This window comes from Daucus carota, chromosome 7 (assembly GCF_001625215.2).
Source record: "Daucus carota subsp. sativus chromosome 7, DH1 v3.0, whole genome shotgun sequence".
Classification (NCBI taxonomy): Eukaryota; Viridiplantae; Streptophyta; class Magnoliopsida; order Apiales; family Apiaceae; genus Daucus; species Daucus carota.
Genome location: NC_030387.2, coordinates 21510192 through 21654370, shown reverse-complemented (window position 1 = coordinate 21654370; position 144179 = coordinate 21510192). Strand labels below are relative to the sequence as shown.

At 35.7% G+C, this 144179-nt stretch overlaps 4 protein-coding genes, 4 non-coding genes and 2 pseudogenes across 14 annotated transcripts; 4 read left to right on the top strand and 6 right to left on the bottom strand.

Moving 5' to 3' along the window:
* Nucleotides 1-3115: 3115 nt before the first annotated feature.
* Nucleotides 3116-4625, bottom strand: LOC108195752 (CASP-like protein 1). The gene is made up of 3 exons (XM_017362707.2): nucleotides 4251-4625; nucleotides 3563-3689; nucleotides 3116-3455 (listed from the first exon to the last, which is right to left on the bottom strand). The coding sequence occupies exons 1-3, from the start codon at nucleotides 4484-4486 to the stop codon at nucleotides 3228-3230; spliced, it is 591 nt and encodes a 196-aa protein (XP_017218196.1). The 5' UTR covers nucleotides 4487-4625; the 3' UTR covers nucleotides 3116-3227.
* A 25311-nt stretch (nucleotides 4626-29936) lies between these two features.
* On the bottom strand, nucleotides 29937-30043 carry LOC135148105 (small nucleolar RNA R71). The gene has a single exon (XR_010286000.1). It is a non-coding gene; the product is annotated as a small nucleolar RNA R71 (small nucleolar RNA).
* A 3031-nt stretch (nucleotides 30044-33074) lies between these two features.
* Nucleotides 33075-139054, top strand: LOC135147933 (uncharacterized). Its single transcript, XM_064081989.1, has 6 exons — nucleotides 33075-33686; nucleotides 33813-34569; nucleotides 109475-110185; nucleotides 132209-133161; nucleotides 135278-135450; nucleotides 138964-139054. The coding sequence occupies exons 1-6, from the start codon at nucleotides 33075-33077 to the stop codon at nucleotides 139052-139054; spliced, it is 3297 nt and encodes a 1098-aa protein (XP_063938059.1).
* LOC135148150 (small nucleolar RNA R71) lies at nucleotides 41131-41237 on the top strand. Its single transcript, XR_010286042.1, has one exon. It is a non-coding gene; the product is annotated as a small nucleolar RNA R71 (small nucleolar RNA).
* Nucleotides 46507-68276, top strand: LOC108194716 (glutaminyl-peptide cyclotransferase-like; annotated as a pseudogene).
* Nucleotides 79253-91318, top strand: LOC108196611 (biotin--protein ligase 1, chloroplastic). Of its 7 annotated transcripts, none has more exons than XM_017363967.2 (13): nucleotides 79253-79425; nucleotides 84012-84189; nucleotides 84557-84631; nucleotides 84719-84875; nucleotides 85159-85414; nucleotides 85490-85551; nucleotides 85626-85774; nucleotides 87462-87582; nucleotides 87823-87978; nucleotides 88520-88565; nucleotides 89257-89329; nucleotides 90096-90172; nucleotides 90903-91318. In XM_017363967.2, exons 3-13 carry the CDS (start codon nucleotides 84629-84631, stop codon nucleotides 90943-90945), a joined length of 1143 nt encoding a protein of 380 aa, XP_017219456.1. In that variant the 5' UTR covers nucleotides 79253-79425; nucleotides 84012-84189; nucleotides 84557-84628; the 3' UTR covers nucleotides 90946-91318. The 7 variants fall into 7 exon arrangements, with proteins under 7 accessions (XP_017219456.1, XP_063937425.1, XP_063937424.1 ...); XM_064081355.1 differs by having other exon boundaries at nucleotides 83911-84189; nucleotides 84566-84631; XM_064081354.1 differs by having other exon boundaries at nucleotides 83911-84189.
* On the bottom strand, nucleotides 80176-82917 carry LOC108194715 (metal tolerance protein 1-like; annotated as a pseudogene).
* Nucleotides 95873-100280, bottom strand: LOC108195703 (CASP-like protein 1). The gene is made up of 3 exons (XM_017362676.2): nucleotides 99983-100280; nucleotides 96331-96457; nucleotides 95873-96221 (listed from the first exon to the last, which is right to left on the bottom strand). Exons 1-3 carry the CDS (start codon nucleotides 100222-100224, stop codon nucleotides 95997-95999), a joined length of 594 nt encoding a protein of 197 aa, XP_017218165.1. The 5' UTR covers nucleotides 100225-100280; the 3' UTR covers nucleotides 95873-95996.
* LOC135148183 (small nucleolar RNA R71) lies at nucleotides 106966-107072 on the bottom strand. Its single transcript, XR_010286075.1, has one exon. It is a non-coding gene; the product is annotated as a small nucleolar RNA R71 (small nucleolar RNA).
* On the bottom strand, nucleotides 129697-129803 carry LOC135148182 (small nucleolar RNA R71). Its single transcript, XR_010286074.1, has one exon. It is a non-coding gene; the product is annotated as a small nucleolar RNA R71 (small nucleolar RNA).
* Nucleotides 139055-144179: the final 5125 nt, after the last annotated feature.

The following is a 144179-nucleotide window of genomic DNA, read 5'->3' as shown; positions in this document are numbered from 1 at the left end:
ACTACTACCTTACTAAAAGTTAAAAACTCTTCCAAATAGAAGTTGGGGAACAAACAAACAAGCCCTGTTATGATTATGAGCACCATCCTCAGCGAGAAATCCTGTTCTGGCTTCCTTCAACTACCCTAACCTCGCTTAACCCCTCCTATACTTCTCCACTTTTATATCCAAAATAAACCCGAAATTTTAACAGAACTCTTATTATTTTGATATTTATTTTCTGGGCTTTTGATAATTTGCACCAGGCTTGCAACACATTTGCCCTGTTCCGGCCTTCTCTTGCTACCAGATCCGTGCAAACCACTCTTCCTCTTGGAAAATAAATTAATTTAGCTCTTGGATCTTTACCAAACTGAGCCCAACTCAAAATACTCTCTTATATATCAGGCGCCCCAGCTTTTATTCTTGTAAGATTTTTACATGCCTAGCTAGCATGCATGCTATCTGTTGCTATCATCCAAGAACACAATACTTCAAGAGTTCAACAGGAGAATTTGTCATCAATGGAATCAAGGTAATGTTGAAGGTACGACTGCAGTTGAGCCGTTAGCAAACGACAAGACAATGCTATAGGTGTGCTAACGAGAGTCTATGATGACCTGTCAATGAGACCATTAAAAGAAATGGATCGATGATCTTTAAGTATTCTTCGGGGATCATAATCGCATGGAAAAATTGCAATTCATAATCCATTTTTATTTCTCCATAAGTGTTCTCTTTTAAGCTATTGATACATGCTATCTCCCAATAATTTCTAGTATAACTTTGAATTAACTACTAGCACTACAAAGAAGACAGAGGGGCACATGTATATTGATCGGGGAAAGGAACTCTTAAAGTCTCGGCTTGATCACATTCTAATTTTTTTATACCATGTGGTAGATAACTTATAATTGATGATCTTTTGCCATACAGCTTTTTGTATAATTTAAGGCAGAAGTTGCATTTTCACTCCTTATCAGAAGTATCTATTCTCGGCATTTCAGTTGCCTGTTCATCTCAATTGGGGATGTCTTAAAGTCGAGTTTAGTTTGGTTGAGATAGTTAATTAGGTACTAACAACGTATTGCTTGATAATTTATTGATCATGCTCATGGTTAAATACAGCTTTTCTTGATGACATGTTTGAGTGATCATTCACCTTGTCTGAACCTGAAACTTGTATCCTTCCCATCACATGCATAGTAGTGATATTACTCGTCTCCAATTTCTATTCTTTGTGCTATATTACATAGCAGTGGCGGAACCAGGAATGAAATTCAGGGGGGCTCAAATTTGTACAGGACCGATTGAAATTTGGATACCGAACCTCGATACCACATTCATCAAAGGGAAACGGTCATCTCTCTAGGTTGCAAGTATTGATTGGTTAAAGGGCCTCAAAGAGAACGTTGTTCAAAATGCATTAACATAAATACAACAGTAAGCAGCGGCGTCGAAAAAAAAAATTGACTTATAGAATAGCGATTTTTTTTTGCGCCACATAAGGACTGTAGACCTTCGAAAAAGCGTAAGTAACCAGTTCCAAGTGACATGGCTATTCACTATTACTTTCTAAGAAGTCTCCTTCTCCATGTGTGGCGTGATAAGATAAGGACCACTAAGGGCCCAGTTTGTCCTTCTTCTCACAAAAACCCCATTGCCGGAAATATTAAGCCTACTGAAGGCAGGGAGAGTCGGAGAGAGCAGGTTGCAGGCCCTGCGGGCTATGGGCATTGGGAGACGGCCGCCGGGAGGGAGAGCGCAACTGAGCAGGTTGTGGCGAATCCATTCGCTGCTAAATGAATTTATCACAGTGAGAAATTGATTTAGGGTAGTGTCAAGTGTGTGCGTATGACTTATTCTGTTTGAATGTATTTGTTAATAAAAATCTCTTTAGAATAAGAGCAAGTCCAAAGCAGAGAGAGAAAGAGAGTATGTATAAAAATTTATTATAATATATAGGATAGAGCAAGGAGAGAGAGGTGCCTTATAAATAAAGTTTCAAGAGGTTGTCCTAATAATATAAGGCATGGCATTGTTGGATCAACATTTTTTATCAAATGTCCTAACTTATGACTTAGGACATGTTATAAGGTATCTTTTGAACTCGCTCTAGGTACCCTAAATTATACAGACATGAATAATTCAACGGGGGTTGAAAAAAAAATATACACTGTTTTTAAGAGGTTAGGGGGCCTCTAGCATCCCCTAGCCCCCTCTGGTTCCGCCCGCCACTGTTACATAGTGAATTTCTGATATAGAATGGGTGCTAATAAGAGTGAAGGAGCTTTACTGTTTTATTAACTGAATTAAAACTAGCTAGTGGCCACTTCGGAAGATCAAGGGGTGTTTGGCCGGGGCTTATTCGTACCATTTGTGTAAAAAGTCAAAGAAGCATTTAAAAAAAGTTAAGAATGTTAGCTTTTGTTTCACGGCTTCTACTTCTTTCCCAAACACTTTAATCACTTATAAGTCTTAACTTGCTTCTAACTTCTACTTCACTTTTTTACTTAAGCAATAAGCACTTATTTTAAACTCACCCAAACGGCCCCTTAGTTAAATTACGGATCAATAGTAGCTTAATGTTGCTTCACATGCAGTTGCAGTCTTGCAGAAGAATCTGCAGCAGATCTTCTAGGGCTATGATAGTCATCCTCTCTCTTGTTGTTAAATAAATAAATTTTTAATTGATATTCATGCTTGCACAACTTACAGTTTATTTTTCATGTCATAACTGATTGATCATGAACACTTGATACCAATGAACTTTGGGGAAAATGCTGATTGATCATTGATCATGAACTGATTTATGAATTTGATATTTGATCTGGTGGGTTCTTTGTATTTCACTCTAGCAGGATTCTGTTCATATTTGCGAAAAAAGCAATGTCCTTACTTTCTTTCTTTGAAGATATAAGGCTACAAAACTAACAATATGAAGTAACTACTAAAAAGATTTCTTTGAAGTAATATTTTTTCTTTGCGAGAAAATATAACTTCCTGCCTAAGTTCCTGGGATTCGCTTTACCCTCAAAAGATAGTAACTACTAAAAAGATTTCTTCTGTTAGGTCTGCTTTGAATACTTAATATGAAGTAATATGCAGTAATAAATAGGTTCAATGCCCACAAGACAAAAGAAAATGCACTGGTGTATATTCATAAAGACTTTTGACAATGCTCGTTTGTGTAAATTTATTCAATACGTACACATCCACATTAGCACAAACGGTGGTCAGCTCATACTCTAGTACTTGGGAATTTTGCGATACATGGTGAAAACAGAGTGCAAGATCAACAATATGAGAAGTGTGGCAGCAAACGAAGAAACTATAATGGCGCCTGCTGCTTGTTGACAGAATGTATCATATATATTGCAGATCTTAGTCCAACGGGTATGAGAATTTCCTTGAATCCCCACGTAAGCAACCCCTGCGGCAGTTCCTAATGCTGCTGCTACAATTGCCAGCATCACCTGCATTTTTTCACCCAAACTTCTTAGTATCGAAAACTATAGTATGTTTCTGATTTATATATGTACACATTTATGAATTACAGGTCTGTGAAAGAAGGCAGGCTCACCACATCCATGGCAACAATATATAAAGCCAAAATTTTGGTGTAGCCTGGCCTTGACAGTGCGGAGATGCTGAGCAAGGTTGTTATGATGCTGTACAGACCGGCTGTGGAGAGTGCTGCTACAAAGTATCTGCAGTGTTTTACATTTTTACTTGATCAGTTAAAGGTAACGATAACTATATATAAAATTCCCGAGATAGTTCCCAAATGTACGTCAAGGTACCTAACTTTAATTAGTGTAATAAGGTCCTCTATACCTGATTAGTGATAGTGTTAAATTTTATACATCGCAGCTGATGACAAAATTAGTGCAAGAGTAGTTATTATTAGCCTTATATAATTATATAAGGTATTAAACTAAGAAAAGAAGGCCAAGGTGATGCTAAAAAGTATTCCCATATTGTCACCACTTTTTTAGCTATCTATTTGGCGAGGATCTATAAAAGGATGAGACAAAAAGTAGGTAAACTAATAAAAACTTTGTGGTTTCAGCTGAATAAATCACTGAATGCATCAATGCACGAAAAAACATTTCAACTCAAGCATGAATTAGATGTATAACTTAAGCATTTCAACTTTCTCATTGCATATCTGTAGAACAGAACATGCAACACTAAACACTTTCTCATTATATTGCTAAAACTGGTTATGCAAATTAGTTGTTTGTGCAAAAGCATGCAACGCAACTTACACAAAGGCCGGTGTATCAGTGAATCTTGAAGTGTTAGACACCAATCCGACGGGTGGAAACGGAATCAACTCCGTTTGTTTGCTTGTGACCATCAGTACCACAGCTGTCAACGACGCAACAAACAATAACACCCTCAAAGCCACCTCCGCCATCGCGGCCTGCCGGCTGGTGGCAGGGGGAGCACTAGTTGGCGAGTTCTTGTACTCTACTGGCGCAACACTAGTCATTGAAGCCATAATAGTAGATATTTAGCTTGACAAAGTTAAATGACTAAAGTGATTTGTTATGTTAAATGTGTGATGCGAGTTGTGACTGGTTTATGATTTCAAGTGTTTAACTGTTGTACTTATAGACACTTCCTAGTAGAACTGAATGTACGGCCGCATTTCCCACACTAATAATTAATATTTGAATATAACGTAATAACGGGTGAACATGATCAACGCATCATCTAAGTACCTAAAGCTTTTCAAAGTATCATTGATAGCTAAATTATCAATAAAGCATTCTATCACTTTTTTTTTGGGTTAATTATCAAGTTGGTCACTAAAGTGGGCTTAATGTATCAAGTTGGTCACTGAACTCAAAACGGTATCAAGACGGTCACTGAAGTGGCCATAAATTTCAAACAAGTGCCTTAAAATATAAGTTCAAGCACTAAAAATATTATTTATAAAATTTTACACATTATTTTTAAATGTTACCACAACCAATTAAAAGGTTATGACTTCTAGTATTTAAAATAATATATTTATATTTTATCAAGTTTATTTATTATTTATATTTTATTATATAGTTATTTCTTTGTTTTAATTAAAAATAAATAATAAATAAACTTGATAATATCTAAATTTTTTGTCATAAATATTAGAAGTCATAATCTTTTACTTGGTTTTGGTAACATTCAAAAATAATGTGTAAAACTTTATAAATAATATTTTTACTACTTGAACTCATATTTCAAGGTACTTGTTTGATATTTATGGCCACTTCAGTGACCATCTTGATACCGTTTTGAGTTCAGTGACCAACTTGATACATTAAGCTTACTTCAGTGACCAACTTGATAATTAACCCCTTTTTTTTTTGAACAAAGATAATAATTCAATAATAAAAAGCCATACGGCATCTACATACATGATCGAAATTGAACAAACGCGTAATAATATCGTTGTTGAATCCTTCCATTTTGGACAGGCAACCAAACGATTTATTGAAGAGATATATACATATTGTAATCCTCCAACTCTTGTTTTGAGCAATCGACCACAGATCTATCACCATAATAACCTTCCTTATCGAATCAACACCATGAAAATCAACACCATCAAAATCCTGCAGATCTAAAATCCCGGACATGACAAACAGTAAAGAAAATCAAAATCAAATTGATCAAACAAAACCCAAATAAATTGGGAATTTATTGAACAAAAGCAAAAGATGAACAAAGACTGCTAAAAAGAAGAAAAGATTGGGACTTTCCACCGGTAAAAGCCGATGGAAGCCCTCAGATTATAGAGGCGGCTACTTCAAGAATAGAGAGAAAAGAGAGAATAAGGTTTTTGTTTGTTTCGAGAACCCATTTGTTTAAAGCATTCTATCACTTAATAATCAGTTAAACTGGCATAGGCATTTCAAATCATCACTTAGGACTTAATTATCACTATTTTATCACTTAATTATCACCTAAAGCTTTTCAAAATGTTTAATTATAGTAATATCCTCAATGTTATGTTGTACAGTTATTTTTGGAGGATACCATCATTTTATTTGTTTGGTTATCTTGTATATTTGATTTCACATATATAATACCTTTATGTTAAATATAATATAGTATAATTGATTTTGGAAATTAAATTAAGATATATATATATATATATATATATATATATATATATATATATATATATATAATACATGAAATAGACACTTACACGTCGTTTGGTTGACACGTAAATATCCATTAAGTTGAAATTTCCAGGAAATATGTGAAACTAAAGTTGTTTGTTTGACAAAAACAAAAAAATTATAACTTCTATAGAAGTGTGAATAACAAACCACAAAATATGTGGAGTTATTTACCCACCTCCCCAGTCCCCCTTATTAATTGCACTTCGTGCAGGAATTTAAAAAGTTAAATATCAACCAAACACAAATATCAACTTATCACTTATTACGATTTCTATAGTTAATTCAAATTACATTGAAAATAACTTCCCATCATCAATCAAACAAGCACTTAGATAATGTAAAAGAGATTCAAAATGATTGAGGTATTTAATTTATTTTTAATATTTATATATATATCACACTCATTTTAATTACTCAAATATCTATTTTAATGCTCACAAGGGTTGGTCCAGCCGATTAAAGAAGGGACTTGTATTCTATTGATCACAGGTTCGACAGGTAGAATTTGTGGTTATGCCTCATCGACCAGCTATTTTAACTATTTTCACAAATAAAACACTCTATTCAATGATATAACTTATAAGTAGAACAATAATTTTAAAACTTGTTAAAGTTGACAGATATTAATGAATAATTGATAATTATATTTAGGACTTCTTACAACTGATAAATTATATATAAATTTGGATAATAAAAAAATAATTCATGATTAAATTATAAATTACAAGTGATATTTCGAACTTGATCCTACAAAGATGCATAATATTAGGTAGATAATGGTTATATATACTTAAAAACTAGTAAAATGAAAAATATGATATATCTTGCAAAATAAGATTCTTATTATGTCATCTGTGAGACAATCCATGTGCTTCCTTGGTTACAATAAAGAAGATGCTACCCCAAGGTCAAACGTTGAATCTCATTTAACAATAAAAGTGACTTTTGTAAATAAGTGGCATTTTTATCATATTTATTTAAAATTTTATAATGCTGTGACTCAAGATTAGATTAATGAGGATATTAGTCAAAAAAATAAGTTTTTTATACAGATTATAAATTTTAGTAGTATTTTCCTTATTTTATACATAATAAAAATATATTTTTAAGTATGTTTTGCCTATAAATATCTTTTTTTTATTGAAAATACCTATAAATATCTTATAATATAAAGGAAAAGTAGGAGTAGATAAAATTTTATGTATATTTAAGCATAGCTAATTTTAAATTCTTTTTACTGATAAACATGGGAATTTTAATACACATGTATGTCTTCAAATTTTAAAGTTGACTCCCCTTAATCTTAGACATGAATATTCATCGAATAACTTAATAGTACAAAAAGTCTTTTCCTGAAAATTCTTATTTAACCAAATATTTTAATTCGTAATCTTAAATATCCAAATTATTTAATCAAATCATATGAGCTGTTATCTTTTCTAGAAGAATAAACTTTCGGAATCACTTGAGAATAGTGCCAAATACATGTATATAACTCGTTTCAGTTTGGAAATGTATTTTATAAACACTTGAGTCTCGTGTTATTATTAAAAATGTTAATATCGATTATATATATAGTCTAATATGTGATATTTTTTAAAATTATTATTTTAATCTTCAATTTTATTTATATGTATCATATAATCTTTTGTTCAAAATGAGATTAGCAATTAGTATGTTACTCCCTCCGTCCCAAACAATTCCTTACGTTTGGTTTGCATACAGAGGTTAAAAAATATGTATAAAATAATAAAAAAAAGAAAGAAAAATGGATGAAGTGGTGGGACCGGTTAACTTTTAATATATAAAAGGGAGATAGTGGAGTAAAAGTACTATGAAAAGGGAGTAAAATTAGTGTGAAAATGGAGGAAAAGTTGGAAAGTGGTGAAATCTATCGACTATTTTTGATAAGTTTTGGAATGTAAAGAATTGGTGGGACAGAGAGAGTAATTATTAATAACTACGTAATTAATTATATCATAAAAAAATTTACAACACAATAATTAATTTGCGGTCGATATATGTGAGCATCTATATTCAATATATTTATAATATACTTGATCAAAAAAACCTGGTAATGTAAAACGTATCCAATTTTTCATATTATTTAATTAAATTACATTATTTAAATTTCATGAATGTCAAATATAATTATTGAGTCCTATTTATCCATAGGATACTTCACTGTTAGAATATCAGGATGTTATGTCACAATCAGTTGAATATCAATGTGATACTTTATTATTAGAGTAATAAGAGTATGATACTTGGATACTTTACTTACATTATTTTAGGGAAGTTGTTCTTAACTTACATTAACAGTTAGTGTAGTGCTCAAACAATAAAAGACAAGTTTTCACTACACTACAATAATAACGACCCAAACCTAACACAACAACAAACTCTCAATAATCTGTATTGTCTGACAATGACAAGAATTACAATATCCATCTGCGTGTATGAGAACATGTCTCTACGTTAACAGCATTTAACCGGTATGAATATTCCATAAGGAGGGGTCTATATGTCAAAAAAAAAATTGTCTGTAAAGGGATTATCAATGATGAATTCTTGGCTGAATACCCAACCAACATACGCAATTTTCAATAAGATTTGAACAAAAATATAAATATTCAGTAAGAAGAGTGCTAAATGCCTAAATCCACAAGCTACTCTACTATCCCAGAATCATCATGATGATACACTATAATGAGTTAATATCAAGATAATACTCCATTGGTACATGAATATCAATGTGACAATTTGCTCATTTTGTTTTAATACAACTATTTCTAACTCACATCAACAGTTTGTGCAACGCTCAAACAACATGTTTGCACTACTCGTCAACAACAAAAATCCAAACCCAACATAAAAATAAACTTTTTATGACATGCTTTGTTGAACAATGACAATAATAGCAACATCCATCCGCTCGTATGAGAATACGCCCGTGTCTCAGTAATATTTATCCAAAATATGAATATTTAGCAAGGTCGACAAGTAGTGAAGATTATGATTTTTGAAAGAAAATTCGGAGTTTCAAGATAACACCAAAAGCTAAGTAATTCTTTTAAGAGCTTATTGCACTTCGTAACCCCATACTTTGGCTCATTAGCAAATCAGACCCCACACTTTGAAACGTGGTAGTTTGTAACCCTCTGTTTCAGTTAGTTTTCAGTTTGTAACCCAGGCCCACACATCCGTTAAAAATAGCCGTAAACTTTAACTGTTTGAGAGGTAACAGTGTGTATATTAGTTTCCAACAACTACTTTACCCCCTGTGACCCCTCAAAATTTATGTGTTATATTTTAAAATTATTTTTGAAAACACACAATGATGTAAAAAAAATTAAAAAAAATTTAAAATATGTATTTAGATTTAGAGTCTGAATATTTATTTTTTACACAAACGATGTAACTTATTTTTAAATAAATACATATTTTAAATTTTTTTACATCGTTGTGTGTGTTAAAAAATAATTTTAAAATACAGTACATATACTTTTAGGGGTCACAGGAGGTAAAGTAGCTGTTAGAAACTAATATACACATCGTTACCTCCCAAACAGGTAAAATTAACGGCTGTTTTTAACGGATGTGTGGGCCAGGGTTACAAACTGAATGCTAATTGAAACTTAGGGTTACAAACTATAACGTTTCAAAGTGTGGGGTCTGATTTGCTAATGAGGCAAGGTCTGGAGTTACAAAGTGTAATAAGCTCTTATTTTAATTGGAGGGTCGTCACTAAGTATATTTCGACAATGATGAATTTTTTTAAAAAAAATTGTATCATTTTAGAAAACTTGTATGATATGTCAAAGGGGTGATGATGCCATTTTCATATATAAGTTTTCATGTCATGTTAAAATTGTTGCAGAAAGGCGAGATTAATGAATAGAAAAGTGGTATTTAGTTTGGTTATTTCTTCTAAAATTTGTCAGAAAATATTTTTAAAATATTAGGAGGAAAAGATTATAATGATTTGTTAGGTGTTATGGTGCACCCGTATTGAGTGAATTTGGAGTGCTAAGCAATTATTACTAGATAATCATATAATTTAACAATGACAATGATTTACTTATACAATGGAAGAAGACACGAGTTAATGTAAGTATTTTTACATTTACATATCCTAATGGAGCTGAAAGATGGATTCGATAGGTCTACTGAAGATGTTGTTAGATCTGAGACAGAGGCCACCGTGTGATCGTTTTGTTAACTTTATTTTTCAGAAACAAGATTTTATTTTTATGAAAAATACATGAAATGTACTTTTTTATGAAATAAACCTTCATTCTTTTTTACCAAATTACCAATATGAAACACGTATTTAATATTTATAGTCAAAAAAAATTATAAAAACGACTTTTTAAAAAAAGATTAGGGCTAATTTTAAATAGGAAGTTGTCCAAACAAGCCCCATGATGCGAGAAGTTTTCAATTATTTTGAAGATACATGTGAAATTAAGTATAAAAAATTAGATTGTTATATTGTGGTACTTGGTAGTGCAAACAACCATATAATGTGGAATATGGGATTGCAATCGATGATAATAGAAAATTTTATATGAGTTAACAACTTTTAACAACTTTGTAATTATTTGTTGTATAGCATCATACTAGTTCATTCTTTGCTATGTGCTACTATTGATTTTATTAAATGATGTTTATGTTAATTTCTTCTGATATTTAACATTTAAGTAATAAAATTTATATTTATTCACAAAATCATATTTTTTAAAAGGCGCAACATGTAGTTAAATTAAAGAAAACTATATAAATAATATTTTTAGATATTAATTGATTAAACAATTAAATTATAAATCAAAATTATATACATGGAGTGATCGAAAAAGTACACGTCTAATATTAATTAAAAAATTAATTAAGTTAAATCTAAAATCTATATTTTTTAATTAAAAAATATGATTTAAACTGGAATTATGCTAATTACAATCTAGAATATCATCTATACTATACTATTAAAGTCGAAACATTAAAAGTTTGGTCGGGTGGCCGAATTATGGGCTTTTCATATAATCAATTATTAAAAGTTTGATCCGTCGGTACTTGGGCCGAATCATGGGCTTTTTATATAATCAATTATCTTTTTTAACTAAAATTATTATCTTTTTTATATTTTCTAACTAAAAAAATTCAAAATTTTAAAAATAACATTGGACAACATAACAACTATCTTTTTTAACTAAAACACATTATGTTTTTCAGATTTCTAACTAAAAAACCGAATACTATTAAAGCCGGGACATTTAAAATTTGGTCGGTCGGTCTTGGGCCGAATTATGAGCCTTTTTATATAAATCAATTATCCTTTTTAACTAAAACAATTATCTTTTTTATATATTCTAACTAAGAAAACTCGAAATTCTAAAAATAATATTAGACAACATAGCAATTACCCTTTTTAACTAAAAACACGTTATTTTTTTTCAGATATTTAACTAAAAAACCGATTTTCTAAAAAATAACACATGCAATATACATGTAAAAAAACTCAATCTTCTGAAATAACATCAAACAACATGATAATTACCTTTTTAACTAAAACACACTATATCTTTTAGATTTTCAAACTAGAAAAACCGATCTTCTACAATTAACACGGGTGACCAGTGTTGTAAAAAGTGGGAATCAGATTTAATCGGTAAAGACACCGAACAAGGATTAATCGAGGATTAATTTCATTGATTAGGGATTAATAGAATGATTAATAGAATAATCAGATATTTAATCAGTTCGGCAAGTTACAGAATAAGGATGTTAGGCCGAAATAACTCACTATATGAACTAATATAGTGAACACAATCAATAACAGAATAATCAAGCAAGAGAATCATCAAAGTAAACTCTTATTCACAAAACTCGGTAGTTTACAAAAACTCTCTTAGTGATTTATAACTTATCACTAAGAGCTGCTGGGTTATATGAATAATATGCTCGATGTTTCTAACTCCTCTAGAGTAAACCCTAATCTGTGTTTATATACACAGTTACATGATATCTACTGATTGATTTACAATTATCTGCTTCCTAAAATAATCTAATCAGTAGCTATCCTTCTGCTGTCCTGATTTGCACAATCTCCCTTGATCTTTATCTTCCTTATTTATTCAGATCTGATCCTGAAAATCAGCCGCCTGCAAACTCTGATCTTCGCTAAACTCTGATCCAGCTGGCAGTCGTCAAACTCTGATTTCCAGTTAAACTCTGATATTTGCTTCTGCACACTAAACAAGTTAGATACCTGTGACGTCATCAAATATGTAACAATCTCCCCCAACTTGTACATTAGACAGAATGAACAAGTTATATATATATATACTGATGATGTCAAAAACTATCAAGGACAAATGCATGAAGTAATTAATTTACAAAACTAATTACAACTTACAGGACCAGCAGAACTATCTATCAGATCAACCTATATCCATAGCTTTCTCTGACAAACTGGTTGATCAGATTTTCTTCTTTCAGCTTCAAGGTCTGTATCATCTGGGCTTTAACATTTCTGAGTTCTTCAGTATCATCCCCAGTCTGATAGATAGATGCTCTCAAGGCATTTACCTTGCTTCTTGCCATTGCATCTCCCAGCTGAATCACCCTTGGTCTGTCTGCATCATTGTTATAACCCAAGATTCTGGTGTTTGCAATAGTCTCCATCACAGAGCTATTCTTCTCCATACAGATTTCAGAACCATCATCTTGAGCTATTTTTGGAGTGTATTCCTCATCAGACTTTATCCCATAAAATCTTCTTTTCTCATTTATAGTCCTCTTCATCAGATCAGACCATCTCTGAGTAGCTTCATTCTTGATTTCCAGCATATAGTGAAAGTGTTCAAGCTCTGCCAGACTCCACAAATATAGCAATTTTTTCCTTGTCTCCTGTACCATCATTAGTGTCCATGAGAATCTGCACTGATTCTACTTTGTCTAAGTCCTTCTGAGTGACAGCTTCTCCCACCTTCTCAGTCAGAGGATAAGGATCTCTGAAGGTGGTTGCTGAGCTTGTTTGTATATTCTCCTTTCTGTGACCTAGACCAGTAGTATCATAAGCTTCCTTTCCTCTGGTTCCATGAGTTCTGATCCTGGTGAGCATTGAGCTTTCCTTGTACAGACTTGTACCAAGGCTTCCAAAGAGACTTTTCTTTTTCTGGTCTTGAGAGTCCCAGATTTTATCTTCAGCCATGAGGCCTTAACATCTTCAGTCTCAGGCTTTTCTTCAGTTGCTGGAACTTTAACTTGAGCATTGTCAGAGGTTAAAGTTATATCAGAGATTCGTTTGTCTTCACCTTTTCTTCTTCTGGTCAACCCAGCTTCTTCTTCTTCTGTTTGATCAGATACGTCAGTGATTATATTTGCATTCTTGCTTAGCTTTATCATCCTCTGAGAAGGATTCTCTGATGCTATCTTGACAATTGATTTCTTGATCACAGGAGGAACTCCATCAACAGGTTTCTTCCCTTTGTCTTTTGAATCAGTCTCAGATTGAGTTTGAGACCTGGTTCTTGGTCTGTTGATATCAGTATAGTTCACCTCACTGATCACTATCCCTTTTTGCTTTGGTCTTGTCTGTTTCTGTGAGGGATCAGTGATTTGTTTCTGCTCATCAGACTTTGTCTTGCTGATCTTCATCTTCTCAGCAGCTAGTCTTTCTTCCTCAAGTCTGATGGCTTCTATATCCACTCCTGGATTTTCCTTTTCAAATATCTTCCTTGCTACAGCTTCATCAATAGCTTGTAGAGAAGGAGATTTGTAGAATAAGGTGGTTTCTTTACCTCTGAACTTTAGAGTTTGACAGAACTTCTGAGACTCAGGATCTCTAGCTTCAATCAACTTATCTGATTCAGAAACCAGATCTTCTTTCTTCTGTCCAATCTCAGAAATCACAACAGCAAGCTCTTTAGAAATTTCATCAGAAACCCTGACTGCTTCATTTATACTCTGGATTTGAAATATAGCAGTCATCTCCATAGTCTTGTGCTTCTGTTGAGATTCTCTAAGTCTATCAGAGTTTGCATCCTTATTACTCCTTTCCTTATCTTTGATCTGCAGCAGTTTTAACTGCTTGCCAGTGTTTCCATCAGCAGTCTCCCTATTTCCCTCTTCATCACCATATGGCTTTTTCTTTGTCATTTGCTGGTCAGATTTGCATTTGTCTTTAGGGATTTTCTCCCCCTTTTTGACATCAGCAGAGGTAAGAATTTGAACCAGCTGAGCTACAGAGGAGCTCAAATCAGCCAGAGTATGCTGCATTGATGTTTGAGTAGCCTCAATAGATGCAAGTCTGTCATCCACAGAGGGAGGTGTAGCTCTGCACATCCTCTGTAAGTATGTTAAGTGACAAACTTTTCTCTTTGCAGGCATGGAAGGTAGAAGTGGAGAACTTGGAATTGGAGTAGGAGATCTGAGAGGAGAAGATTCTCTGACTTGTGATAGTGCATGAACTGGAGAATCAATCCTGACTGGTGTAGTATCTCTGACTGGATCAGAGATTGAGACTGGAATCTCATAAGTCTGAACAGGAGTTGAAGTAACCTCTATTGCATCATCATCATTATCATCAACAAAAATACTCAGAGTGTGAGATGCCAGAGCTTCTGTTGCTGCATCAGAAATTTCAGTTGTAGGAATCTCCTGAACAGGAGCTGCAACATAAGCCTCAGATTGAATCAAGGAGTCTTGAATAATTTTTAACACAACCTCTACTTGTGCATCTTCTGATTGACTTTGAACATCAGGATTTTTATCTGACACATGAGTATCAGCTGCAGTAGTTTCAAGAGGCATTGCAGAGAGAGGTTCAACCATGACTAGCTCTGCACTTTGAGGTTGTTCAAAGAGTAGGATCAAGGCCTGATTGGGATCTTCTGGCTGAGGAGGGTCAACAGTCAGATCAATTATGATTGTAGGTTTGACCTTCTTTCTCTGTTTCTTAGCTGGTGGTGGAGATGGAGGGGCTTCATCAGAGTCAGAGTCTGATATCTTCTGCAAGAATCTTCTTTTTCTGGGAGGAGGAGATGGTTTGTCTGGGGACTTAGAAGATCTAAGAACCCTCTTAGGTGAAGATATTTCAACTGGCCCTTTTTGGGTTGGACCAGAGGATAAGGTTGGGTCAGATTTTACAACTGGTCCTTGTTGGGAAGGACCAGAGGTTGGTTCAACGTCTGGTTGAGCAGTTGAGGAAGGAGGATGTGGTAAATTTTCATCAGAGAATAGAGGTCCATATTTGTCTGGCATGGCAACCCTTAATTTATCCTGAACTGTAACAGGAATAGCAAAGACTGGTGCATTGGGTTTCGTCCTTCTTGATAAGATCAAGAAAACAGTAAGAGAATATAAGCTGACAAAATCGAGCATAATACACAATATTCATATTCTCTTTTCTCTTATCTCCAATAAATCTCAGTATAGATGTAGCATAATCAAATTTAAGATTATGAATCAGAGAATACCCGATTTGCTGACTGAAAAGAGGGATGGCATCAAAATTGCTACATTTATTGCCGAAGGCCCTTGTGATACAGTCATAGAAGAAACTCCACTCTTTGCATAGATGTGGGCGCTTGAGTTCCCCCATCTTATCAGTGCTTGCTGTATAGCCAAAGAAGATCATCATGTCCCTCAGAGTTTGAGTAGGGACTGGAGAATCAAACTTGTTGTGTTCAAGAAGATGAAGAGCCTTCCTGACAGTCGTTGGTGAAACAAAGTACTCCTGGCCCTCATAGTCACAAGTCAGAGATGGAGAGCCGTGGTCACCTCCATCATCATAGCGTGCTGTCCTCCAGAATGTCAGGACCTGAGAGGGAGAAATGGACTCTGGTTGAGTCAGATCATACATCAGCTCGCTGTGAGCCAGAAAATCTTGAATAAGATGAAATTCCTTGGGGGCTTCATCGTTATCAAGGATGGCAGCGTAGTTGTTTGTGACAAACTTAGCCACATCAAACTCAAAAGCTGTTGTCGACATTTCTGAAAGAAAAATGAGAGTTTGATGTAGTGCAGATAAGGTGTTTGATAAAATGCTAGCGAGAAAATGAGAATGAAGTGTGAGAGAGAGAGATAGACCATAAAAGATCGTGTGTAAAAAGTAAAAACTTTTTAAAAGTGATATATATATATGTGTATACACGATTTACTGACGAGAAGTGGTAGTGGGACACGTGGCAGGTGCCTAACGGTAACAAAAATGGTAGTGGAGTGGTAATTATTATTGGCGTGGGAATGCATCGTGTGTGTAACAATTTCCAAGTAAACACAATTATTCACCGTGTTTTTCTCCACTCAGGAATTCAAATGGATTTTGTACCGTTTGACAATTAAAACTAATATTTACTTGACCAAAAATCATTTATTTTAAACTCAGACGTTGATCAGAGGGTTGACCATTTGACCAGAGTTTAAAGAAATGTCAGACTATGAGACAAATCAGAGATTGTTCATAGAGATTCCTACTGATGAGGATTAAACATTAAAAGTCTGAATAACCATTTTTCCTCAGAGTTTGCAAACGATTATCTGAATTTAATCAAAAATCATCCGATGTTTAAAAATTTGTTAATCATAAATGCGGAGTGTATGGTGTGTGTTTACATGATTCCTCCATTGTCACAGAGATTGACAGATTTCTTAAGAAACATTAGAAAGAGTCAGATTATCAGAAGATGATTTAAACACTTCATAAGCCGAGTTTCCCATAAAATGGATCAGAGTATAAATTTTCTTCTCTTTTCGTAGACACTAATCTTTTGAAAGGAAACTTCTCATGGTAAGTGAGTCATAACCTTCATCAGATTATTATCTCTCAGTGTATTTCTCTAGTAATCTGAGATTGCGAAAGGTCTCCAAGAAAAATTAGATTTTTCTGATGCATTTTGCTTAATACTAGCAGTGCACTTGGATCTTTCCTTTCACAGATTTTCTAGGATCTCAAAGGAGTACCTGAGGATGGAATATTATATTATATTTTTTTTTGTGTAAGAGAAGAAACAAACTTGTTGATCCATATCTGAGAGTTATTTAACTCTTAGCTCATAAAGGGAGTAAAACAGATTCTCTACTGAGTACATGTCTAATATTTAAGAAGTGGCAGTCTAAGTAACAGCTTTAGATCATATTATGTGTAAGATAGATTTCCACATAAGTAATATCACAAATATCAGACTTTAGAGATGTTCATGACTTAATTCAAGTATTTGCAACATATTCTTCACAGGAATGACACTTATCAGTAAGAATTTCATGTCATCAGAGTTTGTCATATCAGAGCATAATCATCAGAATTTAGATCAGAGACTAACAGATGCAGTTTTAGATCAAGTTATAAAGGTGATTAATAACAGATATATTATTATGTAATGTAGCAGAGTTTAGAGAGGACTAGAGATCATCCCTAATTCGTTTACAAGTTTTGTAAATGTTGCTTCAGCCAAAGGTTTGGTGAAGATATCTGCTAACTGCTGATCTGTTGGAACAAAGTGAAGTTCTACTGTCTCTTCCATCACATGCTCTCTGATGAAATGATATCTTATGCTGATATGCTCGGTCATTGAATGCTGTACTGGATTTCCTGTCATGGCAATAGCACTTTGGTTATCACAGTAAATAGGAATTTGAGTAAGAGATAACCCATAGTCCAATAGTTGATTTTTCATCCATAAAATCTGAGCACAGCAGCTTCCTGCAGCAATATATTCTGCCTCTGCAGTAGATGTGGAAATTGATTTTTGTTTCTTACTGAACCAAGACACCAGTCTTCCTCCAAGAAACTGACAACTCCCACTTGTGCTTTTTCTGTCTATTTTGCATCCTGCAAAATCTGCATCAAAGTAACCAATCAGTGTAAAGTCTGATTCTCTGGGATACCAGAGTCCCATCTCAACTGTACCCTTGAGATATTTGAACATCCTTTTGACTGCTACCAGATGTGGTTCTCTTGGATCTGCTTGAAATCTTGCACAGAGACAGGTAGCAAACATGATATCAGGTCTACTAGCAGTCAGATATAGAATTGAGCCTATCATACCTCTGTAGTTAATAATTTCTACTGGTGATCCAGTATCTTTATCTAACTTAGTGGCTGTTGCCATGGGAGTAGCAGCAGCTGAACTATCCTGCATACCAAATTTCTTTATCAGGTTTCTGGTGTACTTAGACTGATTAATGAAAATACCCTCATCAGTCTGCTTCACTTGTAGTCCCAGAAAATAGTTCATCTCTCCCATCATGCTCATCTGATATCTAGACTGCATAAGCTTTGAGAATCTTTCACAGAGTTTAGGATTAGTAGATCCAAAAATGATATCATCTACATAAACTTGAACTAGAAGCAGGTCATTACCATGGTTGAGATAAAACAGAGTTTTGTCAATTGTACCTCTGTTGAAACCACTGTCCAAGAGAAATTGAGCCAGAGTTTCATACCATGCTCTTGGTGCTTGCTTTAGTCCATAGAGAGCCTTGTCTAGTCTGTAGACATGATCTGGAAATTTTGAGTCTACAAAACCTGGAGGTTGTTCAACATATACTTCTTCCTCCAGCTCTCCATTTAGAAATGCACTTTTCACATCCATCTGAAAAACTTTGAATTTCTTGTGTGCAGCATAGGCCAAGAAGATTATGATTGCTTCTAATCTGGAAACTGGGGCAAAGGTCTCATCATAGTCAATTCCTTATTGTTGAGAATATCCCTTGGCTACCAGTCTGGCTTTATTTCTGGTGATTATTCCATCACTGTCTGTCTTGTTTCTGAACACCCATTTGGTACCAACTATTGATCTGTTCTTTGGTCTTGGTACTAGTGTCCAGACTTTGTTTCTCTCAAATTCATTTAACTCCTCCCGCATTGCTGTTACCCAATCAGCATCCTTAAGAGCCTCTTCCACTTTCTTAGGTTCTGTCTGAGATAAAAATGAGTGAAATAAGCATTCATTTGCTGTTGCAGTTCTGGTTTGTACTCCAGCATCTGGATCTCCAATTATTAGATCCGGTGTGTGTGACTTTGTCTATTTTCTTTCATGTGGCAGTTGACTTCTGGAGTTTGATCCTCCCCCATAATCCATCCTATTTCCAGTGTCATTCTGATTCTCTGATGCCTCTCCCCCATTATTCATGCTATCTTCCTGAGCATTCTGAGTTTCTGATGCTCCCCCTGAAGATGTATTCTCATGATTTTCTAGATGTAGAATGATCAGAGTTTGAGGAGTCAGTATCAGAGTTTGTGTTTTCTGCTGAGTCTTCAACAGTTTCATCCAGATTTTCATTGTGAAAGTGCTCCCCCTCAACATGTGCTTGAGGTTGGTGAGTTGGAGTGACATACTCTGATATGATCTCAGAGTCAGAGTTTATTGAGTCAGAGAATGCATCTTCATCTTCAAATCTCAGTTGCTCATGGTCATCAAAATCTTTCATCCCAGTAATTTTCTTATCATCAAAGGATACATGAATGGATTCCATGACTACCCTTGTTCTCAGATTGTCAACTCTGAAGGCTTTTGTTGACAAAGGATAGCCAACAAAGATTCCTTCATCAGCTTTTAAATCAAATTTGGTCAACTGTTCAGGATGATTCTTCAGAACAAAGCATTTACACCCAAATATGTGGAAGTATTTGAGATTTGGTTTCCTGCCTTTGACCATCTCAAATGGAGTTTTCCCATGCTTATTTAATAGAGTTGCATTCTGTGTGAAACAAGCAGTTTGCACAGATTCAGCCCAGAAGTAAGTTGGCAATTTTGCTTCCTCCAACATGGTTCTAGCAGCTTCAATCAGAGTTCTGTTCTTTCTTTCTACAACATCATTTTGCTGAGGTGTTCCAGGTGCTGAAAATTCCTGTTTAATTCCATTTGCTTTACAGAAGTCTTCCATCTTTGAATTCTTGAACTCAGTGCCATTATCACTCCTGATGATCTTTACTGCATCTCTAGAAATTTTATCCAGTTGCTTGACATGTTCAATTAGAAGAGAAGATGTCTCATCCTTGCTGTGTTGAAAATATACCCAAGTATATCTGGTAAATTCATCAACAATGACCAGAGTATATCTTTTCTTTGCAATGGACATTATATTTACTGGTCCAAAAAGATCAACATGAAGCAGATGATAAGGCTCAAGAATTGAGGACTCAGTTTTACTTTTGAATGAGGATTTCCTCTGTTTTGCCTTCTGACAGGAGTTACAAAGTCCATCTGAAGTAAAAACTGATTTGGGCAGTTCTCTTACAAGATCTTTCTTCACTAACTCATTTATATTGTTGAAGTTCAGGTGAGAGTTTTTTGTGCCAGTTCCAGCTTTCTACAATACTAGCTCTGCCAATTAGACAGATTGCAGAGCTTTCAGAGTTTAAAGAGAGCTTGGCTTCATAGATATTCCCATGTCTATATCCTTTCAGAACAACTTTTCCAGTGCTTTTGCTAATGACCTCACAGTGTTCTTCTAGGAAATCAACATGATATCCTCTGTCACAGATTTGACTTATGCTTAGCAGATTATGCTTAAGTCCTGAGACCAGAGCTACAGATTGAATGATGACATTTCCAAGATTGATATTGCCATATCCCAAAGTTTTTCCTATGTTGCCATCTCCATAAGAAACATTTGGGCCAGCCTTCTCCACAAAATCTGATAGCAGGGCTTTATTTCCTGTCATATGTCCTGAGCATCCACTGTCCAGAACTAGAATATTTTTCCAGTTGCCCTGCAATCACATACACAACTAATGATTAGTTTTAAGGACCCAGACTTACTTGGATCCTTTGTTCTTGTTAAGTTTGTTAACACTAGCAGCGGAAGATTTATCAGAGTTTAAATCAGAGTTTGTGCTAACAGACTTTTTAACAGAGTTTAAACCAGGAGAATCAATCTTTTTCTTCAAAGAAGGTTTCAATTCATAGTAATCAAAGTATAAACTATGGTATTCCTTACAAGTGTAGATGGAATGCCATAAACTACCACAATGAAAACAGGGATTTTCTGGTCTAAATCTAGTATTCCTAGTCTTAACTTCTGATTTGGTAGACATAGTATTTATGTCCTTATTCTTCCTGCAAAAAGAAGCAAGATGATTAGGATTACTGTTGCGTAAAATACTAATGTGCAAGTGTACACAATCGCAAACAAGTAATATAGTGATAAATACCAGATATCGTTCCTCAAGGACTATTTAAACGTATCAATCACAAATAATATCTAACAGTCTAGTTATCGAACACAATAAATTGTTGATGGTTTTTATATTAAAACGAAATTAACAAACTAAAATTATACTAAAGAGCTTAACGAGTTTCAAATATGAGAAGATAAGTCAGGATAATTACTTCCCCCCAACACAAGAATATCAGTAAAAAGAGTCGCGAAATATTGTAGCAAATCACAATTTACTAGCTAGAATTCAATGGTCATAGGTTTCTCTCGAAATCACCATGATATAATTCCTACAATTAAACCAACATATGTCTATGCCAATTTAATATTCGGAATCCAATTAAGCATCAATTCACAAAGCTATGCATGGTCACAATATATGTCTATACCGCAACTATATTATAATCAAGAGATATAATCATGCACCACTCAAGTCTTGTGTCAATTAATCATAACCCTCTCAGTTTTATGATTAACTCGATAACCCACTAAAGTTGATCAGACAATAGCAAGTATTAACATGAAAAACACTTGAATGAGTAAACCATGAAATTGCATACAATATTCTTAACAAAACACCAAAATCCTCATGCTAGGGTTCCATAAAAATCCCAACTTTATACAATTAGTTCATACTGAAAGTATCAAAATCAACTAAGAATAAGAAACACATGTTCATGATAACAAGAGTTAAGGAAAGAATTCTAAACAAAGAGATGAAGAAACAAATCCACTGAATGTCTTCAATGGCTGAAATCTCTTCCGTCTCGCTTCTGCACCTCTCTTTGCTCGAGCCTCCACTCTCTATCTCGTATCGTGTCTCTCTCTCTAATTAGGTCTGAATACTAATCCCTAATATCTCTATTAAAAGTATTTTTAATGAATTAATGAAAATACAAGGAGATTTCCGAATCAGAATAGAATTCCAAAAGTGGAAATTCGCAGTTGACTTTTTGACTCTGATTCTGGGCTGATTAGACTGGGATAAAAATGCAAGTCCACCTCTGAATTAAAGGCCTTGTTCTAAGCTTCGCGTGGGCTCTTGAATCGCCTGATTTGGACTTACAGAACTCCAGATATGGCCCAAACAGTGAATGCTGCGCAGCTAGCTTCAAAATCCGAATTTTATTCGAATTAATCTCCAATTCTTGCTATTTAAACTCCAATCCATATTTGATTAGAATTCCTTGCATCCTACAATAAAACATTAATATTTATTAAATAAAAATCTAATTAAGTACAAAATAGCTAAAATACAGGGACAATATTAGGATAAACTGCACGCTTATCACATCCCCACACTTAGCATTTTGCACGTCCTCGGGCAAAGAAAAAAAAACAAAAAACTATGTCTAAACTAACTAGTACCACTTCCGTAGGTGATCACGGTTGCATTTGGCATATGCAACAAGCCCTTTAAACCCCTAGACAGCTCTAGTGGACGAGTAAGGTCTCGTGAGGGTTTATAGTGAATATACCCACAAAATCCTTTTTTTTGTGTGCCAAGTCTCAAATATGCAACATACATGAATGCAAACTAAATGAATATATCACAACTCCAATCATGCAAGCATCAACCTTGTTAACATATAATCCTCAGAAAATACAACAGTCAAGGTATTCATCTATCTCACATATTAGTCATGCTACTCTTTCATTGCAAGTGCGGAGTGCATCGTGTGTGTTCAACATGCTCTCTAGTGAAACAAAATAGAGACCAACAAACTTCAACAGAGTCTTAACCATAAGTCGTTAATCAGAATAATGCTTAAACACTCCGTTACATTAGAGTCAACTCTCGCTTAGGGTCACCAAGGAACTTCCATACCTCTCCTATATTTTTTTTTTCACTACCTACTATTTGGTGTGTATGTGCTCGGTCTAAGGTCAGGACGCTTCTCAGGGTAAGTGAGTTACGACCACCATAAGACTTCACCAACCAAATTGTTCACATACGCAATTTAGGTGGCTTATTTGACCGTGCAATGGTTGAGATCCCTAAAGATTTATGCACTAATACCCATTTAGCGAGTGTTGGGTCAGCAATCCCAAACCATAAAAAGGCTTTAGGTTACTAGGCACAAAGTCCCCTCAGACTTAATTACTCAAGTATTAATGAGCCCAACCTAGTCAATTATACCACCATTTTTTTTCCGTGAACTTTATTGCTACTACAATTTTTTTTTCAATTTTTTTTTCTTTCTATTTTTTTTTTTTTTAGAAAGGCATGTATATCCCAAAGTTCCCCCTTACTTAAGAATTATAGACTCTAAGCTCAAAAGGGAATAGTCAAAATTCTACGCCCGGCTCATAGCTAAAACTCAAGAAATAAGCTGGTCTAAAATCTTGTCTCTAGAGCATTATATAGTGTAATTAAATCCGCACAAACAACTTCTAAGCAAGCACAACATCACATATAATCAAGATTACTAACCAAGACATTATGCAATATAAATCATCATAGGATGTCAACATGGTATAACAAACTTTCATGGAATTATGAAAGTGCAACTAAAAAAAACTCTAAAAAAAACAAGCATAAAAAATTACATTACTATATGCTCTATAATTAATGCAACTAATATGAAATTCCTAATAATGAGACAAGGCAATATATTAAAAAAATATATCATAAAAAATTACATTACTATATGCTCTATAATTAATGCAACTAATATGAAATTCCTAATAATGAGACAAGGCAATATATTAAAAAAATATATCTAACTATTCTTTTTTTTTTTTTTTATATTGAAAACCCCTCCCCACACTTAAGTGGTTCATTGTCCTCAATGAATTAAAAAATTTATTATAATATAATATGATAAAATTATAATAGTAATAATTAACAATAATAATCTATAAAAAAAAGTAAAAAGTTAAGAAAGAAAACTCCCCTTGAAAATTGCCGCTTGAAGATGATTTGTTTGTGACTGAGTTGAGTTATTTAGCTGCCTTACTAAATGTGAAATGGTGCATTTCTCATACAACCGCTCTAGTTGGAAGAGTGGTCCACGTGGTGCACTTGATTCATGCAAAGGTTGTATGTTCGATTCCCAGCTCCTTCAATTTTCATTTTAATTCTTTAATTCTAGCACTGACCTAGTCAGCAATCATGGATTGCTCAAGTGGGCTGGACTTCGGTTCAAGGAGGGTTTACATGTACTGATCATTGCTTCTACAAAACACCTGCTCTTTTTTTTTTCCAAAAACAATTCTTCCAAAATTTAAATAAAACACCGAGTGTTTTAAATAAATTATTCTCTCAGCTAATAAATTACCTGAAACACTTCATAAAAATTCATCAAGGCATCTTGTGGGAGTAAAAAAAATAAAAATAAAAATCCTAAAATCCTAAAAAAAATTACAAAAATATATTATATAATATAATAAACTTACAGAGACCTTGGGTTGCCTCCCAAGAAGCGCTTTTCTTTAACGTCTTTGGCTAGACGTACCCTCTTCTCAAGGCTCCACCAAATCAACAGAGGTCTTTTCACGAGCAACTCGACCTCCCCAGTAATGTTTCAACCTTTGTCCGTTCACTTTAAATTCACCCCCTTGATTATCGCGCAATTCCACAGCTCCATAAGGATACACTTTGATGATAGTGAAGGGTCCAGACCACCTAGATTTCAACTTACCGGGAAATAATTTTAGCCTTGAGTTAAATAATAAGACTTGTTGCCCCACTTCAAACACTCGAGATTGAATGCCTTTATCATGCCATTTCTTTGTCTTCTCCTTGTAGAGCTTAGCATTCTCATAAGAGAAGAATCTGAGTTCATCTAACTCATCAAGCTGTAACTTCCTCTTTTCACCGGCCAGTTGCATGTCAAAATTTAAATTTTTCAGAGCCCAATAAGCTTTGTGTTCAAGCTCAACTGGTAAATGACACGCTTTCCCAAAAACTAAGCGGTACGGAGACATACCCAAAGGAGTTTTATAAGCAGTGCGATAAGCCCAAAGAGCCTCATCCAATCTTGTAGACCAGTCCTTTCGGTTTGGATTCACAACCTTCTGAAGAATACCCTTGATTTCTCTATTGGACAACTCAGCTTGCCCGTTAGTTTGGGGATGATAGGCTGTAGCCACTTTGTGTCTCACATTATACTTGGCCAACGTATTGGACAACAATTTATTCACAAAGTGCGTACCTTCAACACTGATGATTGCTCGTGGAGTTCCGAAGCGAGTGAAGATGTGTTTGTCTAAGAACTTGACAACAACTTTTGCATCATTAGTGGGGTAGGCAGCAGCTTCCACCCATTTAGAGACATAATCAACAGCCACTAAGATGTATTCATTTTTATAAGAAGGAGGAAACGAGCCCATGAAATCAATTCCCCACACATCAAACAACTCTACCTCAAGAATATTTGTCAAAGGCATCTCATTCCTTCTTGATATATTTCCAACCCTTTGACAACGATCACATCTAACAACATAGGCATGCGCATCCTTGAATAAAGAAGGCCAAAAGAAACCAGATTGCAATACCTTTGCAGCTGTGCGTTGTCCACCAAAATGTCCACCAGAAGGAGATGAATGGCAGTGGAAAAGAATATCTTCTACCTCATAGTCAGGAACACATCTTCTTATCATCTGATCAGCACCTTGTTTGAACAAATAAGGCTCGTCCCAAAAATAAGATTTCATGTCATGTAAGAATTTCTTCCTTTGTTGGCTAGATAGATTCGGTGGCATCAATCCAGTAGCTAGATAATTAGCAAAATCAGCATACCACGGTGTAAAATCAGAGAGTTGTACCTTAAACATTTGCTCATCCGGAAATGTCTCTTTGATAGGGATCATCGAGGAAGATTCATCAATGTACTCCATTCTCGATAAATGGTCAGCCACTTGATTTTCTATACCTTTTCTATCTTGTATCTCGATATCAAACTCTTGAAGTAGAAGCACCCAACGAATTAACCGAGGCTTTGCATCCTTCTTTGCAATTAAATACTTGATTGCTGAATGGTCAGTGAAGACAATCACTTTCGTGCCAACCAGATAAGAGCGAAACTTGTCAAAGGCAAATACTACGGCAAGAAGCTCCTTTTCAGTTACCGTGTAATTCAATTGAGCTCCAGTCAAAGTACGACTTGCATAATAGATAGGATGAAATACCTTGTTCTTTCTTTGACCCATGACTGCTCCCACGGCATAATCACTAGCATCACACATTAATTCAAATGGCAAGCTCCAATCTGGTGCAATGATAATAGGTGCAGAAATCAACCTTTGCTTTAGCTCCTCGAAAGCTTTTAAACATGCTTCATCAAACTGAAAGGGAGTATCATTCTCCAATAACTTGCAAAGAGGCTTAGAAATTTTGGAGAAGTCTTGAATGAACCGTCTGTAGAAACCTGCATGCCCAAGAAAACTTAGAATGCTCTTCACAGAGGAAGGAGGAGGTAACTTCTCAATGACTTCAATTTTCGCCTTATTAACTTCAATTCCCTTCCTTGAAACTTTATGTCCCAACACAATTCCTTCCTTCACCATAAAGTGACATTTTTCCCAATTGAGCACAAGATTGGTGTATTCACATCGCTCCAAAACCTTCCCCAAGTTAGAAAGACAATCATCAAAAGAATCCCCAAATACTGAGAAATCATCCATGAATACCTCTAAAAAGTCACCAACCATGTCTGAGAAGATAGCCATCATACATCTTTGAAAAGTCGGAGGGGCATTACATAGCCCGAATGACACCCTTCTGAAGGCAAAAGTACCATAAGGACAAGTGAAAGTAGTCTTGTGCTGATCTTCGGGAGCAACTGTTATCTGATTATAGCCAGAGTACCCATCAAGAAAACAGTAGTACTCTCGTCCAGCCAGTCTATCTAACATCTGATCAACAAAGGGCAATGGAAAGTGGTCTTTTCTAGTGGCTTTGTTCAGCTTCCGATAATCAATGCAAATTCTCCAACCGGTGACTGTTCTCGTAGGGATCAACTCGTTATTTTCATTTTTTTATCACCGTGATTCCACCCTTCTTAGGCACACACTGAACTGGGCTCACCCATGCACTATCCGAGATTGGATAAATAATTCCAGCATCTAGCCACTTAATTACCTCTTTTTTCACCACTTCCTTCATAATAGGATTCAATCTGCGCTGACCTTCAATTGACCCTTTGGCACCATCTTCTAACAAGATTTTATGCATGCAAATAGAAGGGCTAATACCTTTGATATCTGCAATACTCCACCCGATAGCTTTCTTGTGATTCTTCAGAAGCTCTACCAATTTCTCTTCTTGGGCAATAGATAATTCAGCGGAGATAATAACAGGCAAAGTGGAAGAAGGTCCCAAATAAGCATATTTTAAATGAGAAGGAAGAGCCTTTAGTTCTAACTTTGGTGGTTCATCAATTGATGGCTTAGGAGTCTTGAACTCCCTTGACGACAAATCCAATGACTCAAAGCGTCTGATAAGTGGTATTTATACACACTTATAGGCCTTCATTTCCACTTAAATTGGTTGGTTGTACTTAAGTGTTTAGTGTCTTTTGATGTGTTTTTATTGTTTTTCTGTGCAGGTCACGAGTTGAGGTGATGAAGTGAATTTCTATCATTTTAGGTTGGTTTTGGTGCATTATTTGCAAGAATAGAGAATTATGGATTCACCGCGACTTGGGATTTTGTGGGTATATCTTCTACAAACCCTCACGAGAGCACACTCGTCCACTAGAGCTATCTAGGGGTTTAAAGGGCTTGTTGCATATGCTAAATGCAACCGTGATCACCTACGGAAGTGGTACTAGAAGCGAGGAAGGACATGCACGCGAGAACGAGCGAGAAACGAAGAAACGAGGCTGTCATCACAGACACTAGCGCGCCCGCGCTAGTGCCAAGCGCGCCCGCGCTACATCTGGTGACTAGCGCGCCTGCGCTACACTTAGCGCGGCCGCGCTCCGCAGAAATTCCCCGGGCCGATTTTTACAGCTTTTCTGATGGATTTTCGCAGCGGTCGAGGCCCGGTTGACTTAGTCAATGTAATTTTTATTTCTCGTGTGTAAAAAAACCCTAGCCTCATAGTCGTAGTAAGAAGTTTAGTAGAGAATAATATCGTAGTTTCAGTTTAATCATTCAAGCACATTATCAGTTGTATTAGATCGTTCTTCGCGAGGAAGTGACAGTTTCAAGCGAGATCGTGAACTTCAATCTGTAACGTGTGATCTTTATTATTAATTCAAGCATTTTTATTCCATTTAATTCTTGTCTTTTATTTATAATGTTTTCACTAGAACCCATGATGTCGATTAGTTCGATTATGAACTAACCGCCTTCATGGGATTCTAATGGATTTATCGATGTAATCTAGTAACGAATATTAATTACTTGATTTTGTGACGTACGTTGATTTCTTTGCATGAGCCGTGCCTATTCTTCTTAGGAGCGTAGCTAACTTCTAAGTTGTTTGTTAATTCTTTCTGAAGCGAGAGTGGATGATCGAATTTAGAACTATGCCATGTAAACATTGGATTATGTGAATGAAACATAATTTGTGGTAGACTTGAACTATTTTTATCACCCTGTGTAATCACGATAGACGACTTGTTATTAAACCTCTCTGCTTACACTACCGCTATAGAGATATAGGGTCTGAGCTTTGTTGGTGTCCATGAGATTTCTATCTTAATTGTGGATTTTGATTGGTATGATATGTGTGCAACGAGAGTTGGCATGTATTACTTTCGTGTTGTCTGATTAGGATCAACAGTCGCATGTTAATCAGTAATTTCAATTCTAGATGAATTCGATAATGAAATTAGAATCCCATGTGTTTTCCTATTCTGAATTTGATTAGTAAATTTAATTATTAGTATAAAAAGAAACCAATCCTTGTTAATTGTCTTAGCAGTGATAATTGATCATACATTGTTGCATAGGTGCGTATTCTTAATTCACCAGTCTCTGTGGGATCGAACTTAATATATTACTTGTGATCACGTGCGCTTGCGTGTAGATTTTTGCGAACAAGTTTTTGGCGCCGCTGCCGGGGACTCGGTGTTAATTAATTAGTTTATGTACTTGTCTTCAGTGTGCGTTAAAATTCACTGACTAGGATTCTATTCTCTTCTCACTTTTCTTCTTTTATTTATTTCAGGTACTTGGGTTGCGTTTATGCAAACACGTTCTCAAACCCGTAAAAGAAAAGCAATTGATTCAACGTCATCTTCTTCTTCTGATTCTGAAACAATGCCGGAACCTGAAGCACAACCAGACAGCAAGGCATTGAAGGATTTCTCTATGCCAAAGATCGATGATATCCAATCAAGCATTGTCAGGCCTGCAATCGCAGCCAAAGCCTTTGAAATCAAACCAGGAACCATTCAAATGGTCCAGAACTCGGTACAGTATGGGGGTTCTCCTACTGAAGACCCCAATATGCACATACGGAATTTTATAGAGATCTGTGACACCTTCAAATTTAATGACGTCTCTGATGAAGCTGTAAAGCTAAGACTTTTCCCATTTTCACTGAGAGATAAGGCTAAGGGATGGTTACATTCTTTACCATCTGGTTCGATTACTACATGGGAAGATCTAGCTCAGAAATTTCTCACTAAATTCTTCCCCATGGCAAAGACGGCTGCATTACGAAATGCTCTATCTCAATTCTCTCAACAATCAGGAGAAACATTCTGTGAAGCCTGGGAGCGATATAAGGAGATGCTAAGGAAGTGTCCCCATCATGGCATGCCGGATTGGATGCAAATAAACAGTTTCTATAATGGTCTTGGACCTCAATCCAGACCTATGCTTGATGCTGCTTCTGGAGGTGCACTATGGGCAAAGAGTTATGAAGAAGCTTATGATCTCATTGAAATGATGGCTGCTAATGAATATCAGAACCCCACTCAAAGACTTACTCAAGGGAAGGTAGCCGGAATTCTTGATCTTGACACGTCTACAGCTATAGCAGCTCAACTGAAGGCTCTCACGATGAAAGTTGATTCTCTGGCTCACCAAGGAATTCAACAGCCAATCTCTATTTGCGAATTATGTGCTGGTGCTCATGCTACTGATCAGTGTGCCATTTCTAGTGAATCAGCGCAATTTGTGAGCAACTTTCAGAGAAGTCAACAGCCTGCTCCAGCTACTTATCATCCTAGCAACCGAAATCATCCGAATTTCAGCTGGAGTAATAATCAGGGTTATAATCAGCCTCAACAAGGATTTCAACAGGGACCTAAACAGTATAATCAAGCTGGAAATTCACAACAGTATGCGCCTAAACAGCCATATCACCCTCCGGGATTTCAGAATCATGGGCAATCAGCTAACGAAAGGTCTGACATGGAAGAGCTAAGGCTCATGTACAAGAGTCAGGCAGTAACTTTAAAAGCCTTGGAGACACAAGTTGGTCAGTTAGCTAATGCTTTACTAAGCAGACCACAGGGGAATCTCCCTAGTGATACAGAAGTACCAGGTAAGAGGGACCCTAAAGAGCAAGTCCAATCCATTACGCTGAGATCTGGAAGAACTACAACAGGGCCTACCTCAACATTGGTACAAGATCAGGGTGATGAACCGCAAGAAATTCCAGCAGAAGTTCCTTCAAATACAATTGGCACCAACTCAACTGTTGAAAAGGATAAGGCTATTCCTGCAGCTGCTCCGATGTCAAAACCAGTATATCCACCACCTCCATTTCCTAGGAGGTTAAAAAAACAGCAGCTGGATAAGCAATTTGGTAAATTCCTAGAAGTATTCAAAAAGCTTCACATCAACATTCCGTTTGCTGAAGCACTCGAGCAAATGCCTAGTTATGCCAAGTTCATGAAGGGTATTCTTTCAAAAAAGCTAAAGCTTGAAGAGTTAGAGACCGTGGCTTTAACGGAGGAATGCAGTGCTGTACTTCAACAGAAATTACCACCTAAGCTTAAAGATCCGGGAAGTTTTACTATTCCTTGCACTATTGGGAAGTTCTCTTTTGATAAGTGTTTGTGTGACTTGGGAGCTAGCATCAATCTGATGCCTCTATCTATCTTCACACAACTTGGCCTACCAGAGCTCAAGCCAACAAATATGTCTTTACAGTTGGCTGATCGTTCGATCACATATCCGAGGGGTATAATTGAAGATGTGCTAGTCAAAGTTGATCAATTAATATTTCCAGCCGACTTCGTGATTCTTGATTTTGAAGAAGACAAAAGGATTCCTATCATCTTGGGTAGACCATTTTTAGCCACTGGCCAAACATTAATCGATGTCCAAAAAGGGGAACTCACAATGAGAATACAAGATCAAACTGTCACGTTCAACGTATTCAATGCAATGAAATTACCAACTGATGAGGAATCTTGTTTCAGTGTGGATGTGCTAGACACTACGACAGAAGCTAATAGCCAGCGGGTTCTACAGAATGATGCATTGGAAGTAATCCTTACCAATGATGAGGAATGGGACAGTGAAGAAGAATTGGAAGAGATCCATCATCTTAACTCATCACCTTGGAGAAGGAATTTTGAACCACCTGTCGAATCTCTTGGCTTGGAAGAACAAAAGGAAGATCACAAACCACTACAGCCATCAGTAATCGAAGCACCTAAACTTGAACTTAAACCACTACCGGATCACTTAAGGTATGCTTTTCTTGGCAAAGGTTCTACTCTTCCTGTTATTATTGCATCTAACTTGTCAGGTGAGGAAGAGGAAAAACTTTTGAGGGTGCTAAGGGAATTCAAAACAGCGATTGGTTGGACCATAGCTGATATCAAGGGCATCAGTCCCTCCTTTTGTCAACACAAAATTCTCATTGAAGAAGGAAGCAAACCTTCAGTGGAACAACAAAGAAGGCTAAATCCTATCATGAAGGAGGTTGTAAAGAAAGAGATTCTTAAATGGCTTGATGCAGGTATCATTTATCCAATTTCAGATAGCTCATGGGTGAGTCCAGTGCAGTGTGTGCCTAAAAAAGGGGGAATGACAGTAGTAGCCAACGAAAAAGGGGAACTTATCTCAACTAGAACTGTCACTGGTTGGAGGATTTGCATGGACTACCGAAAGCTGAATAAAGCTACAAGAAAGGATCACTTCCCTCTGCCTTTTATTGATCAGATGCTTGACAGGTTGGCTGGTCATGAATTCTATTGCCTATTGGATGGGTATTCTGGCTATAATCAGATTGCTATCTCTCCGGAGGATCAAGAAAAGACAACCTTTACATGCCCTTATGGTACATTTGCATTCAGAAGAGTACCTTTTGGCTTATGTGGTGCACCAGCCACTTTTCAAAGGTGCATGATGGCAATATTTTCGGAGATGATCGGCATCAATGTGGAGGTATTCATGGACGACTTTTCTGTGTTTGGAACATCTTATGACGAATGCCTCACGAATCTGAGAATGGTTCTTAAGCGATGTGTGGAAACTAATCTGATTCTCAATTGGGAAAAATGTCATTTCATGGTGCAAGAAGGAATCATATTGGGGCATAAGGTATCTGCCAAGGGACTAGAAGTTGATAAAGCGAAGGTGGAAACAATAAAAAATCTTCCTCCACCACTTTCAGTCAAAGGCATCCGAAGCTTTCTTGGTCATGCAGGTTTCTATCGGAGATTCATCAAGGATTTCTCAAAAATTTCTAAACCCCTTTGTAATCTGTTAGAGAAAGACATTCCATTCAAATTTGATGAGAAGTGCTTGGAAGCATTTGAAATCTTAAAAAAAAAGTTGACATCAGCGCCTATCATCACTGCACCTGATTGGAGTAAACCATTCGAATTAATGTGTGATGCCAGTGATTATGCTGTAGGGGCTGTACTGGGCCAGCGAGCAAATAATGTGTTTCATGTTATCTATTATGCCAGCAAAACTTTGAATGATGCTCAATTGAACTACACTACTACTGAGAAAGAACTTCTAGCTATTGTCTTTAGCTTTGAGAAGTTCAGGTCTTATCTTCTTGGAACAAAGGTAGTGGTATATACTGATCATGCAGCTATTCGGTATCTCATATCAAAGAAAGATTCTAAACCAAGACTAATTCGCTGGGTTTTATTACTCCAAGAATTTGATGTGGAAATTAAAGATCGTAAGGGCACAGAAAATCAGGTAGCAGATCATTTGTCCCGACTAGAAGATCACAGCAAACAAACTACAGACAACACTCTAATCAATGAATTCTTTCCTGACGAACAGTTGTTTGGAGTTGATGCAGAAGAGCCATGGTTTGCTGACATTGTAAATTATCTGGTGAGTAAGATCATTCCTCCAGAATTCTCTTATGCTCAACGCAAGAAATTTTTTCACGATGTGAAATGGTATATTTGGGATGAACCCTTTTTGTTTAAACAAGGAGTTGATCAAATTCTCAGAAGGTGCATCCCTAATAATGAAGTTGAGGGAGTTTTGCGCGAGTGCCATTCCACTGGTTATGGAGGACATTACAGCGGAGAAAAGACAGCAAAGAGGGTACTTCAAGCAGGATTTTACTGGCCAACTATGTTTAAAGATGCTCATCAGTATGTGTTGGGATGCGATCGATGTCAACGTACAGGTAATATATCTAGGAGGAATGAAATGCCTCTTAAAATGCTCTTGGAAGTCGAAATATTTGACGTTTGGGGTATTGACTTCATGGGACCGTTCGTTTCATCTTGCAACAACCAGTATATTTTATTAGCAGTGGATTATGTGTCTAAATGGGTGGAGGTAAAAGCTTTACCTACAAATGATGCTAAGGTGGTCTTGCAATTTCTTCAAAAACAAATCTTTACCTGTTTCGGGGTCCCTAGAGTCATTATCAGTGATGAAGGCTCTCATTTCTGCAATCGGAAGTTCACAACCTTGATGACTAGGTATAATATCAATCACCGGGTTGCTACTGCTTATCATCCTCAAACGAATGGTCAAGCTGAAGTGTCTAACAGAGAGATCAAACGCATATTGGAGAAGGTGGTTAACCCTTCTAGGAAAGACTGGTCCTTACGATTAGATGAGGCTGCTTGGGCTTATCGAACAGCTTATAAAACACCGTTGGGTACTTCTCCATTTCAGTTAGTGTTTGGCAAGGCTTGTCACTTACCAGTTGAGTTGGAACATAAAGCTTATTGGGCCCTAAAGAAGTTGAACTTCGACTTACAATTAGCTGGAGAGAAACGAATGATGCAACTCAATGAGTTAGAGGAGTTTCGCCTCCGTGCTTATGAAAATAACAAACTCTACAAAGAAAAGGTGAAAAGATTGCATGATCAGCGACTGATACAAAAATCGTTTGTGGTTGGTCAATTGGTGTTATTGTATAACTCTCGGTTGAAGTTGTTTCCAGGGAAACTCAAGTCACGCTGGTCAGGACCATTTACAGTCAAGACGGTATACTCCCACGGTGCAGTAGAAATCTATGCAAAATCACCGGATGAATCATTTAAGGTTAATGGTCAAAGGTTGAAGCCTTACTTTGGCGGAAACGTGAATCGTGAGGTACAAACCACGATTCTTCAATCAGAATCAGAGTAATTTTGGACTTCACGTCGAGCTAACGACGTTAAACAAGCGCTTCGTGGGAGGCAACCCACGCATTGGAACCACATTGTACCATTGTAAACCCCAAAAACACAAAAATCGAAAAATTTCAGCCTCCGGTGTCAGACACTAGCGCGCCCGCGCTAGTGTCAGGCGCGACCGCGCTAAGTTGCACAGCGCGCCCGCGCTATACTTAGCGCGGCCGCGCTACTGACTGCCGGACCAGCGGATTTTTCCCCAAAAATAGTTTTTTTTCGTTTTTAAAAGCCCACAATCCTAATTTTGCATGCCTAGCCCGAAATACATCCCATAAAACCCTAGCTCAACTCTCCAATCCTTATATAAACACAAAACACATACCCAAATCCCATTATAATTCTCTAAACCCTAAATTATATATACACATCCATACACACAACCTTCATCCAATCTTTCAATTCCAATACACATACACCTCTTGCAACTCTAATCTCTACCAATGGCACCCAAAAGAGCAAGAAGATCACAAGGAACGAGCACCCAAGCCCCCGCATCTAGCGATTCTTCCTCGATGGGTGAGGTTGAGTTCACCTCGGATGGTGCGCGAACCGAGTTTCAACGGCTTATGAATAAGTCGTTAGTTAAGGAGAGGGGATTCTTACCCACGGCGGAGGATGGTGAGCTCTTGAACATGATTCAAGAGCGGGGTTGGGAGTCTTTTTGCGAGGCTCCGGAGGCGGTTCCTTTGGCTATTGTTCGAGAGTTTTATGCTAATGCCAAGGAGAACCGAGATGGATTCACGGTGGTACGGGGAATCCGGGTAGATTATAGTGCGGATGCGATCCGTAGAGTTATTGGGGGGCGTGCCAGGCGCCGTAATGAAGAAGATTGGGTGGTTGAGAGGATTGGGCGTGCTAAACGCCGGTTTGATGATGATCCAGTTGATCTTGATCGATTGGTGTATGATTTGTGTGTGCCGGATACAGCTTGGAAGATGACACAACCTCCTTTGCCGGCACATGTCTCTTTTCCAGCAGCCGGGTTGAACCGGTATGCGAAGGCGTGGAACGCCTTCATATGTGCTAACATCATGCCATCTTCTCATGGGCATGAGGTGACAGTGGAAAGAGCTATTCTGCTCTTTGGGATTGTCTCGGGCAAGTATATTGATCTAGCACATGTTATCCATCAGGGGATTCTGAGGTTCTTACAGGGAGGAACCACTGGTGCCATTCCATATGGCACAATTGTGACGAAGCTTTGTCGATCGAGCGGTGTTCGTTGGCCATCCAACGAGCAATTACAGTTGCCAGCGACACCTATTGATCATTCGGCTATCAGTCGGATGACAGAGTGGGATGGAGGAGTTCCCCACCCTCGAGGCCTCGGGTACTTATATGATGAGATGCCAGGGGGACGTCCCGAGTTTGTTAGGAGGGAGCAGCCTAGAGCTTCTGGAGCTGGTACTTCTCAGACGGAGAGGAGCTCCGAACCGATGGGAGATGTCCACTTTCGCCGATTAGCGAGACGGATGGACGCCATGCATGACATCCACCAGAGGTTTGCTTTTGATATGACACAGGCTCTAGGTAGTGCTTTTCAGGCACAGGGGGTCACAGTTCAGTGGCCAGTATTCGGAGCAGGGATGCAGTATCCTCCACCAGATTCACCTCCAGCAGAGGAGGGGGAGGACTCGGACTCCGAGTAGGTATGTGGGTGCTCTAGCCTTTTTATCACTTTCAATGGGGACATTGAAAATTTTAAGTTTGGGGGTGGTAATCTAAGGAAGAGCATATTATTAGATAGATTTTTATTATTGCATGTGTTAGTTAGTTCATATAGTTCACGTTTGATTTTTATTATTGCATGTGTTAGTTAGTTCATATAGTTCACGTTTTTTTTTATTTTGCTTTGATTTATTCTCACGTTTGCTTTCTATTTTTCTCATATTTTCTTTATTTTTACATGTTTAGTGATAATTGTAGTATCACGAGCATTTGCATGAATTATGAAGTTAAGCCAAGCTAATTGCCTATGATGAGTTATGTGCGTAGTTTTCGATGAGTAGTTTCAATTGCAATGCTAGGTTAGTACTTGGAAATTACTTGTGTTGGAAATTGTAATTCACATGTGTTCTTGAGATAGGATTTAGACGAAATTCCATGAATTCTAGGATTGAATTGAACATCCTTCAGCTTAGGTCTGTAAATCTTAAGTTTGGGGGAACTGAGGAGTAGATATACCTTTCTTAAAAAGAAAAATATAGAAAAAAAAAAAAAAAAATAGTAGTAAATAAATTCACTAAAAAAAAAAAAAATAAGTGGTAGAATTAACTAGGTTGAGCTCATTAGTACTCGAGTAATTAAGTCTGAGGGGACTTTGTGCCTAACAACCTAAAGCCCTTCGTGGTTTGGGATTGTTGACCCAACGCTCGCTACATGGGTACTAGTGCATAAATCTTTAGGGATCTCAACCATTGCACGGTTAAATAAACCACTAAAATAGAGTGAATAATTGGTGAGTGAAGTCTTATGGTGTTCGTAACGCATTTACACTGCGAAGCGCCCTAACCTTAGACCAAGCAACTAATCACCAATAAAAAAAAAAAAAAAATAAAAAAATTTATATATATATATAGTGGATAAAATAGAAGGGTGTGGACATTCTTTGGGACCTTGGCTTTTAGTTGGACTTGAGTGACGGGGTGTTAGTTTATAACTTTTACAATTCTTGATGGGGATTCTGTGGGAGTAGTAGTTTTTGTCTTGTCTCAATAAAAGAGCATGCTTGCACACACGGGCACTCCACACTTGTAAATAGAAGAGTAATTGACTTGGTAGCAAGAGAGATGAAAGTTGAGAACATTAGCACAATCTGAGGTATTAAAAATTTGCAAGGCAATTACTTCATAGTTCACTCATTCATCACGTAGTTGCATTCATGCATTGCATTGTATTATTGTATAGTGTCGTGACGCTTGAGGACAAGCATCAGTTTAAGTTTGGGGGTGTGATAAGTGGTATTTATACACACTTATAGGCCTTCATTTCCACTTAAATTGGTTGGTTGTACTTAAGTGTTTAGTGTCTTTTGATGTGTTTTTATTGTTTTTCTGTGCAGGTCACGAGTTGAGGTGATGAAGTGAATTTCTATCATTTTAGGTTGGTTTTGGTGCATTATTTGCAAGAATAGAGAATTATGGATTCACCGCGACTTGGGATTTTGTGGGTATATCTTCTACAAACCCTCACGAGAGCACACTCGTCCACTAGAGCTATCTAGGGGTTTAAAGGGCTTGTTGCATATGCTAAATGCAACCGTGATCACCTACGGAAGTGGTACTAGAAGCGAGGAAGGACATGCACGCGAGAACGAGCGAGAAACGAAGAAACGAGGCTGTCATCACAGACACTAGCGCGCCCGCGCTAGTGCCAAGCGCGCCCGCGCTACATCTGGTGACTAGCGCGCCTGCGCTACACTTAGCGCGGCCGCGCTCCGCAGAAATTCCCCGGGCCGATTTTTACAGCTTTTCTGATGGATTTTCGCAGCGGTCGAGGCCCGGTTGACTTAGTCAATGTAATTTTTATTTCTCGTGTGTAAAAAAACCCTAGCCTCATAGTCGTAGTAAGAAGTTTAGTAGAGAATAATATCGTAGTTTCAGTTTAATCATTCAAGCACATTATCAGTTGTATTAGATCGTTCTTCGCGAGGAAGTGACAGTTTCGAGCGAGATCGTGAACTTCAATCTGTAACGTGTGATCTTTATTATTAATTCAAGCATTTTTATTCCATTTAATTCTTGTCTTTTATTTATAATGTTTTCACTAGAACCCATGATGTCGATTAGTTCGATTATGAACTAACCGCCTTCATGGGATTCTAATGGATTTATCGATGTAATCTAGTAACGAATATTAATTACTTGATTTTGTGACGTACGTTGATTTCTTTGCATGAGCCGTGCCTATTCTTCTTAGGAGCGTAGCTAACTTCTAAGTTGTTTGTTAATTCTTTCTGAAGCGAGAGTGGATGATCGAATTTAGAACTATGCCATGTAAACATTGGATTATGTGAATGAAACATAATTTGTGGTAGACTTGAACTATTTTTATCACCCTGTGTAATCACGATAGACGACTTGTTATTAAACCTCTCTGCTTACACTACCGCTATAGAGATATAGGGTCTGAGCTTTGTTGGTGTCCATGAGATTTCTATCTTAATTGTGGATTTTGATTGGTATGATATGTGTGCAACGAGAGTTGGCATGTATTACTTTCGTGTTGTCTGATTAGGATCAACAGTCGCATGTTAATCAGTAATTTCAATTCTAGATGAATTCGATAATGAAATTAGAATCCCATGTGTTTTCCTATTCTGAATTTGATTAGTAAATTTAATTATTAGTATAAAAAGAAACCAATCCTTGTTAATTGTCTTAGCAGTGATAATTGATCATACATTGTTGCATAGGTGCGTATTCTTAATTCACCAGTCTCTGTGGGATCGAACTTAATATATTACTTGTGATCACGTGCGCTTGCGTGTAGATTTTTGCGAACAGCGTCCCCTAGTTCTTGTAACCTGTGAATTAGCTTCCAACCAAGCTAATAGTTCAACATTATCATCTTCCTCTTGAGAAGCATTCAATATTAATTTCTCCAAAGGATCATGAGAAAAATTAGAGTCTAATTTATCAGAAATTAGCTCATCAAATAAAGTGATAGCCGAGCAATCTTCTACATCATCAGAATATTACATTGCTTTAAAGACATTAAAAGTCACCTTTTCATCTTGAACCCTCATAGTTAGCTCTCCGTTTTGCACATCGATGAGAGTTCTTCCAGTAGCAAGAAATGGTCTTCCCAAGATAATGGGAACCTCTCGATCAGCTTCATAGTCCAACACGATGAAATCAGCAGGGAATATGAACTTGTCTACCTTGACCAGAACATCTTCAATCTTTCCCTCTGGATGAGCAAGAGATCTATCAGCTAGTTGAAGAGTGACAGTAGTAGGCCGAACTTCTCCGATCCCCAATTTTCTGAACACCGACATAGGCATCAAGTTTATGCTAGCCCCCAAATCACATAATGCCTTTCCACAATAAGAGTCACCAATAGTGCAAGGAATAGTGAAACTCCCTGGATCTTTCATCTTTGTAGGCAATTTATGTTGCAAGAATGAGCTACACTCCTTCGTTAGAGCTACAGTTTCAAACTCCCCCAGCCTTCTCTTCTTTGTAAGAATGTCCTTCATGAATTTCACGTAATTAGGCATCTGCTCAAGAGCCTCTACAAGTGGAATATTGATGTGAAGCTGCTTCAAAACATCAAGAAATTTCTTGAACTGAACATCCTGTTTTTGCTTTTGAAACCGCTGAGGAAATGGAGGTTGTGGCTGAATATTTGATTTTTCAGAAGAAGCCTTTGGTGGAGATATCTTGTCATTCTCGATTTCCTTACCTTCAGAATTTTCCTCATTGCCACTCGGTTCAACAGAATCATCCTGTTTAGCGTCAGTAGTAGCGTTCCCCAATATTTTTCCGCTCTTCAATGTCATGGCCTTACAATGTTCATTCCCAACACCCTTAGGCTTTTCGGTGTCGCTAGGGAGAGTGCCATGTGGTCGATTCCTTAGCTCATTAGCTAGTTGCCCAACTTGATTCTCTAAGTTTCGTAAGGATGCCGCTTGACTTTGGACCAGAGCTTCAGTCTGAGATCTACTAGCTTCATTCTTGATAATGTACTCCTTCAACATATTTTCAAGTGAATTAGACTGAGGTGCTTGTTGAGAAAATCCGGGTGGATAATTGGACTTTACGTTGCCATTTGACGTTCCAGAATTTGCCCCTTGATTGCTCCAAGAAAAGTTAGGATGTTGCCTCCATGACTGATTATAAGTATTTGAATAAGGACCACCCTTGTTTTGATTTCCCACGTAAAAGACAGATTCCGGATTTGAAGGACAACTATCATAAGTATGAGCCTCACCACAAAATACACAAGAAACATTCTTGGTTTGATTAATCTGTGAACTGAGGGATTGCTCCTTAGATTGAATATTGCCCATGCTCAGATTCTTGAGCATATGCTCCATAGATGCTAGTTGAGCCTTCATCGAAGTTATAGAGTCCACATCATAGATTCCAGCTACCTTTTTACCTGTTTGAGCTCTAGAAGATGACCACTGATAGTTGTTGGTAGCAATTGTCTCAAGAATTTCATAAGCCTGATTATAGGACTTAGAGAGAAGGGCCCCATTTGCTGATGCATCCACCACCATCTTTGTTTGAGCATTGAGACCATTATAGAAAGTTTCCATCTGAATGCAATGAAGAATACCATGATGAGGACATTTTCTGAGTAATTCTTTAAATCTCTCCCATGCATCATACAAAGATTCATCATCCTGCTGTTGAAAAGAATTGATCTCATTCCGGAGCTTTGCATTCATATTGGGAGGAAAATACTTGCTCAAGAACTTTTCTGTCAAATCATTCCATGTTGTGACTGATCCTGCTGGTAAAGAATTAAGCCAGGTTCTAGCTCTGTCTCGCACAGAATAAGGGAATAATTTCAAGCGCAAAGCATCTTCAGTTACTCCTTGAAATTTGAAAGAATCACTAATCTCCATGAATAGACGAAGATGAAGGTGAGGATCCTCGGTAGGCATCCCACTGAATTGACCAATAGTCTGAAGCATTTGGAACATGACCGGCTTCAACTCAAACTGTGTTGCTTGAATATTGGGTCTTATGATCCCCGAATTTAATTCTTCGAAACGGGGTGCCGCATATTGCCGAATAGCACGATCTTTATCATCCACAATAAATGCACCCCTTGGAACAATAGGAATGTCTCCGTTATTAACATTGTCATCCATAGCTACTTGTGTTTTCTTGATCTTGCGTTGTGCTTTTCTTCTTCTATTGAATGTTCGCTCAATTTCAGGATCAAAAGCAAATATCACTGGGTGTCTTTTGCTCATGCACAAAGAGACCTGATGAACACAAAAAATTACTCCCGTTAGAACAGAAGTAACAAAATACTAAACTGTAAGAATATCAAATTCGCAATTAATAACTAAAATAGTCCCCGGCAGCGGCGCCAAAAACTTGTTGCGTAAAATACTAATGTGCAAGTGTACACAATCGCAAACAAGTAATATAGTGATAAATACCAGATATCGTTCCTCAAGGACTATTTAAACGTATCAATCACAAATAATATCTAACAGTCTAGTTATCGAACACAATAAATTGTTGATGGTTTTTATATTAAAACTAAATTAACAAACTAAAATTATACTAAAGAGCTTAACGAGTTTCAAATATGAGAAGATAAGTCAGGATAATTACTTCCCCCCAACACAAGAATATCAGTAAAAAGAGTCGCGAAATATTGTAGCAAATCACAATTTACTAGCTAGAATTCAATGGTCATAGGTTTCTCTCGAAATCACCATGATATAATTCCTACAATTAAACCAACATATGTCTATGCCAATTTAATATTCGGAATCCAATTAAGCATCAATTCACAAAGCTATGCATGGTCACAATATATGTCTATACCGCAACTATATTATAATCAAGAGATATAATCATGCACCATTCAAGTCTTGTGTCAATTAATCATAACCCTCTCAGTATTATGATTAACTCGATAACCCACTAAAGTTGATCAGACAATAGCAAGTATTAACATAAAAACACTTGAATGAGTAAACCATGAAATTGCATACAATATTCTTAACAAAACACCAAAATCCTCATGCTAGGGTTCCATAAAAATCCCAACTTTATACAATTAGTTCATACTGAAAGTATCAAAATCAACTAAGAATAAGAAACACATGTTCATGATAACAAGAGTTAAGGAAAGAATTCTAAACAAAGAGATGAAGAAACAAATCCACTGAATGTCTTCAATGGCTGAAATCTCTTCCGTCTCGCTTCTGCACCTCTCTTTGCTCGAGCCTCCACTCTCTATCTCGTATCGTGTCTCTCTCTCTAATTAGGTCTGAATACTAATCCCTAATATCTCTATTAAAAGTATTTTTAATGAATTAATGAAAATACAAGGAGATTTCCGAATCAGAATAGAATTCCAAAAGTGGAAATTCGCAGTTGACTTTTTGACTCTGATTCTGGGCTGATTAGACTGGGATAAAAATGCAAGTCCACCTCTGAATTAAAGGCCTTGTTCTAAGCTTCGCGTGGGCTCTTGAATCGCCTGATTTGGACTTACAGAACTCCAGATATGGCCCAAACAGTGAATGCTGCGCAGCTAGCTTCAAAATCCGAATTTTATTCCAATTAATCTCCAATTCTTGCTATTTAAACTCCAATCCATATTTGATTAGAATTCCTTGCATCCTACAATAAAACATTAATATTTATTAAATAAAAATCTAATTAAGTACAAAATAGCTAAAATACAGGGACAATATTAGGATAAACTGCACGCTTATCAATTACCACAGTTATGACAAGTTTTCCTTGGAGCATTAGGAATAGGCATATATATGACTCAGCTTACTGGAGCAACCTTAGGTCTTTCAATTTTACTACAATCTTACTGGAGCAACCTTAGGTCTTTCAATTTTAATAGTTTCTTGTTTATATGACTCAGCTTCATTGTTATCAGAGTATCCTAAACCTTTCTTCCAGTTTCCACTTTCTAAGATATTCTGAGTTGTTTTACCTGAGTTAGTCCAAGTTTTGATTATCTCTCTTTCCTTAGCAAGTTCTGATTCAAGAGATGCAGTTTTCTTTAAGAGTTCATTTTTAATCAAAACAGAATCATCTCTTTCCTTCTGAAATTCTAGCATCTGAACTAGTTCTTTCTCAAGATAATCATTCCTTTTCTTAACATCTAAGATCTCAGATTTTAGTCTCTCATTTTCTAAAGTCTGATCTCTATAACTGACATGCAAATTTTTAAGAAATAATCTTAACTCAGTTATATCTTCACTGTCAAAAGCAAGAGTGGAATGAGGTACCTTAGATTCAACATCCTCAGTGCTGTTATCTGTGTTTGCCATCAGGGTATAGTTGACTTCTTCCTCTGATTCTGATGAGTCTGCCCAGCTTCCTTTCTTGGTAATAAAGGCTTGTTCCTTTTCTTTCTTGGCTTTCTTGAACTCAGTTAAAAAATGACCTTTCTCACCACAATTGAAGCAGGTATACTTAGACTTATCAGCTTTTCCAGACCTTTCTTCTTTCCCTTCATTCCTTTTGAAGACCTTCTTATCAGAGTTTCTGTCTTTCCTTGAGAACTTCTTCCCTTTATTGAAGTTCTTGTAAGCCATCTTCTTGAAGCTTTTAACCATCAATGCTGCCAGCTGCATCATCTCAGAATCACTGTCATCAGAGTCTGAAGGTATATCAGTGTCTGAGTCATCATCAGAGTTTGATGTCTCAGTATCAGACTTTGTGACTGGTGCTTTTCCTTTGTTTTTCACAGCTGTTTCTCCTTGAACTTTTAGAGCAACTGGTTTGGGTTTCCCACCATGTCGTTTGCTCCTTTGTTCCATCTTAAGTTCATAGGTTTTTAATCTCCCAAAGATATCATCCAGAGACATCTCTTCAAGATCATGATTATCTCTTATAGTGGTTACTTTCAAATCCCACTTTTCAGGAAGAGCAAGTAGAAATTTGAGATTTGAGTCTTCCAGATCATATTCTTTATCCACTAGAGATAGATCATTCAGCAGCTTGACAAACCTGTCATAAAGATCAGTCAATGATTCACCAGTTTTTGAATCAAAGTGTTCATACTCTTGGGTAAGTATGGTCCTTCTGTTCTTCTTGATGGCTTTGGTTCCTTGACATCTGATTTCCAAAGCATCCCATATTTCTTTTGCAGTTTTGCATCCAATCACCCTATTAGACATAGCATTGTCTAGAGCACTGTGCAACAAGTGTTTTGCTTTTGCATCCTTACTGATTGATGAGATGTCCTCAGGAGTATAGTCTTTCTTTTCTTTGGGGATCATCTTCTGGGGTCATCTCCAACTGCAACAGAGAGCTTTGTTGGCATGTGTGGACCATTATAAATCCTGTCCAGGTACTCTGGATCTGTGGACTCTAGAAACATAACCATCCTAACCTTCCAGATAGGATATTCAGATGCCCTGAGGACCGGAACCCTAAGTGACACATATCTACTGTTTCAAGTTTGTGATTTTTCAGACATGATTGTGTGATTAAGATCTCACTGTAGGTATATCAACAGAGCTGGCTCTGATACCACTTGTTAGGCCGAAATAACTCACTATATGAACTAATATAGTGAATACAATCAATAACAGAATAATCAAACAAGAGAATTATCAAAGTAAACTCTTATTCACAAAACTCAATAGGTTACAAAAACTCTCTTAGTGATTTATAACTTATCACTAAGAGCTGCTGGGTTATATGAATAATATGCTCGATGTTTCTAACTCCTCTAGAGTAAACCCTAATCTGTGTTTATATACACAGTTACATGATATCTACTGATTGATTTACAATTATCTGCTTCCTAAAATAATCTAATCAGTAGCTATCCTTCTGCTGTCCTGATTTGCACAATCTCCCTTGATCTTTATCTTCCTTATTTATTCAGATCTGTTCCTGAAAATCAGCCGCCTGCAAACTCTGATCTTCGCTAAACTCTGATCCAGCTGGCAGTCGTCAAACTCTGATTTCCAGTTAAACTCTGATATTTGCTTCTGCACACTAAACAAGTTAGATACCTGTGACGTCATCAAATATGTAACAAAGGAATAATCGTTATTAATCACCAAGTTTTAGAACAAAGCGGGCGACATATTTATAAAAATATATTATATATAATTAATAATAAACTGTTGATACCTTTCCACTAAAATACATTAGCATTATTTTTAAAAACTCTAATGATCTCAATTTAAAAGTAATATTATAAATCTATATTATACTGTATATTATTATTATACTATTAACTCGGTCGAGTTTGTTAATCCGGTTGATATTCGACCCACAGACCTCCTTAATGTATAACATGTTATGATATACTTCTCATTATCTATTAAACCAAACCATTAAAAATCAAGTTAGTATGATGTATGGGTATTTGGGTTTATGTGTCTCCTTAACTTATAACATGTTCTATATTAAATTATTGATTTTTAACATTTTCATTAAAATATAAATGTTAGAACTAATTTTTAATTAGTCATTTGACGTACCTAACTATTAAGAATTCATTTTGTCAAAAAAAAAACTATTAAGAATTCATTCAGCCGTTAAATAAAAAATTTATTTAACCACATTATTCTATCATAATTTTATTTTCACAATAAAATTAATTAAATTTAAAATATATATAATAAAATAACAAATATTATACCCGCCCGTGCTTTGCACGGATAAGCCAGTATAATTAATCCGTCAGAAGATCTCTTAAACGAAAATATATTTAAAAATAAAAAAACAGAAGAGTCTGAACGTCAGGTACGATCGTCCGAAGCACGAGAACCCAGAAATCGCGACATCGCCAGCGAGCCATGAAGAACACCTGCAAAGTCCTGTATGGCGAGCAGTAGAAGAAAGCAAAACAACACACCTAACAACTACCACCGATCGAATCCCCACCCTCACACAAAATCAATGTCTAAATCCATCAGCTCCTCGCCTCTATTCACCTCTTTTAAGAAACACCTATTGTACATTCCTCTACTAATTATGATTTTCGCTGCTCTTTTCCTCTTGAGCATTTCGTCGAACACTTTGAGTGCAATTGGATCTGATGGTGTTTCTCCGCACAATTATGTGATCGAGGTTGTTAATGAGTTTCCTCATGATCCTAAAGCGTTCACTCAGGTTGAGAGATTCTTTCGTAAATGATTGAGTAATTTATATGTGTGTGTGAATGATTGTTATTGAATTAGTGTTTTGCTATGGAAATGAATGTTGATTTAATTATATGATTAGAGTGTGTTGTTAAATTCAGCTGTTTAGGATGTTAGTAAAGTCAATGATTTAGCTTCTGTTGTAGCATGTGCGAACGAGGAAATGAATGGCTTGTTGATTATATGATTGGACTGTTTTGTATATTTGAGATGTTTCCGGTGATAGTAGAGTCGGTTATTTGTTTTTTGTTGTAGGGTGAGCGAATGAGCTGATCAGGCGCTTATTTGTTTGTTTTAGGGGCTTTTGTATGGAGGAAATGATACGGTTTTTGATTCAACTGGTCTTTATGGTCAGGTGAGTTTTTCTGTTTTATCAAGATGCTATCGTAGCATATAAACCAAACCAAACCAAACATACTCAGTATATTCCGCTTAGAGCCATAAATAAAATTGTGTGTGATATAATATTAATATAATACCTTAGCCCATGGCCTTCTTGTTAGGTCCGGATATGATTGTAGAAGGGGGGGGTTGAATACAATCAGTACCAAATCGTCGTGGAAGTGAATCTGATTGAATATGATTTGTTAATCAGATTATAATTAATTAATATAACAATGTTTGAAGTCGTTATATAATTAAAATGGTTCAGTTTTAATGTCCACTAAAGTTCATAGAATAAATTCGACAGGGTATATTCTAGATTTAGTGATTAAAACAACCGGGTTATCAAAGCACAGAAAACTGTGGATATAACGAACAAGCAAGTTACTAACAACTTGAAAGCTTTACAAATGCTTTGAATACAAAGTGAATGAACACTTGAAAATGAAGAATGGATGCCATATTTATAGGCAAAGCATTGTACATGCAAGACAATCACTAGACAAGACAATTACAAGCTAGCAAAGACAATTACAAGAAGGGTAAGACAATCTAGGCTTGGGCAAGACAAAAAGGGGCAAGGGAAGACAATCTCAGATTGTCTACCAAGCTTTAACCAAGTCAGAAAGACAATCAAAGGGAAGGGAAGACAATTGCACTGCCAGTAAGACAATTGCAAGAATCGGCAAGACAATCCAGGATTGTCTTGCACACCATCCACTTGACTCGTCAAGACAAGACAAAGAGATTGTCTTGCTGTCTTACACATGCCTTCGGCAAGACAATTCACAAGAATTGTCTTGCACACCATTGAAGCACTGAAATGAATCGGCAAGATAATTAGAAATTGTCTTGCTGATTCAACCAAGACCCTAGGCAGACAATGGAGAATTGTCTTGGAAGCTAAATGACTCCACTCGGCAAGACAATCCAGAATTGTCTTGCTGAGGTGGTTTTTGTGATTAAATAAAGAAATAAAATAGTATATTAAAATAGAAAATTATTCACTTAATTAATTTAATCATATAAATTCATAAATTAAATTAATTCGAGAGTGAATTAATTTAATAAATAAATTACATAATTAATATATTTATTTGAGAAGTGAAATAATAGTCTATTAAAATATTTAATCACACAATCTTCAGTAGAACAGCTTCCGGTCTTCTTTAAACTTGAATAACTTCTTCTTGATTTGTCGAACGAACGAACTACCACTTCTGCTTGACTTCAAATATTTAATTTGAATAACTGATACACAGATGTACTGTCTGGTTCATCTGTATCTAGTTAAATCAAATATTCTTCGTCAAATAAACAATAAGAAATTGGTTAGTTCGTCGAGTCTTCGTCTTGTACGTACATCTTCATTAAATGGAATCTTCTGATGAAATAAAGTATAGAAACTTTATGTCTTCTGAATTCCTGGACGTGCCACAAAAGATTATTTGTGCACTGAGGCTTGAACATATTAATGAACTTCTTTCAGTGGCGTGCAGCAGCATCCTGGAACTTATCTGACATATGATTTCCATAAATCATTTGACGTTCTTCGTACTGATTCCGATGACTTGCTATTTACTGAGCTTTCTGATCTGAGTTGAGTTGTACCTCTTTAAATACAAATAGGCTGAACATATGCCTTTCAATCTCCCCCTATTTGTTTGTTAACATAACATGCAAATTTCCTTAGAGGATAACTCAACTAACAGATAAGACAAAGATTTAAATAAAAGAATGTAAATAGCAAAAGTTTATGGCTTGCATTAAACATTAAACCATGATCATAAATAGATTACAAAAGGATGTTCCTTGAACATATCTAACAAATATCCTAATCAATCTATTCACTCAGAACGAGTGACTTCTCCTTCTTCAGCATCAGAATAGTGAATAATTGGAGTAGAAGGCTCATTCTGAGTAGGCTCTTCAGCAGCAGTGGATTCTCCACGCTTCTTTCTTTCACGAGCTAGAGCTAGCTGGTGAAGTACTTCCAGATCCACAGGGTCTTCACGGAAGTCAGATGGCTGAGATTTTGTTACACCCTTCATCCTCCGAAAGTATTGAGAAATGTTTCTTCGAGTGCAGTAGGATGAGATTACATCATCAGCATCAGACTTGGCTTTAGATGCGAAGCCCTTGGTCCTTAGTAAGGTGGATGCTAGAGCCAGACGTTTGGCAGGGTACTTTGGCAAAGCCTCTTCATTTAGATAGACAGTGCAGAGGATTTCCAAGTGAACAAACTTGACACAGTATGGGTTCTTAACAACCTGAGGACTGTTGAAAACAGCACAATCCAACAGTTTGTCACGAAGAAGTTCATTCAAGTTTGAGCAACGCTTGACTTTGTTGCGAAGTACCCAGAGCTCAGATACAGAGAATGATTTGAGAAATTCGACAGATAGTCTGAATGAACCATTTCTCTGTGTGTAGACAATCAGCTCCCATTCTTCTAGCAGTCCCCTAACAGCAACAGTTACATATTCCAGTTCTAAGGCAAAGGCATGCATAAACACATCCTCATCAGGGTTCACCTCTCGAAGATCATATATCAGAGATAAGAACTTCTTATCATCGAAAGTTTCCCTTTGAGGTCCATTGAATATTCTCCTAGCAATGTCCCAGCCTTTTCCTTCTTTTCTTTTAATTTCAAGATTCTTCTGCTTGATCGCAGCATCATAGATTTTCTGCTTTTCAATCTTGATTTGTTCCTCTGTGATCAACTTGTCTTCCAGAAGTTTCTGATAATCACGAAGCTTACGCTTCCTGGCTTCATTTTCTGCTTTGAACTTCCTGACATTCTCCTCGTGTTCAGGATCGACAGGTTCTTCCTGAAACAAATAGCTTTCATCAAATTTACCTTCTTCTTCATCCTGACGATAGGTAGCATCGAATACGTCATCATCATCCATGTCTTTGGGATAATCATCATAATTGTCAGTGTTGAAGACATTTTCAGATTGATGTAGTGGTTCTTTGCCTTTAGACCTTTTATAGCTTTTATCAGCTTCAGAAGATTCTTTGCCACTTGCTCTTTCTCCACCCTTGTCACTCCTGTCAGCATCATCCTTATTACTCCTATCACCAGCACCAGCATTGCTGTGATCATCTTTGTCATCCTTATCCTTCTCCCCCTTAGTTGAGGGATCCTCTGGAGTAGACTGAGCTGTTGACGGATTTAGCTTTAAGTGATGAATAACTTGAGCCAGAGTTTGCTCCAAGTTTCCAAGCTTTGTCAGACAGAGCTCCTGAGATTGATCAAACTTGTCCATCCGAGAGTGAATACCTTTGACATGAGCATCTAATTCCTGTTTGAGAGAAGAATATGAAGGATCAACAACCTTTTCCTGTAGAGTCACCAACTCTCCACTTCTGAATCTGGCATTCTCAGCATTCAACCTTGAAATCTCAGCTTTCAGAGCAGCCAATTGTTCCTGTAACAGATCAGTGTTGGTGTGTGCACTCACCTCACGAACACTCAAAGATTTATCACTATCCTCTCGTGCATGTGTTTCGCTCGGTGTTTGCCTGATTTCACTCGTGTTTGTCACACCGTCACCAGTACCTGTATAGACAACCATAGTACCATAAGATGGAACTGTAGGTTGTGAAGGAACAAATTGTCCTTCAGATGCCTGTGAAGGCTGATGTACTTGCAGGTTGCCAAGTATAGCCTGATCCAAAAAGAAAGAGTGATCAGAAAGTTTTTCATATGACAATTTTTGAATATCTGTGCTCTCTCTAAGTGAAGAATCAAAAGACAAAGGTTCAACTAGCGTGAGTGCTAGTTGTGTGCTTGACTCTTTACAGGATACCGCGGTCGGACGGCCAATTTCAATAAATGCATTCTGTGGAGAGAATGAATCTAGAGACTGTATATTTACCATGTCAGTGTCCAAATCCTTTTGGGAGGAAATGGATGCGGCTGCAGTTGTCTCCGGTTCTGCCACCCTTTGCTTCTTATGAGACAGAGCTGCGGGTTCTCTCAGAATTGCACTACCACTCCGTTTCCGGGCTACCTTTCGAACAACTGGTGTTTGAGTAGTGTCGGTTGATGTGTTTGACGAAGAATCAGTTGTTGAAACGAAAACGTCAGCTTGGTTATGAACCTGGGTGTTTACAGGTTCAATGCTGGGAGTCTGGAAATCAAATCCAATATCACAATCAAAATCTGCAATATCAATATTAAAGGTATCAGTGAGATTAGAAAGTACCTGAGCTACCTGTAAATCTGTCCTGAAGTCCTGTAGCTCTGGATTGATAGCAGAATCAGCAGGCAGAGGCTGAGAGGTGGATTGTGGTGGAGGAATGGTATGTGTATGTGTAGGTGAAGGTGTTGGTTCAGATTGAGAGGGAAGAATGGAGGCTTGTTGGTCTGGGAAGAAGTTGTATTGTGGAGGGGATTGGTGTTGAGATTGGTGAGGAGAATTGTATGATGATTGGTGAGGTGATTGTTGTGGTGAATTGTAGGGAGGGTTGTAGGGAGAGTAATGTGAGGATTGGCTGGATGATTGATAATCTTGTAGAAGTTGAAGTGGTTGGAAGTTCTGAGGAGGAGATTGTTCCTGAGGTTGGTCTTCTTGAAGTTCAGGTTGAGCCGGTTGTTGTTGATCAGGTTGATATAGTTGTTGTTGTAGAGGCTGAGGAACTTGGACAGGTTGAAGGGGAACATTAAACTGTTCCAACATGTAAGGAGTCACAACAAGAGGCACACTCTCATGCTTCTTTTGATTAGCAAGTCTTGATTGAATCTTGGTGCAAGTTCTTAGAATGGGCACCACTGCAGAATCAACGTACATTGCTCTATCTGCATCATTCATCTTGTCACTTAAGAATAGCATTAAGAACCGTGGAAAGTGACACTCAACCTTGTCATTGTCATGAATGGATCTCTGAGAGACAGAACCCATTTTTCTGATAATCTCCTTTAGTAATATCTTCCCGAAGTTAATTCGACGATTGTAAGCTACAGAGAATCCAAAGATTTGTAGCATGGAAGATATATTGTGAAAATTCTGCCTTGTAGTTGGAGCAAATACCTTTGCCAAGGTATCGAAGAAGACATCCCATTCAGCCTTCAATTTGCTTTTGGACATTCTAGGGAGAAAAATCTGTCCCTGGTAGTGGATGTCTTGGAAGAAGAGTGAGTTCAGCACTGGTTGGTTCCACTTGAAAGTTATTCCTTGGAAACCCTAGAATCCGGTTCACATCATCGACAGTTATAACAATCCTTCGTCCATTTGGCAGATCACCAATCAACTTATAATTCTCGAGAGTTGTAGAGTTGACGGCATTAGAGTAGAAGTCGAAGAGTGGTTGCACTTGTATAGGAACATCAGCGGTTAGTGCAGTACTGACAAGACTTTGTTGAGTCAGAAAGCGGATCCACTTCTTGAAACGATCAAAACAATCCTCGAAGTTCAGGTTAGCACAATAGTTCGTCTCAGCAATCTCAAATTCTCCGGCCATTTTTAGTAATTAAAAATTGAATTAAGCGAGAAATTTTCAAATAAAAGATTAATTCTCAATTATCTCGCAAAGTTCAATTAATAATTAAACTTGATTAATTAATTATTAATTCGAAATATTAGAATAATCTCGAATTAAAAGTTAATTAATTAAAATGGTACTTAGTCAATTAATCCACTTCAAATATCACAAGCCAAACGAGTCCTTAATTTCAAAAGCCCCAAAATCAACACAAACCCTAACTCCAAATTCAATTAACTCAGTTCGAAGAACACACAATCAACACAGAGTACTCGAACCCAAGGCTAGTCACAACGCAAACCCAGTCGAAAAATCTTGAAAACCGACTAAAAACCGACGAGATTCCGACGAAAATCCGGCAGAGGTTCGGCTGAAATCCGGCGATTTGAACCAAACCAGCAAGCAAACGCTTGATAAGATTTAAACCAGCAAGTTTTCGTGGTGAAACTTGAAAACCAGAGGTCGGAAATCGTGTGTGGGAGTGGGCAGTTGAAGAAGATGAAGTAAGATCAGCAAGACAATCGAATTGTCTTGCACGATTGTCTTTCAGATATATATATATAAACGTAGTAAGACAACGAGGAGAGTAGTCTCGGTAAGACAATTCAAAATTGTCTTGCCGAGACCGAGTATTGCAGACAAACGGCTGTGTCAGTAAGACAATTGAATTGTCTTACTGATACATAACATGACTATTGGCAGACTCGGTAAGACAATGAGATTGTCTTGCCGAGTTGATTGAAAAACGGCGAAAAACCGGTTCAGCAAGACAATTTAATTGTCTTGCCGAGCCTAATTGTAGACAATTACATTGTCTTGCAGAAAAACAATTAATAATAATATGATTTTTGATTATATTAAAAGATAAAACATTTTGCAATTAAAATCAAAAATCTATAATAAAAACAATAGTATATAATACACGAATATTTTGTAAATTTCAATTTTAGTTAAATATAAATATTTACGACTTTAACTTTAATTCAATAAAATGAATTAACTTAAAATCAAATATTTATGCTTAATTAATTTTGAAAAATACAAAATAATTACAAATAATTATCTAAATGCCTAGAGAATATTACAGGGGAGTATATGAGCACTTAGAAAATCATTTACTAATTTACAAGCATGCATAATTACTTAGAATATTATCAGATAATATACAGGAAATCATATAAAATCTAATAATATAGATATAATTACACAGAATATTCACAAAAAATATACTAACACATATAATACATATGAAAAATATATACAAGAGAACTATGTCATATTTAACATCCCTAACTCACAAACCAGCTTAGAGAAAGTGGATTCATCCAGTGGTTTCGTGAAGATGTCAGCAATTTGCTCAGTCGTGGGTACAAAATGTAACACCACTGTACCATTCATGACATGTTCTCGTATGAAATGATACCTGATATCAATGTGCTTGGTTCTTGAGTGTTGAACCGGATTGTTGGAAATGGCTATGGCACTTGTATTATCACAAAATATAGGAATTTTGTTTACTACAACACCATAATCATTCAGTTGATTCTTGATCCACAAGATCTGAGCACAGCAGCTACCAGCAGCTATATACTCAGCTTCAGCAGTAGAGGTAGACACTGAGTGCTGCTTCTTGCTATACCAGGAAACCAACCGACGTCCTAGAAATTGACAGCTTCCAGACGTACTCTTCCTATCAATCCTGCATCCTGCATAATCAGAATCTGTATAGCCGGTTAAGTCAAAACCAGTATTCTTAGGGTACCAAATACCTAAACCAGGTGTACCCTTAAGATATCTAAAGATTCTTTTGACGGCTATAAGATGTGATTCTTTAGGATCAGCTTGAAACCTAGCACATAAACATGTTGCAAACATGATATCTGGTCTACTTGCAGTAAGATAAAGTAAAGAGCCAATCATACCACGATAGCTTGTGATATCAACTTTCTTACCAGATTTATCCTGGTCAAGCTTTGTGGCAGTGGCCATGGGTGTCTTTGCCGGTGAAGAGTCTTCTAGATTGAACTTTCGAAGAAGATCTCTGACATACTTGGATTGGCAAATAAATATTCCATCATCCTTTTGGCTTACTTGAAGACCAAGGAAGTAGGACAGCTCACCCATCATACTCATCTCATAGTTACTCTGCATCAACTTAGCAAATCTCTTGCACAAGTTATCGTTAGTAGAACCAAATATAATATCATCAACATATATTTGTACAAATATCATATCCTTATCATGCAATTTGTAAAAGAGAGTTTTGTCTATGACACCTCTAGTAAAGTTGTTTTCTATTAAAAACTCAGAGAGAGTGTCATACCATGTCCTTGGTGACTGCTTGAGTCCATAGACAGCTTTGAATAGGAAGTATACAAAATCAGCAAACTCTGGATTTTCAAAGCCAGGGGGCTGTTCCAGATATACTTCTTCTTCTAGCTTTCCATTCAGAAATGCACTTTTCCCATCCATTTGATATACCTTGAAGTTGGAATGTGCAGCAAATGCAAGAAATATTCTGATGGCTTCAAGACGAGCAACTGGAGCATAGGTTTCATCGTAATCAATTCCTTCTTCTTGTGAATAACCTTTTGCAACCAGTCTGGCTTTGTTTCTTACAACAATGCCATCACCATCTAACTTGTTACGGAAGACCCATCTAGCTCCAATGGTAGATTTTCCTTTTGGTCTTGGAACCAGGGCCCAGACTTCTTGTCTCTCAAATTGATTGAGTTCTTCTTGTATGGCAAGAACCCAATCAGGATCAGCAAGTGCTTCTTCTATTTTCTTTGGTTCTAGTTGAGATAGAAACCCAGAGAATAGGCATTCATTTGTCGTAGCACTTCTAGTCCTGACACCAACATCAGGATCACCAATAATTAAATCAAAGGGATGATCTCTGCTCCAAATCCTTTCCCTTGGAAGATGTGTCCTTGATGATTCAGCAGTATTATCATTAAGCTGAAATGTGTGACTAGTTGATCCATCAGCTCCCCCTGAGTTGTTGCCAGGTTGACTTGATGATCCACCACTGGCATCAGTGGAATCTCCAGCATTATTGCCATTTCCTCCACCATTGCCTGGATCATTATCATTGTTGTCATCTCCTGTTGCAACCTCAGGTGGAATATCATCATCTGAATCAGAGTCTGGATAGTTGTCAAACTTCAGAGACTCAGATGGATCAGCAGATTGTATACTTGGAAGTTTAGTGTCATCAAATGTAACATTGACACCAACTTTCACTGACAGAGTATCAATTATAAAAACTTTATAAGCATTATTTGTATAACCAACAAAAATTGCTTCAGAAGCCTTTGGCTCAAACTTGTTCAAGTTCTCTTCACCATCCTTGAGAACATAACACTTGGCTCCAAAGACATGAAGATGTTTGACATAAGGTTTCTTGTTGTTATACAGATGAAATGGAGTTTTCATATGATCCTTGTTGATCAAAGTTCTATTCTGGGTATAGCAGGCAGTAGACACAGCTTCAGCCCAAAAGTACAGAGGAAGCTTTGCTTCAGCAATCATAGTCCTTGCAGCTTCGATCAGTGTACGATTCTTTCTTTCGACGACTCCATTCTGCTGAGGAGTCCTTGGTGCTGAATACTGCCTTCTAATTCCCTTTTCAGAGTAAAAGTTGATTAGAGTTTGATTTTTAAACTCAGTTCCATTGTCTGATCTTACAGCTTTTACAGGAACACCTTTTTCCAACTCAACCAACTTGATATGATCAATTACTGTCAGGGGAGTTTCATCCTTAGAAGACAGGAAGTAAACCCAAGTAAATTTCGAGAAGTCATCCACAATGACTAAGGCATATCTTCCTCCATCAATAGATGCAACATTCACTGGGCCAAACAAATCCATATGCAACAAATGAAGTGGATCTGTAATGGTATTGATGGTTTTGCCTTTGTGAGATGCTCTCTTCGCTTTTCCTTTCTGACAAGCTTCACAAAGATCATCAGTTGAGAATTCCAGGGAAGGCAACCCTCTCACTAGATCTCTCTTGACTAGAGAGTTCATGGTTTTGAAGTTGAGGTGTGAGAGCTTCTTATGCCATAACCAACTATCTTCAGCTGACGCTTTGGCGTAGAAACAGTGAACTTCGTTTCCTGGTCCTGAAGACAAATCAGCTACGAATATATTGCCTTTCCTTATGCCACATAGTGAAGGACGCTTATCCTTGATATGTTTAATGATACATATCTCTTTTTCAAAATGAACATAATAACCTTTGTCACAGAATTGACTGACACTCAGGAGATTATGTTGAAGTCCTTCAACTATTGCAATATCTTCTATGATGATCCTTCCAATTTTGTACTTGCCATATCCCACAGTACGACCTTTGCTATTATCAGCAAAACTGACTGTAGGGCCAGCTCCTTCTCTTATGTCCTCCAGCAGGGATTTATTGCCAGTCATGTGCATTGACGCTCCACTGTCAAGCACCCAGGTAACACGAACAACTCCACTGGCACCCTGCAAAAGACAACTTGATTAGACAGTCTTTGGGACCCACACTTGATTGGGTCCGGCAGTCTTAAAGAACTGATTTCTATTAGGTAATACAACAGAGCCTCTTGGACTGATACTTGGTTCAGACTTGACTGAACTTACTTCCTTAACAACAGCCTTATAAACCTTAGTTTTAGGCTTTGGAACATAAGTCTCCTTCCTAACCTGAGTAGGACTAGCAGTCTTTGATCTAGCATGCTTGTTGTTTGTGTGTTGTCTAGGTGATGTGTTTTCATTTTTAGCATGCAAATTTTTAAAATAAGCAGACATCAAATTGAAAGCACAAGTCATACAATTATCAACACTACAGAATTTATGACATGCATCAAAAGCAGGAACAACAGGAGTATCAGTCACAATAATAGGAACATCAACAGATTCTACTCTACTATCGTTAACAGTTTTAAAATTCTCAGTAGAATGACATCTATTGTTTCTGTTCTTACTATTCACAAAGTTATTAGGCTTGTTGAACTTAGTTCTTTCAGAGTTGACACCTAAACCAGCTTTAGGCAACCTAACATTGCCTTTCACTTTAATTGGTTTCAGGTTTGTCAGAATCTCATCTCTCATCTCATTACTCTCTTTCATTTTAAGGTCTTCCTGTTTTAGTTCATATCTAATGACAACAGGAGTCTCTAAAAGAGGTTCAGCTTCTGAGGTTTTAAACAAAGGTTTAAGGGAATCTTTCAAAACAAAAGGAATCCCTCTCTCTTCAGCACTCTTCTTAAAAGGAGTAATGTTACTAGCCTTACCTACAGATTTGTTATAGTCAAAGCCTATTCCAACAGTTCTCTTGATCTCTTGTTTATCATTAAGTTCTTTGACTATCAAGGAGGCATCCTTAAAGGCTTTACATTTCACTTTTTCTTCGTCTAGCTGAAGTCTTAAAGCAATCTCACCTTTCTCTAGAACTTTGACTTTAGCACATTGTAATCCTAAGTCCATAGTCAATTGTTCTATTTTAGGTTTTAATACTTTCATCTCATTCATTTTATAAGCATGAATTTCTAAGACTAAAGTATCAATTTTAAGATTAGCAGCTTTCATCCTTTTAATAGCATCATCTCTTTCAAGTCCTAATTGCATAAACAGTTTAGGGCATGTAGGATCTACCTGAAAGCTTCCAGCAGGAGGAGGTGAAGATGATCCAGTAGTAGCCATGAAAGCAACATTCCCTAGCTGCTCCTCTTCATCACTATCTGTATCATCCCAGCTTTTGCCTTTTGCCAGATAAGATTTGCTTTTGAAACTTTGACTTCCAGAAGTACCATGATGCTTTCTAACCAGTGCATCATACTTCTGCTTCAGCTCATCATACGAATCTTTTCTTTTTCCTTGAACCTTGGGCTGTTTGCATTCAGTTGCAAAGTGTCCAGGTTCACCACAATTGAAGCATTTGAACTTGCTTCTGTCCACCATCCCAGTCTTGTATCCTCCTTTGCTTGTAGAAGATGAATAGCCTCCCTTCTGAAACTTACTAACAGTAGGTTTGTATTTATAGGAAGGGTTCTTCCGGAATCTCATGTTTCCAAACTTCTTGGCAAACAGTGATAGAGATTGATCTTCTAACTGTTCAAGCTCTTCCATTGTATAGAACTCTTCGTCACCACTGGTAGAAGCAGTCTGACCCATCTCAGGTACAACAAATTCCTGAGTAGTCTTAGAAGGAACAACAACATCCTTCTTCTTTTCTTCCAGTACAGGTGACTCAACAACTAGAGCTCTCGAATGGTTCTGTGTTTTACCCCAGCCATATCTCTGTTTACTCTGAACTTGCTCCAGTTCATAAGTTTTCAAAACTCCGTAGAGTCTTTCCAGAGAAATCTCATTCAGATCTCTGCTTTCCCAGATGGCAGTGATTCTGTGTTCCAGATGTTCAGGAAGGGTTAAGAGAAACTTCATGTTGACCTCTTTCTTGTCGTAGAATTTCCCATTCAGATTTAAATTATTTATCAAATTATTAAGTCTGATAAATACTTCTGAAATCCCTTCACCGGGATGGGAACCAAACTGTTCATACTGAGCCATCAGTATCTCTTTCTTGTTTTCCCTAACTTCCTCTGAGCCTTCATTGATAATCTCTAATGTATCCCAGATTTGCTTGGCGTTCGTACAATTTACAACAGCATTGTACATCACTGGATTTAGAGATTCAACCAAGATTAGTTGAAGAGCATCATCTAAGTTCATCTGTTCACTCTCTTCATCTGTGTACTCAGAAAGTTCTTTCGGAATGACCTGATGAGGTATCAACACACCATCCTCTTCGTGTGCTAATATGACCTTCATCGGAGTAGTAACACCTTTGTCTAAAATCCCAATGTATTTTCTGTTCGCTGTTCGAAGGAATAGGAACATGTGCCTTTTCCATAGGCCAAAGTGTTCCTGGCTGAACGGTGGGATTTTAATGCTACTGATCTTTTGCGTACTCATTTTTTTTTTTTTTAGGAATTTAAAGTGAATAGTGTTTGGAGAGATTTAGATTTTTGAAAGAAAAATATTTTTAATCAGAATTAATTTTTGGAATAAAATTAATTCGAATAAAAAATATTTGGACGTTACAGAGTGTGTATAGGATCTGATACGGAAAAATGGTATCAACCGCTCTGATGCCAATTGTTAGGTCCGGATATGATTGTAGAAGGGGGGGTTGAATACAATCAGTACCAAATCGTCGCGGAAGTGAATCTGATTGAATATGATTTGTTAATCAGATTATAATTAATTAATATAACAATGTTTGAAGTCCTTATATAATTAAAATGGTTCAGTTTTAATGTCCACTAAAGTTCATAGAATAAATTCGACAGGGTATATTCTAGATTTAGTGATTAAAACAACCGGGTTATCAAAGCACAGAAAACTGTGGATATAACGAACAAGCAAGTTACTAACAACTTGAAAGCTTTACAAATGCTTTGAATACAAAGTGAATGAACACTTGAAAATGAAGAATGGATGCCATATTTATAGGCAAAGCATTGTACATGCAAGACAATCACTAGACAAGACAATTACAAGCTAGCAAAGACAATTACAAGAAGGGTAAGACAATCTAGGCTTGGGCAAGACAAAAAGGGGCAAGGGAAGACAATCTCAGATTGTCTACCAAGCTTTAACCAAGTCAGAAAGACAATCAAAGGGAAGGGAAGACAATTGCACTGCCAGTAAGACAATTGCAAGAATCGGCAAGACAATCCAGGATTGTCTTGCACACCATCCACTTGACTCGTCAAGACAAGACAAAGAGATTGTCTTGCTGTCTTACACATGCCTTCGGCAAGACAATTCACAAGAATTGTCTTGCACACCATTGAAGCACTGAAATGAATCGGCAAGACAATTAGAAATTGTCTTGCTGATTCAACCAAGACCCTAGGCAGACAATGGAGAATTGTCTTGGAAGCTAAATGACTCCACTCGGCAAGACAATCCAGAATTGTCTTGCTGAGGTGGTTTTTGTGATTAAATAAAGAAATAAAATAGTATATTAAAATAGAAAATTATTCACTTAATTAATTTAATCATATAAATTCATAAATTAAATTAATTCGAGAGTGAATTAATTTAATAAATAAATTACATAATTAATATAATTATTTGAGAAGTGAAATAATAGTCTATTAAAATATTTAATCACACAATCTTCAGTAGAACAGCTTCCGGTCTTCTTTAAACTTGAATAACTTCTTCTTAATTTGTCGAACGAACGAACTACCACTTCTGCTTGACTTCAAATATTTAATTTGAATAACTGATACACAGATGTACTGTCTGGTTCATCTGTATCTAGTTAAATCAAATATTCTTCGTCAAATAAACAATAAGAAATTGGTTAGTTCGTCGAGTCTTCGTCTTGTACGTACATCTTCATTAAATGGAATCTTATGATGAAATAAAGTATAGAAACTTTATGTCTTCTGAATTCCTGGACGTGCCACAAAAGATTATTTGTGCACTGAGGCTTGAACATATTAATGGACTTCTTTCAGTGGCGTGCAGCAGCATCCTGGAACTTATCTGACATATGATTTCCATAAATCATTTGACGTTCTTCGTACTGATTCCGATGACTTGCTATTTACTGAGCTTTCTGATCTGAGTTGAGTTGTACCTCTTTAAATACAAATAGGCTGAACATATGCCTTTCAATTCTTCACATGGGACTTACCTAAAAAGTTCTGTTGTCGATGATGGGTGATAATGATCTGAAACGGAGATATAAACCTGGATAAGAACCGCCATTGCACACTTTCTTGAATTAACTTGATCTCTTCTTGTGTAATTCATCCATGTCAGTTTTCCTGTATCTACGCTGCCAAAACAACAACCGCCAATACACTAACCATCAGCAATCCAATGCAGCCTACTTCTTTCCTTCCCCACCCTCATGTAATACCATTGTAGACTATGTTGACACGAATTCAGACACCTCATCACAAGAATACGGTTCTCACGTCAAAACCATTTAGAAACCGTGTGAAACCTTGCAAATCCTTTGACGAACCAACATCTGTGATGATCCATTGATACACATTGTTAAATAAATCTGAAGTAGAAAACATACATGACGTTTTCTTTCTTTCTCCAAATGTCCACCACTTGAATTGATCCTGATCTTTCACAATTTTACTCCACACTTCACACATGATGCTGCTGCTTCGTCATTCGCGTGTGCGTGTGTATCTTCTTTAGAGCGTCTCCTCCTATATTCAGTCCTTGGCTAACTGTCTCCATTTATCACAACCCTCCTTTTCTCCATGCTATCGTAGCATATATTAGAATAAAATATATTTTTTTTGGTTTATTCGTGTTTTAGTATCTTGTGCTACATTATTATGACTGTTTGATTTGTCGTCTGCTAACAACCAGCTGTTGTCACTCCTTTCAGTCAACAGTTCGACAAGTAGCTATTCAGACTGGCGAGGTACAACAATCTTGATTTTGTGTATTCTCAAATTATGATGATCGGAAATTGAAAAAGGGTCTTTAAGATGCATTAATTATTTTTGGTCTTTGTATGTGATTTGGTGGATTTAACTTATATGGTTTATTTCCTATTTTAACAGATTTTAAGACTTCATAAGATGGAATCATCTTAATTTGGAGAGGGTTTAACTCTTATTGGTGATAGGTTTGTGAATTAATCTCTTTCATGTCACTATATCCACCTTTTTCTAGATACATTATATGAAGTTTTAAAAAAATTTATATTTTACTCAACAATGATACTTATTTTGGAATATCTAAATAGATGAAATTGTGGACGATGTCAATTTTCTTGAAGTAAATGTGCAATGCAACCATGTATTAAAAGAAATTCCATTCTCGTTAATTTAAGGGGATCCCACCCCTTCAGCAGACCAACCTATTAAATCAAGTTTAATAAAAAGGTACAAGCCTCTACAAGCAACAAAGCTATCCTTCCCTATATACTATACATGACCACATTGTGAAAAGAAGTCCTTTGTTGAAGATGAACCCTCAAACAATTGTTTCCTCTTACAACATACGATTAAATTAAAGTGGCCATACACATCCAATAGGAAAGGTTAACCATTTGGTTAGATGTCCACTTGTGTATCCAAAGTGATACTCGAAGTCCAGTTAACACAAGACTAATCCTCAAAGCGAACAAGGCAAAGACATTATATCAGTACTAAGGAAAAAAAAGTGTGTGCAGTGTTGAAGTGTTTGTGAGTCTCCCCAATGTACCCCACATTAGTGGTTAACTTGTCACTATCTTTTATCGAAATTCCAAGCTCAACAAGGAATAACATCCATCCAAAAGACGAATTTTTTTCTTTTTGCAAACTTACTTGGGAGTGCCCAGGGGCACATGGAATATCTAAAGATAAAGCTGAAGTTACCAAATGTCATACAGGAGTCATCCCCAATAACGATAACGAGAAGTAATGGTAGGGTCGCCCATTGTCATATCATCCGTAATGACTAAGCTTCAAAGTGTCTAAAGAAAAACCTGTCATCTAAAGAAATACTCATGAAATGCATAGTTAACCATCCTTTGAAGAACCTATAATTGAATAAACAAAAAGATTCACCTCCAACATGCCCATGTTAGAGAGGAACACGTCACTCCTCTTGGAATTAGCTCAAAGTTCATTGCTCTCGCTCCCTATATATGTGGTGAGGTAAATGCTATGAACAATTTCCAAACAAACACAAAGAACAGAAATGGTAAAATTGGATCACCTTACCAAAGGCCCCTCTTGGCCATGAAGAACCCCTAATCCCCTGACCCCTATGCACCCGTCTAGGGCAATAGTATAAGCTGAAGTGGTAATTTATTAATGAATAAAGGAAAAAATCTAGAATGGGAAGTTATATTAGGCCAATTATTACATTGGAAGTAAAATTTTATAACAGGTAACTAGTAATAAAGGTAACGAATCATTTTCGAATCCTACAATTGTAGTTTACAATTATTCCTTATAATCTATTTAACTATATATGTAATGATAATAAATTACTATTAATCCCATTCCTAAGCAATAACATATAGTACATTCAAATTAATATTACAATTACTCGTTCTGCATTAGGCTTTTTATGGCAAGGATTCTGTGGTACTAATATGTGTACAAAGCTGTATGACAACTAATGCGTACAAAACTTTTGATCAAATAAGAATTGATTATATTTTTATATATGATATCGGTTTTAAAGCTGAGGGTCCCTGATTCTGATATAGTAACTTTATGCGCTTTTTGTAGGTTATATCAAGTTACTTGGTTGAAGAAAATTGGTTTCATTTATGATCAAAATAATTTCAGAACAGTCTGTTCTTTTCACCTCTTGCAATAATATATAAATCGTGTTTTCTCTATGCATGTAATATTGAAGTGTAGTATATTTTTTGTTTGGTGTTTTCATCTCGTAGTTGTGGATTGGTGATATTTTATTAGATTATATCTATGTCTTTAAATTGTATGATCTTTCCATGCTGCTACCTAAAAATATATGTAAATTCAAGTATTATAAAGCATATACGTTGAAGAGATGGAAAGCACTGATATTAAAAAATTGTTGGCCTTATGTTTCATCTTGACAAGGATATTTTGTAGTTAAAAGTAATAAATTGGTTTTAAAAATAAATGTAATTATATGTTTAATTCCTTGTGAAGTCCCTGTTTGCTGCATCTTTTAAAAAATGGGTTCGGAATGCCTATACTGTGGATTGTGGCTTGATTTACCGACCGGATGTGCAGTTTAAAAGGGTGCATCTAAAGGAGAAAGCGCATCATAAAATATGCCAAATCGTAATGCACGGCCCAGTGCAGAATTGCAGATACATAACTGAAGACAACATATTAACTTAACACGACGATAGAGACAGCACGCCATGATAGGAATAGATACACCGACAATTCAACACCCTGAACTCTTCAAATTGTCATGTCCACGACTTCCCTTCGAAGATGCCTACTCCGTAATGTATTAGTGCATATGTAATCATATATGTTAGTATGCGTGCTATACAAGTGAACGTAAATAATCTCCTGTAGTAAGTGGCTATGAAGAGATAGATGGAAAGGATGAGAGAATGGGCAAGAAAAAAATGCCCAAGAAAGAGACTTGAAAGTGAAAAAGATGATAACACCAAACAAAAAATGCCCAAAAACGTAAAAAGTGAAAAAGATTAATGATACGTGGTACATCTCTGCTACAAAGTTGTTAAAAGTGAAAATGTGAAAAAGATTAATGATACGTGGTACATCTCTGCCCAAGAAAGAGACTTGAAAGTTGACTGGTGGGTGATAGTTACTAGCTACATAATGTTAGGATCTTGCGGTGGTAAGTTGTACCACGTATCATTAATCCCACTATACATTATAGATGAGGTAGCAGAGATGATAATGCATTCAAGGGCCTCGTCACAAAAGAGGATGATACGCATTTTCATCCGGCGTATTACATAGGTAAGATAATCTCAAAAATGGCCTTCAACTTTCTAACGCGACATTTTAATTATTTATTATTAATTATATTTTTACTTATTTCCTAAATTTATATTAAAATATTTTTTTAGGCTTTAATACCTTACTTATATCTTTATAGATATTCATATTTAGAATACATGTTAATTCTAATTAATGGCTAAAATATGGTCATGCAATTAATAAATGTGAGATAATATATATTTGTAATATATAAATTATATATAAAATGTATATGTAGCATATATTAAAAATTAGATAATATAAGTGAAAATATCCCTAAAGACCTGTGGTGACCCTGTTCCCTTTCTAGTTAGGTATGTAGATTGATTTTAAGGATCAGGATTGGATATTTCCACCTCTTGCAGATCTCTTTTGTCTTACTTATTTTGTTGTTATTGTTATAATTATTATATCAGGCCATCTGAATTTATGTCTACTGGGGGTTGATTCTAAATGGAGAGTATGTTCAAAAGGTTTTTCAGGAATCTGGTGCACTTGGCTGCTGTGTCTGTGCATTTTTGTGTTATTGATTTAAGTAATATTTACGCGTAGAACTGTAGATAGATGAACATGCCACCGTGTGTTACATAATTAAAACTTCTTACAACTTAACAAAAGTCTCAGAGTCAGCCAAAAAATGACAGGAAAACATTTTGTTAATCTGGATAGCTCTAATATTAAAAGGTTGATATTATGAAAAGTTGTGGTGTGTGGACATTGAAATTGGATATTACATAATAAGGATGTGTGACATGATCAAGTATCATGATAAAATTCTGGGGTGGAGCCCTGTGATTATATGTAGTTGAAGTTAGATCTATTTTGAAATTAGTTGGACTATTAGAATAGAAGATAAGCAAGGGCACTGAGTAAAGATATAAGATTTGAGCTCATGCACTAATTTTTGTGACATTACTTATTAGGGGCATAAGATATTAGCTTGACCACATATTCCCAAAATTATCAGTTTTCATATTGCTAAAATATTACTCCCTCCGTCCTAAAAAGAATGACCCTTTGACTTTTTCACGCATTTCAATGCGTGAAGAGGCACTTATAAAAAATAATTTAATATATATTTTTTTTATTTTGTTCAATATTGTAACTACTCTTCCGAGCACTTGAAATGCGTGAAAAAGTCAAAGGGTCATTCTTTTTGGGACAGAGGGCACACTCCCCGTTCTTTGTTGTCGCACTGTCTGACGGTCTCCGTTGATTATTATTTATAGTAGTTCGACTTATTTAAGGTGGCTCTACTGTTCCATTATGTAATATCGAGCAAGAGTTGTGTTTGCATTATGACTTCATCTGTACTATTCTTTGATTATTTGGTAGATTATGATACTTGTGGTGCTGTGTAATCTTGTGGTAATTCACACCAAAATTGTTGCAGGTTAAGAGCTTTACTCACCAGATGGGAGATGGTTGGGGGCTGGCTACTGATGGGAAATGTTTGTTTGGAACTGATGAAAGTTCGACATTGTATCAAATTGATCCGCTAAACATGAAAGGTTTCAGCAAAACATTCATCTTACTTTTTTCTGCTTGGATTTGTGTCTGGGTGAGTGCTAAGGAATGGGGGAGTGTTGAATAGATGGTGTATATATGTCCCATTGGTTAATTCTCTGTACAGTATCGAAGTGAAGATTCTGGTACATTTAAGGCATCATGGCTTTTCTGTGATTGATCTGAATTGCTGTTGAAACATATTACTGTGCCCTGGATATTTACCTTTACCCTTCCTGTTTTTGCTACATGTTATTGCCAAAGCAGTCATAAAAAAACAAGCTGTCACTTATAATGGTCATGAAGTGCATAACCTCAATGAGCTGGAGTACATAAATGATGAAGTTTGGGCAAACGTTTGGCAGGTAACCACCTTGTTTTTACTCGTCCATCAAATTCAAATCGCATTGGATAATGGCATTAGAGTAAGAGTAATGTTATCTCGTTTAGCTTCAATTTTGTTGTGTGAGAGTGTCAAATTCATAGCACATTGCAGAGGAAAGAAAAATTAATATGATGGCCTGACGGGTATCTTTGTAGTTGAACAACATTAAGGTTAGGGCTTTTGTAGGTAGATCTTGCTCTCTGCCACTTTGAATTGATGGTTTTCCTCTGCATATAATTTAATGTAGTCGGCAGATGCATCATAATAGTTTATCTGAGTTCATTTATGTTTATGTTTATCCTTCAAAATTATAGTCTGTGATAATTATGTGATTGCTTACAAAGACGAAATCGCGACTTTATTGTGTCACTCAAGATAGATTATGTTGCAGTTTCACTGGTCATTTTTTGCTGACGATGTTGTAGTTTGAAATGCCTTTAACTTGTGTTCTTGTGAAGCAGACTGACTGCATTGCTAGAATTTCACCAAAAGATGGTGTTGTCCGGGAGTGGATTCTACTTCAAAGTTTAAGGTTTGTGCTTTAAAATTCTTTGAAAAGATAGTATGTATATATATTATATATATTTGATTTTGTTAAGCAATTCCGCCTCAAACTTAAGTTACCGATTTCTTTTACTCTTATACAGAGAAGGATTACAGGCTACTGGAAGAAAAGTAAGGATTTTTTAGTTGCTAACGTGCTGTTATGCAAATACTTTAACACTCTTTGACTCAACAAGAATAAACAAAGAGAAAGAATATAGATTTGAAAGGAAAAAAATATGTTTCATTCTTTTTCAATTTTAAATCTTCTTCTTTCTCTGTTACAGAATTTTGATGTTTTAAATGGCATAGCATGGGATAAAGAGAACAACAGAATTTTTGGTAAGCTGCTTATTATTTTACTTTCCAATAATAATTGTCTTGCTAATATGATTGTACTTGTGGTTATGTTATACATTGTGGGTGCGCACTTTTGTGTCTAGAGTTGAGTTTTTTCAGGTGATGTGTAAACAGCCTATTATTAGATATGATGCTAATTGTGTGTTACTATGTAACATCATATGGTTAGTAGTCTGAACTAATGGAAGCCTCTAGAACTTTTGAAAAGCATAAAAACCACAAACGAATCGCTAAGCTCCGATCTTTTTCTCAAGCCATATATGCTCTTGGCATTTGGCTATCTAAATTTAATAATTAATGAGCCATATTTTAGTGACAGGAAAGCTTTGGCCAAAGCTGTACGAAATAAAGCTGCATCCAGCAAAGAAAGAGCTTCATGGAAACATTGAAGACATTTGCATGCCAAAGCGGTTTGTATTTGGGACTAGTTCATAATATTAATGTCAAAATGGATTACTGTCAGCTAAATGATGCTGATCATATTCAGAAACTAATTGGTAGTGGATATAGATATTCATACATCAATACAAATGGATGAGCCTTGAGATTTAGTTTGCTATTTGGGTGGATATCCCTGACAATTTGCGTGAGGCCGATAAAGCTTATATACATTCACTTTGTGATTCCATAGTTTTTTCTGACATGCTATAGTCTACAATATTATCTGGGAGGAAATTTACAGCTTAAACTGCACCTAATGCATCAGGGAAGTGGACGGTGATAGGCTATCTTATCTCGTCTATAGAAGTTTCCTTGTGCAACAATCTTAATATTGTGTTTGGTTGGGGTGAGAATTTGGAAAGAATGAAATGAAATTTGATTCATGTTATGGATAATTGTTTATAAACTTCATTCCTTCCCCTCTTCCATTCCTTACACCCTATAGTAGAGATGACATCGCAAATTTTTGCTCCATTCCTTCCTATACTCTTTTCTTTTTAAATTTCGTCGTAACAATTTTGTACTTGATCAATTTTTTTCTTTTCGAAACTTCCTTGCTCTATTTTTCATTTATTTTTAATCATTCCATTTTCTTTACATTTCATCCTCCCTATCCAAACACAACATTAGTTTGTGTTCTAAAGCCATGGGAGTTCCTTTAAAAAGTTTAATTTTGTGCTAGCTTCGATTTAAAGCTTATTCAGCAGAGGTTTTGTTCTGACAATGTTTTTTTTTTTGAAACATTCTGACAATGTTTTCTAGATTACAAGTTAAAAATACGCAGTTTGGTGGTGGTGATTAATCACAGGGTGATTCTTTTTGGGTAATGGGTATAATATTCACATTTTCTTATTAATTAATATCTCGTATTGACTTTTTTCACTTATTTTGAGTTGTAAAAAAAATATTCTACACATTAATTTTCAAATTTTTTTTTTCTAATAAGAATTATATCTTAAAATTTTATTCAGGAAAAAAGTTGAAAATTAATGCATAGAAATATGTTTTACATCTCAAATGCGATTATTATTTTAGAATTTTGGAACAAAGAGAATATTATCTTGTGTTTATTTTTGTATACTTTGGTAGACTATGAACTATGAAGCACTCTTGTAGACTAAAAAACCAGTACCAAGTTTTCAACGGAGCTGGTAAGAACCCGATAAACGAATAATATTGAGAATGTAATATTCTCGATTCAGCATTATTAATTTATCTTTTGTATATTATAGTTGGATATAGTATGAGAAAGACTGTTTCTTTTAAGGAATACGCCAAGAGTTTAACTCAAGATAAGATTTAAAACGGGAAAATCACTAAGTTAGGATATAAAAAAGATAAATAGGATATAAATATTGTAGTTTTGATCAACGGTGACAATTTTCTTAATGATTTATCAACAAACATATAATTAACAGATACTTCCTCCGTCCCACCGAATTCTTTATTGTTTTTTTTTATGTCCTATTTACTTTTTTACGTTACATATTTTTTCTAAAATAGTTATTGGGTCCCACTATTTTTCATTTTTCCTCCCTTTTCACCCTACTTTTATTCCATAATTTCTATTTTATATATTAAAAACTAATAGGTATCATCATTTCACCCACTTTTTTTCTCTTTCTCACTACGTCCCACCAGATTCTTGACAATATTTTCTGACGTCTCACTCGTTTTTTTAAATTACAAAACTTGTTCAAAACAGTTAATGGGTCCCACTATTTATCCATTTCCTCCCTTTTAACACTAATGTTACTCCATATTTTTTTATTTTATATATTAAAAATTAATAAGTTCCATCAGTTCACCCACTTTTTTTTTTCTATTTCCCACGATTTTATAATCGGGTTAATTATCTAGTTGGACACTGAAGTGGGCTTAATGTATCAAATTGGTCACTAAACTCAAAATGGTATCACATTGCCACTGAAGTGGCCATAAATATCAAACATGTACCTTGAAATATGGGTTCAAAATATCAAACATGTATCTTGAAATATGAGTTCAAGCACTAAAAATATTATTTATAAAGTTGTACATATTATTTTTAAATGTTACCAAAACCAAGTAAAAAGTTATGATTTCTAATATTTATGATAATATATTTAGATTTTATCAAATTTATTTATTATTTATTTTTAATTAAAACAAAGAAATAACTATATAACAAAATATAAATAATAAATAAATTTGATAAAATACAAATATATTATTTTAAATACTAGAAGTAATAACCTTTTAGTTGGTTGTGGTAACATTTAAAAATAATTTGTAAAACTTTATAAATAATATTTTTAGTGCTTGAACTCATATTTTAAGGTACTTGTTTAATATTTATGGTGACTTTAGTAACCATGTTGATACCATTTTGAATTTAGGGACCAACTTGATAGATTAAACTCAACTCAGTTATCAACTTGATAATTATACCCTTAGGGGTCTTGGTTCGAGAAGTGGTATCGGGTTGGAACGAGGAATCAGGTTAAACTGGTATGAGTTTGAGGTGTTATATCTCATGTCATGTGTTTCGTTGAGTGCTGGAATCAATATATACAATTTTTGTAAAAAATAAGTTATTAATATATATATTAATTAAAAAAATTGTTATCATATATTTTTGCATCATTTATATAATTTTGTATCAAACACTAATATTTTATTATTTAAATAAATAGAAAATATAAAAAATAAATGCATCTCATACTTCCATCTCCATTTCCACCTCCACACTTGGGTATCAAAAACCCATATCTTGGAGGTTTAAGATATGGGTATCAGATTTTGTTTTCTCAACCAAACACCTGGTTTGGAATGGATAAACTCCGTACATGATTTCAGAAACCCAAAGACCAAACAACCCCTAAAGAATTGGGTGGGATGGGGGTATTTATCTAAAATTTAAATTATCTAAAATTTGAATAAAAATATATTGATTGACAGTTTAACATAAAGACTAGCTTTTTTGGCCCGTGCTACGCACACGGGTATTGATTCTTTGATTTTTATCGACTTAATCTATACTTTGCTTTAAAAAAAAAACTTAATCTATACTTTATGTCGTGATTAACCCCAAATCTGGCGGGTAATCAGCGCAGTCAAATTATTTATTATGAGTTTTAAATTATAGAATTTTAAATGTTTATTAGCATTTTGTCTCGTGCTACGCACACGTGTATGTTTTTTGTTTTTTTTTATCGAGTTAACCTATACATTTTTATTAACAAACAGTATGATATGAGATATAAGTTATGAAAGCAACGTACGTAAGAGTCAAAATACTCGAGTTTTGTTATTAGCGAACAGTACGTTGTAGATGTTAAAAATAATATATACAAATGTCGATTGAAAAAATAAAATCACGCAACAGAAATTATAACGACGCGGACTATATAAATCTTTATATTTAGAAATATATATAATTATTAACTTAACCTGATTATGCAGATTACAGAGCTTCCATCCATTCCTCAATTATAAAATTAAGATGAATATGCTGATGATAGAGTTTCCTCCCGTCCTTAATAAAAATTGATAAATATGTTAAGAAATAATTAACTTTAAAGTAATACATCAATTAGGGAATACATATGTATTCATAATTTAGTTACATTACTAAAATTATATAATGATATAATTATTGCCTATATTGAAAATTGATACTAAGAGAATATACGTGATAAATATCTATAATGGAATAGATGTTGTATTGATTTTATAACGGAATAGATTTTTCATTAATATCATTACAATAACCAAATATTTAATATAATAATAATATTTCATGTTTGGAATAAAAATTTATATGTTCATGAATCTATGATCAAATCATTATTTGTATAGTTAAAATAATAAAAAAATATTCGATAATTGTTTCCAAAACATTTATAAAAGATATGAAAAATAGTAATAACTATATAATTAAAATTTCTCGGCGACGCCTCGAATCTTAAATAAAACAACAAAAACTATAATAAACTATATGCAAAAATTTTATTGTTTAGTTATTTAAATGAAAATTTTCTCATTTATGAAAAATTTATTTAAATAAAAATATACATGTAGCATTTTCGCCCGTGCTACGCACACGGGTATGATTTTTTTTTATCTAGTTAAACTATAAATTTTTTATTAACAAACAGTATGATATGAGATATAAGTTATGAAAACTAACGTATGTAACATTCAAAATACTCGAGTTATGTTATTGACGATCAATACGTTGCAAATGTTAAAAATAATATATACGAATGTCAATTTAAGGAAAAAAAATCACACAACGGAAATTATGACGACACGGACTATATAAATCTTTGAATTTAGAAACATAAATAATTATAAACTTAACCTGATTATACGTATTATAAAACTTCCATCCATTCCTTAATTATAGAATTAAGGTGAATATGTTGAGAAATAATTAGCCTTAAAGTAATACATCAATAAAGGAATACATATGTAGTCATAATTCAGTTACATTACTAAAACTATACATATGCTATAATTATTGCCTATTGAAAATTGATAATAAGAGGATATACATCATAAATATCTACAATGGAATAGATTCTGCATTGATTTTATAACGGAATAGATTTTTCATTAGTATCATTAATATAACCAAATATTTAATATAATAATATTTCGTGTTTGGAATAAAAATTTATATCTTCATGGATCTATGATCAAATCATTATTTGTATAGTTAAAATAATAAAAAATATTCGGTAATTGTTTCTAAAATATTTATAAAAGACATAAAAATAGTAATGACTATAAAACTAAAATTTCTTGGCGATGCCTCGAATCTTAAATTAAATAACAAAAAATATAATAAATTATATGTAAAAATTTTATTGTTAAGTTATTTAAATGAAAATACTCGAGTTATGTTATTGACGATCAGTACGTTGTAGATGTTAAAGATAATATATACAAATATCGATTAAAAAAAATAAACTCATGCAACAGAAATTATGAGGACGCGGACTATATAAATCTTTGTATTTAGAACATAAATAATTATAAACACTTAACCTGATTATGCGTATTATAATTCTTCCATCCATACTTCATTATAAAATTAAGGTGAATATGCAAATGATAGAGTATTCTCCCTTCCTTGATAAAAATTGATAAATAAGTTAAGAAATAATTAACCTTAAGGTAATACATCAATAAAAGAATACATATGTAGTCATAATTCAGTTACATTACTAAAATTATATGCTACGATTATTGCCTGTAATGAAAATTGATAATAAGAAGAGATATACGCGATAAACATCTATAATGGAATAGATTCTGTATTGATTTTATACCGTAATAGATTTTTAATTAGTGTCATTAATATAAATAAATATTTAATATAATAATAATAATTCATGTTTGGAATAAAAATTTATAATTTTATGGATCTATTATCGAATCATTATTTGTATAGTTAAATAATCAAAAATATTAGGTAATATGTTCCAAAATATTTATAAAAGATATGAAAATAGTAATGATTGTATAATTAAAATTTCTTGGCGTCGTCTAAAGGCGACACCTCGAATGTTAAATAAAATAACAAAAAATATAATAAACTATATGTAAAATTTTTATTGTGAAGTTATTTAAATGAAAATATGCTCATTTATGAAATTTTTATTTAAATAAAAATATACTCGTAGCATTTTGGCCCGTGCTACGCACACGGATATAATTTTTTGTTTTTTTAATCTAGTTAAACTATACATTTTTTATTAATAAACAGTATGATATAAGATATAAGTTACGAAAGACAACGTATGTAAGAGTCAAAATACTCGAGTTATGTTATTGACGATCAGTGCGTTGTAGATGTTAAGCATAATATATACGAATGTCGATTGAAAAAAAATAAAATCACGGAACAAAAATTATAATGACGCGCGATATAAATCTTTGTGTTTAGAAACATAAATGATTATAAACTTAACTTGATTATGCGTATCATAAAGCTTCCATCCATACCTTAATTATAAAAATAAGGTGAATATGCAAATGATAGAGTTTCCTCCTTTCCTTAATAAAAATTGATAAATAGGTTAAGAAATAAATAACCTTAAGGTAATACATCAATAAAGAAATACATATGTAGTCATCATTCAGTTAGATTACTACAATTATATGATACGATTATTGCTTATATTGAAAATTGATAATAAAAAAATATACGTGATAAATATTTATAATGGAATAGATTCTGTATTGATTTTATAACGGAATAGATTTTTAATTAGTATCATTAATATAATCAAATATTTAATATAATAATAATATTTCATGTTTGGAATAAAAATTTATAACTTTATGGACCTATTATCAAATCATTATCTGTATTGTTAAATAATCAAATATATCAGGTATTATTTTCTAAAATATTTATAAAAGACACCAAAATAATAACGACTATAGAATTAAAATTTCTCGGCGTCGCCTAACGGCGACTCCTCGAATCTTAAATAAAATAACAAAAAATTATAGTACACCGTATGTAAACTTTTTTATTGTCAAGTTATTTAAATAAAAATATGCTCCTTTATCAAATTTTTATTTCAATAAAAATATGCTCATAGCATTTTGGCCCGTGCTATGCACACGGGTATGATTTTTTGATTTTTTTATGTAGTTAAACTATACATTTTTTTATTGACAAACGGTATGATATGAGATATAAGTTCAGAAAGGCAGCGTAGGTAACAGTCAAAATACCCGAGTTATGTTATTGGCGATCAATACGCTGTAGATGTTAAAGGTAATATATACGAATGTCGAATGAAAAAAATAAAGTCACACAACAGAAATTATAACGACGCGTACTATATAAATTTTTGTATTTTGAAACATAAATAACAATAAACTTAACCCAGTTATGCAAGTTATAAAGCTTCCTTCCATTCCTTAATTATAAAATTATGGTGAATATGCTGCTGATAGAGTTTCCCCCCGTCCTTAATAAAAATTGATAAATATTTATAACGGGATATATTTTTCATTAATATCATTAATATAATCAAATATTTGATATAATAATAGTATTTCATGTTTGGAATAAAAATCTATAAGTTTATGGATATATTATTAAATCATTATTTGTATAGTTAAAATAATAAAAAAATATTAAGTAATTTTTATCTAAAATATTTATAAAAAAACATGAAAATAGTAATGATTATATAATTAAAGTTTCTCGGCGTCGCCTAACGGCGATGCCTCATACCTTAAATAAAATAGCAAAAAATAATAATAAACTGTATGCAAAGAATTTTATTGTTAAGTTATTTGAATAAAACGATGCTCATCTATCAAATTTTAATTCAAATAAAAAAAATGCTCATAGCATTTTAGCCCGTGCTACGTACACAGATAGGATTTTTTTGTTTTTTTTTCCAGTTAAGCTATACATTTTTTTATTAACAAACAGTATGATATGAGATATAAGTTATGAAAGACAACGTAATAGATTTTTCATTAGTATCATTAATTAAAGTGAATATGCTGATGATAGAGTTTCCTCCCGTCCTTAGTAAAAATTGATAAACATGTTAAAAAATACTTAACCTTGAAGGAATAATCAATAAAGAAATACATGTGTGATTTAAAAAGAAAAAAGAAATACATATGTAGTCATAATTGAGTTACATTACCAAAATTATATGCTACAATTATTGTCTATATTAGAAATTGACAATAAGAATATATACGTCATAAATATCAATAATGGAATAGATTCTGTATCGATTTTATAACGGAACAGATTTTTCATTAGTATCATTAATATAACCAAATTTGAATATAATAATAATAATTTATGTTTGGAATAAAAATTTATAAGTTTATGGATCTATTATTAAATCATTAATTGTATAGTTAAAATAATTAAAAAATAATTTTTTTCAAAAATATTTATAAAAGACATGAAAATAGTAATGACTATATAATTAAAATTTCTCGTTGTCGCCTAATGGCAACACCTCGTATCTTGAATAGAATAACAAAAAATTATAATAAACCGCATGTAAAAAATTTTATTGTTAATTTATTTAAATAAAAATATGCTCATTTATTACCACATGAAAATTATTTAAGCATTTTGGCCCGTGCTACACACACAGGTATGAAAAAAAATGCTCTATTAATAATGAAATTATAACAAAAATTCTTGATCTGGAAATTGAATGTAATGAACATGAAAACTGTATAAATTAAACGAAAAAGTATTGTTGTAGTAATAAATGTCAAAATATGTGGAAATCAAATGAAGTTTGACTTCTTATTCGCATATAAGCTATTACAGTCCAGATTCATGTATCGAAAATTTGTAAAACCGAGTGTATGAATACTTCCTTATATATCAAGAGCTGAAATTATAGAATGAGAAAAGACTCCATTAATTTGAATTTATAACAAAAAGTTTTGATTTGAAAATTAAATATAGTGTATATGTAAACCACCACATTTTATGCAAAAATGGATTGTAATAATAAATGCCAAAATTATTGAAAATCAAATAAAATTTGACTATTTTCCTTATTGACATATAAGTTATAGCAGGCTAGATTCATGTATTTGAAAATTTTAAAAGTCTAATATATAGAAACTTCTTTATCAAGAGTTAAAATTGTGAAGTGAAAAAAAAATACTCCATTAATCGGAAATTAAAACAAAAAGTCCATCTGAAAATTGAATATAGTAAATATGAAAACTGCACAGATTATACGAAAAAGTTTTGTAATATTAAATGCCTAAAAAAGTGGAAATCAAATTATGTTTGACTACGTTTCCTTTTTTGCTATGAATTATAGCAGTCTATATCCATGTATCAGAAAATATTCAAAAATAATAATTAATATATGTAAATATCAAAAGTCTTGATTTGAAAATTAAATGTATTGAATATGGAAACCAATATATATTATACAGAAAAGGATTGTAATAATAACGGCCAAAATCAGTTAAATAAAATAAAATTCGACTATTTTTCCTTATTTACATATGGGTTATAGCATGATAGACTCATGTATCCAAAAATTTAAAAGGTCAAATATATAAAAACTTTCTTATCAAGATCTAAAATTATGGAGTGCAAAAAAACTCTATTAATTTGAAATTATAACAAAAAGTCTTGATTTGAAACTTTAAATATAATGAACGTGGAAACCACAAACATTAAATGTAAATGGTATTTTAGTAATTAATGTCAACATCAATGAAAATCAAATAAAGTTTGACTTCCCTATTTGCATATGAGCTATAACAGTCTAGATCTATGTATCCGAATATTTAAAAATCTAATATATAAAAACTTTCTTATCGAGAGCTAAAATTGTGAAGTGAAAAAGTACTTCATTAATTTGAAATTATAACAAAAGGTCTAGATTTGAAAATTGAATATAGTGAATATGGAAACCACTAAATATTATACAAAAAAGAATTAATGCCAAAATCATCGAAAATCAAATATATTTTGACTACATTTCCTTATACACATATGAGTTATAGTAGGCTGGATTCATGTATCTGGACGGAAATTGGGTCATATTCATTCTCGGTGTCTCTTGTCAAAATACAATGACACGCAATAAGAAGTAAACAAAAAGCCTTGATCAGATGTTGGGAAAAAGTGAATATAAATCTTCACACGGTGAGCATCTGATAGTGGCCTGGACGAATCATCTCTTTTCAGCAGCTGCAAGGAAAACTCAATCATAAAAAAAGGATCAATAAATGCATTAGTGGACATATATGCATCATAATCACTATCAATACGAAAGGAAATTATGCAAAAATAATGTCAAAAAAATTAATTACAAAATATCATGTCATCTATACAATATAAAAAACTTAAAAACTGGAACAAAAATACAAAAAAATAGAACATACACCAATGCTAAGCCACAATCCCATATGTGGAGGTCGTATACTTTCAAAAAAGGCCTCTCCAGCTTTCCAAACTTTCACCCAATAACTACCTTAATCCAATATTAGGTGAATCATATGAGCTCCCCACATGAGAATACCTATTAATTAATAACAGACACAAACTTATTACAAATTGTTGTATATCACACTAATGATTCTACATGAAGACGTTAACGACAATACGATCGCGTCCAAGACTTTTGAGGAACCAAGACCAAGAGTACTGTATCTTGAAAATGAATGCGTATGAAAACTTTACTCTAGTGCGGAAATCAATTACCTGATGCATGTGCTTTCTTTTGATTCTTGAAAATTGTCTCAACACTTTTACCACGATCCACGTCCATTTCTTTTCACACCTGCAGAAACAAAAATTTACGATTATAATCGAGGATTTCGATACCAACATTATCATAAAAAGGATTGCAAAACCTGTTGACGACGTTGAATCCGTCTTCATGCTAAAAAAACACGACCACCGTTATCACTGCAATATAAAATAAATGTTACTACCATACACTCTACAAATCGAGAGAGAAAAAAATGATCAAATGATTACAGATGCAAGTAGATAATAAGAATTTCGAATTTTAAATAAAAAAAAAGCAGAGAGCATAATGGAGGAGGAAGAGATTGATTTAGATAAATAAGCATGGATTTGTTATGATTAATTATCATGTTTGAATTTGAAATCAATTAGACGTAGTAATGAGTGCCATGATTGGAGGAACCGAATTCAATGCCTTTTTCAAACTCTCATATGGTTGGAAGATGCTATCAGATCCAAAAAGCTCAATGAGTGGCTTGATCAATGGAACAGCAATAAATGCCACGCTCCTGATATGGCAGGAACTTGCTGCATGCCCAGTGAAAATCGGGTGGGTCGCATAAAAATCCGGAATATTCTTTCATAGTGTTAAGTTGAATGAGAAAGCGCCGGGTCGATCCGAAGCTTAATGGGTTGATCCAAGAGAAAGTGAAATTACCAAAGCAGCCTTAAAAAATGACTCATGCTTTAAGAATTATATAGATATAGATTATCGCTCCTAGATTGCTTGACTGCCCCTGAGGATACACTAAACCATTGCTCAATCAAACTGTTTACTCCTCTGTTTACCCACCACATCGACTGTAACAACACGGACCTCTGCTTTCCCTCCTTCGTGTCTACAATAGCTGAATCAAGTAAATTCATCAAAGAAATTAGGTATTGTTCTAACTTGCGTGTATATATAAGCGTGTGTATATTCAAGGGGTTTCAGTTGTCTTCTATTTGATCCGATTTATGATTAATTATTTTGATTGGGTTATCTTCAACTTATGTGATTTTTACGTTTTAGGGTTCTAAGTTGTGTTTGTATATACGCGTTATGTTTGAAAACTGAGTGATGGTTAATTGCATAATCAACTGCATATTCAACGAAAACTGCATAGGAAGTATGAAAGTGCAGGGGCAGAGGGACTAAAGGCCAAGGGTATGCCTCTGCCTACCCTCAAATTTCTGGTGACAAAGATTCCCCCTCCCCTGTTATGGTCATATAATATGTAGACTACTGGCCTTTACTTCTTGATTTATTTGCTTTTGATGTGAATTAAATATTTTAGAAATATTATTATATTATGAAAGTATTTCATGAATGCTTATTAAGTAAGTGTTTCAGACTTTAGTATTTCTTTTCTACTTGATAGGTGTTCTGTAATTTTTTTATTCAGTTATCTTAAAGTTGCTTTAATAGAGATTAGTTTGCTTAATTCATCCTCTACATGATATGCACCTTCAAAACATACTGTGCAATTGTCAAATGCACCTAGACTGATCACTGTGCATGGGTCGTTAACCTCCCGTTTGTACTGTTTGTTCCATTTCAGACCAGAGCTATTGACTATAGTTCTGGTTCTTACCCATTTCTGACCATACTTTGCCACAACTAGATTACAAGATGCTCATTGCATGTCATCAAGTCTGTGGCTCTCTTTCAATCTGAATAGTGATGTGACTTATGTTGTATTCTATTTTTAATGTAATCCACAACTTTGTCCAGTACCATGTCTGCCTTGGCTTCAGGCTTCACTTTTACATGACAAGCTAGTAGCACTTTCCTGACTGTAATTGCCCATATGTGCAACTCATGTATTGCAACTACCTCATCCATCTCACAAAGTCCCTGCTCAAGCCTTGTTGCATCTATTTCTCTGGAAGTGTTCTCCATCAGAACCTCCCATATGTTGCCCAACATGCTGATAGTAGTTCCCAGCACAATCACAGAGAAATGAGAGTGCATATCAGATCAATGATCTTCCGGTTTATACCATATAATGGCTCCAATCATCACCCCAATGCTTTGAATTGAATCTCCTAATACATGAAGATACGGACCCTGAACATTTATGTTTTATTGCTTCTTCTGCTTATTGTATTCACCTTCAGATTTAGAGCACGGACCAAGCATAGGTACTGTAGGATTAGTTTCATAAGCATGGTGGTAATTCTTATCATGTTTGGAATGCCCAGCTTTGCTCACTACTTAGAGTTTTTATTGTCATTCCATGTGTGTGCATATCGTCAGTATGCTCATGGTTGTTCTCGTTTTCATCATTGTAATCGTGACCACCATGGCCCTGGCCGTGATCGTGGCCCAACAGAACAGTCATGATAATATTAACCTCTAAACTGAATGCTGAAATAAATTCCTAAATTTCCCTATCACTTAGTAGAAAATTTTCAATAAATTTAAAACCTCTTTAAAAATCTTGACTTCACATATAAACGGTCATACTAACACCCAAATCAAATTTAAGAAATATTACAAAAATAAATCTCAGATAGAGAAAAACTTAAATTAACATTATCACAGTGCAAAATAGAATTAGTAATGCAGCATGGCAACTTGTACTCGGTTACCATGCCTGGAATAATGCTTAATTATTACAGTTGTATATAAGAAAGATGAAAACTAATAACATTGTTTAGTAAAGGTCAATCGAAGAGATTTAAATACCAACACACAGGCCTTCAAGGCCCAATTTTTGGCAGAAACAGACTCTGAGCTTCTAATAACTTCATGAATCAAAGAAATGTTTAAACAATACAATTTTGATAGAGAAGCTCGCACCAGTAACCAAGATAATAAACTAAAAAAATTTAACCAAAGCAAATGACGAAGTTAATAAACTCACTGAACTAATATTTTTTTATAATCTCAACGAAATATAATTAGTGTATTTTTACTCACGATAAAGTAATATTGAGGAGTTTTATAAAGTTTCTACTTCGATAGTGTTTAAAAAATAGTTATATAAATAAGTAGGCAAGATGCAACTTTTATTTCCATACAGTTTATATAAGAGCTATGCAAGGAAGATTATGAGATACACCTGCTACTTATATAGCATTTATAGAAGTGCTACAAAAGTAGATTGACTTGGATGATGCTTACTCTTATAACACTCTCTCACACACTATATAACTATATGTTCTTAAAGAGTGGAAAATGAAACGCTATGTAAGCTTATTGTACGCATAGCGCTGTCTTGTATAGCGCCTGGAACCGCTATGTAAGTTTAAAAATGACCGTTATGTAAGTACAAATGTGTAGTAGTGAATGCAAACTAGAAACTTAAATTACTCAATCAACGTATAATGTTCCTGTTTGGAGACCTAAAAGTCCATAAATTAAGGGCTTTTTTCCCCCCTAAAAAATACATATTTTTAAAAAAAATTCGGATCTAAATGTTAAGGAGGTGTTTCGTATTCATTATGTGACAAAAAAATTACGGCTTATTTCAGAAAAATATATGAAACTGTTTCATGTACTTTTATCCATAAATAAGCTCTTATTTCTGAAAAATAAGTTTAGTCAAACAGTAACAATATAAACCACAAATCAATAATTAACTTCCTTAAAGACATAATTAGTATCTCTCCATAAGTAATGAGTTCATACAATAGTTAATAAAAATCTCCAGAATGAACAATTAGATCAAAGACTACATATTTAAAAGCTTGCCCTTAAGAAACCAGTTGTACAAAAATCCTGCCCAATTATCTCGAAAGGGATTCATTTTATCTTGACCATATCACATCAGTCCATTGGAATGCATGAACTGTACAACAGAAAAAGTATTAAACGAATTACATCTGACAAAATACTATATTTTTTAAATAGCATAAGAAATATTATCAACTCACATTTACGCTGATACTTGTTTCACCGGAATGCAATACATTTTCAATGAGGCATCGAACATAATGGCCACAAATCCCAACATTTGCAAGCTGCTTAGGGCACTGCAAAAAAACAATTAATTAGAACATTCTCAATTGACGATAATAGAATGCTAAAATTTTAGAGTTTTAAAAATTGACAACACTGTAATTGACATTTATATTAGTAACTGTTGTTGACATTATCGAACAAAGTTTTAAAGTAGAAAAATGCACACTAATCCAATTAGTTGCCAGTATATTCGTCCATTTATTAGTAGCAAAAACCGTCTTGGTATAAATCTTTCCACAACCAGACCGATAAGACATCAGAACACTAGTATCCGCACTACTGTCCCTGCATATTAAAGATAGACTCGCCAAGAGCATAAAAAGAAGAGTAATTAGAGTCATGCTCTAAAATCTTTCCATTTTCGTAAGTAGAGAATCAGATTATAAGAAAGAAGACATTAATACTATATTAAGAGACCGCATATACCTAAACACATTATAGGAACGCGGAAATGTTATATTTCAACAATTATTTAGTACAATAGTTCACAGTGGACTAGATCTGATGCATCAACTTAGTACACAAAATTGTGGGGAACTGACATTAGTAATAGCAAGCAACCCATATGAACTCAATTTATATACAGAGTAGGTGGCTCCATACAGTAGTTACCATTGTCGTCTTTAGCTAGAGACCTCAATCTAGCTATGAATTATCGGTGAAGATCTCCGGAGAAATAAGCTTTTTCTTATGTTTTTCATCAATCCCTTGAAAAGCTTCCTGCACATTAAGACAATTGTTAACTTAAATGATTAAAACCAAATAGAAAACATAATTGTTACGACGAGCAGCCAATTATCTCTTGTCCAATATATCACATATATGACTACAAAAGTCGACTCAACTGTTCCCGCCAACAGTAAGCAGTGGTCCTGAGTAGTGGATCTGGCTCTTTCTTCGAACATAACCCTATAGCAACATCCAGAATGATATTTAAGTATTTAACTCGGTATTTAAGTGCAATATAGACTTTCATTTCCTGGTATCCACATAAAAGTTCATTCTTTGCTTGCTAGATGTGTTCAGCTATGTCATGACGAATAAAAAACTAGACAAATCAACGCACATGCATGTCGACAAATTAATAATCTTTTTTTAGAGAAGATCATTCAAGGCCTACATATTGCTTTGAAGTTTTCCCTAGATATTGCTTTGAGAAGGCTTGCACACGAGATACAAGGCCTGGATTTATATATCAATAACTCTTGTAGATTATAAAATTGTTTTGGCAACTTAACCCTAACATAGTTGTTAAAAGCTTATCACTTATTTTGTTACCCTGCATACTCTGCAGAATATAGCTTTTTGCACCATGAAGATAGTTTTATATTTTAGACCACATGTCTATTGGTTTCTGCATTTTAGGAACACAAACCCAAAACAAAGAGTTGCTCAGGAAAAATATTTTTGTTCAGGATGTTGCTTTTACCTCATACTAAAAGCCTTCTATGTCATGGCTGAAATGACACTTGTCAGCATACTGACATGAACCAACAATTCCTAATTTTGCAACCAGTGGAGGTAAATGAAGGACATATTTCTGCTTTTGTGAAGTTTGCAACATCTGTGGCCATTAATTCATCACCAGATATAAAGCTGTGAAAAACCAAATACATATCAGAGAGCAACATCACTTATGAAAGTACAAAAGATACAGAATCAAAATACACACGAGTAGGCATACCAATGCCAAGGTGTGTATTCAAGCTAGCATATCTTGCTTTTTCTTCCAAATTTTTTATTTTCTCTGCATTTGATAAGAGTTGTATCAGATGGAACAAAAAATTAGAGAAACTATATACAAAATTCTGCTGGCTAACAAACACATGATTAAAAAAACTATACGAGTAATCAACCTCAAAGGAAAGCCTTAGAACTGATTAATTTGAGTAGCAGAGCTTTGAACAGCCATGAATGAAGTTAGTGTTATTCCTAGCAATATGCCCGTGCTTCACACATGGAAATAATAGATGTGACTAATTTTTCATTTTCTTGAAAACATGCTTAATTATATTGTTCGGCTTTTTCGTCTGATAAAAAGAAATAATATAGTCTGTGTAGTATTTGCAGGTAGCATGATTCATGAATTATGTTTTCATCACGAAATCCTCGCATTCGAAGAAATAAAAAAGAATGGTATCTACAATTAACATAACTTCATTCATTATATTACATTTTTTTTAATTTATTTAATCATCACATCATATCATATTTTGCAACCAGGGGTCACGATTTGATGATCAAATAGCTTTCTCCGTCTCCAAACCCTCCGGAATGCGTATTTCCCCCCGCTTTCTCTCTCTAAAACCTTCACCTCACTTTCTCTCTCTACCACTCCTATCTCATAATCCCACCAAACCTTTCTCTTTATCTTCTTCAGGTACTGCAGCTCACACATGTCTGTTTTTTTATTTAATTTTTTTCCTTAACAATAATAAGTAAATGATACTTATAATTTGATTTTATTTCAGTTATTACTTGTTTCCAATGCTTTACCTGTACATATATTGATTATTTAGTTTTTTGATAAGTTTTGAATTCATGCTATTATATGAATGTTGTGTTGTTCAGTTTGGGATGATATGTTTATAAATGTGACTAATTATCGATACAAGCAAGTTCATGTGTTTGATTATCTTTTTATTCTTGATGTTTCGTTTCAGCTATGGAATCCGAATCCACTTGTATTTTAGTACTTGCTGGAAAATCAGCTGCTGACAAGGAACTGGCTAATTCTATGAAAGTTAGCAATATCCTTAAACTCCCTGACGTTCCGGTTGTTTCGCTGCTTTTACATGAAGAGTCTCCGAATGAATCCTTTCGAATAAATTCATATATGAACTCTCTTTCAAATACCTGCTTCGGACGGTTTCTTATTTGGTCTCCGCGTTTGCCTTCAACTCATGATGTTGTTTCGAAGTAAGTAATGATTTCTGTGTATAATCTGTAGTTCAATATCTATTACTGTGGTTGTTGAATTCTTTTTTTGACCAGAAATTTTGAAGAGCTTCCTGTTGGCTCGGTATGTGTTGCTGATGTTCAATATAAAGGCCGAGGTGTGGAGTAAATTGCATGTACTTGGATTAGAAATATGATATGTGTGTTACTTATAGTTGTCCTTATTTTGCAGGCCGCTCGATGAATATTTGGGAATCTCCAAAAGGTTGTCTTATGTTTTCCTTTACAATACAAATGCAAGATGGTAGAATTGTTCCACTTGTACAGTATGTCGTGAGTCTTGCTATGACAGAGGCTATAAATGATGTCTGCACTAAAGATGTAAGTTTCTCTTTTATCATTTTGTTTGAAATTCAATGTAGCACTAATAAATTTGAGTGAAACATCCACTAACTGATTGGCCCTCTCTTTTTCCTTGTACCCTGAGTTATAAATTATTAAATTTATATGCAACTTCTGATGAGCAAGAATGGCATGCATCACTTCATGTATATAGTGACAATTTATACAGGTAGGAACTATGTTACTCAGACTCGGGTATAAAGTGTCGGACATGACACATATCTGAGTGTTGACTCGAAAGATCTGAAAAAGACGGGGACATTGTCCTACTATTGAACACGTGTACGGGACACAGCATAATATATTACTCCCTCTGTACTTCTCATTTCTTTACACTTTTTTCCGCTGCTTGACACGCATTTTAAGGTGCATATAAAGTATAGGTTCACAACTTTTTTTAAAAAAATTTCATGTTTTGTTTAAAAATTTAAACATTAAACATTTCAGTCTGACATGAAATAAGTGTCGTGTTCAAGTATCGGACACGAGTACGGATACCTAAACAAAAGAGTCGTAGTAATATAGGGTAGGAATGCAGGAGAGGAGCTAGTCAATTAATTTGTAATACCATTAATTTAAACATAGTGAATCTGATATGTGCATGTGTGTGTGAAATTCTTGTTTAATCAATTAAACTTGTCTATGTTGTGTAAATTGTCAATTTTCTTGTTGCTCTTTTCCTCAAATTGGTTAATTTTTTGAGTCGGGGTGGTTTCAAATCGTGGAGCCTTAAAAGCTGTCACTTTGGAGTTAGAATCTACTTCTGCGATTGCACAATTGTCCTGACAAGATCGTACAGCTTAGTATTAAGTCCTTGATGCATGAAGCTAAAGAGTTCTAAGAGCATCTCCAGCAGTATCCTAGTGAGGTTCCTTAAATATATAATAAACAATTCAATTTCCAAAAATTTAGGACTCTATATTGAATGACAACTCCAACAAGAATCCCTATTTGTGTTCGCTATTATTATTATAGTATTGAATTTAAAATCTTTTAAAAAAAAGATCATGAAAAAAATGTGGGAAAGAGTGCGCAAAATGTGAGAGGTGAATATTTAATCACTAAAAACTAAATGAGGAATGAGTTAGCCATTACCTATTTATGAGGAATGTAAAGTGGAGCCTTGATATTTAGGGAATGACTAGGACTTTGCTGGAGTGGATTTTTGTAGCATATTTCTCAAAATTATAGTTTAGGGCATCATGTAGCTAAGAGCAAGTCCAACAGTGTCCTAGTTGGAGCCCTAAATATAATATAAAAAATTATGTCCTAGTAGTTTAGGACACATTCTACTAACTTCAACTCCAACAATGTGCCTTATTTTCACTAAATGTTTAATATCTTATTATTAAAAATTCACTTTCATCATTAAAACATAATATAAAATAGAGAGAGAAAGAGAGTGTTGGTAAGAATTTATTATAAAATATGGGATAGGGCAAGGAGAGAGAGTGCCTTAAAAATAGGGCTTGAATGGGTTGTCCTAGTGATATAGGGCATCACTAGGACATTGTTGGATCAAGTTTTTTCATCAAATGCCCTATATTATGACTTAGGACACTAAATAGGGCAGCTGTTGGACTTGCTCTAATCTGTTGGAGATGCTCTAAATTGATGCCAAAGTACAATGATGATAGTATGTATTTGGGATTGTATAACTTTTCAGGGTGTTCCATATCTTGATGTCAGAATAAAGTGGCCCAATGATCTGTACTTGGATGGCCTTAAAGTGGGAGGGATCCTGTGCACATCGACTTATAGATCAAAGAAGTTTAATGTTAGTGCTGGTAAATATCCTTACATTAAAGTTTGCTAAGTTTGACAAACTAATGTTCCCATACTTCGATGGATTAGGTTGGCTACTGTAAGTAAAAGGGGAAACCTATGATATAATGGTCTCAATTTTTTGGCACCCTTGCTTTTTTTTTTTTTTTAAATTGGTAGACGTACAGAGTTTGTGAGAGTACTTTTACAGATGTGAAGAGCTTCAACTGAATTATAACAACTAATTTTTCGATATCTTACAGGATTAGGTTTGAATGTTGATAATGAGAGACCGACTACATCCTTAAATGCCATCCTTAGAAAGTTGACTACAGTTTCTTACCAACTGCAGCGGGAAGATATTGTTTCTGCCTTCTTCAATAAGTTTGAGATTTTTTTTAATCTTTTTGCAACTCAAGGTCGGTTACGAAATTAGTGCCTTTGCTCTCAAATAAATTGCAACATTCTCATTTCAAGTCTTTCATGTCCCCTTATTGTCTATTTAAAAATCATTGTCATTTGTTTCCAAGAATTTATATATTTGTTTTTAATGAACTCTATTGCTTTGTGTATTAATTAAAATATCCGTTAAAAGTAGTAGATCTTTGCTAATGTAAATTTAATCAATTACACAGTGGAATGTTAATATGTGTATATCTTATATTTTTATTGAGAACTGGTCATTTGTATCATCAAATGATGTGCGTGTTATAATAATATATGCATAGGCTTGTTGGAAGGTCCTTTCTTGTATACTTAATTAGGCTGTAGGAAGGACTCTAGTAAAAGAGCTCTTTGATAGAGATCTGACATAGTCGCATGACCTGAAATATGTGTTTTTATAAAGTCATAGGCTCTTTGATATAATGGTCAAAGAATGAAATAGTTTAGATTTTATTATATTGTTATTCTGGAAGCTGTATGCTGCAGACATTAATAATTTCGTTTGCAATCTTCCAGGATTCAAACCTCTTGAAGAGCTATACTACAAGACATGGCTACATAGGTATAAACTAGTATACAATCTATTCTTGAGTTCATCAAGTTGCTTGCTTGATTTGTATGCAGGCTACTTTAATTTTTAAAGCAACAGACACACCATTTAATTGTATTTGTCGTGCAAGTATGGCTAATATAAGTTATGAGTAGTCAGTAGTAATATGCTTATACATTTTGTTACATGACATATCATAGGCTTAATGACCTTTTGGGCCATAAATTTTATGACCGTTTACTCATCAAGCTTAAAGTTTAATCTATACCTTTTAGCCCCCAAGTTACGGGATTTATACCTATTGACCCTTATACTACGATAGATGTGTATAATGGTATATATCTTAGGGACAGAAAAGACAATCGCAAGGTAATGTAGGTGTCTTTAGGAGGAGAGATATACGCCTAGGTGGCTTGATGGGTACACGTTCATAAACTTTAAGGGTCAAAAGGTTTATCCCATATTATAGTACAAATGTTAAGTCTATGCTAGGCATTCTCTTTTAAGCATTAAAATGGTAGACATATATGCATAATGCATGAAATATTTACTCTATGGAATGAAACATCACATGTTTTTTCCTTTTTTGTAATTACTTGGACAAACATACAGATATATCAAATTTTTAAGTTCCAACAGTAACAGTGCTTGTTTTCAAATGTATAATTGAGGTTCATGATAATACTTTGGTGAATGCATGCAGTGGTCAGAGGGTCATTGTAGAGGAAAAGAATGATGAGAAGGACCATGGAAGACAAAGTATGGTTACCATTCAGGTGAGTTGTATACATCAAATGTACAACTATGGAATAACGTAGCAGAGATTGTTCTCTGAATGGCACACAGACATATTTGATTGAACTAGGGACTGCAACCTAATTATTAGTTTCCTTGTTTATATCGTCAGATAAATGTTATTCCACTTTAGGTGATTTTGAAAAGACAATCTGGGGGAACATGGTAAAATGTTATCTTGCACACAAGTACGTACTAGAAAGTAAGAGGAGCATGTGTCAGGAATCAATGAATTAATGAATATCTGACTTGTATTTTCTGATTATATGATGTTTTAGTGTTTTTCTATAAGTTTGTGAGTAAATCAAGAATTGAAAGAGGAGATTATAGCTTGATTAAGGCTTGAAACAAGTAGAAAACAGGTACAGATTGATAGATTATAGGGAAGAAATTTAAGAGGAATAAAAACCCTAGAGAGAGAACAGAATTCTGTTATAGGAATCACATTGATGTACATTCAGGAGACTTTACCTTTTCCATATAAGATATTGTATAAGCCAATACTCCTTTTCTTTATGAGCAAGTCACATCATGTGTATGCAACTTTCCTCATTTGTTTTATTCCCAATTATATAGGGTTCCTTGGAGAAGATATTAATAACCTAATGGCCTCTTTTAATCTTTTATTATGGGCTGATACCTGTTATAATTTCGAGTTTATTTATCATCAACTTTTATCTGTGTTGCCTGATATTTACAACATGAATTAGTGTCACTGGAATCCAACCTTTTTTTTCTTTCTTCTAGGGTTTGACATCTTCAGGATATCTATTAGCGATAGGTGATGATAATCAAATGTGTGAGCTTCACCCAGATGGCAATAGGTATCATATTGTAATATTTTTTTGATACATTACTTGTGTAATAGCTTGCATGTCTGTTGCTAACTTTATAATATGTTTGTGATGTTTGCTTAATATTGAGGATAATAGTTGTGTTAAGTGTATCAATAATTATTAGATTTATAAGCTAGAAGCTACTCCCTCCGTCCCCTTTTACATGTCCATTTTGACTTTTGACCAGTCAAATTGACTATATTTTGACTGAACTTTACATGTATTAGATGATTGAGAAAAATAATAAAAATTATATCATTAGAAAGTATATTTATATTTTAATATGCAACTTTCAGATTTTGGAAATAATAATTAGATAATTTGTAATGTTTAGTCAAAAATCGGTCAATTTGACTCCTCGAAAAGCAAAATGGACATGTAAAAGGGGACGGAGGGAGTATTAGTTTACTGAGTAGGAAAGATAATATAAGAGATACTGATGTTACTCATCATGTGAATAGTATATACAGATCAATTCAGATATCTTTTTACCTCAGGGGACGAGAGTTGGCACGCATTTTAGTTAGCATTAGTAGTTCTGGCTATTCCAATTGATTTGTAAAAGCTAAGTCATCTCTTTTAAAAACTGAATGGATTATAAACATCTTTAATAAATAGTAGTATTTACTTCTAAAGCAGTTGATTACTTGTATATATGTATCTCCATCTTTACATCATTGTAAATATGTAATGGAGCTTTTTTACTATGTTTATGCAGTTTTGACTTCTTCAAAGGCCTTATCAGAAGAAAATTAACGTAAGCAAGATTCAGTGGCATATACCAACAACTTCATTTTGTTTATCGGTGTATAATCCTTCTTTGATCTGTTATACATGGTCAAAATCTTTTCTGCTCTGAAGTCTATACCATCTTTTATTGAGTTTTGGTCAAGCACATCATTTTACTCTTCAAATTTTTATTTGATTAAAATTTTGATGTTTACAATTTCTTGTTCAGCTGCAACTAAAGTTGTATATCTTCCGTACGCTATTTGACAATGATCTACATGATTTGTATTTCAGTTCGAAGTATGTTGTCTTTGTCATTGTGAACTTGTGTAGACTGTAGAATGGTTTTTTCTTTTTCATCTATAATCATAATGATTAATTTTGAAATTTTAGGTTTTGACAGTGTATCATGTGCAGAGTGGCATACTCAATAATGATACTTTGTTTGTGATCCAATACACTGATATGGTGAACCACCAATCGTGGCTTTATGGTTGGACACAAACATAGTATATGTGGCCTTTGTTTTTTTGGCTACATGAACATAGTATATGTGGCCTTTGTTTTTCTGGCTACGAAAGGCCCCAAAGGTTGTTGCGCTGAAATTGAGCACCCCACGTAAAATTACATATATTATAATGAAAGTGTATAAATTAAATCTTGTGAAAGCCAAGATAATATATGGCACGGGCCGCGGTGCTAGTTTATATCACACATCAATATTTGTGATAATTTTTAAGAACCTACACCTGTCTTATTTCTATTGACAATTAGAATATGACAGGTTTTATTTAAATAATTCTTTAGCAACTAATTTTCGAACTCTTGCAATATTTTTAGAGTTACTTATACTATGAGAAATTTTTTGATGTATATAGTCGAGAAAAATTAAAGCATCTTAAAATTAGGGAAGGTTTTATGTATATATACATCAATAATATAAATTACGGATTAAGTGTTATGGTGCCAATTTTTTATTGAAGACTTTAAAAATTATACAAAAAATTACTTAGAGGATGTCCAAGCCTCCATGGCGATCTTCATATAATTTTAGCCTTATATCATTGCTCTCTGCCCTCTAATTTCCCGGCGCTGCTCTTGGATAATTTCTTCCCGTGATAAAATAATTATCACCTGGAGAAAATAGAAAATAAATTTAGCATCGACACTTATGTGAGGGTTAATATACTTATTGTTAAGTGACCAATTCTCTTAAAACCTCGAGGTGTTAGGAGGAGGGTTTATGAGGATCATATTCTAACATTTCCTCTCACTCGAAAGCCCGTTTATGGGTCGAGAGTGGATCACGCGCGCCCATCTTTTGGGGCATAACATTGTCTTCGTGTACTTAATAAATTCTAAAAATATTGGGGGTCACAGGGAGTCAAACTCGAGTCTCCCGCGAGCCTAAGCTCTGAATACCATGTTAAGTGACCAATTCTCCTAAAACCTCAAGGTTTTAGGACGAGGGCTTACCAGGATCATAATATAACGCTCATGACTTGCAACCTCCACATGTATATGATCAGGCTGACTCTTGAGTGAGTAAGACGATCAAGACGAACGTCTTTATGCATCTATATATTTACATTCATTTCAATGGATAACATCTTAAAACAATATTTTTGATTATTTATTGTATATTTATTTCAATATATGTAAACTTTTGCTTTACAATTTTGAAAAACAAGGACATCATTTTCAAAATTCGTGCAGGACACTCAAATCTGTATGACCGGTATATATATAATTGAGCAATATTTGAATAGAACAGGATTGTGTTGCTGGATAGAGTCGAGAAGTACTCTCTCATTTCACAATTCTTCCATTTTCATGCCTTTTATTTCAAAATACTTAAATATATATTGAAAAATTATGATGGAGGAGCACGTGCACACCTTGTTGCAAGCATAATTAAGACCAGATTACTTGAAATAAAGTCAAAATGATTTTATAATGACTCCAGTAATCTGTTCAACACCCATATGACTAACAACAAACCGGATGTAAATAACCGCGGACACCAGGTCTTTCCGCGTGTTTTTTACGCGGACACATAGTATTATCCGCGGTTAATAACAGCGGACAACACATACACATGTATTAACTGTCAAAACCCTAGGTCTCTTTTTGTCTATAAAAATGAAATTATACTCTTCTTTTTAAATTTATGGATTTAGATAATTATTATAATTAAACTAATTTTGTTTTGAATAGATAACAATTAACTATTTTATATTGAATGTTTAGAATTATTTGTTTATATATTTTTAATAGTTAGTCGATTATTATTACCTATACATTCTTATGTTAGTATTTTATTATAAATTTAATTCTTTTTTTTTTAATTTTTTTATTGATTGAATAATTTTTTTTGTGAATAATTAATATACAATTTTTTTTCTTGTCACATATTATATATTATAAGTATTATTTATTTTTTGTGTTATATAAAATATATTTAAATTTAATTTATTTAACAAAAATATAAAATGCTACTTAGACAATGTATATTTTTTAGACGTTTTTCTTGTTTTAAGTTTTAAATTAATATAAAAGAGAATAATATTTATGTGGTATATATACCCCATAAAAGAGATTAATATTTATGTACTTAGAAGAGAATAATATTTATGTGTTATATGTACCAGATAAAAGAGAATAATATTTATTATATATTCTCTTTAAGTACATAAATATTATATATTTATACCACATAAATATTATTCTCTTTTATGTACATAAATATTATTCTCTTTTATGTGGTATATATACCACATAAATATTATTCCTTTTTAAATTAATTTAAATTTTAAAACAAGAAAAACGTCTAAAAAATATATATTGTCTAAGTAGCATTTTATATTTTTGTTAAATAAATTAAATTTAAATATATTTTATATAACACAAAAAATAATAATACTTATAATATATAATATGTGACAAGAATAAAAATTATATATTAATTATTCAAAAAAAAATTAGTCAATCAATAAAAAAACTTAGAAAAATAACAATTAAATTTATAATAAAATACTAATATTAAAATGTACAGGTAATAATGATAATTTCATTTTTATGGAGAAGGAGAGACTTTTGACAGTTAATACATGTGTCTGTGTTGTCCGCTGTTATTAACAGCGGATATCCTTATGTGTCCGCGTAAAAAACACTCGGAAAGACCTAGTGTCCGCGGTTATTTACATTGGATACCTAAAAAGTTTTCCTTTTGTCCCAGCCGTTGGATCGTTGATCAACGGCTGGGATACAGTGTGTTGTGTAAATGTTCCTTAACAATCAATTGTCAGGGAACATGACCCTTCTATTTTTGTGCATGTTGTATTAAATCTAGAGTAAAGTATATTTTGTGTAATTGTACTTTGAGCGTGACATCACTTTCAATACCGAACTTCTAAAAGCACCACATACAATATTGTAATTTCATTTTTGTTAAACATTGTGGCTGGCCGTCTATTTCCATTAACACCATTACCTATGTTAAAGGCGTCATGGCCTTTTAGACGGCCGCACACATAATGTTACTGGTTGTAAAATACAATATTGCTGTGATTCTTTAAAATTCGTTATTAAAAATGGTGTCACGTACAAAGTGCAAGTACACAAGATGCATTTTATTACACTTAAATCTATTCCTTGATATAAAAGAGTTTTTCAAGCTTTACAAAAAAATACAATATCCTGTAATAAATTGGATTTCTAGTTGTGAATTATTAAAACTTTAATATAGAAGAGTCTTTTTTAATGCTTTACAAGAAAATACAAAGGATATTCCCTAATATTTGGATTTGAAATTCGTAGGCTCATCTTGGTTGCTGCTCCAGTTAATATTATGATGTTAGACTACCTCGGGATCGTAAATTATTCTGTTATCTTCGCGTGAGCTGTAAAAATGTCCGATTATGATGCCTAGAACTCTAATTATGGCCCCAAACTACTGACGTACATGCAAACTGTCAAATATATTTGAATTTGTTGCACTTGCTCAATTCCTTCAAACTTTCTAGTAAGAAACATAAAACTCTATTAATAATATCTAATTAATTACAATATATTATAATTATTAGAATAAAAATATAAAAATATATATTATATAAATAAGCCGCATCTTTTTTTGTGCATGTGGCTTCTAGTTTTTTGGCCTGTGTAGCAGCAATTACTTGTTTGTGTGTGTGTGTCTTCTTTACATCATTGTCAATATGTAATGAAGCTTTTTTACTATGTTTATGCAGTTTTGACTTCTTCAAAGGCCTTATCAGAAGAAAATTAGCATAAGCAAGATTCAGTGGCATATACCAACAACTTCATTTTGTTTATCAGTATACAATCCTTCTTTAATCTGTTATTGTACATGGTCAAAATCTTTTCTGCTCTGAAGTATGTACCATCTTTTAATGAGTTTTGTTCTAGCTCATCATTTTACTTTTCAAATTTTTATTTGATTGAATTTTTGATGTTTACAATTTCTTGTTCAGCTGCAACTAAAATTGTATATTTTCTATTCGCTATTTAATAATGATCTACATGATTTGTATTTCAGTTCGAAGTATGTTGCGTTTATCATTGTCAACTTGTGTAGAATAGTATATTCTTTTTCGTCTTTAGTCATAATGATTAATTTTGAAATCTTAGGTTTGGACAGTGTCTCATGTGCAGAGTGGCATACTCAATAATGATACTTGTGGCCTTATGATCTCTTGCAATATTTGAATAGAACATGACTGTGTTGCTGTATAGGCTTGAGAAGTACTCTCTTATCTCGCAAATCTTCCATTTTCATGCCTTAGTTATTTCACACTACTTAAATATGTATTAATAAATTCTCATGGAGGAGCACAACTCATGCACACCTTGTTACAAGCATAATTAAGACCAGATTACTCGAATTAAAATCAAAATGATTTTATAATGGCTATAGAAATTTGTTCGACACCCACAAGATTAAAGACAAACCAGATGTTTATATTTATCAAAGATTGCTCAGACATTCACGGGAACATAGTACAGATAACACACATTCATGCCAGCACAAAGTCGATTTCATAAATGACGGACATATCATACTCTAGTTGGAAATTTTGCGATACATGGTGAAAACAGAGTGCAAGATCAACATTATGAGAAGTGTGGCAACAAACGACGAAACTATAATGGCGACTGCTGCTTGTTGACAGAATGTATCATATATGTTGCAGATCTTAGTCCAACGAGTATGAGAATTTCCTCGAAGCCCCACGTAAGCAACCCCTGCGGCAGTTCCTAATGCTGCTGCTACAATTGCCAGCATCACCTGCATTTTTTCACCAAAACTTCTTAGTATATTGAAAACTATAGCATGTTTCTGATTAATATATGTACACATTTATGAATTACATGTTTGAGAAAGAAGGCAGGCTCACCACATCCATGGCAACAACATATAAAGCCAAAATTTTGGAGTAGACTGGCTTTGACAATGCGGAGATGCTGAGCAAGGTGGTTATGATGCTGTACAGACCGGCTCTGAAGAGTCCAGCTACAAAGTATCTGCAGTGTTTTACATTTTTACTTGATTAGTAAACTTTGATAAAGATAATTATATATAAAATTACCTGTTAGAGTTCTTTATACGTCTATTTATTTTGTTTTACTATTGAATGTCTTGCAAACGCAAATATGAGCTTGACTGTGCTAATTTTGTCCTGCTTCTGAAATATTTGGGTTAAATAATATAAAATTTTACAAAAAATGTTTTTCATTGGACTAGAGCCCACCACAGCCTTTACTTTGGCTCCGCCAGTGCGGCTCTATGCATGATGATAGTGTTAAATTTTATATTTCGCTGCTGATGACAAAATTAGTGCAAGAACAGTTATTATTAAAATTAAATTATTTATGTCGTCCGTGTTCATTAACAAATGTTATTGCATGAGTAGTTAGAACATGGAAGTGTTAATATGAAAATACAGTAAGTGGAACATGACCAAAGTGATACCAGGAAATATAAAGGATCCACAATAGGACGAACCTTAATTAATTAATGTTCAATTAAAGAGGTAAACTATTGAGAATTTTGAGATTTTGTCTGAATTATTAGATGATGCAGGCATGTGTGGCATGTATGTATATATGTGTTTACATGTATAAAAAAGAACAAATTTATCCGAGCTTTGCGACGATAGATATCAAAGAAGCAAGGATAGAGAGTTGGTGTGCTGCGCCAAATTACATGAAGCAGAACAGGGGGATAAAATTAGTGATACTCTTAAATCCTTAAGACAGATAATTGATGAGACATTTTAATAGACATTTTAATAGATGTGAAAGATAATTTTCTCCCTTTCAATAATTTAATGCTTCACAAACAATTTCTCCCGAAAAAACTCTCTCACTCATAAAGAATCAATTGTATTTCAGTTTATTGTGAATTCAAAATCAGGAATTGACCCATTTTTCAAAAATACTTGAAATTTAACTATATGACCTCACCAAAAATACATCATCACCATCCAGATTTAGCATATTCATATTACGAGCTCGACGAGAAAGATTAACGTTTTGAGATCTTTATAGGATCAAGTCAATTGATAATATGTATCAAAATTACTAACTAGACCAGTAGTGCATTATTTTTTTTTGGGAGTTCACCATATTTTCAAATATATATGAAATTTGATATAAGTTATCACAAAATTCGTTAAAACCATGAAGATATACTAAATCGATTTAGCTTTCAAATTTCACTTTTGAAAAAAATAATATTATAAATTTTATATTGGTCGATAATTTGAAATGATTAACAAGTTCAACTATTATTTATTAAATTCTATCAAATTAATAGATATTTATTTTTAGAAAAGTAATATACAATGGTATCAAATTATAATAAAGGAAAGATTGAAAAAATAAATGAAAAAAATAAATGAAAACGATTTCAATGACAATATTAATACAAATATTTCTTCGAATTCTTGAAAGAAACTCGTGAATATCAATAATTAGTCTTTACATATATAAATTATTTTTATGTTGTAGTCATGATTGATGCTTGATTGTGTAGAATTAGATATTAATTGTTGGTTAATGCTACGACTACAATATATAAATAATTATAATTTATGTTTTTAATAAATATAATTATTGAATATTATAAATGCATGTTGTTTGAGTAATCAATTGGCTCAATAAATGTTCATAATGATTAAACATATACATAAATAAGTTATTTAAATATGACAAAACAATAATTTACATACATACACTGGCACATATGATTTTAACAATAATTTACATACATACATAAGCACATATGATTTTATATTTGCTAATTATAAAGATTCAATTCTAATATTATATTCGGATTTATTGATACACTAGAAAAATAAAAGTCTTTTATGTTGTTAAAGTGAGAATAATAAATTAAATTTGGGTTTTGTTTGAATGTGTTAAAAAGTAGGGAGATTTGGCCAATTTTAACATATGAATTATGACATTGACAATTAGCCAACATCTTATAAAATCGAGAATTTGTTCAATAGAATAAAAATTAAAGACATCGGGTCAATTTTAGTTGATAGATTATGATATTCAATGATTTAATATCAACTTAGACTTTTATCCTCAAAAACTAATTTTCATTAAAATCAACTTATATTAACGGTAGTGTATATTCTATTTTGTTGAATATTATGCTTGCAAGTATTTATAACTTTAGCTATGTATTATTAATTGTTTTTAATCGATATAAGATCATTGTAAGTTAATATGGGCTTTAATAATAAAATCACTCATTATTTATAGCTTATTTAACCGAAGCTAAAAAATGTTTCTCAATTCTGCATTCAAATGTGTTAATTTTTAGTGTAATTTTTGTTAACATGTCGGCGGCATTTTATTAATAAAATTTTAATCCTTTTCTTTTAAATGTAGAGTCACTATCCTACAGCGTGAAATTATATAATTAGTTTGATGAGCTATATTATGAATATTGTGTAAGTAGGTAATGTCTTATATGAAAATCATATATATATTAATAAATAATTATTTTAATATACCTGAAATGTTGCATAATATTTATCAATAAAAAAATAATCAAGAATATTATAATTACATGATGAATAAAAAAATTCTAGAAAATGACCCGTGGCACGGATTATTATGCTAGTTATTTAATGTCAATTGTGAATTTTTAACAAAGAAAATTAGTATATGTTTTTATTAATTATATTTTTTATTTTCTTATATTAAATAATAAAATAACTAATTTTATATTTTTAATTCTTTCAAACCCTTTTTATGAAAAGATAATTAGCTTAGAATCTTTCATTTGAACTTTGATTCTTGCCCTTCTAAATTTAATTTTTTTTATTTATAGCGTGTAACATTCTACCTTAAATGATTTTTACAATATTTAAATTGAAATATTTAAGGTATTATATTATTATTGCAAGTATATATGTATTATTCATGTTTTTTTTAGAAATAACATTGTTATATAATATTATGTGAAAATGTTACTTTATTGTCAATCAAATTTTTAAAAAATTATAATATAATAACATAAAAATGTTAAATATTATAATTAATCATTATTTATTAAAGATATTATTTTGTTTTCAATAATATAGAATAAAAACTAAATAAATTATTTTATTGTATATTTATAATTAACATTTAAATTAATATTTTGCATATAGCTAATAGTTTTAGCTAATACCACTAGAGTATTACAGGCTAAATTTTTTTTTAGCTAATGATATTTTAGCTAACAGTTTCATCTTTAGCTTTGGAGATGCTCTTAGTAATTAAAGAAGCAAGCTAGATAGAGTTGTGATTTAAAACGATTGGAATTTGAACACTAAGTATGGTAATCGAGATTTACCTCAATCGCAATATTCAAGAGAAAGCGTTAGGTAACTCAAGTATCAATGTTTTTACTGAACATATACATATGCAGCAGCTAGGTCCTAATATATGCTTCCAGCACAAGTGCACAACTGAACATTAAAATTGTTTGGCAACTGAGATGTGTACGTGCGTTTTGCAGAAATGCATGCAAGGCAATGAACTTACACAAAGGCCGGCGTATCCGTAAATCTGGTAGTGTTAGGCACCGATCCAAATGGCGGAAACGGAACCAACTCCTTCTGTTTGCTGGTAACCATCACCACCACAGCTGTGAGCGAGCCGAGAAACAACAACACCCTCAAAACCACCTCCACCACCGCCGACTGCTTGCTGGTGGTGGCCGAAGCACGAGGCGGCGAGTTCTTGTACTCTGATGGCGCAACACTGCTAGTCATAGACGATGCCATTATAGTAGATGATATTCAGCTTAATGAAAATACGTGGCCAAGGAAACTGCATATATAGTACTTCCTCCGTCCCATGATACGGTCTTTTTGGAAGAATTTTTTTTCCCAACAATACTTGTCCACTTTTAGTTTCCAATACAAATATATTGACATTATTTCAAAATTACTTTTATTGAAAGTTGTATAACAATTATTTAAGGTTGAATAAGAGTCTACATTCATGCATTTATTAGGGGTACAAGTTAGAAAATACTCTTATCTGTTTTTTAATATATGACGTTTGACTTTTTGACACACACTTATAAGTGCTTTGACCGGGTAGTTAAAAGTATTATTATCGAAATTTTCTTTTTCTGAATAAAAATATATAACCAAAATTTTAATTCACAAAAAAAATCAATTAAAAATAATAATTTTTACTAGCCGGTCAACCCACCTAAAGATATGTGCCCAAGTCAAAAAATGACATATAAAAAAGACCAAGGGAGTATTATCTAAAATATGAGTAATTTTTTTAAAAGATACTTGTATTGTGGAACGGAGGGAGTTATAGAAGATGCATGTGTACGTTGGCTCACGATTGGTTTATGATTTCAAAGGGTTGAATAGTACTACTACTTATAGGCGCCGGGGAGATGGGGGGTGGGAGATGTGAATGGACGACTCTTGCTGTTATGTAAACGACACTACACGCTACAGTAGCTTTCGTCCATATGATATGAGTACAAGTATGAATATAGTTATTGGTCTGCTGCCAATTTTGAGCAGAGATTCATATTTTCACCCTTTCTATTTTTGTGCATGTTTTTACAAAAAAACATGATCAATAAAAACCTTCCTTCTCAATAAAAGTGGTTGTTAGTGTGTATATACATACTAGAAAATCTCTTAATTTAATCTAGGGTTGCGCTTTGTAGTTCATGCTATAGAGCAAGACACACATTAACTATCAACACGTAATTTCAAACATTCATACTTACAAAATTAAATTTGATATTTTGTTTATTACTGTATTATATAATTCTAGACAAAATTAAATTTGATATTTTGTTTATTACTGTATTATATAATTCTAGACAAAATTAAATTTGATATTTTGTTTATTACTGTATTATATAATTCTAGAGTCAAGTTCTATGGAGTACAAAAAATATTGGAGTATTGGAGTACAAAATTGATACAATATAATCTAGTCATTTTAATCTTATTTTTTTTGTTCTACAATATTTGTAAACATCCGACAACCTGCAGATTATGTTCTACAACATAAATATTGTAATCAAAAGATAAAACAGTGACTTTTATAAATCGTAGGACATTATGTTCTGCAATATAACTTATAAGCAGAACAACAATATTAATGCTTGTTAAAGTTGAAAGATATTAATGATTAATTGACAATTATGTTTAATACTACATATAAATGATAAATTATATATAAATTTGGGTAATCATAGATATTATTTATGATTAAACTAAAAAATTATTATTTGTACTACAATACTCCAATGTTTTAATGTACTCCATATAACTTAACTCTATAATTCTAATCATTTATATTTTTTAATAATGTTGAAATAATACAAAATCATAAATTTATTATTTCATATCAAATTGGCTGATTTTAATTAGAAAATTAGTGTATATGTAGGGGGGTCTCAATATTATTTGTGCGATGAAATCAATTAAAAATTATCATATAAAATATGACAAAGATATTATTCTATATTCTCACATATTTTTGAAATAAAATATTATATTATTATAAATATAAAATTTAAAAGATAAATAAAAAATAAATATATAATTAATATTTTGATAAAATTTGAGTGGTTTTATGTACATACACGAATAATCATATAAAATTTAAAGATAATTAATGACATTAATTATGGCTTATCATATGTGCCCATGTTAGTCATTCCGTTAAATTTATTCCCACTTTTTTTTACTCCCATCGTTTCAAAATACAAGTCTCTTTTGAGAAAAAAAAATATTATTTTTATATTATAACTCAAAATAAGCAAATATTAAAAAAATTACCAAACAGTTACCTGATTTCTATCACAATACTTTTCTTACCAGCACTTTTTCTGATATCACAATTTTTTTAACAGCACTCCCAAACAGACCTTTGGTGAGCATAATAGATTAATTGATTTACCGAGAGATTATTTATCATTCACAAATTCATTTGCTTATACGAAATGAACAATTTATGCATGAAATATCCAAAAATAATTATTTCAGAGGGACTATCCAGGAATCAAAGTCAAACAAATAATCAAGGTAGGGAGAAATGTTGAGGGTCTTGGTGCCACCTAAGCTGTCGTGTGTACATTATTTTTAATTTTATCTAAATTAGACTTTGAATTATGTATAAACACCAAACAATATGCGTATATAGAACTTGACAAAATAACACAAAAATAGAGATAAGTGTGCAAATATTTTTAATGTTGAATTCTATTGCGAAGTCAAAGAATCAATAAAATGTTAAAAAATATAGTTGTCCACCTTAAATTAATTAGAGTATCTCGATTCTCATGAAGTACTTTTTAATTAACAAGAGTTTCCAAAACCTATCCATGAATACTCTCAAGAAGATACTGAAGAAGTGCACAAGGACAAGAAAACCATGAACCTTCTGTTTAATGGTCTGGATCAAGAAATGATTGATATTGTTATCAGTTGCACAAGTGCAAAAGAAGTTTGGGACATCATCAGCACCATCTGTGAAAAGAATGAGCAAGTAAGAGAAAACAAAATGCAGTTGCTGATTCAACAATATGAGTCATTCCATTTCAAGGCTGGTGAAAGTTTGAGTGACACATTTAACAGATTTCAAAAACTGTTAAATGGTCTGAAACTTTTTGGAAGAATATATCAGGTTAAGGATTCAAACTTGAAGTTCTTGAGAGCTCTTCCCAAAGAATGGAAACCCATGATAGTCTCTCTAAAAAACACTCAAGAATTCAAAGACTACACTCTTGAGAGATTGTATGGAACTTTGAAGACCTATTAGCTTGAAATGGAACAAGATGAAGAGATAGAGAAAAGCCAAAAGAAAGGGTATTCATCTGTGGCTTTAGTTGCATCTCTTGATGAAACAGTCAAGGACAAGGGAAAATCTCAAGTTGAAGAAACCGAGAAGTTGGTCAAAGAAGAGAACTCAGAGTCAAGCAAAGGTAAAGGAAAAGATGTAGCTGATTCTGGTGAAGAAAGTGATGGGATTGATGAGCACTTGGCCTTCCTGTCAAGAAGATTCTCCAAACTGAAATTCAAGAAGAATTTCAATCCTGCAAAATCATTTAAAAGCAATTCCAAGCATGACAGAAGCATGGTAGATAGATCCAAGTTTAAGTGCTTCAACTATGGAAATGCAGGTCACTTTGCAAATGAATGCAGAAAACCAAAAACTGAGAAGAGGTCCTGTTAAGAAGAACTTTGTCAAAGGTGAGAATGATTCCTCTCAGACCAGTGAGAGTGTTAACAGCATTCATAATTCCAATAACAAGACTAAGAAGAAATTGGATGTTAGTGAGCCTAAATCAGAAGAGACTAAAAAGAAAAAGGGAAATAAAAATGGTAAGATTGGAGTCAATAAGCACACTAATTACACACCCAATGCTAGTGCTCCTAGGAAAACTTGTAGTAAATGTGGTAGTGTAAATCATCTATCTGCTAATTGTAAAACTGTGATTGCTCCTAATTTACCATTGCCTATTCCTATGCCATTTGTTCCTCACATGAACTTATCTGTTATAAACATGATGCCTGGTTTATTGCCTCACAATTCATATTCTCAGACTGGCATGCCTTATATGTTCAATCCATATTTCAATGCCTTTAATATGCCTCAATTCCATTCAAACTTGCATGGTATAAACAATGTATGCATGCCTCAAATGCTTGTGTCTAAAAGCAATGTTGAAATTCCAATTTCTCAACCAAAACCTAAGATTGAACCGCTTCAATCCAAAGGAAAGTTGAGAATGAAGGAAAAGCTGTTAAGACTAACAAATCTGGACCCAAAGCAATTTGGGTACCAAAATCAACTTGATCTGTTTTTGGAAATGTGTGCAGGGAAACCATAAGAAGAATTTGTGGTACTTGGATAGTGGATGCTCCAGGCACATGACTGGTGATTCTTCCCTGCTCACAAAGTTTGTAGAGAAAGCTGGCCCTAGCATTATCTTTGGAGATGACAGCAAAGGATATACTATGGGATATGGCTTGATAGCAAAAGAGAATGTCATCATAGATGAAGTTTCATTGGTGTCTGGTCTTAAGCATAATTTTCTTAGCATTAGTCAACTTTGTGACAAAGGATACAAGGTCAATTTCACTCCTGCAGCATGTGTTGTCACCAAAGGAGATGACAGCAATGTGGTACTAATTGGACAAAGAAAAGGAAATGTGTATGTAGCTGACTTCAATTCTGTCAAGTCTGAATCAATCACTTTCTTTCTCAGCAAAGCAAGCTCAGATGACAGTTGGCTATGGCACAAAAGATTGTCTCATTTAAATTTCAAGACATTAAATGAGTTAGTCAAGAAGGATTTGGTAAGAGGGATACCAAAGCTGGAATTTGATAAGTGGTATTTATACACACTTATAGGCCTTCATTTCCACTTAAATTGGTTGGTTGTACTTAAGTGTTTAGTGTCTTTTGATGTGTTTTTAGTGTTTTTCTGTGCAGGTCACGAGTTGAGGTGATGAAGTGATTTTCTCTCATTTTAGGTTGTTTTTGGTGCATTATTTGCAAGAATAGAGAATTGTGGATTCATCACGACTTGGGATTTTGTGGGTACATCTTCTACAAACCCTCACGAGAACGCACTCGTCCACTAGAGCTATCTAGGGGTTTAAAGGGCTTGTTGCATGTGCTAAATGCAACCGTGATCACCTACGGAAGTGGTACTAGAGCGAGGAAGGGCATGCACGCGAGAACGAGCTAAAGAACGAAGAAACGGGCTGCCAGTGGCAGACAGTAGCGCGCCCGCGCTAGATCTTAGCGCGCCCGCGCTAGCTACTGTCCCACTAGCGCGCCTGCGCTAGTTTAGCGCGGCCGCGCCCAGCAGAGTTGTTCCGGGCCGATTTTTACAGCTTTTCTGATGGATTTTAGCAGCGGTCGAGGCCCGGTTGACTTGGTCAATGTATTTTATTTTCTCATGTGTAAAACCCTAGCCTCCAAGTAGTTTTAGAAAAGAATAATATCATAGTTTAGTTTTTTGTAATCAAGCACATTATCAGTTTTGTAGTGGATCGTTCTTCGCGAGGAAGTGACAGTTTCGAGCGAGATCGTGAACATCAAATCTGTAACGTTGTGTTCTTTATTATTAATTCAAGTACTTTTATTCCGCTTAATTCTCGTATTTTATTTATCATGTTTTCATTAGAACCCATGATGTCGATTAGTTCGATTATGAACTAACCGCCTTCATGGGATTCTAATGGACTTATCGATGTAGTCTAGTAAAGAATATTAATTACTTGATTTTGTGACGTACGTTGATTTCTTTGCATGCGCCGTGCTTATTCTTCTTAGGAGCGTAGCTAACTTCTAAGTTGTTTGTTAATTCTTTCTGAAGCGAGAGTGGATGATTGAATTTAGAACTATGCCATGTAAACATAGGATTATGTGAATGAAGCATAATTTGTGGTAGACTTGAACTATTTTTATCACCCTGTGTAATCACGATAGACGACTTGTTACTAAACCTCTCTGCTTACACTACCGCTATGGAGATATAGGGTCTGAGCTTTGTTGGTGTCCATGAGATCTCTGTCTTAATTGCGGATTTTGATTGGTATGATATGTGTGCAACGAGAGTTGGCATGTATTACTTTCGTGTTGTCTGATTAGGATCAGCAGTCGCATGTTAATCAGTAATTTCAATTCTAGATGAATTCGATAATGAAGTTAGAATCCCATGTGTTTTCCTATTCTGATTTTGATTAGTAAATTTAGTTATTAGTATAAAAGAACACATCCTTGTTAATTGTCTTAGCAGTGAAAATTACTCATACATTGTTGCATAGGTGCGTATTCTTAATTCACCAGTCTCTGTGGGAACGAACAAATATATTACTTGTGATCACGTGCGCTTGCGTGTAGATTTTTGCGAACAAGATTTTGGCGCCGCTGCCGGGGACTCGGTGTTAATTAATTAGTTTATGTACTTGTCATCAGTGTGCATTAAAATTCACTGACTAGGATTCTATTCTCTTCTCACTTTTCTTCTTTTCTTTATTTCAGGTACTTGAGTCGCGTTTATGCTAACACGTTCTAAAGCTCGTAAGGAAGCAATTGATTCATCTTCTTCTTCTGATTCTGAAACAATGACAGAACCTGAAGCACAACCAGACAGTAAGGCATTGAAGGATTTCTCTATGCCAAAGATCGATGATATCCAGTCAAGCATTGTCAGGCCTGCAATCGCAGCCAATGCCTTTTAAATCAAACCAGGAACTATTCAAATGGTCCAGAACTCGGTACAGTTTGGGGGTTCTCCTACTCAAGACCCTAATATGCATATACGTAATTTTATAGAGATCTGTGACACTTTCAAATTTAATGGAGTTTCTGATGATGCTGTGAAGCTAAGGCTTTTCCCATTTTCACTGAGAGATAAGGCTAAGGGATGGTTGCATTCTTTACCATCTGGCTCTATTACTACATGGGAAGATCTAGCTCAGAAATTTCTCACTAAATTCTTCCCCATGGCAAAGACTGCTGCACTACGAAATGCTCTATCTCAATTCTCTCAACAATCAGGAGAAACATTCTGTGAAGCCTGGGAGCGATATAAGGAGATGCTAAGGAAGTGTCCCCATCATGGCATGCCGGATTGGATGCAAATAAACTGTTTCTATAATGGTCTTGGGCCTCAATCCAGACCTATGCTTGATGCTGCTTCTGGAGGTGCGCTATGGGCTAAAAGTTATGAAGAAGCTTATGATCTTATTGAAATGATGGCTGCTAATGAATATCAGAACCCTACTCAAAGACTTACTCAAGGGAAGGTAGCTGGAGTTCTTGATCTTGACACGTCTACAGCTATTGCTGCTCAACTTAAGGCTCTCACGATGAAAGTCGATTCTCTGGCTCACCAAGGAATTCAACAGCCAATCTCAATTTGCGAATTATGTGCTGGTACTCACTCTACTGATCAGTGTGCCATTTCTAGTGAATCAGCACAATTTGTGAGCAACTTTCAGAGAGGTCAACAGCCTGCTCCAGCTACTTACCATCCTAACAACCGAAATCATCCGAATTTCAGCTGGAGTAATAATCAGGGTTATAATCAGCCTCAACAAGGATTTCAACAGGGACCTAAACAGTATAGTCAGGCTGGAACTTCACAACAGTATGCACCTAAACAGCCATATCACCCTCCGGGATTTCAGAATCATGGGCAATCAGCTAACGAAAGGTCTGACATGGAAGAGCTAAGACTCATGTACAAGAGTCACGCAGTAACTTTAAAAGCCTTGGAGACACAAGTCGGTCAGTTAGCTAATGCTTTATTAAGCAGACCACAGGGGAATCTCCCTAGTGATACAGAGGTACCAGGTAAGAGGGACCCTAAAGAGCAAGTCCAATCCATTACGCTGAGATCTGGAAAAACTACAACAGGGCCAACCTCAACATTAGTACAAGATCAGGATGATGAACCGCAAGAAATTCCAGCAGAACTTCCTTCGAATACAATTGGCATAAAACCTAATGTTGAAATGGATAGGGCTATCCCTGCAGCTGCTCCGGTGTCAAAGCCATTATATCCACCACCTCCGTTTCCTAGGAGGTTAAAAAAACAGCAGCTGGATAAGCAATTTGGTAAATTCCTTGAAGTTTTCAAAAAGCTTCACATCAACATTCCGTTTGCAGAAGCACTCGAGCAAATGCCTAGCTATGCCAAATTCATGAAGGGTATTCTTTCAAAAAAGCTAAAGCTCGAGGAGTTAGAGACAGTAGCTTTAACGGAGGAATGTAGTGCTGTGCTTCAACAAAAATTACCACCTAAGCTTAAAGACCCGGGAAGCTTTACTATCCCTTGCACTATTGGGAAGTTCTCTTTTGATAAGTGTCTGTGCGACTTGGGAGCTAGCATCAATCTGATGCCTCTATCTATCTTCACACAACTTGGCTTGCCAGAGCTCAAGCCGACAAACATGTCTTTACAGCTGGCTGATCGTTCGATCACATATCCGAGGGGTATAATTGAAGATGTGCTGGTCAAGGTTGATAAATTAATATTTCCAGCCGACTTCGTGATTCTTGATTTTGAAGAAGACAAAAGAATTCCTATCATCTTGGGTAGACCTTTTTTAGCCACCGGGCAAACTTTGATCGATGTCCAAAAAGGGGAACTTACAATGAGAATACAAGATCAGACGGTCACGTTCAACGTATTCAATGCAATGAAATTACCAACTGATGAGGAATCTTGTTTCAGTATGGATGTACTTGATACTACGGCAGAAGCTAATAGCCAGCGGGTTTTACAGAATGATGTATTGGAAGCAATCCTTACCAATGATGAGGAATTGGACAGTGAAGAAGAATTGGAAGAAATCCATCATCTTAACTCATCACCTTGGAGAAGGAATTTTGAACCACCTGTCGAATCTCTTGGCTTGGAGGAACAAAAGGAAGATCATAAACCACTACAACCATCAGTGATCGAAGCACCTAAACTTGAACTTAAACCGCTACCGGATCACTTGAGGTATGCTTTTCTTGGTGAAAGTTCCACTCTTCCTGTTATTATTGCAGCTAAGTTGTCAGGTGAGGAAGAGGAAAAACTTTTGAGGGTGCTAAGGGAATTCAAAACAGCAATTGGTTGGACTATAGCTGATATCAAGGGAATCAGTCCATCCTTTTGTCAACACAAAATTCTTATTGAAGAAGGAAGCAAACCTTCAGTGGAACAACATAGAAGGTTAAATCCTATCATGAAGGAGGTTGTAAAGAAAGAGATTCTTAAATGGCTCGATGCAGGTATCATATATCCAATTTCAGATAGCTCATGGGTGAGTCCAGTACAATGTGTGCCTAAGAAAGGAGGCATGACAGTAGTAGCCAACGAAAAAGGGGAACTTATCTCAACTAGAACTGTCACTGGTTGGAGGATTTGCATGGACTACAGAAAGCTGAATAAAGCTACAAGGAAGGATCACTTCCCTCTGCCTGTTATTGATCAGATGCTTGACAGGTTGGCTGGTCATGAATTCTATTGCCTGTTGGATGGGTATTCTGGCTATAATCAGATTGCTATTTCTCCGGAGGATCAAGAAAAGACAACCTTTACATGCCCTTATGGTACCTTTGCATTCCGAAGAGTACCTTTTGGCTTATGTGGTGCACCAGCCACCTTTCAAAGGTGCATGATGGCAATATTCTCAGAGATGATCGGCATCAATGTGGAGGTATTCATGGACGATTTTTCTGTATTTGGAACATCCTATGACGAATGCCTCACGAATCTGAGAATGGTTCTTAAGCGCTGTGTGGAAACTAATCTGATTCTCAATTGGGAAAAATGCCATTTCATGGTGCAAGAAGGAATCATATTGGGACATAAAGTATCTGCCAAGGGACTGGAAGTTGATAAAGCGAAGGTGGAAACAATTAAAAATCTTCCTCCACCACTCTCGGTTAAGGGCATCCGAAGCTTCCTTGGTCATGCAGGTTTCTATCGGAGGTTCATCAAGGACTTCTCAAAAATTTCCAAACCTCTTTGCAATCTGTTAGAGAAAGACATTCCATTCAAATTTGATGAGGAGTGCTTGGAAGCATTTGAATTTTTGAAAAAGAAGTTGACATCAGCACCTATCATCACTGCACCTGATTGGAGTAAACCATTCGAATTGATGTGTGATGCCAGTGATTATGCTGTAGGAGCTGTACTGGGCCAGCGTACAAGTAACGTGTTTCATGTTATCTACTACGCCAGCAAAACTTTAAATGATGCACAGTTGAACTACACTACTACAGAAAAAGAACTTCTAGCTATTGTCTTTAGCTTTGAGAAGTTCAGGTCTTATCTTCTTGGAACAAAAGTAGTGGTATACACTGATCATGCAGCCATTCGGTATCTCATTTCAAAGAAGGATTCTAAACCAAGACTAATTCGTTGGGTTCTATTACTCCAAGAATTTGATGTGGAAAGGCACGAAAAATCAGGTAGCGGATCATTTATCCCGACTAGAAGATCATAGCAAACAAACTACCGACAGTATTCTAATTAATGAATTCTTCCCAGATGAACAGTTGTTTGGGGCTGAGGCCGAAGAGCCATGGTTTGCTGACATTGTAAATTATCTGGTGAGTAAGGTCATTCCTCCAGAATTCTCTTATGCTCAACGCAAGAAATTCCTTCACGATGTGAAATGGTATATTTGGGATGAACCCTTTTTGTTTAAACAAGGAGTCGATCAAATTCTCAGACGGTGTATCCCTAATAATGAAGTTGAGGGAGTTTTGCGCGAGTGCCATTCCACTGGTTATGGAGGCCATTATAGCGGAGAGAAGACAGCAAAGAGGGTACTTCAAGCAGGTTTTTACTGGCCAACTCTGTTTAAAGATGCTCATCAGTTTGTGTTGGGTTGCGATCGATGTCAACGTACAGGTAATATTTCTAGGAGGAATGAAATGCCTCTTAAAATGCTTCTAGAAGTCGAAATATTTGATGTTTGGGGTATTGACTTTATGGGACCGTTCGTTTCGTCTTGCAACAACCAGTATATTCTATTAGCAGTTGATTACGTGTCTAAATGGGTGGAGGTGAAAGCCTTACCTACAAATGATGCTAAGGTGGTCTTGCAATTTCTTCAAAAACAAATCTTTACACGTTTCGGAGTCCCTAGAGTCATTATCAGTGATGAAGGCTCTCATTTCTGCAATCGGAAATTCACAACCTTGATGACGAGGTATAATATCAATCACCGGGTTGCTACTGCTTATCATCCTCAAACGAATGGTCAAGCTGAAGTGTCTAACAGAGAGATCAAACGCATATTAGAGAAGGTGGTTAACCCTTCTAGGAAAGACTGGTCCTTGCGATTAGACGAGGCTGCTTGGGCTTATCGAACAGCTTACAAAACACCATTGGGTACTTCTCCATTTCAGTTAGTGTTTGGGAAAGCTTGTCACTTACCAGTAGAATTGGAACATAAAGCTTATTGGGCACTAAAGAAGTTGAATTTCGACTTACAATTAGCTGGAGAGAAACGCATGATGCAACTCAATGAGTTGGAGGAGTTCCGCCTCCGTGCTTATGAAAATAACAAACTCTACAAAGAGAAGGTGAAAAGATTGCATGATCAGCGGTTGATACAAAAATCTTTTGTGGTAGGACAATTGGTTCTATTGTATAACTCTCGGTTGAAGCTGTTTCCCGGGAAACTCAAGTCACGCTGGTCGGGACCGTTTACAGTCAAGACGGTATTCCCCCACGGTGCGGTAGAAATCTATGCCAAATCACCGGATGAATCATTTAAGGTTAATGGTCAACGGTTGAAGCCTTACTTTGGAGGAAATGTGAATCGTAAGGTACAAACCACGATTTTTCAATCGGAATCGGATTAATTCTGGACTTCACGTCGAGCTAACGACGTTAAACAAGCGCTTCGTGGGAGGCAACCCGCGCATTGTAACCATGTTGTACCTTTGTAAACCTCAAAAACGCAAAAAACGAGAAAATTTGGCCCTGGGTGGCAGACACTAGCGCGCCCGCGCTAGTGTCCCGCGCGCCCGCGCTAAAGTGTACAGCGCGCCCGCGCTACACTTAGCGCGCCCGCGCTACACTTAGCGCGGCCGCGCTACTGTCTGCCCAGAAGCCCGATTTTCTCCCAAAAATATTTTATTTTCCGTTTTTAAAAGCCCACAATCCTAATATTGCATGCCTAGCCCGAAATATATCCTCAATAACCCTACTTCAGCTCTCAAATCCCTATATAAACACGAAACCCATCTCTAATTCCTATTCTAATTCTATAAACCCTACTTATATATATACACATCCATACACACAACCACCATCAAATCTCTCAAACCCACTACACACAAATCTCTTGCAACTTTCGATCTCTATCAATGGCACCCAAAAGAGCCCGAAGATCACAAGGACCAAGCACCCAAGCCTCTACATCTAGCGATTCTTCCTCGATGGGTGAGGTTGAATTCACCTCCGATGGTGCACGAACCGAGTTTCAACGGCTTATGAATAAGTCGATAGTCAAGGAGAGGGGATTCTTACCCACAGCTGAAGATGGGGATCTCATAAGCATGATTCAAGAAAGGGGATGGGAGACTTTTTGCGAGGCTCCGGAGGCGGTTCCCTTGGCCATTATTCGCGAGTTCTATGCTAATGCCAAGGAGAATCGCGATGGTTTCGCGGTGGTGCGAGGAACCCGTGTGGAGTATAGTGCGGAGGCGATCCGTAGAGTGATTGGGGGGCGTGCCAAGCGCCGTAATGAAGAAGATTGGGTTGTAGAGAGGATTGGGCGTGCCAAACGCCGGTTTGACGAGGATCCGGTTGATCTCGATAGGTTGGTGTATGATATGTGTGTGCCGGATACGAATTGGAAGATGACGGCACCTCCTTTGCCGGCACATGTTTCTTTTCCAGCAGCCGCTTTGAACCGGTATGCGAAGGCGTGGAACGCCTTCGTCTGTGCTAACATCATGCCATCTTCACATGGGCATGAGGTGACGGTGGATAGAGCTATTCTGCTCTTTGGGATTGTCTCGGACAAGTATATTGATCTGGGACATGTGATTCATCAGGGGATTCTGAGGTTCTTACAAGGAGGAACCACTGGTGCCATTCCGTACGGCACAATTGTTACAAAGCTATGTCGAGCAAGCGGTGTTCGTTGGCCAGCCAACGAGCAATTACAGTTGCCAGCAGCACCTATTGATCATTCGGCGATCAGCCGGATGACGGAGTGGGAAGGAGGAGTTCCCCACCCTCGAGGCCTCGGGTACATATATGATGAGATGCCAGGGGGACGTCCAGGGTTCATTAGGAGGGAGCGTACTAGAGCTTCTGGAGCTGGTACTTCTCAGACGGAGAGGAGCTCCGAACCGATGGGAGATGTTCATTATCGCCGGCTAGCGAGACGGATGGACACTATGCATGACATCCACCAGAGGTTTGCATTTGACTTGACACAAGCTCTTGGTAATGCTTTCCAGGCACAGGGGGTCACAGTTCAGTGGCCAGTATTCGGAGCAGGGATGCAGTATCCTCCACCTGATTCACCTCCAGCAGAGGAGGGGGAGGACTCGGACTCCGAGTAGGTATGTGGGTGCTCTAGCCTTTTTACCGCTTTCAATGGGGACATTGAAAATTTTAAGTTTGGGGGTGGTAATCTAACGAAGAGCATAATTATGTTTATTATTGCATGTGTTAGTTAGTTCATGTAGTTCACATTTATTTTATTTTGCTTTGATTATTTCTCACGTTTTTTTTATTTTTTTTTATATTTTCATGTTTAGAGCTAATTGTCGTAGTTAGTATCACGAGCATTTGCATGAATTATGAAGTTAAGCCAAGTTAATTGCCTATGATGAGTTATGTGCGTAGTTCTTGATTAGTAATTTCAATTGCAATGCTAGGTTAGTACTTGGAAATTGCTTGTGTTTGAAATTGTAATTCACATATGTTCTTGAGATAGGATTTAGACGAAATTCCTTGAATTCTAGGATTGAATTGAGCACCCTTCAGCTTAGGTCTGTAAATCTTAAGTTTGGGGGAACTGAGGAGTAGATATACCTTTCTAAAAAAAAAAGAAAAAAAAAAGAAGAAATAGTAGTAAATAAATTCACTAAAAAAATAAGTGGTAGAATTAACTAGGTTGAGCTCATTAGTACTCGAGTAATTAAGTCTGAGGGGACTTTGTGCCTAACAACCTAAAGCCCTTCGTGGTTTGGGATTGTTGACCCAACGCTCGCTACATGGGTACTAGTGCATAAATCTTTAGGGATCTCAACCATTGCACAGTTAAATAAACCACTAGAATGGAGTGAATAATTGGTGTGTGAAGTCTTGTGGTGTTCGTAACGCATTTACACTGCGAAGCGCTCTGACCGTAGACCGAGCAATGATTCACCAATAATAAAAAGAAAAAAAATATATATAGTGAATAAAATAGAAGGGTGTGGACATTCTTTGGGACCTTGGCTTTTAGTTGGACTTGAGTGACGGGGTGTTAGTTTTAAACTTTTACGATTCTTGATTGGGATTCCGTGGGAGTAGTAGTTTTTGTCTTGTCTCAATAAAAGAGCATGCTTGCACACACTGGCACTCCACACTTGTAAATAGAAGAGTAATTGACTTAGTAGCGAGAGAAGTGAAATTCGAGAACATTAGCACAATCTGAGGTATTATAATTGGCAAGGCGATTACTTCATAGTTCACTCATTCATCACGTAGTTGCATTCATGCATTGCATTGTATTATTGTATAGTGTCGTCGACGCTTGAGGACAAGCATCAGTTTAAGTTTGGGGGTGTGATAAGTGGTATTTATACACACTTATAGGCCTTCATTTCCACTTAAATTGGTTGGTTGTACTTAAGTGTTTAGTGTCTTTTGATGTGTTTTTAGTGTTTTTCTGTGCAGGTCACGAGTTGAGGTGATGAAGTGATTTTCTCTCATTTTAGGTTGTTTTTGGTGCATTATTTGCAAGAATAGAGAATTGTGGATTCATCACGACTTGGGATTTTGTGGGTACATCTTCTACAAACCCTCACGAGAACGCACTCGTCCACTAGAGCTATCTAGGGGTTTAAAGGGCTTGTTGTATGTGCTAAATGCAACCGTGATCACCTACGGAAGTGGTACTAGAGCGAGGAAGGGCATGCACGCGAGAACGAGCTAAAAAACGAAGAAACGGGCTGCCAGTGGCAGACAGTAGCGCGCCCGCGCTAGATCTTAGCGCGCCCGCGCTAGCTACTGTCCCACTAGCGCGCCTGCGCTAGTTTAGCGCGGCCGCGCCCAGCAGAGTTGTTCCGGGCCGATTTTTACAGCTTTTCTGATGGATTTTAGCAGCGGTCGAGGCCCGGTTGACTTGGTCAATGTATTTTATTTTCTCATGTGTAAAACCCTAGCCTCCAAGTAGTTTTAGAAAAGAATAATATCATAGTTTAGTTTTTTTGTAATCAAGCACATTATCAGTTTTGTAGTGGATCGTTCTTCGCGAGGAAGTGACAGTTTCGAGCGAGATCGTGAACATCAAATCTGTAACGTTGTGTTCTTTATTATTAATTCAAGTACTTTTATTCCGCTTAATTCTCGTATTTTATTTATCATGTTTTCATTAGAACCCATGATGTCGATTAGTTCGATTATGAACTAACCGCCTTCATGGGATTCTAATGGACTTATCGATGTAGTCTAGTAAAGAATATTAATTACTTGATTTTGTGACGTACGTTGATTTCTTTGCATGCGCCGTGCTTATTCTTCTTAGGAGCGTAGCTAACTTCTAAGTTGTTTGTTAATTCTTTCTGAAGCAAGAGTGGATGATTGAATTTAGAACTATGCCATGTAAACATAGGATTATGTGAATGAAGCATAATTTGTGGTAGACTTGAACTATTTTTATCACCCTGTGTAATCACGATAGACGACTTATTACTAAACCTCTCTGCTTACACTACCGCTATAGAGATATAGGGTCTGAGCTTTGTTGGTGTCCATGAGATCTCTGTCTTAATTGCGGATTTTGATTGGTATGATATGTGTGCAACGAGAGTTGGCATGTATTACTTTCGTGTTGTCTGATTAGGATCAGCAGTCGCATGTTAATCAGTAATTTCAATTCTAGATGAATTCGATAATGAAGTTAGAATCCCATGTGTTTTCCTATTCTGATTTTGATTAGTAAATTTAGTTATTAGTATAAAAGAACACATCCTTGTTAATTGTCTTAGCAGTGAAAATTACTCATACATTGTTGCATAGGTGCGTATTCTTAATTCACCAGTCTCTGTGGGAACGAACAAATATATTACTTGTGATCACGTGCGCTTGCGTGTAGATTTTTGCGAACAGAATTCTCCAAAGATGGTCTGTGTGGAGCTTGTCAGCAAAGAAAGCAAAAGAGAAGCTCCTTCAAAAGTAAATCTCTTTCATCAATTGTCAAACCTCTTCAGCTCTTGCATATGGATTTGTTTGGACCAGTCAATATAATGTCCATTTCAAAGAAGAAATACTATCTAGTGATTGTTGATGATTTTTCAAAATTTAGTTGGACTTTCTTCCTGCATTCTAAGGATGAAGCTGGGAAAATCATTATCAATCATATCAAGGCATTAAACAACAATCCAGATGTCAAAGTTGAAAGAATGAGAAGTGATAATGGGACAGAATTCAAGAATTCTGTGATGAAAGAATTTTGTGAAGATAAGGGAATTATTCATGAGTTCTCTGCACCAAGAACTCCACAACAAAATGGAGTGGTAGAAAGGAAAAACAGAACTCTCATTGAGGCTGCAAGAACCATGATTAATGAAGCTCAACTTCCAACCTATTTTTGGGCCGAGGCTGTGAACACTGCTTGCTTCACTCAAAATATTTCTCTAATTACCAAACCTCACAATCTAACTCCTTTTCAACTCTTTAAGGGAATGAAGCCAACAATCAGCTTTCTTCATGTATTTGGATGCAAGTGCTATGTTCTAAGGAATCAAGGTGAAAATCTTGAAAAATTTGAAGCCAAAGCAGATGAAGCTATCTTTGTTGGATATTCTAATGAAAAATCATTTAGAGTATACAATCTGAGAACCAACATTGTTATGGAATCAATTCATGTAGTTTTTGATGATAAAAAGATTCAAGGATTGACAGATGAAGGATTTCATGACAATCTCAGATTTGAGAATGAAGGTGAAGGTGATCTATATGACAGTGATGATGATTGTGATGATTCTGTTCAGAATGCTGGAGTTAATCCTAGAATTAATATTCCAACTGGTGAGATCTTGGTACAAGAGACAACTGCCATTTGGCAACTCAACTGAAGCATCAGTTGAAACTACTTAAGAAGCATCAGTTGAAACTCCTCAAGAATCATCAGTTGAAAGAATGTCTCAAAATTTCAATCAATCTAGAAATAATGAGATGTCAAATTTAGGGGGAGCTTTTCAACATAGAAATCTGAACTATAACAATGAAGCTACATCATCAAGACAATCACTTCCACCTCAGAGAAAGTGGACAAGGGATCATCCTTTTGAATTAATTATTGGAGATGCAAATGCATCTGTACAAACAAGAAGAGCTACTCAAGATGAGTGTTTATACAGTGCATTTCTTTCACAGGATGAGCCTAAAGTAATAGAAGATGCTCTCAAAGATGCTGATTGGGTTCTTGCTATGCAAGAAGAATTAAATCAGTTTGAGATAAACAAAGTATGGAAGCTGGTACCCAAGCCTAAAAATAGAACAATTATAGGCACAAGGTGGGTATTCAGAAACAAAATGGATGAGAATGGAGTTGTCACCAGAAACAAAGCAAGGCTTGTGGCTAAAGGATACTCTCAATCTGAGGGAAATTATTTTGATGAGACATTTGCACCAGTTGCAAGATTGGAAGCCATAAGAATCTTCTTGGCCTATGCTGCTCATGCCAACTTTAAAGTTTACCAAATGGATGTCAAAAGTACTTTTCTCAATGGGGAACTGGAAGAGGAGGTGTATGTGAGTCAGCCTCCTGGTTTTGAAGATCCAAAATTTCCAGAGTATGTTTACTTTTTATTGAAAGCACTTTATGGTTTAAAGCAAGCACCAAGGGCCTGGTATGACATTCTATCTCAATTCTTATTAGATAATTATTTTTCTAGAGGAACTGTGGATAAAACACTATTTTACAGGAATGTAAATGGTGCTTTTATTTTAGTTCAAATTTATGTAGATGATATAATTTTTGATTCTACAGATAAGAAACTTTGCAAAAAGTTTGCTAATCTAATGAAAAGTCAGTATGAAATGAGCATGATGGGAGAGCTCACCTACTTTCTTGATTTACAAGTTAAACAAGTTAAGGAAGGTATATTCATAAATCAAACTAAGTATATCTATGATTTACTTAAGAAGTTTGATTTAATGGATTGCAAAGAAGCTAAGACTCTTATGCCAACTGCCACTAAATTGTAGTTAAGTCCTAATGAGAAATCTGTAGATATCTCTAATTATAGAGGCATGGTTGGTTCTCTTTTATACCTTACAGCTAGTAGACCAAATATTATGTTCTCTACATGCCTCTGTGCTAGATTTCAATTAAGCTGATCCTAAAGAATCACATCTTATTGCTATAAAAAGAATATTCAGATATCTCAAGGGAACACCAAATCTTGGTATTTGGTACCCTAAAGACTCTGGATTTGATCTAATTGGATATTCAGATGCTGATTTTGCAGGATGCAAAATTGATAGAAAAAGTACAACAGGCACATGTCAATTTCTTGGAGATTGGCTGAGTTCTTGGTTTAGTAAAAAGCAACGCTCTGTTTCAACCTCTACAGCTGAGGCAGAATACATTGCAGCTGGAAGTTGTTGTGCACAAATATTGTGGATGAGAAATCAATTACTTGATTATGGTTTAAATCTCTCAAAAATCCCAATATTCTGTGACAACACCAGTGCTATTGCTATAACTGAAAATCCAGTGCAACATTCAAGAACCAAGCATATTGACATCAAATATCACTTCATAAGAGAACATGTGATGACTGATACAGTTGAAATGCATTTTGTTCCAAGTGAAGAACAAATTGCAGATATTTTCACAAAGCCTCTTGATGAATCCAAATTCACAAGGTTGGTAAGTAAATTAGGTATGTTAAATTTCTCCTAATTTATAGTGAATTTTTCTGTAATTTGGCAGCCAGAATTTGACTAATTTTAATTTCTCAAAATTAAGTTAGTTATGATACTGGATAGACTGTATAATATTTCAACTGATGAAATAGTGAAATTGTTTCAACTGATGTTTGAAACAATACTCTATTGTCTTGTTTTTCTTTCAACTGATGACATTAGTTGAAAACGCTTCCAACTGATCATCATCAGTTGAATAAGAAGTTTAAAGAGGCGCTTATTTCATCCGTTGAAACTATTGCCGTTGAAATTTCTTTTATCTCTCCTCTACTTTATACACACGATCGTGTGTGTAATTTTTGTAGAGTTAAATAAGAGTTATTTCCTCTCAATTGTAATTTCTCAGCCAATCACAACAATTTTCTGATAAAGTATTTAAGTGTTTTAGTTTATATTCATTTCATTTCACTACACTCTTTCGAATTCACAAACCCCCTTCTCTCTGTGTGCAAAGACAAGTTTCATCTTCTTCAAGCTTTTTCTGTAACTGTAATAGCGCCAATGAAGAAATACACTTCTCCTACTAACTTCATTTATGAAAAGAACAACTTTGCCTCCTTTGTGGACACCAAGGCGGTAGAGGAGAAAGAGTTTCACAAAATGATGGAGTTCATCAAGGCAAGCCAACTCTCCCACGCCATGTTCTCAACACCAACTGTCTACCATGAAATTGTGGAAGAGATATGGACTACGGCTGAGTTCAATAGTGAGGATGATACTATCTCCTCCTCTCTTAAAAACAATATTCATGTTATTAACTGTGATGTCATGAATGCATGCTTTAAAATTCCTCAAAATACTGTTACTTCTTTGCCTTCTGACATTCAACTGGTTAATGTGCTGTATGCCATGAATTATGTTTTGCCTACTGATGCATTAGGTAAAATATAGAGGAGAGGTTTTAGAAGAGAGTGGAGTTACTTATGTGATGCCTTTGTTAAATCATTTTCTGGAAAAATTAGTAATTTAAATGCTATTACCTCTCAAATTCTGCAAATGCTTTATATGTTCTTGACCAATGAGTACTTTAACTTTGGAACTTTGATGATCCATAAAATTGGGGAGAAGTTAGGTGATAGGACTGATAGGCCTAAGAATATATATTATGTTAGATTCTTGATGATGCTAGCTAATCATGTTGATGATAAGTTAGTCATCACTAACCAGGAAGCCAAGCTTCTAAGTTTTGTGCAGGAAAAGAGGGTGTTCAAAGACCTCTTGAGGATGAACTTATACCCCTCTTTAGAGGTGGTCTACCTGCCAATAATGGAAGCTGGAAAAGAAAAAGAGGTACATGGCTTTCCCTCTACTCCTTCTCAACCCTCTTCTTCTTTGCTTTCTGCCATCAGGGCTGTTGAGGAGGCCCATCAACAGTCCACACAAGTGGCACAACCTTCAAAATCCAAGTCCTCCAAACCAACCTTAGGTGCCTCCCAAAAGGCACCTGTTGTAAAAACTAAGAAACACAAACCTGAAGGGAGTGTGATTGGAGGAAATGAGGGGGAGGGAAAGGGTGAAAATCAAAGAAGCCCTAAGGATAAGGTTGGAGAGGAGAGTGCTGACCATCCTAGCCACTCTGCAGTCTCCCAAAAGACTGTAGAGCTTAATAAGGAACTAAGCACATCCCTAGCACACTTGAAAATAGTCCCCATCCAGGGACACACCAAAAGAGGGGGAGGGACACTCAATCCCCAATAAAAGCCTATGGGAGAAAGAAGTTAAGGGGTGACAAGTCCAAGCACACTGCACACACTCAGGCATCAATTCTTGATTTTCTACCTGAAATTTCTCAAAGTCAGCTTGATGTGGCTCCAATAAATGTGGAGTCACAGCCCTCTTCTACTTCTCAATCTATCTTGCACATACATGATCTCACCATTTCTACTGTTCAAACACAATCCCCCACCTCTTCTGTGGATGTGGAATTAATTCACACCACACTTGTAAATTCTCCATCCTTGGACTTCATGGAGAAGCTTCTTGATGATTTGTTGGATCTTTCTCACCAAATTTCTTCTTCTGTGACAATGTGTTATGTGGATTTACATTCAAAATCAATCACCACAGACTCAACTGTCACAGCTTCTTTGCCCTTTTCTTCTTTATCTTCGACTGATCTCCTTCATCAGTTGAATAGTGTTTGTCCTTCAACTGATGTGCTTAACAGCCTTCATCAGTTGAAAGCCTCATTTATCCATGTTTAAACTGATGTCCCTCATCAGTTGACAACTACTGCTACTTCAACTGATCTACCATCTTCCACAGTGGTTGATCACATGATAGCACAAACACTACAGCCTTGGGAGCTGGCAAAAGGAGAGGGAGTGGAGAGTCTGGCTATTTCTTCAAGCCAGGAAAAAGGAAAGGATTTGAGTGGCCCTTTAGAAAGGGTAAGTGAGGGAGAGATGAGCTGTGTGGTGAGCCAAGGGGAACCCTTGATGCAAGAACAGAGAAATTATGAGAGAAATGCAGGTGTAAATGAAGGGTTTAGTGAGCAAGAATATCAAGCTGAATACAGATCCATATTGGATAGTGTGCCACTAGACCCTGAGACTTTCACTCATGGAATGCTTTCCATTGAAGCCTTTGAAAGACTGGACAATCAAGCAGCTGAGAGGAGTCTGAATTTGATTCACACCACATCATCAATGCTCAGAGCAAAGGAGGCACTTTCAGCTCTGCCTGCCAATGCTGGTGATGACTTCCATTATGATGATAGTGATGAGGACCTCAATGAAGCTCTTGAGGATTCTCTTGGTGAAGAGCCTGCAGTTTCTCTTCCTTCTTGGCTCTCCATACAATCTGCCAATGCAACAGTGGTCAGTCTAGAGTTGCAAAGGCAAGCCACATCACTTCTCCATCCACAAGCTGGGAGCTCTTGCTCTTCTCCATCCATTTCTGCTACTCTTGCTAGTCAGGCCTTGGAAAACCTCAGACTTCACAAGTATCAATCTCTCCACTTTCAGAAAGAGGCTGAACATCTCAACTCTCTCAGCACTTCTGTTAAAACTGATTTATCCAAACAGATTGATGATAAGTTTTCTACTCAAGTCAAATCTGCAATGTCTGCCACTGAAAAGAAGCAAGCTCAGCTAGAGAAGGAAGTGGAGGCTTTGGAGGACAATGTCCAAATCTTAAATTCAAGGATGGAAGAGATGGTCCGACACCAAAGGGTGCAAACTGGACTTCTCCAACATCTTCTTCTAGCATCTGGCATTTCTATTCCCAGTCCTTCCACGACACTTGCTGCTAACAAAAAGGGGGAGAAAGAACCCTTGCCTACTCCTGCAGAGTTGGTGAGCAGAATTCCTCCTCCTTTCCATACCGCAAAAGAATAGAAAAGGCTTGAAAGACTTGCAGCTCTGGACTCTATTGAGAAGAGATTGGCTCTGTTGGATAAGAAAACTTCTGCAAGCTCACAGTCCATATCTGCAGCCACAACAGTTTCAACCTCTTTTCCCACCACAACTACAATTCTCAGGGTAATCACACCTGAAATTGTTATGCCTTCAAAGAAAGAAAAAGGTGAGCCATCAATTGTGAATGAATTCAAAGCCATCTTATTTCTAAACAGCTGTGGTTACTCTAGGCCTGGCAAAGACTCAAGTTCAATTTACTTTCCACCAGCCAGACCTGACAAGAATGAGTATAAACTTTTGGGCCAAGAAATCAAGAGCTACAAAGATTCCTCAGATGTGGCTTTAAAAGCTCACTTTGCCATCATCTACAGAGAAGGCCAAAAGTTATTTATTGGAACTGGCCATCCTCACTACTCATTTTCAAAAGCTGAAGAGGTGGCCAGAGAATGTGAAAGAAAAGAATATGAGTCTCAACTCTCTGAGAATCAAGAAATAGAGGTTGATGAAAGATATGCAATTGAGCTGGGGGAGGAGTTGGCAGCTGAACTTCAAAGTGAAAATAGAATTGCTCTTGAGAATCCTCCAAAGAAGATGAGAGTCAAGTCTAGATCAAAGATGCCTGAGGCTGCTAAGAGAAGAGAAGAAGTGCCAGAAAAATCTGTACCAATCTCAAAGCCTTCTTCTCCAATCGAAGACACCACAGTGATGCATCCAGATGTCAACTTCCATGATGAGCCAATTATGCCAAAGGAGGAGCCAATTGATCTTGACAATATTCCAATACCATCCTTCCTTGTTCAAGAAACTCCAAAGCCAAAGAAGAAAGTGAAGACTGTGGCAAAGAGAATGGCTAATCCTCCAAAACCTCCAAAAGAACCTGAAAATCCAGATGACTATCTTGTCATTGCTAATATAGAAGAAATTTCTGAGTTCGAGCTGGAATTGGATGATCTTCAAGAAGTTAGAGGAATAAAGGCAACTTCAAAGCTTCCTGAAAGACTGATATTCTCTTACAAAAGCAAAGGTGATGTCACCTAGCCTCTTCACAGGGTTCTGAGTTCTGAAGGATTCAGTTCTCTAACAAAGACATATGCGTCCATGAAGAGGACATGAGGATTTACACCACCAGCCAAGCAGATGATGTTGAAGAGAATTCTTGAAATCAGGAAGGAATGGTCCTCAGATGCTAGTCTACAAAGAAGGCTGAAAATCCCCTACACTGGAAAGAAAATTCATCATGAACCAACTCCAATTATGGAGTTTAGGGACAGTCAAGGTGTTAGGAGATTTTTCAGACCTAAGGATCAACTCAAGGTTGCTAGCTTGAATACTCTGAAGACTCTCCAATCCAAGCTCAACAGACAGGACAGTGATGAAGAGTGGTTTTACAGGATTTTTCAGAAGTAGATTGACATACTTGAAGAAAAACTTAAGTCCAGAAGAAGAAGATCTTCTAGGAATAAGTAATCTGCTCAGTCTAGAGGAGCATAATCATTAGTAATTTTACTAACTCTTGTATTTACATTCTGCATTTTATTTTATTTTGTCTTTTGTTATCATCAAGTGTAGAATTTATGTCTGCATCTTCTCTAGTCATAACTTGGGGGAGATTGTTAGGAATCAATAATTTTTGATGATAACATAAACACTTTGTAACACGTAATATTTAGAATCTTTATCAAAATTTCAGTTGTAATTGTTATACTTCTTGTCCTTGAGAATTATCAACGGATGGATAGAATAGGATGGCTAATTGTAAATATCCAATGCCATGTAATTTTATCTAAGTGAAGGATATTCAACTGATGAGATGTAACTATTCAACTGATGAAGACTGGATCATGTTTCAACTGATGAAGACCAAGCATTTAACTGAAGACAAAGTATTCAACTGATGATGCCAAGGAATTCAACTGATGAGACTGGAACAACATTCAACTGATGAAGTCTGTAATTCGTTCAACTGATGAAGTCAAGAGCGGTTGAAATTTACCAGAGCTTTCAACTGATGAAGCAAAGAGCAGTTGAAAGTGACTAGAGCTTAAGTCTGACAAATCACATGGATCGAATTACACTAAAATAGACTTGGAAGCCTGATTAGGAAAATAAAGAAGAAGCAGAAACATTCTCATCTCATGCAATGCAATCTGGATAATATCAAGATGATGGTCAAAGATGAAGACATCTCAGAAAGCATGCATAAGACAAAGATGTGCAGCATTGTTTAGATTAGAGTGTAATTTGTATTCTAGTTAAAAAGCTTTGTAAAACTTGGAGTATATAACCAAGTTAGTAGCATCAGTTGAACTTGTTCGAAAAACTTGAGAGAAAATCTGAGAGTTAGAAACTGTTCAAGTGATGAACCTGGAGCTGTGCGAATTGTAATCAATCCACAGATTCTTCAATATAAAATCTCACAGGTGGATCATTCAATCCACCAGTATTTTTAATACTTGGTGTTTTTCTGTTTTGCTGTTTTAAAGTGTTAGTTTTCTTGAATCTTTTATTTTGTAAAAGATTGTATTCAACCCCCCCCCTTCTACAATCTTTCTTATAGTTGGTGTAAAATAACAATTGGTATCAGAGCCAGGTTCCCAACAAACAGGGAAAAAGATCAACACTGCTAGAGAAAGATGGGAAAGAAGGATGCTGGAGTGAAGATTCCTGTTCTTGACAAAGATGACTACTTTCACTGGAAAGTGAGAATGCATCTGCATTTGCTGTCTATTGATGAAAGTTATGTGAACTGCATTGAAAAAGGACCTCATGTCCCCATGAAGGTCTGCACCAGTATTGGAGCTGATGGTGAAGACATGGTAGGTAAAATGATTCCAAAACCTATCCATGAATACTCTTAAGAAGATACTGAAGAAGTGCACAGGGACAGGAAAACCATGAACCTTCTGTTTAATGGTCTGGATCAAGAAATGATTGATAGTGTTATCAGTTGCACAAGTGCCAAAGAAGTTTGGGACACCATCAGGACCATCTGTGAAGGGAATGAGCAAGTAAGAGAAAACAAAATGCAGTTGCTGATTCAACAATATGAGTCATTCCATTTCAAGGCTGGTGAAAGTTTGAGTGACACATTTAACAGATTTCAAAAACTATTAAATGGTCTGAAACTTTTTGGAAGAATATATCAGGTCAAGGATTCAAACTTGAAGTTCTTGAGAGCTCTTCCCAAAGAATGGAAACCCATGACAGTCTCTCTCAGAAACACTCAAGAATTCAAAAGACTACACTCTTGAGAGATTGTATCGAAATTTGAAGACCTAGGAGCTTGAAATGGAACAAGATGAAGAGATAGAGAAAAGCCAAAAGAAAGGGTATTCATCTGTGGCTTTAGTTGCATCTCTTGATGAAACAGTCAAGGACAAGGGAAAATCTCAAGTTGAAGAAACTGAGAAGTTGGTCAAAGAAGAGAACTCAGAGTCAAGCAAAGGTAAAGGAAAAGATGTAGCTGATTCTGGTGAAGAAAGTGATGGGATTGATGAGCACTTGGCCTTCCTGTCAAGAAGATTCTCCAAACTGAAATTCAAGAAGAATTTCAATCCTGCAAAATCATTTAAAAGCAATTCCAAGCCTAACAGAAGCATGGTGGATAGATCCAAGTTTAAGTGTTTCAACTATGGAAATGCAGGTCACTTTGCAAATGAATGCAGAAAGCCAAAAACTGAGAAGAGGTCAAGTGAACACATGGACTACAAAAAGAAATATTATGAACTTCTCAAGCAAAAAGAAAGAGCATTCATTACAAAGGATGATTGGGCAGCTGAGGATGATTCTGATGAAGAGGAAGACTTTGTCAATCTTGCTCTAATGGCCAACTCCACAGATCAAGAAGAAAACACTGGAAGCAGTAGTCAGGTATTCACTACAAACTTAGTAGAGTTAACTAAAGATGAATGCAATGCTACTATAAATGAAATGTCTATTGAATTATATCATTTGCATGTCTCTTTGAAGTCTCTTACTAAGGAAAATTGTAGAATTAAGGAAGCTAACACCTTTCTTAGTGATAGAAACAGTGTTCTAGAAACTCAGTTCATTGAGTTTGAGAAACTGAAGATTGAATGTCAAACAACCAAAGATGATCTTTTGGCTGTCTTAAAAAGAGAAGAGATCATAAGAAAACAGCTTGATAAGGAACAAGAAATCATTGCCAAATGGAAATCTGGGAGAGATGTTGTAACATCCCAGATTTTCAGAATTAGTTTATTAATATAGAAATAATTTTTTGAATATTATTATTGGCTTTAATTTATTTTCTGATAAGATGAATGGTCTGTGTAGTATGAGTATAATTGTGATGTGAAATTATAAGGTTTAAATGGGTTATGCATCCTCCTTCTTCTGTGATTTCGTATATCTTGACGACCCGGATTTTTCAAAATTATTATGAAAGTTACTTTCTTAGAATGAAAGGAATAAAGTTTAATATTTTATTCCAGTTTAATGTGTTTTCAAAGTTTATATTTAAATTTCGGGTTATTGTGTTATCAATAAAGGGTTGTCTTTTCAAAACTATATTTCATATAATTGATTTCAAAATATTTAAAAGATTGGTATGAGAGTATAATTGTTACATGGCTAAATGATGCATGTGAATTGTGAGTTTAATTAGTTATGATAATTAAATGTGAATATTGGATGAATTTTGGTGTAAATTGATTTTCTGTAATTGTTATTTATATGTGCCAGATCTGTGAGTTTAATTATTGATATTATCAGAATGAGTCATATGTTATTTAGATATTTTTTTTAATGATTTATATACGGATATATGAATATCCTTTCAAAACTCATTTCAAATATTATTTCTGAAAATACAGAGATTTGTTATGCAAAAGTTAGATGGTCGATATGTGAAGATATGTATTACATGATTAAGTGTTACGTGTGTAATGGTCGCGTAATTAGTTATGGTTATTTCTGAATATTATATGAATATTTGGTAAATCATATGGTAACTAGTTTTCTATTTTGATTGCTTATATATGTTGCAATCGCGAGTTCTTAATTTTCATATTCTCAGAACAAAATATGGAACATTTGGGTATGTTCCTGATAAGTGGTATTTATACACACTTATAGGCCTTCATTTCCACTTAAATTGGTTGGTTGTACTTAAGTGTTTAGTGTCTTTTGATGTGTTTTTAGTGTTTTTCTGTGCAGGTCACGAGTTGAGGTGATGAAGTGATTTTCTCTCATTTTAGGTTGTTTTTGGTGCATTATTTGCAAGAATAGAGAATTGTGGATTCATCACGACTTGGGATTTTGTGGGTACATCTTCTACAAACCCTCACGAGAACGCACTCGTCCACTAGAGCTATCTAGGGGTTTAAAGGGCTTGTTGCATGTGCTAAATGCAACCGTGATCACCTACGGAAGTGGTACTAGAGCGAGGAAGGGCATGCACGCGAGAACGAGCTAAAGAACGAAGAAACGGGCTGCCAGTGGCAGACAGTAGCGCGCCCGCGCTAGATCTTAGCGCGCCCGCGCTAGCTACTGTCCCACTAGCGCGCCTGCGCTAGTTTAGCGCGGCCGCGCCCAGCAGAGTTGTTCCGGGCCGATTTTTACAGCTTTTCTGATGGATTTTAGCAGCGGTCGAGGCCCGGTTGACTTGGTCAATGTATTTTATTTTCTCATGTGTAAAACCCTAGCCTCCAAGTAGTTTTAGAAAAGAATAATATCATAGTTTAGTTTTTTGTAATCAAGCACATTATCAGTTTTGTAGTGGATCGTTCTTCGCGAGGAAGTGACAGTTTCGAGCGAGATCGTGAACATCAAATCTGTAACGTTGTGTTCTTTATTATTAATTCAAGTACTTTTATTCCGCTTAATTCTCGTATTTTATTTATCATGTTTTCATTAGAACCCATGATGTCGATTAGTTCGATTATGAACTAACCGCCTTCATGGGATTCTAATGGACTTATCGATGTAGTCTAGTAAAGAATATTAATTACTTGATTTTGTGACATACGTTGATTTCTTTGCATGCGCCGTGCTTATTCTTCTTAGGAGCGTAGCTAACTTCTAAGTTGTTTGTTAATTCTTTCTGAAGCGAGAGTGGATGATTGAATTTAGAACTATGCCATGTAAACATAGGATTATGTGAATGAAGCATAATTTGTGGTAGACTTGAACTATTTTTATCACCCTGTGTAATCACGATAGACGACTTGTTACTAAACCTCTCTGCTTACACTACCGCTATGGAGATATAGGGTCTGAGCTTTGTTGGTGTCCATGAGATCTCTGTCTTAATTGCGGATTTTGATTGGTATGATATGTGTGCAACGAGAGTTGGCATGTATTACTTTCGTGTTGTCTGATTAGGATCAGCAGTCGCATGTTAATCAGTAATTTCAATTCTAGATGAATTCGATAATGAAGTTAGAATCCCATGTGTTTTCCTATTCTGATTTTGATTAGTAAATTTAGTTATTAGTATAAAAGAACACATCCTTGTTAATTGTCTTAGCAGTGAAAATTACTCATACATTGTTGCATAGGTGCGTATTCTTAATTCACCAGTCTCTGTGGGAACGAACAAATATATTACTTGTGATCACGTGCGCTTGCGTGTAGATTTTTGCGAACAAGATTTTGGCGCCGCTGCCGGGGACTCGGTGTTAATTAATTAGTTTATGTACTTGTCATCAGTGTGCATTAAAATTCACTGACTAGGATTCTATTCTCTTCTCACTTTTCTTCTTTTCTTTATTTCAGGTACTTGAGTCGCGTTTATGCTAACACGTTCTAAAGCTCGTAAGGAAGCAATTGATTCATCTTCTTCTTCTGATTCTGAAACAATGACAGAACCTGAAGCACAACCAGACAGTAAGGCATTGAAGGATTTCTCTATGCCAAAGATCGATGATATCCAGTCAAGCATTGTCAGGCCTGCAATCGCAGCCAATGCCTTTGAAATCAAACCAGGAACTATTCAAATGGTCCAGAACTCGGTACAGTTTGGGGGTTCTCCTACTCAAGACCCTAATATGCATATACGTAATTTTATAGAGATCTGTGACACTTTCAAATTTAATGGAGTTTCTGATGATGCTGTGAAGCTAAGGCTTTTCCCATTTTCACTGAGAGATAAGGCTAAGGGATGGTTGCATTCTTTACCATCTGGCTCTATTACTACATGGGAAGATCTAGCTCAGAAATTTCTCACTAAATTCTTCCCCATGGCAAAGACTGCTGCACTACGAAATGCTCTATCTCAATTCTCTCAACAATCAGGAGAAACATTCTGTGAAGCCTGGGAGCGATATAAGGAGATGCTAAGGAAGTGTCCCCATCATGGCATGCCGGATTGGATGCAAATAAACTGTTTCTATAATGGTCTTGGGCCTCAATCCAGACCTATGCTTGATGCTGCTTCTGGAGGTGCGCTATGGGCTAAAAGTTATGAAGAAGCTTATGATCTTATTGAAATGATGGCTGCTAATGAATATCAGAACCCTACTCAAAGACTTACTCAAGGGAAGGTAGCCGGAGTTCTTGATCTTGACACGTCTACAGCTATTGCTGCTCAACTTAAGGCTCTCACGATGAAAGTCGATTCTCTGGCTCACCAAGGAATTCAACAGCCAATCTCAATTTGCGAATTATGTCCTGGTACTCACTCTACTGATCAGTGTGCCATTTCTAGTGAATCAGCACAATTTGTGAGCAACTGTCAGAGAGGTCAACAGCCTGCTCCAGCTACTTACCATCCTAACAACCGAAATCATCCGAATTTCAGCTGGAGTAATAATCAGGGTTATAATCAGCCTCAACAAGGATTTCAACAGGGACCTAAACAGTATAGTCAGGCTGGAACTTCACAACAGTATGCACCTAAATAGCCATATCACCCTCCGGGATTTCAGAATCATGGGCAATCAGCTAACGAAAGGTCTGACATGGAAGAGCTAAGACTCATGTACAAGAGTCAGGCAGTAACTTTAAAAGCCTTGGAGACACAAGTCGGTCAGTTAGCTAATGCTTTATTATGCAGACCACAGGGGAATCTCCCTAGTGATACAGAGGTACCAGGTAAGAGGGACCCTAAAGAGCAAGTCCAATCCATTACGCTGAGATCTGGAAAAACTACAATAGGGCCAACCTCAACATTAGTACAAGATCAGGATGATGAACCGCAAGAAATTCCAGCAGAACTTCCTTCGAATACAATTGGCATAAAACCTAATGTTGAAATGGATAGGGCTATCCCTGCAGCTGCTCCGGTGTCAAAGCCATTATATCCACCACCTCCGTTTCCTAGGAGGTTAAAAAAACAGCAGCTGGATAAGCAATTTGGTAAATTCCTTAAAATTTTCAAAAAGCTTCACATCAACATTCCGTTTGCAGAAGCACTCGAGCAAATGCCTAGCTATGCCAAATTCATGAAGGGTATTCTTTCAAAAAAGCTAAAGCTCGAGGAGTTAGAGACAGCAGCTTTAACGGAGGAATGTAGTGCTGTGCTTCAACAAAAATTACCACCTAAGCTTAAAGACCCGGGAAGCTTTACTATCCCTTGCACTATTGGGAAGTTCTCTTTTGATAAGTGTCTGTGCGACTTGGGAGCTAGCATCAATCTGATGCCTCTATCTATCTTCACACAACTTGGCTTGCCAGAGCTCAAGCCGACAAACATGTCTTTACAGCTGGCTGATCGTTCGATCACATATCCGAGGGGTATAATTGAAGATGTGCTGGTCAAGGTTGATAAATTAATATTTCCAGCCGACTTCGTGATTCTTGATTTTGAAGAAGACAAAAGAATTCCTATCATCTTGGGTAGACCCTTTTTAGCCACCGGGCAAACTTTGATCGATGTCCAAAAAGGGGAACTTACAATGAGAATACAAGATCAGACGGTCACGTTCAACGTATTCAATGCAATGAAATTACCAACTGATGAGGAATCTTGTTTCAGTATGGATGTACTTGATACTATGGCAGAAGCTAATAGCCAGCGGGTTTTACAGAATGATGTATTGGAAGCAATCCTTACCAATGATGAGGAATTGGACAGTGAAGAAGAATTGGAAGAAATCCATCATCTTAACTCATCACCTTGGAGAAGGAATTTTGAACCACCTGTCGAATCTCTTGGCTTGGAGGAACAAAAGGAAGATCATAAACCACTACAACCATCAGTGATCGAAGCACCTAAACTTGAACTTAAACCGCTACCGGATCACTTGAGGTATGCTTTTCTTGGTGAAAGTTCCACTCTTCCTGTTATTATTGCAGCTAAGTTGTCAGGTGAGGAAGAGGAAAAACTTTTGAGGGTGCTAAGGGAATTCAAAACAGCAATTGGTTGGACTATAGCTGATATCAAGGGAATCAGTCCATCCTTTTGTCAACACAAAATTCTTATTGAAGAAGGAAGCAAACCTTCAGTGGAACAACAGAGAAGGTTAAATCCTATCATGAAGGAGGTTGTAAAGAAAGAGATTCTTAAATGGCTCGATGCAGGTATCATATATCCAATTTCAGATAGCTCATGGGTGAGTCCAGTACAATGTGTGCCTAAGAAAGGAGGCATGACAGTAGTAGCCAACGAAAAAGGGGAACTTATCTCAACTAGAACTGTCACTGGTTGGAGGATTTGCATGGACTACAGAAAGCTGAATAAAGCTACAAGGAAGGATCACTTCCCTCTGCCTTTTATTGATCAGATGCTTGACAGGTTGGCTGGTCATGAATTCTATTGCCTGTTGGATGGGTATTCTGGCTATAATCAGATTGCTATTTCTCCGGAGGATCAAGAAAAGACAACCTTTACATGCCCTTATGGTACCTTTGCATTCCGAAGAGTACCTTTTGGCTTATGTGGTGCACCAGCCACCTTTCAAAGGTGCATGATGGCAATATTCTCAGAGATGATCGGCATCAATGTGGAGGTATTCATGGACGATTTTTCTGTATTTGGAACATCCTATGACGAATGCCTCACGAATCTGAGAATGGTTCTTAAGCGTTGTGTGGAAACTAATCTGATTCTCAATTGGGAAAAATGCCATTTCATGGTGCAAGAAGGAATCATATTGGGACATAAAGTATCTGCCAAGGGACTGGAAGTTGATAAAGCGAAGGTGGAAACAATTAAAAATCTTCCTCCACCACTCTCGGTTAAGGGCATCCGAAGCTTCCTTGGTCATGCAGGTTTCTATCGGAGGTTCATCAAGGACTTCTCAAAAATTTCCAAACCTCTTTGCAATCTGTTAGAGAAAGACATTCCATTCAAATTTGATGAGGAGTGCTTGGAAGCATTTGAATTTTTGAAAAAGAAGTTGACATCAGCACCTATCATCACTGCACCTGATTGGAGTAAACCATTCGAATTGATGTGTGATGCCAGTGATTATGCTGTAGGAGCTGTACTGGGCCAGCGTACAAGTAACGTGTTTCATGTTATCTACTACGCCAGCAAAACTTTAAATGATGCACAGTTGAACTACACTACTACAGAAAAAGAACTTCTAGCTATTGTCTTTAGTTTTGAGAAGTTCAGGTCTTATCTTCTTGGAACAAAAGTAGTGATATACACTGATCATGCAGCCATTCGGTATCTCATTTCAAAGAAGGATTCTAAACCAAGACTAATTCGTTGGGTTCTATTACTCCAAGAATTTGATGTGGAAATTAAAGATCGGAAAGGCACGGAGAATCAGGTAGCGGATCATTTATCCCGACTAGAAGATCATAGCAAACAAACTACCGACAGTATTCTAATTAATGAATTCTTCCCAGATGAACAGTTGTTTGGGGCTGAGGCCGAAGAGCCATGGTTTGCTGACATTGTAAATTATCTGGTGAGTAAGGTCATTCCTCCAGAATTCTCTTATGCTCAACGCAAGAAATTCCTTCACGATGTGAAATGGTATATTTGGGATGAACCCTTTTTGTTTAAACAAGGAGTCGATCAAATTCTCAGACGGTGTATCCCTGATAATGAAGTTGAGGGAGTTTTGCGCGAGTGCCATTCCACTGGTTATGGAGGCCATTATAGCGGAGAGAAGACAGTAAAGAGGGTACTTCAAGCAGGTTTTTACTGGCCAACTCTGTTTAAAGATGCTCATCAGTTTGTGTTGGGTTGCGATCGATGTCAACGTACAGGTAATATTTCTAGGAGGAATGAAATGCCTCTTAAAATGCTTCTGGAAGTCGAAATATTTGATGCTATTAGCAGTTGATTACGTGTCTAAATGGGTGGAGGTGAAAGCCTTACCTACAAATGATGCTAAGGTGGTCTTGCAATTTCTTCAAAAACAAATCTTTACCCGTTTCGGAGTCCCTAGAGTCATTATCAGTGATGAAGGCTCTCATTTCTGCAATCGGAAATTCACAACCTTGATGACGATGTATAATATCAATCACCGGGTTGCTACTGCTTATCATCCTCAAACGAATGGTCAAGCTGAAGTGTCTAAGAGAGAGATCAAACGCATATTAGAGAAGGTGGTTAACCTTTCTAGGAAAGACTGGTCCTTGCGATTAGACGAGGCTGCTTGGGCTTATCGAACAGCTTACAAAACACCATTGGGTACTTCTCCATTTCAGTTAGTGTTTGGGAAAGCTTGTCACTTACCAGTAGAATTGGAACATAAAGCTTATTGGGCACTAAAGAAGTTGAATTTCAACTTACAATTAGCTGGAGAGAAACGCATGATGCAACTCAATGAGTTGGAGGAGTTCCGCCTCCGTGCTTATGAAAATAACAAACTCTACAAAGAGAAGGTGAAAAGATTGCATGATCAGCGGTTGATACAAAAATCTTTTGTGGTAGGACAATTGGTTCTATTGTATAACTCTCGGTTGAAGTGTTTCCCGGGAAACTCAAGTCACGCTGGTCGGGACCGTTTACAGTCAAGACGGTATTCCCCCACGGTGCGGTAGAAATCTATGCTAAATCACCGGATGAATCATTTAAGGTTAATGGTCAACGGTTGAAGCCTTACTTTGGAGGAAATGTGAATCGTGAGGTACAAACCACGATTTTTCAATCGGAATCGGATTAATTCCGGACTTCACGTCGAGCTAACGACGTTAAACAAGCGCTTCGTGGGAGGCAACCCGCGCATTGGAACCATGTTGTACCTTTGTAAACCTCAAAAACGCAAAAAACGAGAAAATTTGGCCCTGGGTGGCAGACACTAGCGCGCCCACGCTAGTGTCCCGCGCGCCCGCGCTAAAGTGTACAGCGCGCCCGCGCTACACTTAGCGCGGCCGCGCTACTGTCTGCCCAGAAGCCCGATTTTCTCCCAAAAATATTTTATTTTCCGTTTTTAAAAGCCCACAATCCTAATATTGCATGCCTAGCCCGAAATATATCCTCAATAACCCTACTTCAGCTCTCAAATCCCTATATAAACACAAAACCCATCTCTAATTCCTATTCTAATTCTATAAACCCTACTTATATATATACACATCCATACACACAACCACCATCAAATCTCTCAAACCCACTACACACAAATCTCTTGCAACTTTCGATCTCTATCAATGGCACCCAAAAGAGCCCGAAGATCACAAGGACCAAGCACCCAAGCCCCTACATCTAGCGATTCTTCCTCGATGGGTGAGGTTGAATTCACCTCCGATGGTGCACGAACCGAGTTTCAACGGCTTATGAATAAGTCGATAGTCAAGGAGAGGGGATTCTTACCCACAGCTGAAGATGGGGATCTCTTAAGCATGATTCAAGAAAGGGGATGGGAGACTTTTTGCGAGGCTCCGGAGGCGGTTCCCTTGGCCATTATTCGCGAGTTCTATGCTAATGCCAAGGAGAATCACGATGGTTTCACGGTGGTGCGAGGATCCCGTGTGGAGTATAGTGCGGAGGCGATCCGTAGAGTGATTGGGGGGCGTGCCAAGCGCCGTAATGAAGAAGATTGGGTTGTAGAGAGGATTGGGCGTGCCAAACGCCGGTTTGACGAGGATCCGGTTGATCTCGATAGGTTGGTGTATGATATGTGTGTGCCGGATACGAATTGGAAGATGACGGCACCTCCTTTGCCGGCACATGTTTCTTTTCCAGCAGCCGCTTTGAACCGGTATGCGAAGGCGTGGAACGCCTTCATCTGTGCTAACATCATGCCATCTTCACACGGGCATGAGGTGACGGTGGATAGAGCTATTCTGCTCTTTGGGATTGTCTCGGACAAGTATATTGATCTGGGACATGTGATTCATCAGGGGATTCTGAGGTTCTTACAAGGAGGAACCACTGGTGCCATTCCGTACGGCACAATTGTTACAAAGCTATGTCGAGCAAGCGGTGTTCGTTGGCCATCCAACGAGCAATTACAGTTGCCAGCAGCACCTATTGATCATTCGGCGATCAGCCGGATGACGGAGTGGGAAGGAGGAGTTCCCCACCCTCGAGGCCTCGGGTACATATATGATGAGATGCCAGGGGGACGTCCAGGGTTCATTAGGAGGGAGCGTACTAGAGCTTCTGGAGCTGGTACTTCTCAGACGGAGAGGAGCTCCGAACCGATGGGAGATGTTCATTATTGCCGGCTAGCGAGACGGATGGACACTATGCATGACATCCACCAGAGGTTTGCATTTGACTTGACACAAGCTCTTGGTAATGCTTTCCAGGCACAGGGGGTCACAGTTCAGTGGCCAGTATTCGGAGCAGGGATGCAGTATCCTCCACCTGATTCACCTCCAGCAGAGGAGGGGGAGGACTCGGACTCCGAGTAGGTATGTGGGTGCTCTAGCCTTTTTACCGCTTTCACTGGGGACATTGAAAATTTTAAGTTTGGGGGTGGTAATCTAAGGAAGAGCATAATTATGTTTATTATTGCATGTGTTAGTTAGTTCATGTAGTTCACGTTTATTTTATTTTGCTTTGATTATTTCTCACGTTTTTTTTATTTTTTTTTTAATATTTTCATGTTTAGAGCTAATTGTCGTAGTTAGTATCACGAGCATTTGCATGAATTATGAAGTTAAGCCAAGTTAATTGCCTATGATGAGTTATGTGCGTAGTTCTTGATTAGTAATTTCAATTGCAATGCTAGGTTAGTACTTGGAAATTGCTTGTGTTGGAAATTGTAATTCACATATGTTCTTGAGATAGGATTTAGACGAAATTCCTTGAATTCTAGGATTGAATTGAGCACCCTTCAGCTTAGGTCTGTAAATCTTAAGTTTGGGGGAACTGAGGAGTAGATATACCTTTCTAAAAAAAAGAAAAAAAAGAAATAGTAGTAAATAAATTCACTAAAAAAATAAGTGGTAGAATTAACTAGGTTGAGCTCATTAGTACTCGAGTAATTAAGTCTGAGGGGACTTTGTGCCTAACAACCTAAAGCCCTTCGTGGTTTGGGATTGTTGACCCAACGCTCGCTACATGGGTACTAGTGCATAAATCTTTAGGGATCTCAACCATTGCACAGTTAAATAAACCACTAGAATGGAGTGAATAATTGGTGTGTGAAGTCTTGTGGTGTTCGTAACGCATTTACACTGCGAAGCGCTCTGACCGTAGACCGAGCAATGATTCACCAATAATAAAAAGAAAAAAAATATATATAGTGAATAAAATAGAAGGGTGTGGACATTCTTTGGGACCTTGGCTTTTAGTTGGACTTGAGTGACGGGGTGTTAGTTTTAAACTTTTACGATTCTTGATTGGGATTCTGTGGGAGTAGTAGTTTTTATCTTGTCTCAATAAAAGAGCATGCTTGCACACACTGGCACTCCACACTTGTAAATAGAAGAGTAATTGACTTAGTAGCGAGAGAAGTGAAATTCGAGAACATTAGCACAATCCGAGGTATTATAATTGGCAAGGCGATTACTTCATAGTTCACTCATTCATCACGTAGTTGCATTCATGCATTGCATTGTATTATTGTATAGTGTCATCGACGCTTGAGGACAAGCATCGGTTTAAGTTTGGGGGTGTGATAAGTGGTATTTATACACACTTATAGGCCTTCATTTCCACTTAAATTGGTTGGTTGTACTTAAGTGTTTAGTGTCTTTTGATGTGTTTTTAGTGTTTTTCTGTGCAGGTCACGAGTTGAGGTGATGAAGTGATTTTCTCTCATTTTAGGTTGTTTTTGGTGCATTATTTGCAAGAATAGAGAATTGTGGATTCATCACGACTTGGGATTTTGTGGGTACATCTTCTACAAACCCTCACGAGAACGCACTCGTCCACTAGAGCTATCTAGGGGTTTAAAGGGCTTGTTGCATGTGCTAAATGCAACCGTGATCACCTACGGAAGTGGTACTAGAGCGAGGAAGGGCATGCACGCGAGAACGAGCTAAAAAACGAAGAAACGGGCTGCCAGTGGCAGACAGTAGCGCGCCCGCGCTAGATCTTAGCGCGCCCGCGCTAGCTACTGTCCCAGTCGAGGCCCGGTTGACTTGGTCAATGTATTTTATTTTCTCATGTGTAAAACCCTAGCCTCCAAGTAGTTTTAGAAAAGAATAATATCATAGTTTAGTTTTTTGTAATCAAGCACATTATCAGTTTTGTAGTGGATCGTTCTTCGCGAGGAAGTGACAGTTTCGAGCGAGATCGTGAACATCAAATCTGTAACGTTGTGTTCTTTATTATTAATTCAAGTACTTTTATTCCGCTTAATTCTCGTATTTTATTTATCATGTTTTCATTAGAACCCATGATGTCGATTAGTTCGATTATGAACTAACCGCCTTCATGGGATTCTAATGGACTTATCGATGTAGTCTAGTAAAGAATATTAATTACTTGATTTTGTGACGTACGTTTATTTCTTTGCATGCGCCGTGCTTATTCTTCTTAGGAGCGTAGCTAACTTCCAAGTTGTTTGTTAATTCTTTCTGAAGCGAGAGTGGATGATTGAATTTAGAACTATGCCATGTAAACATAGGATTATGTGAATGAAGCATAATTTGTGGTAGACTTGAACTTGTTAGGTCCAGATATGATTGTAGAAGGGGGGGTTGAATACAATCAGTACCAAATCGTCGCGGAAGTTAATCTGATTGAATATGATTTGTTAATCAGATTATAATTAATTAATATAACAATGTTTGAAGTCGTTATATAATTAAAATGGTTCAGTTTTAATGTCCACTAAAGTTCGTAGAATAAATTCGACAGGGTATATTCTAGATTTAGTGATTAAAACAACCAGGTTATCAAAGCACAGAAAACTGTGGATATAACGATCAAGCAAGTTACGAACAACTTGAAAGCTTTTCAAAATGCTTTGATTACAAAGTGAATGAACACTAAAAATGAAGGATGCAATGCCATATTTATAGGCAAAGCATATGTACTTGTAAGACAATTGAAAGACAAGACAATCACAAGTAGAAAAGACAATCTAGCAAGGGCAAGACAATTACAATTGCCTAGAGAGCCAAAAGCAATGCAGAAAGACAATTTTAAAGCCCGTAAGACAATTCAGAACTTCGGTAAGACAATTTTCATTCGGTAGGACAATTGGAATTGTCTGCAGGAACCTTTCGGCCAGACAATCAAGGATTGTCTTGGAAGCCTTCAATCGGGCAGACAATCCTGATTGTCTTGCAGAATCCAAGTCTCGGTAAGACAATCTATTGTCTTGGCAAAGAATGTCTTGGCAGGTGTTTCAGGAACCCAGTAAGACAACTGAGGTTGTCTTGTAAACTTCATACCATTCGGTAAGACAATCTAAAGAGATTGTCTTGCCGAATCCTTTACACATTAACAAGACAAATCAGATTGTCTTGTTGCTTAAGTGTAGGGGATTGAAATGTAATTGTAGATTATATTTAAATAGAAAATTATCCACTTAATTAATTTAATCATATAAATTCTTAAATTAAATTAATTCGAGAGTGAATTAATTTAACAAATAAATTACATAATTAATTTAATTATTTGAGAAGTGAAATAATAATCTATTAAATATTTAATCACCCATTCAGCAGTAGAATTGCTTCCCGTCTTCTTTAAACATTAATAGCTCTTGTCTTGAACTGTCGAACGAACGAACCACCAACTCTGCTTGACTCCAAATATTCAATTTGAATAACTGATACACAGATGTACTGTCTGGTTCATCTGTATCTAGTTAAATCAAATATTCTTTGTCAAATAAACATTAAGAATTTGATTTGTTCGTCGAATCTTCGTCTTGTAAGTACTTCTTCATTAAATGGAATCTTCTGATAAAATAAAGTATAGAAACTTTATATCTTCTGAACTCCTGGACGTGCCACAAAAGATTATTTGTGCACTGAGGCTTGAACATATTAATGAACTTCTTTCAGTGGTGTGCAGCAGCATCCTGGAATTTATCTGATATATAATTCCCATAAATCATTTGACGTTCTTCGTATGGATTCCGATGACTTGCTATTTACTGAGCTTTCTTATCTGAGTTGAGTTGTACCTCTTTAAATACAAATAGGCTGAACATATGCCTTTCAATCTCCCCCTATTTGTTTGTTAACATAACATGCAAATTTCCTAGAGGATAACTCAACTAACAGATAAGACAAAGATTTAAACAATGGAATGTAAATAGCAAAAGTTTATGGCTTGCATTGAACATTAGACCATATTCATAATAGATTACAAAAGGATGTTCCTTGAACATATCTAACAAAATATCCTAATCAATCTATTCACTCAGAACGAGTGACTTCTCCTTCCTCTGCATCTGAACAGTGAATGATTGGAGTAGAAGGCTCATTCTGAGTAGGCTCTTCAGCTGCAGTGGATTCTCCACGCTTCTTTCTTTCACGAGCCAAAGAGAGATAATATTGAACCTCAATATCCACAGGGTCTTCGATGAAATCTGCTGGCTGAGATTGGTTGATATACTTCATCTTCCTGAAGTATTGCTGAATATTTCTCCTTGTGCAGTAGTTCACAATCTCAGTATCAGCATCAGCTTTGGCCTTAGTAGCGAAGCCCTTGGTACGTAGAATTGTAGATACAAGAACCAACTGACTCACATCATACTTAAGAAGATGTTGGTGGTCCAGGTAGAAGGTTCCAAATTTTCTCTCGTGAATGAACTTGACACAGTAAGGCTTTCTGACAACTTGTGGACTGTTATGAATAGCACAATCCATAAGTTTGTCACGAAGGAGTTCATTCAGATTTGAACTGCGTCTGATCTTGTTACGAATCACCCAGATTTCAGTTAGAGATGGAAACTTGAATAAATCAATTGAAACCCTGAATGTTCCGTTTCTCTGAGTGGAAATAATGATCTCCCATTCATTGAGAAGATTCTTGACACCAATAGTTATATATTCTAACTCGAGAGCAAGAGCACGCATAAACATATCTTCATTAGGGTTAGCCTCTCTCAGGTCATAAATGAAGGATTTGAATTTACCATCATTGAAAGGTTCCCTTTGAGGTCCAGAGAGGATTTGCCTTGCAATATCCCAGCTTTCACCAACTTTTCTGGAGATATCCTCTCTCTTTTCCTTGCACTTAGCATCCCACAATTTCTGTTTCTCCAGCTTGACCAACTCATCAGTTGTCCTCTTTTCATCTACCAGTTTCTGTAGTTCCTGAAGCTTTGCTTTGCTAGCTTCATGTTGAGCTTTGAACATCTTGACCTTTTCCATGTGCTCAGGATCTACAGACTGATCTTCATTGAAAAGAAAGCCTTCCTCGAAACGACCTTCTTCCTCAGCTTCAAAATAAGCAGAGTCAAATGCATCATCATCATCAACATCTTCAGGAATGTTGTCATAATCCTGATTAGTGAAGATGTTCTCAGTTTCAGGCATTTTGCCTTTAGACTTGCTAGCTGCAGAAGAGTCCTTTTCACTTGCTCCTACTCCACCCTTATCACCCCTATCAGTATCACCACCCTTGTTACCACCATCAGTATCACCATCATTGCCACCACCACCAGCATTGCTGTCATCCTTATCTTTGTCATTCTTATCCTTCTCCCCCTGAGTTGAGGGATCCTCTGGAGTAGACTGAGATGTTGACGGATTGATCTTTAAGTGTTGAACAACTTGAGCCAAAGTTTGCTCCAAGTTGTCAAGCTTCGTCAAACAGAGCTTCTGAGTTGTATCAAATTTGTCCATCCTAGAGTGAATACCCTTGACATGAGCATCTAATTCCTGTTTGAGGGAAGAGAAAGAAGGATCAACAGCCTTTTCTTTTAGAGTCACCAACTCTCCACTTCTGAATCTGGCATTCTCGGCATTTAACCTTGCAATCTCAGCTCTCAGAGCAGCCATTTGTTCCTGTAGCAGATCTGTGTTGGTGTGTGCACTCACCTCACGAACACTCAAAGATTTGTCACTATCCTCTCGTGCATGTGTTTCGCTCGGTGTTTGCCTGATTTCACTCGTGTTTGTCACACCGTCACCAGTACCTGTATATACAACCATAGTTCCTTGAGATGGAACTGTAGGAGGTGAAGAAACAAATTGTCCTCCGAATGCCTGTGAAGGCGGATGTACTTGCAGGTTGCCAAGTAGATCCTGATCCAAAAAGAAAGAGTGATCAGAAAGATTTTCATATAACATATTTTGAAATTCTGTGCTCTCTCTAAGTGAAGAATCAAAAGACACAGGTTCAGTGTTTACTAGCGTGAGTGCTAGTTGTGTGCTTGACTCTTTACAGGATACTGCGGTCGGACGGCCAATTTCAATAAATGCATTCTGTGGAGAGAATGAATCTAGAGACTGTATATTTACCATGTCAGTGTCCAAATCCTTTTGGGAGGAAATGGATGTGGCTGCAGTTGTCTCCGGTTCTGCCACCCTTTGCTTCTTACGAGACAGAGCTGCGGGTTCTCTCAGTATTGCACTCCCACTCCGTTTCCGGGCTACCTTTCGAACAACTGGTGTAGAAGTAGTGTTGTTTGAAGTGTTTGAAGAAGAATCAGTAGTTGAAGTGGAAACATCAGCTGGGATATGAACCTGGGTGTTGACAGGTTCAATGCTGGGAGTCTGGAAATCAAATCCAATATCACAATCAAAATCTGCAATATCAATATTAAAGGTATCAGTGAGATTAGAAAGTACCTGAGCTACCTGTAAATCTGTCCTGAAGTCCTGTAGCTCTGGATTGATAGCAGAATCAGCAGGCAGTGGCTGAGAAGTTGATTGTGGTTGAGGAATGGTATGTGTATGTGTAGGTGAAGGTATTGGTTCAGATTGAGAGGGAAGAATGGAGGCTTGTTGGTCTGGAAAGAAGTTGTATTGTGGAGGGGATTGATGTTGAGATTGGTGAGGAGAATTGTATGATGATTGGTGAGGTGATTGTTGTGGTGAATTGTAAGGAGGGTTGTAGGGAGAGTAATGTGAGGATTGGCTGGATGATTGATAGTCTTGGATTAGTTGAAGTGGTTGATAGTTTTGAGGAGGTGATTGTTGTTGCGGTTGTTCTTGTGGTTGAGCTTGTTGCTGAGCTTGTTGTTGTTGTTGTGGTTGATATTGTTGCTGTTGTAGAGGTTCTGGAACTTGTACAGGCTGAAAAGGAACACTGAATTGCTCGAGCATGAATGGAGTGACCACCAGTGGTACATTGTCATGCTTTTTCTTGTTGACCAGCCTAGTTTGGATCTTGGCACAAGTCCTCTGAATAGGAACAACAGGAGAATCGACGTACATGTGCCTATCATCATCATTCATTTTATCATTCATAAACAACATCAGGAATCTGGGGTAGAAGCATTCAACTTTGTCATTCCTCTGAATTGATCTCTGTGAAACAGACCCCATCTTTCTGATAATCTCCCTCAGCAATATCTTCCCAAAGTTGATTCGACGGTTGTAAGCTATGCTGAATCCAAAGATCTGCAGCATTGAAGATATATTGCCAAAATTCTTTCTATTTGTGGGAGCAAACACCTTGGCAAGGGTGTCAAAGAACACATCCCATTCAGCTTTCAGATTTCCCTTAGACATCTTTGGGAGAAAAATCTGACCCTGATAGTGAATATCCTGAAAGAACTGTCTCAATTCATCCTCTGAAGGATCTGGCTCAAAATTGTCCCTTGGAAGTCCTAAGATCCGGTTCACATCATCGACAGTGATCACGATCCTCTTCCGGTTAGGTAGATCCCCTATTAACTTGTAATTCTCCAGGGTTGTAGAATTGACAGCATTTGAGTAGAAGTCAAAAAGAGGTTGCAGCTTTACTTGAATATCTGCTGTGAGCGCAGTACTGACTAAACTCTGTCTTGAAAGAAATCTAACCCAAGTCCGGAATCTATCGGAGCAGTCATCAGGGTTAAGGCTAGCAAGGTAATTAGTCTCAGCAACCACGAATTCTCCGGCCATTTTTAATAATTAAAAATTGAATTAAGCGAGAAATTTTCAAATAAAATGTGAATTCTCAAGTGTCTCGCAAATTTCAACTAATAATTAAACTTGATTAATTAATTAATAATTCGAAATATTAAGATAATATCGAATTAAAAGTTAATTAACTTAAGTGGCACAAAACAATTAATCCAACTAAGCCAAACACGCCCTTATGATCAAAAACCCCAAATTCAACTAACTTCAAACCAAACGCAGCCTCTAATACAAATAACCAACTAGCCAAACAAGCCCTTAAATTGAAATAATCCCCAAAATTCTTAAGAACCCTAATCAGCAAGTCGATCCAAAACAGTTCGCAGCACAAATCAGGGGAATAAACCGTAAACGTTAAAACTCGAGTAATCACAGTAAAGAGGCTTGAATTCTGATCAAAATC

What these genes read in the sequence shown, in the direction of transcription:
- LOC108195752 (XM_017362707.2), bottom strand. Translation starts at nt 4,486, where the DNA reads ATGGCTTCAATGACTAGTGTTGCGCCAGTAGAGTACAAGAACTCGCCA. An exon ending in ACTGATACACCGGCCTTTGT is followed by an intron (nt 3,690 to 4,250) that starts GTAAGTTGCGTT and finishes AAAACACTGCAG; the next exon opens with ATACTTTGTAGCAGCACTCT. An exon ending in ATATTGTTGCCATGGATGTG is followed by an intron (nt 3,456 to 3,562) that starts GTGAGCCTGCCT and finishes GAAAAAATGCAG; the next exon opens with GTGATGCTGGCAATTGTAGC.
- LOC135147933 (XM_064081989.1), top strand. Translation starts at nt 33,075, where the DNA reads ATGTGTGATGCCAGTGATTATGCTGTAGGGGCTGTACTGGGCCAGCGA. An exon ending in GATACAAAAATCGTTTGTGG is followed by an intron (nt 34,570 to 109,474) that starts TTGGTCAATTGG and finishes TCTATTGCCTGT; the next exon opens with TGGATGGGTATTCTGGCTAT. An exon ending in GATCCGGTTGATCTCGATAG is followed by an intron (nt 135,451 to 138,963) that starts GTTGGTGTATGA and finishes AATTGTCTGCAG; the next exon opens with GAACCTTTCGGCCAGACAAT.
- LOC108196611 (XM_017363968.2), top strand. An exon ending in ATGATGTCTGCACTAAAGAT is followed by an intron (nt 85,775 to 87,461) that starts GTAAGTTTCTCT and finishes ATAACTTTTCAG; the next exon opens with GGTGTTCCATATCTTGATGT. An exon ending in GAAGTTTAATGTTAGTGCTG is followed by an intron (nt 87,583 to 87,822) that starts GTAAATATCCTT and finishes GATATCTTACAG; the next exon opens with GATTAGGTTTGAATGTTGAT.
- LOC108195703 (XM_017362676.2), bottom strand. Translation starts at nt 100,224, where the DNA reads ATGGCATCGTCTATGACTAGCAGTGTTGCGCCATCAGAGTACAAGAAC. An exon ending in ACGGATACGCCGGCCTTTGT is followed by an intron (nt 96,458 to 99,982) that starts GTAAGTTCATTG and finishes AAAACACTGCAG; the next exon opens with ATACTTTGTAGCTGGACTCT. An exon ending in ATGTTGTTGCCATGGATGTG is followed by an intron (nt 96,222 to 96,330) that starts GTGAGCCTGCCT and finishes GAAAAAATGCAG; the next exon opens with GTGATGCTGGCAATTGTAGC.